The 144,179-nt window shown below is 36.2% G+C and overlaps 2 protein-coding genes, 4 long non-coding RNA genes and 1 pseudogene across 9 annotated transcripts; 4 read left to right on the forward strand and 3 right to left on the reverse strand.

Moving 5' to 3' along the window:
• Nucleotides 1-15,798: 15,798 nt before the first annotated feature.
• Nucleotides 15,799-33,990, forward strand: LOC145555932 (uncharacterized). Its single transcript, XR_014091628.1, has 3 exons — nt 15,799-16,041; nt 17,098-17,211; nt 33,332-33,990. It is a non-coding gene; the product is annotated as an uncharacterized LOC145555932 (long non-coding RNA).
• An 8,287-nt stretch (nt 33,991-42,277) lies between these two features.
• Nucleotides 42,278-73,006, reverse strand: LOC145641775 (vacuolar sorting protein 18-like). Of its 2 annotated transcripts, XM_081692727.1 has the most exons (24): nt 72,912-72,992; nt 72,555-72,815; nt 71,994-72,206; nt 70,532-70,671; nt 69,402-69,497; nt 66,533-66,600; nt 65,901-66,002; nt 65,373-65,517; nt 63,036-63,179; nt 62,813-62,932; nt 62,597-62,653; nt 61,247-61,306; nt 60,238-60,345; nt 55,717-55,856; nt 54,168-54,246; nt 53,004-53,066; nt 52,574-52,704; nt 51,845-51,950; nt 50,704-50,892; nt 47,604-47,831; nt 47,365-47,520; nt 46,833-46,994; nt 43,103-43,222; nt 42,278-42,747 (listed from the first exon to the last, which is right to left on the reverse strand). In XM_081692727.1, the coding sequence occupies exons 2-24, from the start codon at nt 72,715-72,717 to the stop codon at nt 42,574-42,576; spliced, it is 2,964 nt and encodes a 987-aa protein (XP_081548853.1). In that variant the 5' UTR covers nt 72,718-72,815; nt 72,912-72,992; the 3' UTR covers nt 42,278-42,573. The 2 variants fall into 2 exon arrangements, with proteins under 2 accessions (XP_081548853.1, XP_081548852.1); XM_081692726.1 differs by having other exon boundaries at nt 72,555-73,006.
• Nucleotides 73,007-85,353: 12,347 nt separating this feature from the next.
• LOC145555933 (uncharacterized) lies at nt 85,354-92,309 on the forward strand. Its single transcript, XR_014091629.1, has 5 exons — nt 85,354-85,665; nt 87,905-88,361; nt 88,444-88,522; nt 88,614-88,877; nt 91,894-92,309. It is a non-coding gene; the product is annotated as an uncharacterized LOC145555933 (long non-coding RNA).
• A 477-nt stretch (nt 92,310-92,786) lies between these two features.
• On the reverse strand, nt 92,787-95,185 carry LOC145641776 (uncharacterized). 3 transcript variants are annotated; one of them, XR_014115523.1, is made up of 5 exons: nt 95,046-95,185; nt 94,771-94,814; nt 94,655-94,691; nt 93,298-93,433; nt 92,787-93,109 (listed from the first exon to the last, which is right to left on the reverse strand). It is a non-coding gene; the product is annotated as an uncharacterized LOC145641776 (long non-coding RNA). The 3 variants fall into 3 exon arrangements; XR_014115521.1 differs by lacking the exon at nt 94,771-94,814; XR_014115522.1 differs by having other exon boundaries at nt 94,655-94,814.
• Nucleotides 95,186-95,936: 751 nt separating this feature from the next.
• On the forward strand, nt 95,937-101,472 carry LOC145555934 (uncharacterized). Its single transcript, XR_014091630.1, has 4 exons — nt 95,937-95,986; nt 96,076-96,799; nt 100,367-100,757; nt 100,851-101,472. It is a non-coding gene; the product is annotated as an uncharacterized LOC145555934 (long non-coding RNA).
• Nucleotides 101,473-103,890: 2,418 nt separating this feature from the next.
• Nucleotides 103,891-105,297, forward strand: LOC145555936 (UDP-glycosyltransferase 708C2-like; annotated as a pseudogene).
• A 1,144-nt stretch (nt 105,298-106,441) lies between these two features.
• On the reverse strand, nt 106,442-110,257 carry LOC145555937 (putative mitochondrial saccharopine dehydrogenase-like oxidoreductase At5g39410). The gene is made up of 2 exons (XM_081617645.1): nt 109,528-110,257; nt 106,442-107,284 (listed from the first exon to the last, which is right to left on the reverse strand). The coding sequence occupies exons 1-2, from the start codon at nt 110,206-110,208 to the stop codon at nt 106,592-106,594; spliced, it is 1,374 nt and encodes a 457-aa protein (XP_081473771.1). The 5' UTR covers nt 110,209-110,257; the 3' UTR covers nt 106,442-106,591.
• Nucleotides 110,258-144,179: the final 33,922 nt, after the last annotated feature.

Genomic DNA, 144,179 nt, shown 5'->3' on the forward strand with positions numbered 1-144,179 from the left:
CTCTACTTAGTTTTCTCTCTCTTAATCTCTCTCTAAACTTTTGTTCTTAATTCTTTCATTAATTCCAGATTTATTTTGGTGACGATTTCTCTTCCCTTAATCTTAGTTATTTATTTTATTCCTTTGATCATGATTTATTTTATTGCTTTGCTTAGTTTATATTTAATTATGTGTGAGTAGTTTAATTTCTAGGGTTCATGGGGATCTAATAAATAATATGAAGGGGTAAATTATTGTTGTTGATTATCAATGCTAGATTAATTTCCTATTGATTGAATTAATGCTCTGTGACTAGATTAGGCCTATCTTTTATGCATGAGTTTGACAATATTGATTCAAGAATCGAGAGATGAGAATTAATGTTTAGGTCTAGTTTCAATAGGCAAGTTAATTTATAAATGGTTAAGTCAAGAATCGAGAGATGAGATTTAATACCGATAAATTAATTGTGTGATTGTAATAAGTAGCGAGAGCCCTTTACAATTTGGTTAATTGATGCATTGATGATTGACTATTTTTTGGTATTGCATGATAATTTCTTATTGGATTGTTTTAATGTTTTACAATTGCGGCTTGTAAAAGTATAGCAATATTAAATTGATGAATCGAGCAGATGTTAATTTGATATTAAAGGCTATTTTCAACAAGAACTTAGATCTAGTAAATTGCGAGAGCCTGTTAGATCTATGTTGATTAATAAATTGCGAGAGCCTGTTAATCTTGTTATCTATGCAATGTCAATGATTGATTACCCTATTTTACCCCGGAGTATTATTTATTGGTGAACCTATGCCCTAGATCCTTTATATATTATTCTTTCCCTATTCCTACTCTTTTTAGTTTAGTTTCATATTCATTCATAAATATTGGTTACTTAAATAATTTAGATTATAATATTTAATTAGGAGTAAAAAGACTTGTTTCCCTGTGGAGATCGACCCTACTTCCCTATCTACCTTAGTTAGTGATTTAGGTAATTATTTTTGATTAGGGGATACGACTTTACCCTGTCACATACCGTTTTCGTAGTCTCCCGATTAGATCCACTCAAGTATCTGTTCGAGAAATCTACACTCAATGGACGCATATCAAGATGGATAGTCAATCTAGCCCAGTTCGATGTAAGGTTTATGCCGCAAAAAGCCATTAAAGGATCCGTGGTGTCAGACTTTCTAGCAGAATTTCCAATAGAAGACTCGACGCCAATACAAGACAATGAATTTCCAGATGAAGACTTAATGGTCACTGAAGATTATACTTGGACCTTGTATTTCGACGGAGCCTCAAACCAAAAGGGATATGGCGTTGGAGTACTACTAGTATCACCTAAAGAAGAGCACGTTCCAATCTCAATAAAGCTTGATTTCGACGTTACCTACAACGCTGCTGAATATGAAGCATGCGTGGTAGGCCTTGAAACAGCTTTGGCATTGGTAGTAAAGAAGTTAAGGATATTCGGAGACTCTTCTTTTATCATCAATCAGATATCTAAAAGATGGAAAGTAAGGAGCGAAAGCCTAGCCCCTTACCAAACCTATCTGGAAACTCTTACCGATCAGTTAGAGAAGGTAGAATATACATATCTACCTAAAGAAGAAAACCAATTTGCTGATGCCTTGGCAAGATTAGCCTCAATGGTTAGGATTCCCACGAAAATCGAGCAAATGCCTCTAACTATCGAAAAAAGGCACAAACCAGCGTACATCTAAGCTATAGAAGACGACGACTTAGTCGAAAAAGAAGAAGAAGAAGAAGAAGAACCGTGGTACACGGACATACTCAATTATGTCACTAATGGAGAATACCCTCCTCATGATGACAAAAGAGCAAAGCGAGCGTTGAGACTTTTGGCTTCTCAATATGTACTCATAGACAACGAGCTACATAAAAGGGTACCTAAAGGTCGAGCTTTCTTATGTGTAGGAAAGATGGATGCACAAAGAGTATTGAGAATAGTTCACGAAGGAATCTGTGGCACTCATGTAAACGGAAAAATGTTAGTCCAGAAAATAATGCGAGAAGGATATTATTGGACTACAATGAATAGGGATTGCCATCAATATGTAAAAAGATGCCCTAAGTGCCAAATTTTAGCCAACTTACAACATGTCCCTACATCTTTGCTCTACACCTACACATCGCCATGGCCATTCTCTACATGGGGAATTGACATAATTGGCAAAATCACTCCCTCAGGAACGGGAGGCCACGAATTTATTCTAGTAGCAATCGATTACTTTACAAAGTGGGTCGAAGCGCAATCATACGCTAAACTCACTGCAAAACATGTAGCACTCTTTATCGAAAGAAATATTATCTGTCGATATGGAGTCCCACATGAGATGATAAGTGACAATGGAACTCACTTTCAAGCCGAATGTGAAGAATTGCTGCAAAAATACGGCATTCAACATCATCATTCTTCCCCTTATATACCTCAAGCAAACGGAGTAGTCGAGGCAGCTAATAAAAATTTAAAGACTATCATCGAGAAAATGACTAAAAGTTATAAGGATTGGCCTGACAAGCTTCACTTCGCATTGTGGGGTTATCGCACGTCAATCCGTACATCAATAGGAAATACGCCATTTTCCTTGGTATATGGAATGGATGACGTACAACCTGTCGAATTAGAAATACCATCTCTACGCATCGCGTTAGAGAGTAAACTCGATGAGGTTGAATGGACTAGGACAAGATTTGAAGAATTGATTCTACTCGATGAGAAACGACTAGAAGCTCTACATCATACTCAGTGTTACCGAACTCGTATGGCTATGCATTTTAATAAGAAGGTCAAGACAAGAAATATCAAAGTAGGAGATTTGGTATTAAAAGCACTAAGGAAAAATGTTTTAGACCCTAGGGGAAAATTTAGACCTAACTGGTCTGGACCCTACATTGTCAAAACAATCCTATCAGGAGGTGCAGCAAAACGAACTGATATGGATGGCAATGAATTCTCAAACATGACCAATCTTGACCAACTTAAGAAATACTACCCATAATTACTTGAGTAGGATACTCAAGAGAGCTACGTTCGGCCTGATTCCTTAAGAAAGGATACGTAGGCAACCCTTTACGGGTGCGACCACTTTATTTTTCAACATCTCTGTGTTCCAGAATTAATTAAGATTCCAACAGAAAATCGGCGAATTATTGGAGGCGCAGAACAAAACCTGGCGCCAGCCAGAAGTCATCAGCGCCAGCCGATGAAATTGGCGCCTGGCGCCAGACTTCAATGGCACGCGCCAAATGCCAATGACTGGCGCCAATGCGGAAATAAGCTCTGGGCAAATTTCGGTGTTTTTTGAAAAATTTTCGACTTCCGTACTCGAAGAATTTCTGGAAAATTAATTTTTTCGATTTTCATTGCTTTAATAAAATAAATTTAAAGTAAATAATTTAATTGAAAGCTAAAATTTCATTAATAAAATAAAATTACATTGTTGATGGAATTTAAATAAAAGCTTAAATAAATTAACTTTAAATAAAAATAACAATCTAAGTCTAATAAATCTAAAGCTAAGCAATGCTCTTAATCTTTCTTTTCCTTTCTAGCTCTTTTCCAATTCTTGTCTGCTTCCTCCTCTTCATCCATGACTTTAGCTAGTAGGCATCCTTTAGAGGACCTACATTCAATTTTGGAGTAGATGGTCTCCCCTTTAGCTAGCACTCCATGCTTCTTTTCCACCCAAGCTTTTTTGTCTGTGGTGTTAGCTTTCCTTTTTCCTTTGTCGTTGGTAGTATTTTTCTTCCTAGGCATTGCAGGTGTTTTGAATTCAATTCTTGCACCTAAGCGTTCCTTGGCAGGAGTCACTCTGTCACCTAGACGATTCTTCACATCGGTTCTACCCTGATCAGTCGAAGATTTCTTCAGCAACCACTTCTTTACATCATTGGGCAAAGAAGGAGGAACTTTTTGGGTAATCACTTCCCATAAAGGTTTAGCGCTCCAGTAAGCATCGAATCTATCTACTTCTTGAGAAATAGGGTACTCATAGGGAGGACGAAGATCCCCGGAAGGAATATTCTGAAGCAAGCCGTATTGTCTTTTTACCCTGCAGGGATAATAATATGTTACACGAGACAAGCTTGGAAGACGGCAGAAAGGTTGCTTGTTAACACCAACCATCCTTTCTATTTTCCACCATGGGATGACCCACTTGATAGCAAAATCACGTGATTCAAAGACTCTTCTCCACCCATGGCGCCCAATTTTAGGGATGCGTTTCTTCCTTCTCACGAAGCAATTGGGAGTATATTTTTCAATGTCGTCCGGAGGGCTAATTAATCCTAGCCTCTCCATTAGCCACATCTGTAAAAAAAAATTGCAATGCAAATAAATTATTATTACAATAAAAAAAATATATTTTTTGATTTCTGTAATTAAAAATATTATTTTTCTACCTGTAATAAAATTGGAGAGCCGCGAACAGGCGCTTTTGGGTCCCTTTTCAATTCATCTAGACTAATCATAGACTCTCCAACTATTAATGGCATTGGATTTATCCCTGATTCAATTTGTTCTAGTACAGTGGTTATAATTGATTGACCCTCATTATTTTTACCACTACTAAGAAAAAATTGGTTAAGCATGCAAAATAGGAACGCCCTTCTTCTATATATATGAAAAGATTCAGAAAGAGGTTTATCAAAATAATAGCGTGCAAATTCTTTCAAATTCACTATATTGCCATCTACTATTTTTGATAAATCCCTTTCCTTTAAATTAAAGAAGCGCTCAAAATCCTTAAAATAGTATGCATCTATTCTAGGGATTGCTATAAGGTCTATCGTAGGGAAGCCTAAGATAGCACCAAATTCCTCCGGCAAAGGGCTAATCTCATCATACCCTATTCTGAAACAATGAGTATCAACATTCCAAAATTCTAAAGCGGTATGTATGAAGTCTAGGTCAAGATCTACCCCTTTGATGCCATAAATTCTCCCCAGGTGAAATAAATCTAATTCTTTTCTCTCCCTCGCATTAAGAGATCGACATCATTCATGAGTGTATTGGGTGAAGGTCTTGATGACTAAAGACATGATTATTGTTTTTCTATAGAAGAGAATTATTTATTCGCTGGAATTATGAGAAGAATCGACTGGGCACGGGGGATTTTTATACACAAATTGCGAAGACTTGAAACACAGAGGCAGCGTCAATTGGCGTCAAAACCCCGTGATTGGCGCCAACCGCCAGCGCTTGGCGCCACACGCTAAGTGTAACGCCTAGCGCTACGCGCCATAGTGTGGCGCCAGCTGGCGCCAAGTTGCCAGATCAGTCGCGCGTGCTCAACTTGCGTTTTTAATATTAGACTCGAGTCGGTTAATGACTTTATGGCTCCGTTTAATTTTCCTAAACATCTTTTCTATCCTTTTTTCTTAATTAATTAAATATAGCTATTATTTTTAATTTATATTATTCTTTTTGGACTTTATTTTAAATTCCAAACACCCGACATTCCATTCAATTTTTTCCTTTTTTATTTTTTCTTTTTGGGGGAGAAAGTCGGATACCCTCCATCAATAATAAAAATGACGGAATTTTTGCATAAAATTGTTGTCACATTTGCTCTTGCACACACTAACATACACATAATAATAACAGTAAATAAATTCATAATGGCATAAATATACAAAATGTGTCTATAAATAATGAGTCTAAGGCAAAGTTCTATAAAAAAAAGTCAAAGTAAAATATACACAGGAACAAACTACGGCGCCGGAGGACGTAGGCCCATCATATCATAAAATTGCGCCGTACGAGGAGTCACCTCTCCACCAGCTCTAGTCCCAGCTCCAGTCTCCGTAGGACGAGGAAGACTCAATATAGGACCACTCCAGCCATGATCAACCTGAGGCTGAGGCTGCTGCAATGACGAGCCAACCTCGTACATCCCACCACCTCTGAAAGCCGAGGTAACCTCTCCTACCGGTGCAGCGTGAGCACCCTCAGAGGAAGATCCTGAGCCCTCTACAACATCAGCTCGAGCAGCCTCAGAGCGACCGCCTCTACCCCCTGACGAAGTGCGACGACGTCTCGAGCTAGACCTCGCTGGGTCCCTCTGCCCCTCAGGTCTCGTGCGGGTGTGAGAAGCGATAGGCTGACCCTGCAAAAAGAGTTAAATCAGAAACAAAGTAAAATTGAAGCAGCAATGCAAAAATAATGAGTAAAAAAAGGCTACCTCTCGGATGACGCCATCCCGACGGCAAGTGGCCGCGTTCCTCATCCGGACAAGCTGGCTCCGGAAGGCATCTATGCATCGTGCCATCGCCGAAACCACCCCGCGTGAAAACTGTCAGAAAAATAAGTCAGTAAAAATACATGATATATGAACACAAGATTCCGAAAAAAACTAGACTTACTCTAGTCTGGTGACGAGGAATCGACCGCTCTACGAAGCGCTCGCCCTCGGGAGCCGGAGAAATCATCTCCTCGATCGGCCTGTATATCCCCTGGTAGTGGATGGACATACGGGGCGGCACGAACTCAGCAGCACCGTCCTGATAAAAACAGAAGAAATCAGTAAAGTATTACTTGGGGGCTACTTAGTGGAAAATAAAAGCTAAGAATCTTACCCTCACATCCTCAGCCGGAACAGGGGCTGGAGCTAATAAAGGTAGTAGCTCCTCAGCATAACACCGCCCGAGGATCACATGGGACCGCTAAGGGGTACCAGCTCCCTCAGACATGCTCTACAAACGCGCCTCGTCAAACATATGACGTGGTGGAGCAGCGGGAACGACGAAGACATCAGAAGAGTGCTGTCTAGCGACCCTCTCTCCTAAGTACGCGACCGCTCTGTAAGTCCCCAGAAAATAGCGACGCTCAGTATAATACTGTGCGGCTAACCCAGGGACTGTCCAACCGCCCCACGGCTGGTATACCACCTCAGGTCCCTATAAAGAGCAATCAATCAGGCAAGAATACATCTAAAGCACCGCGGAAGAGCAAGATAAACAATAAAAGTCATACCGAGATGATCCGGTGCTGGACATGTGTAGTGGACATGTCCACATGGTGGCCGCCCCAAGAGGCGCTCACTGGAAATCCCCGCGGCGATGGTCTCGCCGGCGCAACGGAAGGAAAGTACTCATAGAACCAGATCTACAAGGAGTTAAAAGTGTGAGTAGATGCTAACTAATATGTAGGGCTAAACTTTATAGGGAGTAAATGTTTACCTCTACGACCTTCCAAAAAGCAGACAAAGCAACGTTCGTTCCAAAGGACCGGTGACGACACGAGTCCCTCGATGCACGAACGAAGTCAGCATAGGCCAAGCTGGCCCAGTCATAAGTCCCGATCCGGTGAAGATCACGGACAGAAGGAAGATAGTAAAGCAATGCTCTACTACCTTTGTAGGGGGAGAATGTCCCTAACAACAACATCAGCACAAAGATGCGCACCCGCTGCTCTCGGGTGGTCGCATCGTCATCAAGAGTCGCTGCCAGCGTCGAGCAGCGAATTCCTCTAGCACTGAACTGAGTCGTCTCGACCTCAGCTCGGGCCCGAATAGCAATCGGCCCCAACAACTCCTCGACCTCCGAAGAGAAGACGTCGATTCCACTGTCAAACGGCAGTGGCACAGAAGTGAACTCCAGTCCTGTGATGAGACTGAAATCCGTAGGGGTGACCATCATCTCACCCCAGGGGAAATGAAAAGTGTTGGTGGTGTCCCAGAAGAACTCCACCAAAGCGCGCACTACGTGATGACCCCCGCTGGAGGCGATCATAGCCTCGGAGGTCTCGAACAGAGTAGCTAGTCCGCAAGACTCCCATAGGAGTCTCGTCTCAAGATCCCTGGCGATGTACATCCTGTACAAATCGCCTAAACCGTCACAGCCAGAGCCGTGATGTCGTGTCCTCCCGGGCTCGGTGCCCTGTCTCACCCTCTCAGAAATGTGGTGGACAGGGGCGAAGAACAAGGTCCGCTCATCCCACTCCGGAAGTCGACCAAGCGAAGTAGAAGGCGTAATGTCATCCTCCACGGGCTCATGCTCCCGTCTAGTGTTTCGGGACCGTGAACCCGAGCCTCGTTGTCTAGCCATGCTACATTGTGCAGAATCATCATGAATTAAGGTTCTATAGCATCTAAGGTTCTCCTAAGCCGCATGATACTAGGTTCGCAAAAACATAGTACGTAGTACTAAAACAGAGCACAAATTCAAATTGAGCATGACAGCATTTTTTCAAGAAATCAAACAATTTCTTGCAACACTATAGTGATTATTGTGACAAATTGAACAAGAATTGCTAGCAAAAAACATCAAGAACAAGTCACATTGTTCTTCACGACCTTAAGAGGTCCAACAATGGCAAATTGCTCATTTCTTCACCAAATTGAGTCAAACAAGTCTCAAATTACTCCCAAGGCAATATAAAAACATAATCAAGAAATTTCACGACATAAAACTTGACAAACAAAGCAAATTGAGCATTATAAGTTTCGAATTTTCATGAAATTCGTGAATAAACATGCCGAGAATTCATAAAAACTAATGTGAGTTTGTAGAAAAATTACATAGATCGGGAAAATAGATGAAAAGAGCTTTGATTTGCAACAAATTTGAGCGAATTCGGTTGGGAAACGAGCAAGCAATGAGCAATTGAAGTTTTCGGACTTTTTTCGAGCAAAATCGCGACGAGCAAAGCAGCAAATGAAGAGGAAAGGGGTATTTAAGGAAATCCCCGTGCTGGCGCCAAGCCCTATGCATTGGCGTCACAAATTTGGCTTGGCGCCTGGTGCCAATCTCAGCGCCTGACGCTAAGGCCAGCTGTGTGGCGCTGATGGTTTTTCAGCGACGCCAAAGCACCCAGCCACCTGATGAGGTTGTGCTAACCTTCTGCAACATATTTTTGGGTTCCTTGGTACGCCAGTTAGCCCCTTTAAGCATTTGACATGATTTAGTAATCGGCTTGATTACATAAAGTGATCGGCCTGATAAGAGATCGTTTCACTTAGCTTAAAGCGCCTAAGCATTGGCTCATTAGCAAAAGAGCACCGACATATAGGTTCAAAAGCAAAAGAGCACCGACGTACAGGTTCAAAGAAAAAGAGCGCCGACGTACAGGCATAGCGGAAGCAAAGTTCAGGCGAACTTTTAAAGATCGACAGGCGTGGATCTTCGGTAATTTCCTTTGGGAAATTGTCGCATCAAATGAAAGGTGACTTCAAGAAAAGATATCTTCGACAGCATTCCCTAGCTTGCGGAGGGTTGTCACGAACAACTGGAGATTGTTTCAAGAGGAATAATCTTCGATGGTATTCCCTAGGATGTGGAATATTATCAGTGCGGATGAGGAGTGTTTCAAGAGAAAATAATCTTCGATGATGTTCCCTAGGATGTGAAATATTATCAATGCGGATGAGGATTATTTCAAGAGAAATAATCTTCGATGGTGTTCCCTAGGATGTGGAATATTATCATAGCGGAGGAGGATCGTTTCAGGCGAAGCAATCTCCCAAATTTGGAAGCAGTTACATGCGTAGCGGTTTTCAAGCGGGATGGCATTCTCTAGCTTGCAGGAGGTCATCAAAACAACAGCGAAGCGGCAACAATCGGTTACTTTCAGAGACGTGTGCTCGACGGTGCAAGATACGCGTTTTTTAACTATTTTATCTGTTTAACTAACGCTAGTTTTGCAGGTATCGACATTACAAGAATGATTTAGGATCGCAGAACGTTCTGAATCATTCTCCGTCCCTATCAATACTTTGACTTATGTTTTTTGAAACTTGCGTTTCTCCAAACTCAGTCAAAGTGGGGGCTTCTGTAGACACCCATTTGTGTCTCCCCAAAACCAAACCCAGTGATGAGTACCTTTCACGTCGAATCATAATCGAATGAAACAAAAGTGTGGAAAGGTCTAGTGTTGTGGATAGTTTTTATTTCTTTTCTCTTCACTCTGTTTTTGAAAACTTATTTTGAGAAAACAGCAAATCCAGTTTGGTTGGTTCATGATATGGGTCCAATAGTAGTGTAGTTGGATGGGGCTTGCAAAGACCTTTCCAACGATATATTATAAGCCCAATTTCGATGAATATTGAGGAAGTTATGGCCAATTTACTAAACTGGGCCCGGTTTGAGCTTTATGTACGGCCCAATGATCTAGGGGAGGGACTAATATGATTTATCATTCCTAATGCAATTAGGAATGGTTTTAGTTTTCTAGAATCTTCTAGAAGGTTCTTTTCATTCCTAATTCAATTAGCATTGATAAATTGACTTTTGTTGACTTTTTAGAGTTTTAATCAAAATCAAATAGCATTTTCGAAGAAATTATATTATTTTATCCTCCAGTACGGTAAACTTATCTGATTTTCAAAAACGCTTTAAATTTGAGCTTGGCGTCTGACCCCAGGCCTTGGCGCCTGGAACCAGGCCTAGCGCCTGGCGCTAGCCATTGGCGCCTGGCGCTAGTGCTGGTGCCTGGCGCCAGCTAGCCAGGGTTGGCGCCAGCTCTGTTTTCTGAGCGTCAGACTCTGTTTTGTTAAATTATCTTTTTTGGCTGATTAAAAACTCCGTTTTCATTCACCAATTATCATCATCAACAATCATTAATTCTTTAGCATTCTCTAAATCATTCATCTCTCTCAAACATTCAATTCTTTCTTACTTTGCTTTTTACATACAAAATTCCGCATTCACAAGATCTAGAAACACCTAGCCATATTCGAAGTTGCCTTCGCCCTAGACGTGAAAGGTTTAATTTCTGAGGGTTTGGTCCCAAATCTCTATTTCAATTATTTAATTTAATTGTTTGATTATTATTTTCCTTGAAGTTACTAACGTGTGTATTATGTTATTAGAAAGAGGTACAAATCATCAAAGTAAGTGCTTTAATGGTTTTAATTGATGTTATGATGCAGAAATCATGTTTACATTGTTATTATGATATTCCTAGTATCATGTCTAGGGTATTTTTAATATTAAATATGATTGTTATGATGCTTCCTATATTCTTCCTAATATTTATGATTGTTAGTGTCATGTTAGGGTTAAAGATTTGATTTTTATTGCTTAGTGACATGCTAGGGTTTGTTATTAATCTTGTTAGTATCATGCCTAGGATCTTGCTATGTTTATTATGCTTTAATATTAACATGAACATGATTATGATTATAATTATTATAATTTATGATGATTATGAATATTATTATTATTATTTTGATTATGATTATTATTATTATGATTATAATTTTATTATTCATGATATTGTTTATTATTATTATGTTGCTTGATGCTTATTTTTATTGCTTGATCACACCTTTATGCATGTTTGAAGGGAATTTGTACTTGTCATCACGCTTAATAAGATAATTAATAATCTTGTTAGGGTTAATGTGATTATAATTCAAGTGATCGCCAATAATAATAGTTTATTTGTGCATTAAATTCAACCAACATAAATAAACAGGTTTAGGGTTAATCCTATTGATTGCATGTTAATCAGAAAGCGCACATGAATACGATCAGAATAAAGTAGAGGCCTATTATTAGGGCAGGTTCAATCTCTTTTAGCTTGGATTTGTACCTTCATCCCCGAACCCTTATTTGGTTCATGACCTTATGGAGTTAACGATCTCTTGGATCGTTAAGGGGTGTAACCTTCACCTCGTGAATGGTTTACGAGTTCCTAAAAAAACTTGTTGGCGACTCTTTTGCTCTATCTTCTTCCCTTTTGGACGCCACCGTACTTTAGTGTACGATCACAGTGGGGTTCAAGCTAGTGGGATTTAAAGGCTTGAAATTATTCCCTACAGTAAGGGAATAATGCCTTGTAAGATAGCTACGACAAATCTAAATTCCAAATAATGGTTAGAGGCCATAAGATCCGAAATATAGACTCCATGTTTGAAAATCATGTTTTAAAACTTGATTAATTTTGCATGAAGGGTGAAAGACCCATCGATTGCAAATAAGTTTTCAAGGAGAAAACTAACAATTGTGGAAATGTATATGCATATATATCTAAATTGGTTGAAAAGGATATAATTAAATTCACGTAGTTGATTTTAATATTTACCTACTCACTAATCGAAATGCTCAAGTCTTTTTGTGGTTATTTTAGCAAAATTGCAAATATGAAATATGGCAAAATAGATACCAAACCGCCTTCCTAAAATAAGATTTTGGAAGTGACTATGAAAATAGTCTAAGGGATTTGAAAATCTAAATAATGCTAGATTTGAAAGCAAGCTCAAGAAATCCATTATGGGATTGAAGGAAACATTGCATAAAGGAATTGAAACGTGTTTTATCATAAAGTTAATAATAAGATTGACTTATGACGAAACAATAGAAATTCTTATGAATAAGAAGTTTAGTGGGAGCAAGAGTCAATCTTGTAAGGTCCAATAAGAATTTTACGAACTATGTTGTAAATTAACTGTCAAATGCTTAATGCTTAGATTTGAAAGTATTTTCGACAATGGACCAAGCAAAAGACGATACTTAGTACATATTGGGTATTAAGATCTATTGTATAGACTTAATAAAATGTTTGAACGTGTAAAGGAATTTACCGTGTTAAACATAAATTGAAGGACTTTGAAAGACTTTCGACCCGTATGTATAAGACTAATAAGTAAATGTTTGAACTAAGTATGAGCTAGGCTAAATACTAAGTCAAACAAGAAAGATTCTAGTAGAGACTTTCAACCATATCATACAGCAAACAGTTTAGCAAGACTCAGTGAAACTGGATGAGTTAAAATGTAACGTGGGTGCAAAAAGATTGAGAATCATTCTACAATTAAATCCATCATGTATGCTACGATATGAAATTGTTACATGACTTACTTGCTTAGAGCATGTGAAGTATGTATATATAGTACCAATCAACCTGAATCTATGTAATAGATCGTTAGATTATGGCCAAGAACATCCAAAGTTAAAATGTAACTTAAAATGTAACGTGGGTGGAAAAAGATTGAGAATCATTCTACAATTAAATCCATCATGTACGCTACGATATGGAATCGCTACATGACTTACTTGCTTAGAGCATGTGAAGTATGTATATATAGTACCAATCAACCCGAATCTATGTAATAGATCGTTAGATTATGGCCAAGAACATCCAAAGTATACTTGGATAAGTAACAGGATGAGTTCTTGACTTGTGGAAACAAATACAATTTGAGAATTGATGTTGCAAGAACAAACCTTAACAAGAATTAGATCCTTAACAAGGAAGTTGTTTATAAGCACGAGCTAACAATGAGTCATGGCTTAAGAATGGTAACATGGATGTGCATCCATGTGTAATGTGCGGGAATTTAAAGTAAATTTCCATGATCACGAGTGATTAGGGTATCCCAAATCATTGTGAGTTGTTTGGAGTGAAACCCAAGAAAAACATCATTAGGAAGTCTACCAAAATATATGTTGAGAATATTGTTGCCTTAATGACGATAATAAAGAAGATGTTCTATGGAAAGATCGTTGTTGAATGTTAATGATTGTAGGTTGTCAAGTTGAAGATCTCAATCATGAAAATAAGTGGGAGCCATCACTTGGAAAATAAATCCTAAATCACATATAACCAATGACACTCTCAAATTTTATCATCTTATTATGAAAGTGATCAGTAATGAAGATGCTAAGATTAGCAAAGTAATTATAACTAAACCTATGCAATAAGTGAACGACAACATTCTCAATTGCATGAAAGAAATCAAGAAAATTAGATATGGGTGTGATTTCTATAAATTTTTTATAAAGAGTGTTACTCTTAAAACATTCGGGAAAACCATTTATCATAAGATGAGCCATTCAGGTTTTGGAGTAATTTAAAATTTCATGCAATTTTATCACTCCGTTTGCTATTTAATTGTGGTTTAGGATTAAATAATGAGTCCATTTGATTTTGAGAATATACAAAATAGGGTATCAAGACAATGTCTTGGATAAGGAAACACCTATTAAGTGAACATTGAATATTATAATCGAAAATTATCATTAATCGAGGTCATTTAAGCTGTTTCTTGTGCTACAAGGACATGATCATCATAAATCATTTACACAGGTATTGGTTTAGAATCGTACTGGATCAACCTATGAGAATACTTTAAGAGATTCAAAAATCGTCATAAGTATATTTCTCATTATTACTATCAGAACCTTTTTCCTCGACCATGAGTATTGTGAGTTCTCTTGTTTGAGTACTAGTTCTCTTTGTTGCTGGTCAAACGTCTTCCGTACACTGAGATTATAACGAGGACAAAAGGGAGGCTAGGTCCTCTTAGTAAGAGAAGCTTACATTAAAAGACTGGAAATGTACCCCTACTAATAATAGGGAACATGTCTTTGTTGTTTACAAGGCCTCTTGAAGAGCAAGACTGTGAAAATGCATGGCCTTGCTCGGATGGATTTTAGAAATCATCTGTTTATTGACAGTCGGACTCGGATTTCGAGAAACACTTATGGATGTAATAAGGATGACGAATAAATCTTACCTTATAGTTCATGAAGAGGCATTAAGCAACATAGGAAAAAGGCTATACACTAAAAGCTCACTTGTCCGAAGGTTAAGTGGGAGATTGAAAGGAATGGTGTCCTTCGAACATGTCTTTGGAATTATTAGAAAGCTAATTATTCAGTGAAGTCAAGTTATCGGAATGCCTGGGTGGAGGCCACTTTCGATCAATAATATTAATATTAATTGTATAATTAATAATATTACAGTTTAATCTTGACTGAACCCTTAGGGTCACACCCAAGCAACTAACGGGCCAAAGCGACGAATTAATTCGGAAGTAATTAATGAGTTGACCGAGTAATTAATATTTAGACGTCGGAAATTCGAGCTTGGAAGGTCGAAACCGAGCGTTGGAACCAAATCTCAAATGTCGAGCCAAAATTTAAGATTTGGCGAGACGGGAAAATGCTTCAAGTAACAAGTAAAACCCTAGCCACGCGAAAGGCTAGGGAAGCGCGCCAAATAGGAGCTTGCGTCGTGGCATTGCACATGGCATCACGACATGTGGCAGTACACGTGGAAGCCACGTTGGCAGCCGCCAAGCGGCAGCGTGCCACGTTGGCATCGACATGTGGCAAAGGGGGCCATGGACCTGGGTGACGGGTCATGGACACAGGCCAAAAGGAAGTGGCCCAACCGAACCCAACTTGGGGCTTAAGGTTGGGTGACACATGGTTAGCTCACAATGCATGTGAGTTACCATGGGGACCAAGTGAGAAAGTGGTCCACACCTAACCATGTGACACTTGTCACTTGTTCCTTGGTTTATTTAACTAAGGGTTGAATTCATCAATCTTTCCATGTGGGATCTTTTTGTGAAAAAGTCCCCCATTGAAAAATGAGTGGAATTCACAAGGAAGCTTTCCTTATAAATAGCCAAGGGATGGCTTGGATTGTTCACTTGAGTAAGTGTTGAAAAAGGCATCACCATTGTGAAAACCTTTGAACACATTAATTACTCGGGTTTTGGTCGGGCCTTGCTAACTCCAAGGCATTAGACCCTTGTCGGTGTTCGAGTTGTGGGTGGACTTCCGTTGGAGGTCGTAGTACTTTTGAGACTTGCTTTCGAAGTAAGAGCGCCTTGAGGTCGGGCGAAGCACGCGTCAAAGGTATAATTACTATCCTAATCTTGTCATTAAGTTATTTATTCTTTATCACTAGTAGGAAAAGATAAAAACGCACCGACAAATGCGCATCGGTTATTGAAAATCGGTGCCAAAAATACAAGCCTATACCACAAAAATAAAACAGGTTTAATAGGGCACCGGTTAACCGGTGGCCTTTTCCCAATATTCCCTAAAATTAGAACACGCTTTCTCTCCTCACTCTTCCCTCTCTATCTCTAACTCACAGGTTCTCTCTCCTCTGTTTCCTTTCTTCTCTCTCTTCTCGCTCCACCACAGCCACCACTAGCGCAACCAGCGCAACCCTCCTAACTCTCCATCCTAGCTTTCCGCCACCACCACCGTAGTCGTCACTAATGGCGTAAGCCCTTAAAATACTAGGAGAACGATGCATAGATCTCTAATGGCGACACTGCTCCTCACAAGGTTTAACCCTCCTTTTTTTGTTAATTTTGTGTAATTTAGGTTAGGGTTTCAATTTCGTTGAGTTTTTGGGTTTTGATTTTGGATTTTGTGATTTGGTGGTTGTTTTTGAGTTTGAATTTGTATGTGATGTTTGATTTTGAGTTTGATTTTGTCCCTCTTGTTCTGATAATTATTGTAATTTGTATGTATGGGAAGTGAATTCGAATGAATGGGAAGTGAAAGAACTCTTGATTCGAATTTTCAGCTATGAATGTGACGAATCATCAATCGAAATGTACAAACCCTAATATTAGAAATAATGATGATGACGATTCAGGTAAATAATTTTATTATGCATTATTCATGTTTCTCATAAGAATCATTTTTTCTTGTTTTGTGAATTTTTCCTGTAATTTAATTAATCTCCATTTATAAAACTAGAAGTTTATTGATAATTACAATTTGTAGAGTAATTTAGACGAATATTCTGGAAATTTGACCTAAAAAATGAGTAAATTAGATAAATTTTTGGCAATGTGTAGAGTAATTTAGAATAATGTTCATAAAACTTAGTACTATATATTAGATGAATTCTGGTGATTCCTGGAGTAATTTTAATGAATTTTCTTGTAATTTGACCAAAAAACACAGTTAAGAAAAAATTGTGGGTAATTTGTGGAGTAGTTTAGATGAATTTTGTGATTAATTGATGACAATCTGATTGATATTATTATAGATGAAGTGAAAGTAAGATGTTGAGATCAAAGAGAAGTAGAACCGAGGGAACCTCGTTGTGTGATTTTTGGTAGGTGTATGGGGAGTACATTTGTTATGAGACATGATGATGTTTGCAGCTTAGAATGTGGTGTTGATTGAGTAAAGTTGCAGGTTTTGAATGCTTCTTTTGTTCTGAATATGTAGAGATTGTACTGGTTCTTGTTCTTGAAAACTACAGAGAAATAAAGCTCTTTAGGAACATGTGAATCGGGTTATAGTATGCTGGTGTACTAGTTGAATATTTGCATATGGGGGGGTGAAATTGGTATTAAAATTGTGCTGTTTGTTTGAATTTCTTAGGCAAGACAAGTCCAAGGCGGTTGAGATACTTGTTGGTGATTTGAAAGTATTTTCGACATTCAACGAAGAGCTCTACAAGGAAATCACACAACTTTTAACTCTAACTAACTTCAGGTATACTTTACAAACCCCACAATTGTTCTTTTTAATGCTTTATAGGATATAGCACGTGTGGATGATGAGTCTATTTTATATATATTTTTATTCCCCATCCCACGGTCATATTTGTGCTTATTTGAGCTCTACGGAGCTATTTTTATTACTAATATACGTTTTCTAGTGTTTTTCTAGAGTTGGTATTATTTTGTAGGAATTTGCATATTTATGACGATTTCCGAGCTTATTGAGCCACTACAAAGACATTGGAGTCGAATCGTATTTTATGACTATATATTTTAAGCCCAAGGCCGAGTTAAAGAGATTTAATCCGGTGATTAAGGGCTCGATATGTGAAGAGGTCCAAGATTTTACAAGCTATTATTACGGACCAAGGAAGGGAATTGAGTCAAAGAAAGAAGCCCAAATAAAATCCCAACTAAAGATGATGCTAGGCGTGAAATAGGCTGGCCCGATCGAAGCTACCACTGCTCACTACTTTTGTTGGTATAATTATTTTGGGCCAAGCATACTAGTCGGCTGACTTTTAGTTTAGTTTTGTTAGTTTTAGACTTTGTTTTTCGGGAGTTCAACTAGGATTAGTTTTCTTAGTTGAGTTTTAGTAGGATTCCTTTTCCTTTCTTATATTAAGGTTTAGGTAGTTACATAAGGGTAGAGTTTTAAGTATTCATTAGTTTTAGTTTTGTTTTTTATTAGTTTTAGTTTTTAATTTAGTTTTCTTTTCTCTTTTCTCTCTCTAACTTTTCTCTCTCTCACTTAATTAAACTCTTAGTATTATTTTCTCTCTTGTTTTCACTCTCTACAACTCTTGATTTAATCTAAGTTATTTATTTTCTTTCTTTCATCATATCTCCTTTAATTGCTTTGATTAGTTTAGATTTAATTATGTGTGAGTAGTTTTATTTCTAGGGTTTGTGGGGATCCATAAATAATATGAAGGGTAATTTATTGTTGTTAATTATCAATGCTAGATTAATTTCCTATTGATTGATTTAATGCTCTGTGACTAGATTAGGCCTGATCTTTTATGCATGAGTTTGACAATATTGATTCGAGATTCGACAGATGAGAATTGATGTTTAGGTCTAGTTTCAATAGGCAGGTTAATTTATAAATGGTTAATTCGAGATTTGAAAGATGAGATTTAATACCGGTAAATTAATTGTGTGATTATAATACGTAGCGAAAGCCCTTTATGATCTGATTAATTATGCATTGATGAATGATTATTATATTCTACCCTGGAATATTATTTATTGGTGAACCTATGCCCTAGATCCTTTTTATAATATTTTCTCCCTATTCTTGATCTCCGTAGTTTAGTTTATTATTCAATCATAAATATCGGTTACTTAGATAATTTAGATTATAATAATTAATTAGGAGTAGAAAGACTTGTTTCCCTGTGGAGTTCGACCCTACTTCCCTATCTACTTTAGTTAGAGGACTTAGGTAATTATTTTTTATTAGGGGATACGACTTTACCCTGTCAAATTTTGGCGTCGTTGCCGGGGAAACGGTTTTATTTTTATTTCTAGTTATTATTAGAGTCTAGATTATTTTTAATTTTTTTTTTCTTTAATTTTTAATTTTTTTTTTTTTATGAGTTGAAAATATCCATGCTTATGTCACTACAATAATTATATAATTTTTATGCAGCACCTAACTACTGTAGTTGTCAACGTCTTTGTCATGAAAATCCTGAATGCCCGTATAGTGAGTTTTTTGTGTGTGCTCCGGATGCTTTTAGAATCTTTCCATATACATATGATCATATTCGGAAACGATTAGTTGCTAATGAAAGTTATTGGAGGGCTCTTGATGGAAAAGTCTATGGACACTATAATAATGTGAATGTTATTGAGGATGAAGAACCATCGGTTATAGAATTTGTGGTTGAAACATCATTGGTTGACGAACCAGTGATTGAAAAATCATTAGTTGTAGAAACGGTGGTTGAAAATTCCTTTGTTGATGATGAGGTTATTCGTAAGTGTAGACACCTAAAAATGTCTCCCCAAAACCAAACCCGATGATGAACAACCTTTCACCGCCATTATTGGTCGGGTTGAGTATTTAATTTTTGGAGTGCTTAAATCCATATTTCCATTTCATAAACCAACCCAATTCCTAGCCCATTTCCCCAAACTATAACTCATTTTCCTCTTTTCGTGCCTTTAAACCCAAAATAATTAATTTCGTGTCCTTTAAAATCATTCATTTCGTGTCCTTTTTATAAAAACGTTTAATCCAGTTTATTTTGGTCCATAATCTGGGTCCAATGATTGAATTTTTGGATTGGTGTTTAAAAGAGCTTTCCAACGATATATTATAAGCCCAAATCCGAGTTATAACGAATAAGTTATGGCCAAAATATTAAACTAGCCCAAACCGAACCTAAGCCCACCTTACCTACGACCCAATGATCATGTGGAGGGTCCAAATTATTTAATCCAATTTCTAAACTAATTAGTATTAATTAGAAGCCTCTATAAGTTTCTAAAATATCTTAATTATCCTTTTTGAAAAGATAAGATTAAAGCATTTGAAATTGAATAAAACTTTTCTTTTTGAAAGTCCTAATTCTATTCGAATTGAAAGACGTTCAAAGATAGTCAGAAATTATTTTCGTTCCTCAATGTTTTTATCTTATTCTTAGATGGTTGGATAGCTCTTGAAATTATCTTTCCAATGATATATTATAATATTAATTCCGAGCTATAACGGAAAAGATATGAATAAAATGTCAAACTCAATCCAAAACTGACACCGTTTCACTATTTCGGCTATATCTTTTGTTCTACAATATATTTTAATCTGATTCTAATTGAGTTATAAATTAGACTTCAAGAGCTTTCCAACCATATCTTATTCATTTTATTCCAATTTCTGGATCAAAAGATATGATAAAAACAAAAACCGCAAAAACTGTTGTCTATCACAAGAGTTTTATCCGATTCGAATTCTTATCTTTTCTTGATTCTTCGACCCTCTTTTTTCTCTATAAATAGAGGTAATATCACCCTTTTTTCAAGCATCAACAAACTTGATCAAAAAATAATTCTCTTCTCCCTCTTTAGCCTAAACACTAGCCTCCCCATTCTTTCACTATTTCTTCCTTTAAGCACTCCAAGGAGTCCATACAATACCTGAATTTCTATACTTTAACCAAGGCGTGATAGGTAGAATTAACTGAGGGTTTGGACCAAATCAATTCTACTTTTAATTTAATTTAATTTCCATTTGATTTATATTTTTATTGAAGTTACTAACAGTTTATTCATGATGTAGCAATTTAAAGGAACGCGCGAAATGTGAGTAATTAATTAATTTAATTATTCTTATTTTATTTTCTTATTGCTAGTATCATGATTAGGTTATTTTATATTTGATTTGACTAACGCTATTATGGTTAAATTGCTTCCAATATTAATGTTTATTCTATTATTATTTTTATGATCACTATATTTCATGTTAAAGGGAATATGTAATTGAAAATTACGCCTAATAAGATAATTTGGACAACCGGTTTAGGTTCCTTTTTAATCTTGTTATTAAACAAGTGATCACCAATATTTTAGAATAATATGTTGCATTAATATTCAACCGATTTAGCCTAATAATAGATATGAGCAAATTGAATCTTTGTTTGTATGCCTTTGAGATCGCAGGAATCACTTTTCACTATAAGAATCGAGTAGAGGCCAATACGGGCGAATGTGACTCCATGACTCACTTCGCACCATCATCCCCGATCCTCCTTTCGTGGTTCCAAACCATATGGAGTTAGTAATCTCATGGATTATGAATGGGGTGTAACCTTCACGGGTCAATCGTTGTTGCCTATCATTGTCCCTTATTGTGGTTGCCTTTTTATGATCCGTGAACGGTTTACAAGTTCCTTAAAAACTTGTTGGCGGCTCCCTACTTTATTTGTCCCTAATCATTGTCCCTAATCGTAATTTCAATTCTCACTTCCTATGAGTGCCAAGCATATTCACCACATGCTTTTAACGTAGGCGCACTTCGAGCGACGCCTACAATTTGGCGACTCCACTGGGGAGGATTCTTGATTATTTATCGATTTGAGTGATCGGTATTTAATTAAGATGAGTGGATGAGACTTGAAATATTCTTGAAAAATATTCCTGTGATTTAATTGGCATTGTCACATATGCATATGCATTTTAGCTTACCTATTTTGCCTCAATAGTACGTGTTCTACGTATGTGGCTAGCCCGGGGAATTTATGCTCTATCAACCCGAAAACGCTCATGGCAATAAGGGTTCATCCGAGTTTTTAAATCCACCCAAACCATGGAGTCGAGTTCGATTTCATCACGAACTCGCGGAGCCGCCCGTTGGCATACACCCTCAAGGGAGGCTGCCTTGCTAACGCGTCCAAACTCTTAACCATGGTACCCTTTGACACCCAAAAGCTTGACCATAGTCGAACATAGAACTTGACTTTAGGTTGCGAACTTCATTGCATCATGCGTGACTATATGCTTATGTGTGCATTTTTTTTTTATTGACCTTTTTTTAATTATTTTTTTTTTCTTAACAAACCCCTTTTTTATTATTATTAGAGTCGAGCCATAGATTTTTTTTAATTTTTGAGTCACCCGGATTTTAATTCCCGTATACTGCACAAGAGTCAACTTATTTTGGTCATATCCGGAGTTCTAGAAAGATTTACGTGTCGTGCCACCTATGGATCTGTAGCCCCGGGTTTTATCTTTCATTTGGAGTTGGTTTCGTCTCAAGCAGAGTCACAGATAAAAATTTATAACCCATATACTACAGCCTGTCCGGTTTAGGTGTCTTTTTAGCGTCAACTTTCTTTTGTTTTATTTTTATTTATTTTTATTTTTTTTTTATATCTTTTCGTGTCAAGTTAGTATTAGCCAAATCCTTTAATCCGTGTCAAATCGTATAACATAGGATTATAGATTTTTTTTTATTTTTATCATTTTTTTAATACTCATGAGTCATAACTCTTCTAGAATTCTAGTCCTCTTCCTAGTTTCTTGTGATCAATTTTTATGCTAACCTTAACATGTGTTCTTCGTCTTTGATTGTGGTTGATCTTATTTATGAATAACGATTTCCAATGGACCGTTTTCACCTAGTAAATAGCATAAACATTAAAATTTGACAAAATTAATCAAGTTAGTTTGTCTTTTAGTCTTCCGTGCTAACTGGTCATTGGGTCCTTTGTTTTTCACGTCTTCATGTCTAGCCATGCGATCATACCACGAGTCTTAATAAACTCATCTAATCATACATGTTGAGTCATTTCACACACTTTGTCTTCGAGTAATGCACTATATTGTTTATGATCGTATATTAGGTTCATGCACCCTTTTTCGTCATAATAAAAAATGAGTGGAGTTTTCTCACCTGTTTTCAAATGTCTATTTTTTTTCCTTCCTTTCCTATCTTGAGCAATGAGTCAAACAATTAAGTGAATTATTTTATTTTACAGTACTTGGTCAAGGAACAGGGATAGATCAATACGGTTCGAGCCATTACCGCAACAATCTCTCAGATCTAATAGGCGTTCAAAGAGAACTTTGTCATCTCCGTTACTCATCACCTTTCAATGGCCACTAAAGAAGACATTGAGAACATCAACAAATCCATTGAGGCACTGTCTTCCATGATGCAAACCCTTACCACTAGGGTCACTACCATGGAACAAAACAAGGTCACTGTTTCCACCCTTGACAAACTGAAGGAACAAATGAGTAAGATCTCTGAGGATTTCACTTATGTGGAACGGCCTCCCACTCCTTTGGATGTGAAGTATAGACTCCCTGAAAAGTTCTCCACTGTTGATATTCCAAAGTTCAAGCCTACTGACAATCCAATATTCCATTTGAAGGCGGTCTCTGCAACCATGGCTCTTAAGGGATTGGACGTAACACTCTTCCCTACGGTGTTCCCTCTCTCCTTAGAACATGCTTGCCAACAATGGTTTTATTCCTTAGATGCCAAGCATACTGTGACTTGGCAAGATGTCACCGACAGTTTCATGAATCGTTACAAGTGTAACATTCAAACTAAAACTTCTGAACGTGAACTCTCCATTCTCAAACAGAAAGAGAATGAAGGCTTCACCGCTTACCTGAACATGTGGAGGGAAACAACTTCACTCTTGGTAGATCCCCCCAAAGAAAGAGAGATGGTTCGCCTCTTTATTCAAAATCTGACTCATAAATATAGGGAACATCTCAGATTTCTTCCACTGAACACTTTCGAAGCTGTATACGACATCGACATCAATATCGAGGATGAGCTAATAAAGACTGCTGGTAGTAACAATAATAACACTTGGAAAAACAAGAAGAACGACCATCCTTCTTCTTCGTCTTCTAAGCATGAAAATACTACCAACAATATAAGCCAAGTTGATATCAATGAAGTGTTAGCTCTTGATACTCCATTGCCCAAGAAGAAAAGAACTTACACTCCTTTAGGAATGATTTGTGATGCGACCTTTGATCGCCTTTACAGTCAAAGCTTAATCACACCTATTGGGCCATTTATAGAGCTAAAACCTGAAGAAAGGAGCGCCAAATGGAATCCCAATGCCCATTGCAAGTACCATCAAGGAAGGGGCCACACTACGGAGCAATGTTGGAATTTGAAGGACGCCATTCAAGACTTGATGGATGCAAACAAACTTCCTGTCCCTCCAGGCGGCAAGAAGTAATGAATACAAGGAACACAGATCCTTCGTACAAGATTTCATGATTTCTTTCTTAATCATTCTTCTCCATTCCCCCATTCATGTCTAGCATAGGTTTTCCACTTTGAATTTTTTTATATGTTTCATGTGTTTCGTTCACCTTTTCCATTAATAAAATGAGCAATTTTCCTTTACATCTCGATCATAGAATTTTCCATTCATTCAGTCATTCTCAATTAGCAAAAAAAAAAATAAAAAAATAAATAAATTGCCGAACTAAACACAAGGTACACCAATGACTTGAGGCACCTTTGCAACCCTGTCATTCCCTGTTAACCGTTCAATCACATATCCATTTCTTCATCAAACACTTTGAGCCACGTCTAACGTTTGACCTTTTTTATTCAACCCACATTCACTTAACCCTAGGATGGGAAGGTGTGTAATTGTATAACATTCAAAAAGCAAGTAAAAAAAAGTAGCAAAGCAACAATAAAACAATGTCTAAGGGCAAGTGTTCCAATGTCTTTGATATGAACACGTCTCAAATTGCGTCTCTCATCGAGTGCTTGGTACCGTGCCTGAGAAACATGAATGCTAAGTGAGTGATGGACCGCATGATATGAGATTGCCCACATTGATTCAAAAGAATGAAAAAAAAAAGCAAAAAAAAAAAAAAAAAAAAAAAAAAAAAAAAAAAAAAAAAAAACCTTGCAAAGGCTAATACATAATTGCATATCTTGGGGGCTTCTCTCGGGTCTTGAGCCTTTTACCCCTTTCTTCCTTAAACCTTCAGCTTAACCACATTATAACCCTTGAAAGACCTCTTTGAGGTGTACACACACTTGTGCAAAGTTCGGTTAGAGCTACGTTCGGCCTGATTCCTAACGGATACGTAGGCAACCTCACATCGAGGTGCGGCCACATTCATATTCATATCTATGCATGATCGAGTCAAAGAATATCCAATGCTTACCCCTACCCATTTAGAGCTAGACTTGGGGGGCTTGAACCCACATCATTTAGCCTACTTAGCCTAAAGAGTCATCATCTTTACTCTTCTCACATCTCTTTCCATCACCATAACCCTTGCAGCCAGTCTTAGTATCACATTCACACACTTCACTCACACATCCATATCCATATCAATCATCCTTCCCTTTAAGAGCCCTTTATCATGAAATCTTGTTTCAACACCGTGCATGCTTCATCATCTTTCAAGATAACATTCATTAGAAGAAACATTGTATACTTGCCTAGCTTCTAGACCTAAGAAATGTTCATTGTTTCATACATCGCATATTGTGCTTAGCTCCTTGACCTATGTGACATTCATTATGCGATACTCATCGATCACTTCATTTATATACGTGCTTAGCTTCCAAATCTAAGTAACGTTCAAGATCGTTTCTTTACACCATATGTGATGCTTAGCTCCATGACCTAAGTTCATTCATCTATCGTGTCACATAACGTAATCCATCATGCATACATTATACTCAAGACGGGCAGTTCAATACGACAAGAAGAAAATCCATGTGATTCATTTCGTCTTGCTCAAGGAGGAAGTTCAAAACTTCTTTCCTTTTTCATTATAATTTTCCAAGTTTTCATCGAAGGAAGTTCGAAAATAAAAGTTCAGTTTTCACATCTTTCTTTTTCGGGAGAAAGTCGGTACCCTCCACTCATGACAAAAATTGACGGAAAATTTTTGCTTTTGCATCTTCATTTGCTTGTGTCTGCACACACACATACACACACACACACACACACACTCACAAGTCATACACATGTCATGTCACATCAAGTCAAACTTGGTCAAGTTAGTGGTCAAGTCAATCACAGTATATACGAGTCCATTGGCAAATTTATTTTTGCAGGTCTTATCTACAGCCCACGTCCGGGGACAAACGGACCATTTACAGCCCACGTCCGGGGACAAGCGGACCATCTACAGCCCACGTCCGGGGACAAGCGGACCATCTACAGCCCACGTCCGGGGACAAGCGGACCACCATCATTTCGTGACGCAAGGTTCTCGATACACAGAGACTTGCAATCTCATCATCTGTCGACTTTCCTCAAGCATGGAAAGTATTATCCGGTGGATTTCTTCAAGCATAGAAAACTGCCAAGTCGGCTTTCCTCAAGCATGGAAAGCGTTATCGGTGGATTTTTCTTCAAGTATAGAAAACCGCCAAGTCGGCTTTCCTCAAGCATGGAAAGCGTTATCGGTGGATTTTTCTACAAGTATAGAAAACCGCCAAGTAGTCGGCTTTCCTCAAGCATGGAAGGCATTATCGGTGGAATTCTTCAAGCATAGAATGACACCAAATTCATACGTCGACTTTCCTCAGGCATGGAAAGTATTATCCGGTAGCTTTCTTCAGGCTTAGAAAGCTACCAAACTCATCTGTCGGCTTTCCTCAAGCATGGAAAGCATTTCAACAAACGTCATCCGGTGGATTCCTTCAAGAATAGGAAAATACCAAACTCATTTGTCACCGATACACTGGTGTCAGATAAGCGTTCTATCCCTATACTCTTCTATATGTGGAATTAACATTTTTTGCAGGTATCGGAGTACACAGAATGATTTAGGATCGCAGAACGTCTTAAATCATTCTCCGTCCCTATCGGCTACTTTGACTATCGTTTTCGAAACTGGCGTTTCTACAAACTCAGTCAAAGTGGGGGCTTCTGTAGACACCTAAAAATGTCTCCCCAAAACAAAACCCGATGATGAACAACCTTTCACCGCCATTATTGGTCGGGTTGAGTATTTAATTTTTGGAGTGCTTAAATCCATATTTCCATTTCATAAACCAACCCAATTCCTAGCCCATTTCCCCAAACTATAACTCATTTTCCTCTTTTCGTGCCTTTAAACCCAAAATAATTAATTTCGTGTCCTTTAAAATCATTCATTTCGTGTCCTTTTTATAAAAACGTTTAATCCAGTTTATTTTGGTCCATAATCTGGGTCCAATGATTGAATTTTTGGATTGGTGTTTAAAATAGCTTTCCAACGATATATTATAAGCCCAAATCCGAGTTATAACGAATAAGTTATGGCCAAAATATTAAACTAGCCCAAACCGAACCTAAGCCCACCTTACCTACGACCCAATGATCATGTGGAGGGTCCAAATTATTTAATCCAATTCCTAAACTAATTAGGATTAATTAGAAGCCTCTATAAGTTTCTAAAATATCTTAATTATCCTTTTTGAAAAGATAAGATTAAAGCATTTGAAATTGAATAAAACTTTTCTTTTTGAAAGTCCTAATTCTATTCGAATTGAAAGACGTTCAAAGATAGTCAGAAATTATTTTCGTTCCTCAATGTTTTTATCTGATTCTTAGATGGTTGGATAGCTCTTGAAATTATCTTTCCAATGATATATTATAATATTAATTCCGAGCTATAACGGAAAAGATATGAATAAAATGTCAAACTCTATCCAAAACTGACACCGTTTCACTATTTCGGATATATCTTTTGTTCTAAAATATATTTTAATCTGATTCTAATTGGGTTAGAAAGTAGACTTCAAGAGCTTTCCAACCATATCTTATTCATTTTATTCCGATTTCTGGATCAAAAGATATGACAAAAACAAAAACCGCAAAAACTGTTGTCTATCGCAAGAGTTTTATCCGATTCGAATTCTTATCTTTTCTTGATTCTTCGACCCTCTTTTTTCTCTATAAATAGAGGTCTGATCACCCTTTTTTCAAGCATCAACAAGCTTGATCAAAAAATAATTCTCTTCTCCCTCTTTAGCCTAAACACTAGCCTCCCCATTCTTTCACTATTTCTTCCTTTAAGCACTCCAAGGAGTCCATACAATACCTGAAGTTCTATACTTTAACCAAGGCGTGATAGGTAGAATTAACTGAGGGTTTGGACCAAATCAACTCTACTTTTAATTTAATTTAATTTCCATTTGATTTATATTTTTATTGAAGTTACTAACAGTTTATTCATGATGTAGCAATTTAAAGGAACGCGCGGAATGTGAGTAATTAATTAATTTAATTATTCTTATTTTATTTTCTTATTGCTAGTATCATGATTAGGTTATTTTATATTTGATTTGACTAACGCTATTATGGTTAAATTGCTTCCAATATTAATGTTTATTCTATTATTATTTTTATGATCACTATATTTCATGTTAAAGGGAATATGTAATTGAAAATCACGCCTAATAAGATAATTTGGACAACCGGTTTAGGTTCCTTTTTAATCTTGTTATTAAAACAAGTGATCACCAATATTTTAGAATAATATGTTGCATTAATATTCAACCGATTTAGCCTAATAATAGATTGGAGCAAATTGAATCTTTGTTTGTATGCCTTTGAGATCGCAGGAATCACTTTTCACTATAAGAATCGAGTAGAGGCCAATACGGGCGAATGTGACTCCATGACTCACTTCGTACCATCATCCCCGATCCTCCTTTCGTGGTTCCAAACCATATGGAGTTAGTAATCTCATGGATTATGAATGGGGTGTAACCTTCACGGGTCAATCGTTGTTGCCTATTATTGTCCCTTATCGTGGTTGCCTTTTTATGATCCGTGAACGGTTTACAAGTTCCTTAAAAACTTGTTGGCGGCTCCCTACTTTATTTGTCCCTAATCGTTGTCCCTAATCGTAATGTCAATTCTCACTTCCTATGAGTGTCAAGCATATTCACCACATGCTTTTAACGTAGGCGCACTTCGAGCGACGCCTATAGTAAGGGTGGAATTTTCAAGTTAATATTGGATGATAAAGACAATGACTACCTCCATGGTCGTTCTATTAATTCTAAATTTTTAACGAAGGAAGTAGAAGGTTGTGGTGTATTTTCATCTCTCTCTTTTGATTTTTCCTTCTACCTTGAGTTCTCTTTATGTGCTGCTAACCTTTTATTTGTAGGGATTAATGTGCTTGCAATTAAGCCCTATATAGTACTTAATGAAATGTTTGCAGGAGCGTTTGATAAGTTACTCAAGGCATTGAATTCTTCCGATTGAGAGAAGGAGTATGGTCGAGCGGGACCTTGATAAACTAGCGCTTGCGGGAGGCAACCCGTATTTTGTTGCTTTTTATTTAGTTTTATTTATTTATTTATTTGTGTGTTTTCTTTTTGTTTTGTTTTAGAGAGGTAGAGGAGAGTATATCTTATATTTGTGGGAGTGTGATTTTGTGCAGAGATACTAGAAAAGTCGAGAAAAGATCGAAGGGCTAAAGGAACCCCGGGGCAATTAGCAGCAGCAAGCTGCCCCGTCAAATCAGTAGCACGGGCCCAATCGGGCAGATCTCGCCCGATCGGGCGCGCGTACGCGTCAGCAAACTTAGTCAACTTCGACAGGCCATAAATTTTGCGTTTCTTATCTGATTTTTTTGTGTGACCTGTCGTTGGAAAGCTCTTCAAGTCTAGTTTCCAATGCAATTGAAATTACTGTATTATCATTTATATATAAAAAGTTATGATCATAATAGTGCACCTGACTCAAATTTGAACTTTTTCCCACTAACACTTTGTTTCTTTCTTGCCCAATTTTGTTCCAAAGAGATGCATTGCAATCCTCGAGGCTTTGGTGACATTGATGTGGTGATGATGATGAGTAGTCACCTTGACTACTAGCTTCCCTTTAAGACAATGAGGACATTGTCTGATTTAGCTTGGGGGGAGGTTCTCGTGTTCGTATGGTACATCTTTCACTCTCTCTCTTCTCTTTTTATTTTTATTTTTCTTAGTATAGATTTTATTACTTTCTTAGGTTAGTTTTGTTCCAATGAATTGTAAATCATGCTTCCCTGTGCCCCTTACTTGAGAAAATTGTTTTGATTCCTGGTATTTGATGATAAGCATTGTGGATTAGTTGATCATGATTTGAAGTTTGATTGCCCTGAAACCTTAACATGCGTCAATTTTGCCCAACTGCTTGTGAATATAGTGCTTGACTAGTTGATTTGGTTAGGAATGTGTGATAGTTCCTGGTATGTCAATGAATTTGAGTATTGGTTTGCAACTATTAATAATGTTTATATAGCTCAATATTATGCACATTGAGGAGGACGAAGGCATTTGTTCTCTTAGGAAGCCTTCAGACGATATTAGATACATTTGTTCCCTTCTTGTTACCCATGTTGTTGCTTGTGCCCTTTTATTGTTTATAAACCACATTACAAGCCTATTTAAGCCCCATTGGTTACTAGTCCCAAGCTTGGCTTGGGGGAGCTAATAGTGAGTGAGGTGAGGGAGCTTGTAGTGTGCTTATTTATTTGCACAATGTGGGTGGATATGAGGAGTTATTTGTTCTTATGAAAAAAAAAAGTATCAAGTTTGAAAGACAAAAAAAAAAAAAAAAGAATGAGTTCAAAGTTTATTAGTCCACTCAAGTTCTATAATCTTATATTTTTTATAAGTGATTTATTGTAAGTGTTGAAAAATATTTTTATTATTGGTTGGTTTGTTTAGTGAATTTTTGTGGAGTTGAGTTGAGTTGGAGATGATTGGTCGTTATTTATTTTTGACCATGGGTTTTGATAGGATTTGCTCCCTTAAGCATAGCTTTTCTCTCACTTGTTCCCAAATGATTCTTACCCTTTACCCTAGTCTTACATTACAAGCTTTAAAGACCTTCCGACCTTTGTGCATAGAATTGTATGAATGTGAAAGTGTTGTTTATCAATGCAAGTTATGATTTGGCATATTTCGAGTCGACTAGTAGGATTAAGCGTTCATTGTTTTATACACACGAGAGTGTGAGTTGGGAGGGCATTGTTCACATAAAGGGGTTGGATGGAGAGCGATCGAGTACATCTTTTACTCGACACATAAATGAGAGTTGAGTGTGTGAGCACTAGTCTTGAATTCTATATGCTCTTGTGGTTTGCTCTATTTGACAATTGTTAGGGAAGATTGGTAGTTGGACGGATTTGATTGATTGACTTTGATACATGTTTGTCAGATTTACCTTGAATCGTATTTATTGATTTAAATTATTTTGGGGGTGAAATATTGATTTAATTATTCATTGCTTTGCTTAGGGACAAGCAAAGGTTTGGCTTGGGGGAGTTTGATGAGTCTATTTTATATATATTTTTATTCCCCATCCCACGGTCATATTTGTGTTTATTTGAGCTCTACGGAGCTATTTTTATTACTAATATACGTTTTCTAGTGTTTTTCTAGAGTTGGTATTATTTTGTAGGAATTTGCATATTTATGACGATTTCCGAGCTTATTGAGCCACTACAAAGACATTGGAGTCGAATCGTATTTTATGACTATATATTTTAAGCCCAAGGCCGAGTTAAAGAGATTTAATCCGGTGATTAAGGGCTCGATATGTGAAGAGGTCCAAGATTTTACAAGCTATTATTACGGACCAAGGAAGGGAATTGAGTCAAAGAAAGAAGCCTAAATAAAATCCCAACTAGAGATGATGCTAGGCGTGAAATAGGCTGGCCCGATCGAAGCTACCACTGCTCACTGCTTTTGTTGGTGTAATTATTTTGGGCCAAGCATATTAGTGGGCTGACTTTTAGTTTAGTTTTGTTAGTTTTAGACTTTGTCTTTCGGGAGTTCAACTAGGATTAGTTTTCTTAGTTGAGTTTTAGTAGGATTCCTTTTCCTTTCTTATATTAAGGTTTAGGTAGTTATGTAAGGGTGGAGTTTTAAGTATTCATTAGTTTTAGTTTTGTTTTTTATTAGTTTTAGTTTTTAATTTAGTTTTCTTTTCTCTTTTATCTCTCTAACTTTTCTCTCTCTCACTTAATTAAACTCTTAGTATTATTTTCTCTCTTGTTTTCACTCTCTACAACTCTTGGTTTAATCTAAGTTATTTATTTTCTTTCTTTCATCATACCTCCTTTAATTGCTTTGATTAGTTTAGATTTGATTATGTGTGAGTAGTTTTATTTCTAGGGTTTGTGGGGATCCATAAATAATATGAAGGGGTAATTTATTGTTGTTAATTATCAATGCTAGATTAATTTCCTATTGATTGATTTAATGCTCTGTGACTAGATTAGGCCTGATCTTTTATGCATGAGTTTGACAATATTGATTCGAGATTCGACAGATGAGAATTGATGTTTAGGTCTAGTTTCAATAGGCAGGTTAATTTATAAATGGTTAATTCGAGATTCGAAAGATGAGATTTAATACCGGTAAATTAATTGTGTGATTATAATACGTAGAGAAAGCCCTTTATGATCTGATTAATTATGCATTGATAAATGATTATTATATTCTACCCTGGAATATTATTTATTGGTGAACCTATGCCCTAGATCCTTTTTATATTATTTTCTCCCTATTCTTGATCTCCGTAGTTTAGTTTATTATTCAATCATAAATATTGGTTACTTAGATAATTTAGATTATAATAATTAATTAGGAGTAGAAAGACTTGTTTCCCTGTGGAGTTCGATCCTACATCCCTATCTACTTTAGTTAGAGGACTTAGGTAATTATTTTTTATTAGGGGATACGACTTTACCCTGTCAGTGGACAATTGATAGACTGTTTTGTGCCCTTGACTTTTGTCTTTTGGCTTTTGGAAAATTAGTTAGTGAATATTGGGGTATTCTCCGGTAGTTTATCAATCTATTTCTCCCTGGTGATGGTAATAATTTAAGGATGGATCCTTGTATCCTTTTAATTTTTACGGTTGTACCATGCCAGTTGGGAATAGAAAATATTGCATGCACCCGGGGAGATTTATCGTGCAAGACCTCAACTCCCAAAGTGAAGTGGTCACAAGAGCTGTAGTAATAATTTGGCAAATTAGTGTTTCTAGCTGATGTGGTAATAATTTAGTTCTTGTCATGTTAGTTGGGAGCAGGAAATCTTGTTTGCTCCTGATTTCAAATGTTTTATCTAATGGGGAGATTACCATGAAAAACATTTCTAGTGTTCGATGTGATTTGCAGTCTTTCTTTGATTGCCTTTTATAAAATTGTTAAAGTACTTAGAACTTTTTTGGATACCTTAGGGAAAACGAGCAGCTTTCTTTGACAATGTTGGTAGAGCTTCAAAATCTGATAAAAGAAAACTCGCTTTTCCGTGACAAGCTCAAGACTGCGTACACTAATTAATCAAAGGTAAAAGGCCCTGCTGTCAGTTTGTTTGTTGGTTGAATGGTTTTAAAATCAGAAGAAAATTAAAACTCAGAAGGATTAGTGTTTTGAAAAGCACACCTAAGGCCCGTCTAGGCACTAGGGAATTAGGGCAGAGCGTGTTTTGTTGCTCTAGGCTTGAAGTATTCAATAGGCGCACCTAATTGTCATGTATTTTCTTAAAAAGACTTGATCTATTTGGTATCTGATTGTTATGTATTACTGCATTTGTTGTATCAAATAAGATTGGGTATATATGTTTACAAATTTTTTTAACTCTCTGATTTGTTCAGGTTGAATTGGCAGCATCAGCTTTGTTAGAATCCAAGACCAAACCCTGATATCAAGACGTTGTTCACTGATCATACATGCACTCCTCAAAATGGAGCTGTTGCACATGCTCCTGTAACTCTTCATGTTGCTGCTGTTGCAAAGCCTGCTGCTTATACACAGCTAGGAGCTCATGGTGTATGTTATCTACAATCATTTGCTAGTTTGTTTTTTTTTTTTTTCTTTTTGAAATTTGCTTTAGATTTTTAAAATAGCTTGTGGTGATATGTAAACCTACTGTTCATGTGACCTTTAAATCCCAAGGCCTAGAGGTTTAAACCACCTGCTGCAGCTGCTGCCTCGCAAGGCTTTAAAATTATGCAAGGCTTATGCTGCCTCCGATGCCTTGCAAGGCTTATGCAAGGCTGCTGCTGCATGCCTCTATGCTCCTGTTGTTGTTCTGGTCTATGTTGTTGCTTCTATGCTCCTGATACTGCTGCTATGCTCTACGCCACTGCTGTTCTACTCTCGCTGCAGCTAATCTGCTCTACGCTACAGTTGTAATATTATTATAGTCTGTCTATTAACAATATAAAACGATATTCTATAAAAAAAAATTTGAATTAAAATTGTCATGTACTCATGTACAGCTTTGTATTAATGAAAATTATAACCTGGCAATCCTAACCCAACCTGATTGACCCGACTCGAATGACCCGACCCGTAACCCAAAAGTTGACCTGAAATCATTGACCCGAAAATGACCTAAACCCGGACCAACTCGACTCGATCCAAACCCGCCCGAAATAGAGTTGACCCGAACATGACCCGATGACCTGAATTGACCCGACCTGAATGACCTGACTCGAAATTGACCCGGAACCCGAACTTGACCCGACCCGAAATGACTCGAAACCCAAAGTGACCCGACCCGATTGTAACCCAAATTGATTGACCCGAATCGACCCGACCCGTAGTGACCCGACCCGAACTGACCTGAATCCTAAATGAATAAGGTGAAATATTGAATTACTTAGTTTAGGGCTTCTTTATTTCCTACGTAATAGGTACTCATGATTTTTTTTTATTTTTTTAACGATTTTACTTTATTTTTCCAACTATTTTTTTAAGTGAATTTATTTTAATGACTCGACACAAACTTGACCCGAATATACCCGACTCGAATTGACTCGATCCGAATTTGACCAGACCCGAAATTGACTCGAAAATTGATCTTAAAAATTGACCCGACCTGAATAGACCCGACCCGAATTGACACGACTCGAACTTGACCCCACCTGAACTTGACCCGACCCGAATTTGACCTCAAGTGCTGAATCGATTTTGACCTGAAACCCGAATCAACCTGAACCCAACCCGAACATTTGCTGACCTGAACTTGACCCGACCTGAATTGACCCAACCCGAACCCGACCTGAATGACCTGTTTGCCAAGTCTATTAATATTAATATATATCAATTTAAGTAAAAAAAATGTAAAAAAAAAATTGTTTTTATTTTTTTGGGTCATTTTGGGCACCGATTCTAAACCAAACCGGTGCTAATAGTTGTGTTATTCCCACCGGTTCTAAACCGAACCGGTGCTATAAGGGGGTTTTGAACTGGTGCTCTTTTACATTTTGCTACTAGTTATGGTTTTATTTATTGCGAGTGCTGTCTTAGTTCAGGTTTCCTTCCGCGGTGAGTCGGACTCACCAAACCCCAACATCCGATGAATAATGAGGAAGTTATGGCCAAAATACTAAATTGGGCCTGAAATGGTTTATGGCCCAATGATCTAGTGGAGGACCCATAAATTAAAACTCCTAAAATTATTAGGGTTGATTTTAATCTTCTAGAATAAACTAGAAGGTTATTTTGATTTCTAATAGAGTTAGGATTAATAATTATATCTTTTAAAAAATAAGGAATTTAATTTCGAATAAAATAAGTGTTGTATTATGATAAATCTTATTTAAAACTGATAAACGCAGAGTCTAACTACTTAGTTATATTAGGAAAAGGATTCCGTACAAAAGCGTGTTTCATCTTATAAACCAGCGCCAAACGTCAGCCTTGTCGCATGACGACATAGCCTGTCGCCATGCATGATCCCTGTCGTTTCGCGCTGGGTTTTGTCGTTCGCGACAGGACCTGTTTTATCCCTATTCAAATTCTAACTTTTTTCTATCGTTTCCGGACTAGTTTCTCTATAAACAGGGTCGTATTTCCCCGTTTTCAATCATCAACAATTCTCTCAAGCTAATAGCTTATTCTTCTCTCTCTTTCTAAACCTTCCCTTTTCAAACAAAATACCGCATTCACAAGTTCTAGACACACCTAGCCAAGTTCGAAGTTGTCTTCGCCCTAGACGTGAAAGGTTGATAATTTATGAGGGTTTGGTCCCTGTAGGCGTCGTTCGAAGTGCGCCTACGTTAAAGCATGTAGTGAATATGCTTGGCACTCATAGGAAGTGGGAATTGACATAATACGATTAGGGACAAGGAAAGTAGGGAGCCGCCAACAAGTTTTTAAGGAACTTGTAAACCGTTCACGGATCATAAAAGGCAACCACGAATAAGGGACAACGATAGGCAACAACGATTGACCCGTGAAGATTACACCCCATTCATAATCCATGAGATTACTAACTCCATATGGTTCGGAACCACGAAAGGAGGATCGGGGATGATGGTACGAAGTGAGTCATGGAATCACATTCGCCCGTATTGGCCTCTACTCGATTCTTATATTGAAAAGCATTCCTGTGATCTCAAAGGCATACAAACAATAATTCAATTCGCTCCAAACTATTATTTAACTAAATTGGTTCAAGATTAATGCACACATAATTCTAAAAATTTGGTGATCACTTCAATTAATAATAAGATTAAAGGATCCTAAACCGGTTGTCCAAATTATCTTATTAGTCGTGATTTTCAATTACATATTCCCTTTAACATGCAATATGGTGATCAAAATAAATATAATAGAATAAACATTAATATTAAAACCAATTTAATCACAATTCCAACAACATAAAATCGTTAGAGAAATAATAATAATAAAAGGAGCATGATCCTTACTTTGATTCTGTTTGTTTGCAACTACAAAATAATAAACGAGTTAGTAACTTCAAGGAAATAATAAAACAATAATTAAATTAAATTAAATGAAATAAAGTTGATTTTGGGGCCAAACCCTCAAACAGTTCTACCTTTCACACCTTGGCTTAAGGACAGAACCTCGAGTAAAATATGGACTCCTTTGAGTGCTTGAAGAAGGAATTTTGAAGTGAAAAGGGGTAGGCTAGTGTTTAGGTTAATAGCATAGAAGAGAGAAAATAAAAAATAATAAAATTCTCGGTGCCCCGTACATCAGAAATGAGGGGGTATTTATAGGGAAAATGTGCTGAGGGAGCACACGGAACCCTAAAATGATAAAAACCCTAAAAAAGTATCCCGTGACACGGTCAGACTTTACCGTGACACGGGAAGCTCTACCGCCAGACGATACACTCTCCCGTGACACGGTAGACTTTTGGAGTGACGCGGGAAATTTTCAGAAAACGGGATGAAAAACGCGTTAAGGGTTTACGCGGAAAGGACACGGAATGTCCCGTGTCACGGCAGACCTCCCGTGTCACGGGAAGTCCCACCGTCAGACGAAAGGATTCCCGTGACACGGTGGCAGTCTGCCGTGGCGCGGGAATTTCCAGTCCATTTTCCGTCTAAATACATTTTTAACCCTAATTTCCTTCGGCTTTTTAAGTGCCGATTGATAATTTCGGGCCTTTTCTGACTTTTATTATTCGGGCTAAAATAAGAAAATAATTAAAATAAAAATAAATAAAAGGGTTTGGGCCAAAAATAATAAAGGTTTGGGCTTAAAATTAATTAATAGGTTTGGGCTGAAATTAAAACCATGCCTTTACCATATGAATTTAATAAAATACAATTTTTTAAGCACTCTCGGGATTAAATATTAAACCCTACCAATAGTGGCGGCGAAAGGTTATTTATCATCGGGTTTGGTTTTGGGAAGACATTTTTAGGTGTCTACAGTCCCAAATCCCTATTTCAATTATTTAAATTAATTGTATAATTTATATTTTCCTTGAAGTTACTAACGCGTGTATTTTGTTATTAGAAAGAGATACGAGGCATCGAAGTAAGTGATTTAATTACTCTATTTCTATAGAAAGCATGCTTAGATTATATTAATTCCTAGTATCATGTTAGGATTTTTTTTTATTGCTTTCTAGTATCATGTTTAGGTTGCCTACTACTTTCTTCTATCATGTTACTATCATGTTAGGGTTAAAGGTTTAATATTTAATGTTTAGTGACATGCTAGGATTTGTTATTAATCATGTTAGTATCAAGCCTAGGATCTTGCTAATATTATTATGCTTTTATGAGAATATTATTATGATGATGATTTGTTGTGTCAATATATATTGTTGCTTGATATTATATTATTATTGTTATTGCTTGATCACGCCTTCTGTTGCAGGATTAAAAGGAATTTGTACTTGTAATCACGCTTAATAAGATAATTAATAATCTTATATAGGCTAATATGATTTTAATTCAAGTGATCGCCAATAATAGATTTGTTTGTGCATTAAGATTTAACCAACATAGATTAAATAGGTTTAGGATTAACCTAATGATTGTATGTTAGTCAGAAAGCGCACATGAATATGAGAAGAATAAAGTATAGGCCTATTTTTAGGGCAGGTTCAATCTCTTTTAGGTTGAATTTGTACCTTCATCCCCGAATATACAGTCATGGTTCTAGACCACTATGGAGTTAGCGATCTCGTGGATCGTGAAGGGGTATAACCTTCACCTTGTGAACGGTTTACAAGTTCCTAAAACTTGTTGGCGACTCTTTTGCTCTACCTTCTTTCCCTTTGGACGCCACCATACTTAAGTGTATGACCACAGTGGGGCTCAAGTGTGGGATGCTTGAAATATTCTCTACAATGACCATATGCAGTTAAAAATCTAATGGATTATGAATGGGGTGTAACCTTCATGTACTTCCTTTGTTTCTTTTTAGATGCTACACATTCCTATTTTAGAAATTGTTAATTAGTTGCTACACTTTCTATATTTGATATTTCTTTCTTTCTATCTCTCTCCTACCCACATGGGGACCTCTTATTTTTCTCTCTATATTTCCTCTTAAGAAATTGTCTAGGAGACCGTAAAATTAAAAGTGTAGCAACTAAAAAAAAAAACCGAAGAAAGTATTAATATTGGTTGTTGCCTGACAAGTTCCTTAAAATGTTTTTGGCGGCTCCTATTTTTTTATTGTCCCGACCCTAATCGTTAAAATGTCAAATCCAACTTCTTATGAAAGATTGCCAAGCGTATTTATACATGTTTAAGCAAGTGCGCTTTGATTGACGCCAATAAGGAAAAATTATTTTAAACTTTTCGTAATTAACCAACCAATATGAGTAATTATAGTAGAACGAACGTAACAACTAAATAATATGACATACTACCTCCGTTTTTTTACACCTTTCTATTGTCACGCTAGCCAATACATGTTTTTAACGCTTAAAATCTCTAATTATCAAAATTATAAAATTATGAAAAGTGGATATTAATAAAATATACATCGAGAAGATTCAAACAAGATCCCACATGACTATATTTTATTGTATCTATAAGTCACAAAATCGAGTCAAAGTGTAGTGTATGAATAGTGTAAAAGTAAAACGAAATCAACTAAAAAAACGGAGGTAGTATATATTAACTAAGTAGGCCAATAATTAGTAGATTTCAAAACAAAGGGCGGATGCCAATTAATTAGATGTATCCTTAATAACATAGAACAAAAAGTGGGAATACTAGGCAGTGGTTCAGGTTAGAAATTACTGCAGTAATATTCATAATTAAATACTATTACAATTGTTTCAAGGTTAGCATTAACTTACTATTGAAGATACACCTTAAATAGGCACTAAATATGATTATGGACTTCATCAAATGGTCAAGTCTAACAGTGATCTCACCAAAGTGTTGAATCCATAAACTTCTCTAATTTTACACAATATATAATTTTACCAAAAAGTATTTGTATTGACTTAAGGTCAGTAAAAGACTTCGGAATTTCTTTCAGTTTGGGGAAACAATGTATCTCAAGCTACTGCAAAGTAGAGAGGCTACCAAGTGACTCAGGAAGTGTTATCATGAAAGGACAGTTCCGAACAGCAAGTGAACGGAGCTGTTTGATGTCGCCAATCCACTCAAGAAGGGATCTCAATTCGTAAATTGAATACAAAGAGAGTCCTTCAAGTTTATGCAAGGAACAAAGACCATTCTAGAGTGACTCTAAATTGAATATACTGATCAATTTCAGAAAGCGGAGGCTATTGAAGCAATTCCAATTTTCTGAACCGTTTAAAAGTTTAAACTTTTTGCAATGTTTGATTTCTAATGTCTCTAGAGAAGAAAGTTGGTCAATGTTTCTGAGAGTAATGTCTACTAATCCATTGCATTCGTGAATTTCTAGTCGTTGAAGAGATGTCAAAGATCCTAAAACCAATTCTTCAAGTTATGGACATTTTCTGATCGCCAGGGACTCTAGAGCATTCAGATTTCTAATTGGAAAAGTGGACTTAAGATCGAAAATTGAGACAATTTCAAGCTTCCTCAACGTGGCACTAGGAGATGGTCCTGCAGTAGTTGATAAGAGATGCCTTAGAAATTTCACATGGATATCATGTGCCTCTAATGACACAAGACTTCGCAACAGAGGCATCGATGACATCTTTGGACAATTGCTCACACAAAGTGTAAGATTATGAGAAGGGATTAGGAGTTGTTGTTGTATATAATGTGACCATCCCTCCAATCTTGGTAAATTAGCCAACAACAGGTATTCCAAAGAAGGAAAATAGTGTCTGAGTGTAGATGAACCAGAACTTGTAAAGTTGTTATTATCGACATCAGGCTCCACGTATTCCAAGACATTTAGGTCCCAAAGTTGAATAGCTCTCAGATGAGGCAATGAACTTAGAGCTGGCAGATCTTTGCATCCTCGACAGTCTTCAATATGTATAAAAATAAGGCTATCAAAAACAGCCTTTCCAAACATAAGTTGTAGAGGAAATGTTTCTCCTTTGAGGTGGATGAAAGTAATCAAACTAAGATGACCATGCCAATGACAAGTCTGTTACATTCATGTTATTCAATATACCTTTATCACCTGTTCGTGATGCACCTGGAAGGAAGCTTTTCATATTTGATTATGAGCTTTCCAACAAGATCACTCAATTTAGCCAACACATCTATACCGTTATTATTTCTGACTATAAACACATCTAAAGTTTGGAGAGGTTTTAATTCCCCAAACCTCGGTGGCATATCAACCAATCTACCTCAAGTATACAAGTGCCTCAAATGACTTAGCTTGCAAAACTCTTAACACTAGATTGTCGAAGATCCAATGTCTGCAATTTCTGCAACTTTGTGACGCTCTTAGGGAGGCATTTTAAGGATACATCGAGTCTGAGGTACCTCAAATGCTTAAGCTCTCCTAGGGAATGAGAAAGGTTTTTACAATTCACTGCTACCAAATCCAATGTTTTCAAGCCCGTCAATTTTGAAAAGATTCCTTCCAAGTCTGTAACATTCATCGATTATGTAATTTCCTTGGCAAGAAAATAAGGGACTGCAATTTACCAGCATTAAGTAGCTAACTCGATGCTTCCCATGAACCTTCAACAGTGAAACTCACGTGCAAAATGTTAGCATCATCAACCTCCCCAATAAATTCCTCAACCAAACAAAATTGAGGTTTTGCCACATTCTTGAGAAACTCATTCAATATGTAGTGCATCTTGTAGCAATGGTGATCCACATCACCATCTCTACCGTGACTTCAGAGAAATACCCATTATTAAATAATATCTCAAAATATTCTTCACCAACCAACATTTCTGGTCTCCCGCTATCATTTGATAAGTAATCTTGGAAGCCCACAAATGTATTAAATTCTGTCTTACAAACTTCGTAATCCCTCTGAAACAATGAAACATAACGAACACACTGCTGAATCTTGAACTGTAGATCTTCATAGCTCATGAGGTTGAATTATGAGAAAGGAAAGATGATATGAGAGAGTAATTATGAAAGAGAATAACTGAATGAGAATTCAGAGAATTTAACTTTAAGAGGACATAAAGACTAGAGGAAAGATGAAAGAGAGAGAAGGAAGGAGTGAAAGAAGGACGAGAGGGGAGAGACAAGGGGTGATGAGAGAGAGGGCTGGTAGTGGAAGGGTTTGTAGGATTTAGGGTTTTTATTTTCTATTTATATATATATGGAAGACTAAGGCTGGTGGGGCTATAAATTGGGCCAAACTTGAAATTAAATCAGGCTACACATATATCTCAAGCTTATTTCGATTTGGGTTCAGTTTTCGATTATGAGAAGCCCAAAACCGAATCCATATCGAAAAAACATGAAAATTATCAATCTAAACCGCACTGAAATTTTTTTAAAAAAATAAATAAATAAAATCCATTGGTTCAATTCGAATTTTTGGTTTTTATCTATATTACTTTCACCCCTATATTCATGGAACAATAGCTCCAAATTATTTTTCCTTTCATTTTTTAGTTAAAATCTTTTTTTTTTTAATGAGTAAGCACATTGAGATAAACATTAAGTGTGTGTCTATGAGATTAATAGGTACTGCCTCATAAAATTGACATTTCAAAGATATATGTCTAAGACAAGGCTTACAAGATCAATTATATTTTTCCCAATGTATTAATCACAAAATATGATTAAATAACAAATGAATTATCTTGCAAGTCCTTGAGCCCTTGACAAGACGTTCCCATGTAATTTCCATCCCTTGAAAAAAGGATACATTCACAAAGAGAAATTTTTTCTAGACATTCCCGCATAGAGGCTAAATGAAAAAGGTCAAAATTATGGCACTTAATCGAAGATGGAAGTCAAATTTATATACATATTCACAAATCCTCATATATTATTGTAAAGTGTCAAGACACTTAAAGAAGGCAATTTCACTTATACTAGTACATTGTCTTCTTGGAGTGACCAAATGAAAAGCATACATTCCACACAAATATACCCTTGGGGAGAAGATCAATTAACATTTCAAAAATGAAAAAATAAAGCTCAATACCAAACAATCATTTAACTTCGAGATTGAATCTTAAAAGCCTGATATTCACATAAACAAAAATTTGTACAAACATCATACCTAGTGATTAAGCAGACAACGAAATGCTCTTCTGGTTAGTGGGATTAAGCGGTTTTATCTCCCAAGAATTGACCTCATGTTCTTCTTCAGGGAGAATGAATGGCAAAGATATCTCCTGGATCATCAACTCACCACAAAATGGGCATTCGCTTGCAATTTCTTCATCCAATTGGGAGCGAATCTGTCCACAGATTAATTACACATCAAATGACTGAATTTATAATCTGATAAAGCTCAATCCTGAAAGAGTAAACAAAACGAATAACCCTAACATTTCCTTATTTCATAAACATATGAAGTGAAAAGCATAAGGAGACATAGTAGCTAGGATTATCTAGCCAGTAACCCCAAGTACAAAAAAGAGAGCTAAATAAACTCAGCTCATCTTTCACATTCTAGGCTATTTCATAAAAATCTTTGCTAACCACATGAACAGTTTTGTTGATAATTCAACTTCTTTCTAATGGAGCACCATCATCTTTGAACATTCTAGTCTATAAATTAAAAAGTAGGATATGTAGAGTGAAGAAATCAACCTTATCTACTTGGTTCATGGTGGCAACAGGTTCATGAACAGTTAGGCTGCTATCAGAATCTCTTCTTGTTTCACCACTCACCAAGGACAATTGCTTTTGTAGATCAAGTATATGCTCTGCCTGCAAATTGTTCCATTCAAGACATGGACATGTTAAATAGAATAAAAATAACTGGAATAAGTGCGGTAAAATAGCTAAACCACAATAAATGTTTGGGTAAGCCCTCCAATACATGTTCATAAAGGTTCACATAAAACACTCAACCAGAACCCAAATTTTAACTGGCGAGCAAATGAAAACTCATAACGTTCTCCGTTACAAATTTACAATGAGACATTGCCATCGAATTGCATTATGAAAAAGCATCAGCAGTTCAGCACACAGATACTATGTTACTCAAACTTGGCTAGGAATGTCAAACACAGCCATCATATGAAAATTTTGCATCACTTACGGCAAAAATGTGTCTTGAGTGTTTAGTTTCATGAGTACTTGATATTTTGTACCAAACTGTTCCAATTGATATCACATACTCCGTCCTTTTAAACATAATCGTTACCACTTTGAATTTTAGTATTATTTACAAACTTCAATTTGACAATAGTTTGTGGTAAATACACAAGGAGAAATAATCACGAGGGGTCTTGATAAACTCATCTGAATATGAATTTTCAAAATATCAACTTTATACTTCCTCCATTTTTAAATGTTCTCAACATATCTTTGCGGCATGCACTTTGAGGTCAAGATTATATAATGTAAATGACTTAATTAATCAAAATAATTTTTACATGTGGTATTCAACCATTCTGAGTGTTAATCTATTTTTTTGAAAAAATCATTCATTTACCTTCACTAATCACCTCCTAAAAACTGCGTGCCTAAATGTTGTGTTGCAAGTAAAAACAAACAGAGGAAATATAATTTTTACACATAAATAATTAGAGATATTAATGCTCAATGTTTTACATTGACAAGCGTGAAATGGTATAGTGTGAATGATATATTGGATAGAGAGATTATGAGTAAAACAAAGTCAACTAAGAAGAAGTTGAAGAGTGGAAAGGAGATAACAAGAACAAATTGGCTACAAAAGATGGAAGGAAGTCAATATTCAAGATCTAATTCATTTCCAACACTAAGTAATATAAGTAGCGCTGATTATAAGTTTAGATTTCATTTGGATACATATCAATTTACCATTTTCACCTCATATCTGTTAAGGGGGCGTTAGGTTTTAAAGGACAGAGGGATAAAATAAAAAGGGATACGAGGGGAAAGGAAAGAAGTCCCAAATCATTGATGTTTGTGTGAATATAAGGGAAATAGAAACCAAAGTAACATGATCACGTTCTTTTATTCCACAACCACCACTGATTTCGAAAATAACTTTACCACCACCATCCCACACCCTTCAATCTCACAAACACCACCACTACACCATCAAGGGACCATTCCATCCTACCCTCTCTAGCAGCAGTAAACTTCTCTTATAGTCTTTTACTCCATTTTTGGAGTACATCTTTTACTATCTACCTCTCTTACAGTAGGAATATTACAGCATTAAATCTGAAGTGGGGGTTGATAATGGCTGTCTAGGTATTTGTGAGTAGAGGCTTGGCTTTTTAGGTTGTTAAAAGGGTTTTCACACGAATTTTGGAGGCATTGGCTTGATTTTAATTGGTGGTGGGTGCCTTTTTGTTGGATTTTGTAGCTAAGGGATGGTTTTGGGTGGGTTATTTTGAGTGGTGGATAGGTTTTCAAAGTGATAGGGTGGAGACGGGTTTGGTGGTGCTTGGGAGGACTATGTGTGTAGCCAAGGTTGGTAGTGCGAGTGGTTTAATGGTCACCGTTGGTGGTTAGGGCGAATGGTACATCCGGGTACCCGGTTGATTTCTAAGGAACTGAACCCAGAACCGGTCAAAACCGGTTCCTGAAATTTAGAAATGGAATTAAAACCGTGTTTAACTTGTTCCCAAATTTCTGGAACCGGTCTTGACCGGTTTCGAAAAGGCGTAAACTAGGTACCCGGTCGTTGTTATCTTGATAAATGCTCAAATAGAATTGTCATAAATCTCTTCATAGTTGAAGCTTTTTGGAGCAAAAACCTAAAGTCGGGTGAATCTAAAGAGGATGGATGCATTAACATTAAAATGACATGAGGAAAATAAAGAACCCTGTTATTCTTTGAACAGAAATTCGCTGCAAAAGTGCTAATGTTCTAAGTTTATGATTATGAAAAATAAAAACGCCAGTTAAAGATCAAGATGGATTAATGGAAATATCAAAGATTAATTTGAAGATAAAGATGCTGCAAAATAAACAAAATATTGAGAGTAAAAGATTCTGGGAGATGTTTTAGACAGTGGAGGCATAAGAGACTAAGAGAGAGTGTAGATTCTTATATTTTTTTAGAGAGATTTTAAGGGGTTAGACTTAGAACTAAGTCAGAAGTATGCTTTAGTTTTGTTAATAAAATAATTTCAACTGCTTTGGGACCAGGTCCACCGGGTAGTGCTAACCGAGTCCAAAAACTAAGGACCCAAAACCGGAATCGGTTCAAACTGAGTCCTTGTTTATGGAGCCGAAACCGGAACTGGTAGAACCAATTCCGGGTCTGAACCCACCGGTTCCAAGCCGGTTCCAATTCCAAAACCGGTTACCCAATTTTTTTGCTCACCCTTAGTGAGAAATGGGTGTAGAAGAATATGAGGGTAAGAAGAGGTTAAGGGTATGAATAAACAGAACTAGCAAATAACAATTAAATATCAAAAAACGCTTCCTTAGTAATTTTCCTTCTACTGTGTAGTTTTTCCTCACCTAAGGTGCTAATTTTTACCATCTAAGTATCTATATTTCTTTTCTATGTCCATGTGATTGATGAGAGGTGCAAAATAATTAATGCAAGGACTTAACTTAGGCCTGGCTTTCTTATGTAGAATTTGATGCTTAAAAGTAAGCACTAAGCAAGAAATATGTTTGACAATGCCAATAATACCCTGTTATTGCCACATTACATTTCCATTGTATACGGAATTCCACAATATCATTACTGACTGAAATATTAAAAGAAAGATAATCCAAGGGGAAAGAAGGTCCAGAGGGGGGGTGTTTGGGTGGGTGGGTGAGAATCTTATCACAGAATTGACTTTGTAAAGAAAAATGTGGAATCAACAGCCAAGTCAATGCATAACACTTGAATATTATCATGCAAGCATCCAGGAAATTACATTCTTTTACAAAATTGCCCATTCCAATTGTATGAGCAAAAGATATCTTTCACAATTCCTAATTCTATTTTGTTAATTTTTCCAGCCAAGAAAAAACTGAATGGCTGTCTCGTAAAAACTCACACCAAAAACTAACCTTCCCCCCGAGCCTATATTATACTAGCTCAGCACAAATCTCATATAAATTTCCATATTAGCTTCTTATAGAAAAACGTGTAGACCTATGAGCTGCCTATCATATAACGATATATGCCAAGTTCTCACATCAAACACCACATTCTAACCACATTCTATAGCACAAGGAATCACAGTGTAATAAACAAACTCCATAAACATGTTTCAGTCCAAAGTCTTCATTTAATAACAGCTACTGCTGGGTTCTATGGGATTAGAGAGATATGAAATAGTAACAGTTTCCACTTAACGGTTCAATCACATGCATATTAAGACTATTAACTATATCCACAATATGGAAAATAATTATTGTAAAACATACTTACTTTTTCAGGATCAGTGCACCGAGTGATATGAGCAATCAGGCATTGTGCATGAAAAGAATGACCACATGGAAAAACATAGAAAGGAGCCATAGGCCCAAGAGAAGCATAGCCCCTTGAAATACCAAAATCTGCAGCTGTATTTAAGATTCTTCGTTGGCAAACCTAAACCAAACAAGGCACACATGTATATATTTTTTAGTTGATGATTTCATAAATTTTCAAGCAGCTAAAACAATAACAATAAAAATGAAATCTAATGTATTCTATAACTAAACAGGTCAAAGATGCACACAAGGACAGATCAGCATCAATATGCAATTTTCACACCCTATTCAAACTGGTAAGAAAATTAACATGGTAAGCAACTCATCCACCCTCCCCCCCCCCCCCCCCCCCAACCAGAAAATAAAAAAAATAAAAATAAAAATAAAAAATCACCACCTTCATGACACACATTCACCCTTTTGGAAGGGTGCTGTACGGAAATATAGTGCTTCTTAGAATATATTCAAATTATCAGAAAGAGATATACCCCACATTCCTCATCACGCTCAATGATTGCATATCTTTGAGCAAGGGCACCGATATCATTTCTAATGTTATCTGCTCCTTGTGTTGCATCATTCATCTCCTCCTTTAGTAGTTCAATTTGTTTATTGTAATCTTCCAGTGATGAGCAAATCGCCTCCTGCAGAACAATAGAGATTCATTTACCGGGTAAAAAAAAAAATTTGATCAATGACAATATAATAAAGAAGCTCAATTGAATACCCTGAAATCATCAATTAAAGCAAAGTCTGGAAAAAAAGGTAATATATCCTCTATCTTCAGGAGGCCATCTGTTTCCTTTAGGAAAGCGATTGCTTTTCGGATATTCTCCCTCTTAGCCCCCTTTTCTTGCCCAACAACATGCTTTGCAATCATGAGCCAGAGTTTCTTCCTTAATTCTTCATCATCTTCAACCTTGTCAGCTTCAGCCATTGCAAGCTCTGGGTCAACCTTCAATACAAAACAATAACAGATTCATGAATATATTAACTCAGTTTTTGTAATAACTTGGAGGTGCTATGTTTGCTGCTAACTGATACAGGAAATTTCAAACCTATTACTAGATCATGGCTAGCCCCCATCAGTCTTGTAAACTTAAATAAAACAGTAAATTAAATAGAATGAAAAAAAAAAAAAAAAAAAATAACACAGGATTAATCAGTCATAAAGTTAGAAACCATTCTGTAATAGACTGATTTTCCAGGTTTATTTTTCTGATTTAATAAAAAAAAGTAAATAAAGATTAAAGCTTGAATTTTGATTGATAATGGCAAAAGGTTTACAAAATGATAGGTTTAATAGCTTGAGGCTATCACTCTCAAAATAGCTTGAGGCTATCACTATCTAACAATGGCTTGAGGCCGTAACTCTCTAAGTTTTCCAACTTAAAATTCTGCCTACCTTTTTCTTCCTCTCTATTTATACTATGGATTATTAACCTAGTAAACTAATAGTACTAGAATACCCATACTAACCCTCCTTAGGTTTGTCTATTACAGATCCCATGTAAAAGGAGACCTTTTTAATCCCTCAAATTGGTGGAATTGAGATTAACTACAATCCAGTTCCAGTCAATTCATTTCGAATTCCTCAAATTAATGACCAAAATGCAAGCAATTCTTCAAATTAAACAAAAGAATGAAAATGTGACTTCTCTTGTTTTTGTTTTCATTCATCTTTAAAAACCAAACACACGATAATTCCACACCTTCCTACCAAGAGAATTTGAAAATGATAAAGTTCATTAATAGTCCAGTAGATCAGCCAGCTTACTTAATTTGACCTCTACTGATGCAAGAATGATATATAAATAATTAGGGTACCAGACTACCAACAACAAATAATTGACATGAAAAATAGGCATAGAAAAGAAATGCTCCACAAAATTAGAATTCTAGCAATTATTTCTTAAAATGGGAACTGTATCAAATCCGGTTTAGGTTGAGCGCAAATCAAGAACCCTCTTTCACACAAATTGTCTCTCTCTTACCAGTTCTCCTAGATTCAAGGATTTGGGCTTCTTAGTATATCTATTAGAAAACAATGTAGGCATGTGAATGAACTGATACAGAATTTAAGTGGCACTGTTGGTAGTTGCCAAAACAAACAAGGCAAGGGAAACATCAGAAAGAACAAAAGTTAGAGAAATACTATAGTCCACCTAAAATCAATACCATGGTTATTACATGGGGTTGTTCCTGCCACAATATAAAATGTTCACAGAAATTTAACCTTTTTTAAAAAAAAGTCCCTTTTCAATCAATCAATCAAAGCCTTAATCCCATAAGTGGGTACTAACTTTAATGAGGACAGAATATTGAGTAATGAGGGTTTAAAAATTAACCAATGTCAAGCATACTAATTTTGGGACAACCTGGAATATATAGATGACTGACTGAAAAATGTTGGCAGTTGCTAAATATGATTAATGGACAGAATTAAAGCATTCTCCAAAGTAAAGGAAACCATTGGAGTATATAATGCAATGGTGAAAAGTGCAAACATGAGCAAAGATTTACTTGCACTGCAGCAACAAAGAAGTAACCATAACAGAAGTTTTGTCTTTCATAATGGGAACTCGCAAGACAATTTTACGAAGACTATATATTTAAATTAAAAACATATTGACATAGATTGAAATCAAGCACAAAAGATTTTTAAAATAATTCATGTCATTGTAGCATAGGGGTCTTTTAGGTTTAAAAAGCCAGGAGAAACTACACGCATTGGCTTTGTATTGAGGGGCACATTACAAAAGGAACCTGAGCCATCTTATACACTGATGCGAGATAAAGTCGTGAGATTTTATTAGAGGAGAGGAGAAAGAATTAACACCATAGGTTTCCAGGCCACATAGGACGAGAAAGAATGAAAATTTAGAGAGAGAGAGAGAGAGAGAGAGAGAGAGAATGTTCTAGAACAGCATAATCGGTGGTCACAGGCAGATCTGGTGCCAGACACTACCCGGAATCAATAAAATAACTAGAGACTAAAAAGAATAACTAGAGACTCGACAAGTTCCATTGCTAACTCGATTTGCAAATTCAGGATTCTTACAAAACTGAGGGTTTTAATTTATGTTTGAAGTTAAATAAATGTTGCCTTCTTTGTTTAAATTGAACTCAGATATACTCTACCACACACAACTCCACCGAAAGTGCCATGATGCACACATCTTGGCTTACGTTTTGGACTGCACCAAGCACTTCTAATGCGATTTTCACTTCGTCCTGACTCACCTTGTAAAAACTAAATTTAAGCTGCTGTAAAATGGTTCTTCACTATGATTTTGAGGAATGGACTGCAGGGTAAAATGTAAATTCAAACCAAAGTCATCCTAATAGAAAAAAGAGACAAAAGTCGAGCAACTAACATGGCTACGATTCACAAATTTTCATCATTTGTCATGATTTATTGGATTCTAGGTTTTCTGGTGTTCAATTCACTTCCATCTTTTTTTAATTCCATTTTTTGAATTCACCTTTTACTATTAGCCTCTCTTACTCCAGGAATATTACCTTTTTACTCCAACTCTCTTTATTTTCTTCTACCCATCCACCTTTTTACTCCAGGATATTAAATTCTGAATGAGAGAAGGGTAACAACTCCTGTGACCAAAAAAAGCAATATATGCAATCATATACTGTTCTGAAAATGTTAACTTAATAAGATAACAGAGATAGCAGAAACGAGGATGCTGCATCATACATGTGGAAGCACTAGAACAGATTAAATCCATGCAGAAGCCATACAAGTTGATTTTGAGTGTTACCTATAGAATAAAAGAAACAGTATTCAGGCAGCACAAGAAAGATGATATTACCTGTAAAGCAAGAGCAACAGCTTCTTCGTGCATGGACATCATACTGTATATATGAACACAGGCACGCATCCTCTTCTCCTTAAGGCAAAGCCTTAAAGCATATTTAGGATCATAGAAGAATTCTGGACTGTTTTCCCTTAATTTGCTGAACTTGGATTGCAGAAAACGCAGGAGAGCACTATCATCCTCCTGAATTTAAATGTCAACAAGCTAATATTAACACTTCTAAAGACATCCTTCTCTGTTCCACAACTGTAATAAAGTAAATCCATTTTGCTCAGATCCATGATACTACATGAGTATATATGTCAAGATCATTTTCCATATCTTCTTTTATTAGTGGGGGACTGGGAGGAGAGTGTTTTTCGTGTTAAACAGGAAAAAAAGAACAGAAAAAGTAGCCCAATGCATGAAAAACAATGTCAACTGGCAAAAATCTGTACTCAATGCTTCGCACAATAAATCATCACAACAGTATCAAGAATCAAACACATAGGAGATTACCAAGGCAAAACCCTTGGAAATACACCTTTATCAAAGATGATTTTAACAAAAAAAATTATAAGGATTCACATTGTGAGCAGTGTTTTTCTGATTTAACAAACATCCAATTCTAAAATAACTGAGTTTGTATAAGCCTTATACTACCTCCGTTTCATATTATTTGCAACGATTTGACATAAAGTAGAGAGAAAAAATGTCTAATCGTTGCAAATAATATGAAACGGAGGTAGTATTAAAATAAATCAGCAAGAACCTGTGGACCAATGACAATTGGCAAGCAATCAAATACTAATGCAACGTTTACAACTTTGATTTCAAGCTCCTCAATTTCTACCTTTATGTATACTTCAGAGTTCAGAATACTTAAGGTGTCCCACTAATTAATGACAAGTAGAGAAAGTTGTTTTATGTTAAATAGTAATTAAATAAGAGTTGATGTACACTATTAATTCAATTTAAAAAACATTAGTATGAGCTCTGACCATTCTCCATTTGATTTAAGACAGACAAGTACCATGGCACACTGAATGAGTCACTCATGTGTCCTATGATCATAAGCATCTAAATGTAAAGGAACCAAGGTAAAACTCTCCTCAGCTGATCAATACAATTCTCAGACAAGTAAAAGTATAGGAACCTGTTTAGCATACAAAGAAAGCAGCAGGTTGTGAATTCCAGGATCCTCATTATTCAGACTATGAACACAATACTCCAAATATCTGATCACTTGATGCGTCTCATTCCTGCAAGAAGTTCAGCATAAGAAAATACAACTTTGTGCAAATTGAGATGTTTCAAATGATTGTCTGTTAGACACGAATACATTCAAACCTCTGGCCAATTCATAAACAACTAAAAAGATCTAATATTTCCAAAGGCAAAGTAAGAATCAAGAACTTTCCACAATTTAAGTGTCTAATAGTACGCTAATCGGAAAAAAAAAAAATATATATATATATATATATTTCTTGTACGTTAATTTATTTATTTATTTTTTGGAAAACTTCAATTCTTCTTTGATAGGAAAATCAAATGAAATTCAAACTAATACTATGAATAAGGAGTTTTACAGTATGTGGAATACTAGACTTTAAATATGTGATGTTGTGACCAGCTTCTTTTATGAAGAGTGATTATAGACAATACAAACATGATGACCGTGATGGATGAATGAGAATTATTAAAAAGGCACAGTTCAACAAAAGCCTATGATGTGATTTACCAGATATTGTACAGCTAAGCAGCCTATGTTTGGTGGTCACAAAAGCAATGGTACTATATAAGTGGCATACATCATATAACTCATAGCACCCTAACAGAACTCAACATTACAATACTCAAGATTGGAGCACCAAGTTAACTTTACTTTGCATGCGGTTCACTTGAATAACGCATCATAGCAGGAATCAACTTCCTTGGATTAAGGTCCTTTCTTATCATCCATGATTCAACAGTTTCATAAGCATCGAGCATGATGAGGTCAGGAGCAAATTTGTACTGCAAAATACCACCAAATGTCTTTTAGAATAAGGTAAGCAGGATAAAGTTGCAGATGTCATGAAAGCAATTTTTATTATTATTATTTATACCATGTGTGAGGGGAAAAAAAAGACCCATTCCTCAATACCCCTATATGTTTTTGTTCTGTGATCAATTATGGTCTATTGGTAGTGGTGGTCTTGGGGGAAGGGGGAAATATCACGTGTGGACAGATTATTCTTTCAAAAAACATGTTTATCAAAGAACAATGATTGAGCAACATACTCATAAATGAATGCAGATAAATTGACATTTACCTGCAAATGAATGGAAACACCAGGTTTTTCAAGAACTTCCAAAGCTTTCTTTGCCTCTCCTTGCTAGAGATGAAACAACAAAAAAGAACAAACAGGAAAATCCTGTTAGAAAGAAACCAAAAAAAAAAAAAAAAACCAAAATTTAAAGGTTTTATATCTATAATAGGCTATTGATTTGGGGTTCAAACTCCTAAAAACACAAACACCTTACAGGTCCACTTATGATGAATAATACAATTTACAGGTCAAACACCTTATGATTATTAATACAAATTAGAGGTCAAACACCAAGACCCATAACTTTAACATCTAAAAGATCTTTTCTCCAGCTCCAAGCTACTACAAAAGTTGGGTAAACATGAGGGATCCCATCAATGCTAGTCCACAGCTTAAAAAGTTTCAAGAGTTATGACAAGGAGCTTATCCACAGTTTTTAGAAAGAAAAAGTAACTTGTTTTACATAATATATCTTGAAGATAAGACATACTGCGACAAACATAATCAGCATTTCTGCTTCAAAAAATAATAGAAATGCAGTTTCAATGTCTCAAAATAGTTCATCCAGATACAGGCTTTTATATGCCTAAGCCCTTACCATGTCTTCAAAAGAGCTGCATGGCAAGACTAATAATAATTGTTCATTAACTGATAGCATTGAATGAGATTGTATCAATACTAAAGTGTAACAAAACTTCACTCTTGCAAATTTGCAATCCAAGGTTGACAATTGATTATATCAGCCAATACAGAAGAAGGTATGAGAAATATCTCATGTTATTAGTATGCCTTTGAAATTTGACAATTGATTTCCCCTAGTTTTAGTGATGATGCAAGTAGTGCTTGTGATGATATAATTGAAAGCTGAGTAAGCTTTTTGACTTTTGCAATCTTTTTCTATATCATTGAACATCAGATCAGATTTAATATACGTTTGACAATTAAACTTTTACAAGATTAGAGCCATAAGCTAATAATTGCTTGCAGGTGCAACTACTGAATCATAATTCAAAATACATGAAGCTGAAAGAAATAGCCACCAATCTGTCCCATATCCAAGCAAAAGAAATCATCTAGAATAAAATATTCTACTTCAAACGAGAGCCAGGCGGAAATAATAATATTATGTACACTAAAACAGACAATAAGTAGTTGAAAGAAAATCACCTGAATATAATGGTGAATAACAATCTCATACTGCCCCTTCAAACTAGCAAAGTACACCAATTCATCAACCCTACCATAGCTGAGAGAGAAGTTTATAGTTAATAATATAAGCAAAATGCGGTAATGCAAAATAAACAATTAAGTGCATCTATGAATCGATAACCAAACAGATTAAAAAGAATCACCTCTTCTAGCAAATGGTGGTTGATTAGGTAACAAATAAACAGTAAACACAAGTACTGAAAATAAAATTTGGACTCCTTGTGTAATATAGAAATAAAACAACAGAGATCAAATAAACATTCCAAACAGGGACTTTTTTTTTTTTCCACAATAATATGCCAACAAGCTAGAAACTATCTAAGCCATCTAGATTTACCAAGTATATTACCCAATCATACTATGATATATTTGGTTATATCATGTTAAAAGTATACTTATTAAACTAAAAAGTCTTAAACTCATTAACATGAATTTTTCAATACTATGCACACCGTGAGCCGCGAGTCATTCTATTCACTTGTCACAAGCCTTTTCTACTACAACACGACTGTTGCTGCAATCATGATGAATTCATGATTTTTTTTTTTTTTTTTCTATGGTAAGGAGGCAAGGAATAATCAATTTTTACATTGTTCAAGGGCCATTTTTTTCCCAAAAAAATTACATATTGTTGAAGTTTATTTGGTTGTTCCCTCTACTAAGCTCATTTACAAATACAATATGCAAAATTCTCTAGGTAGAAGAGCATAAGACTATGTGACATAATTACACTTTACTCCCTTCGCTTTCAAGCGACTCTCCTTAAACCTCTCTTTTTTTTTAATGGTGCACATTGTCTTTTTAGAAACTCTCTACCATTTTAAATCATATTTCTATCTCCTTTGGTCCCCACTATAATATTCTAAAATATTTCTTCAACTTCTACATTCATTATTTCTTCTCTCATTTCACGTCCTAATATTTAGGGCTTGTTCTCTTCAGCTTATTTTCAGTTCAGTTCAGTCCAGTTCCAATCAGTTTATTTCGGGCTCGGGCTCGGGCTCGGGCTCGGGCTCGGGCTCCCGCCCCGCCCTCCCCTCGGCTCCTAAATTCTCCAACAAACCTACTTACCTATGCACCCCCCCCCCCTATATTTTTTATTTTTTTATTTTTTTTATTTTGCACCAAATTGTGGGTGATATTATTCAAAAGAAATGATAGGATCAGTGGTCAGTAATCTTCTTTGGTTACTTGGGAGCAATGTTGTATGTTGCTTTCCATTTTTACAGGTTCCCCTTCTTTGTAACATTTCATTTGTAGTTGAAAGAAGTAAGTTCCTTTTGGTCTTCTAATTAATTTGCACTATAGATAGTTAGAGAATGTGTACCTTACACATGAGCAAATAAAAGTAAGTTTATTCTAGTTCACATCATATTGCTACACATCAAAACAAAAAAATGAGCAAGACAACTGCATTAAAAAAAACAAAAATATCCGAACTTCACATATAAAGAAAAAGATTACACAGTAAATTCCTCAACCTTATATACAAGTAAAAAAACTTTACCTCTCTAATAACTTTAATGTGGTTGCTTCATCCAATACATCCTTAGAATCACTTAGAAAAGCACGGAATTCTTTGATAAGTGACCGATACTCAGAATTATGATCACTTGAAGTATCATCTTCCAATAAAAGCCGATTGATCTATAGAACAACAAATTGCATAAGACAATTGATATATAAATATAACAAACTTATAGGAATTATTCTGGCCACTCAGCACTCACCAGTGGCGTATCCAGACATTCCAAAGAGTGGGTTCGGAGTCGTTAAAAAATGAGCGAAAAATTTATTAATTAAGATTCGATACATAAGTTTAAATTTCGTCCTACGAATGGAATACACTTAGAAAAATGAAAGAACACACAAAAACGTTATTTGAGTTTTCATACTTTATTAGCATGTCAATACACATCATCATCACTAACTCTAGAAATAAGTCTCTCTCGCGACAAGTAACTAAAGTATTATTCAAGTAGGTTTTCGGCACGTTAGTTTCATGAAAAACTCTGAACTCATGGTGAAAACAAAAAAATCCACAGTCTACATTAATATCAGGGAAAATTCATGTAATTGTTAATTTATCCATAAGCAAGGATTGAATTCTAACATTCTAGTTTTTAATATAGTACATCAATAATACAACAAAATCAAACAAGTATCAAACTAATTTAAAATCTCTAATTAATCTAACATTCTAAGTTCAAACTCTAAAAACTCAATATTACACCCCAAAAAAAAAAAAAAAATAAATAAATAAATAAAAAATAAAAATTACGTAGTATATAAATTACAAGTATATATCAATTATCAATAAATTACAATAACCCAACAAGATCTAACTCCACAATCAATCATATCATCCAATTATATACTATACTGTACTTATCAAATTAGCAATTCGCAAGTAGTATCAATTTAAAAACAGTGAACTTATGTACTGGGTTGATGGAAGGGTTTGGGAATTTGGGGGAAAATGGGGAGTAAGAGAGAGAAAGTTTGAGGGTAGGCCCAGTAGCCCTGATGGTATTGACTAAATGTTCCAACAAAAATGAAAGTGAGGTTTTGTGGAATGCCGGACTCGAACCGTTGATCTCTTACAATCTAATAGTTAGGATGCAATGTAAAAACACCCACTGGGCTGCGCTTGGAAATCTTTAAAACGTATCAACAAAAATTACTTTTAAACTTTTTTTCAGAAGATCAGTGGGTTCAATGAACCCATTTGAACCCATCCTGTATCCGCCCCTGGCACTCACTACTTCTAACCATGGGATGATAATTACAAAGTACCCAAAATAAATAGCTTTTCTACACATCATAGGAAACAAATAAGGAGTCCTTGAATCCTTGATATAATATGTCAAAATTCAAACCTTATAATGTTATGGATAAATGTTGCTTCAAAGTTTGTCCAGAAATATACAAACACTACCCATCAGAGGCATAAGGTTCTCCATTTATTATTAATTATAAAAGGAATACAAATTTTCTATTTCACTTTGATACCTAACAAATTTGATCGATATGTTTTTGCATTGTGGTTAACTTTATGGTTATTTGATTTTGTGATTTAGAGAGATAACGAAAATGTTGGGAGTTTAAACTTTATTGGATTTGATCAGTTTTCAAATTTCACTACTACCTTTGTTTCATAATGTTCTTAACATTTACTTTTTGCACAGGAATTAAAGCAAAGGAGAGTGAGTGAGCTGAGCTATGTAGATATTGTGGGGTAAGGGGGCCAAGTAGTCAAAGAAATTTGCCAAAATTGGAATGAAGTAGATATGTTAAGAACTTTATGAGACAGACTAAAATGAAATATGTTAAAACATTATGAACGGAGACAGTACATCTGCAAATGATTTAGAGGGATCGATGAAATAAATCAAGTGGGGCTAGCAGTCTAAGCACTTTCCTCAAATGAAATAAATTCACCCTTATTCTCTTCCCCTTTTTTCGCTCCCTTATAGAAAGTTGTGTTCATTAGAAAACCATCCCAATTTGTTAAAACTCCATCTTTGGTTCCTACTTTCCTAATATATAAACATAGCACCCGACAAGCAGGCACCTAAATTTGATCCCTCTAACTGTCATTGTGAATGTCTAAACTTGGGGTCTTGCCTACCAATGAAATTATTGAAAAAAAAATGCCTTGAGAAGGAAATGAAATGGAATGAAATCTTTCATCAAAGCTAACATAAGATAATCAACTTGAGAATATTGAGATTTCCAAACGAAAAAGTGCTAGACCACCAGTGAATCTCAAAGAAGAGAAAAGAAAACTTTATTTGCCTTCAAGAAATTCAAGCAAGCATTGGAATATATAGTTTTATACTCTGTATATCTTATCACATTTTGCAGTTTTTGCTCCTTTAATGGTATGTAAATAATGAATCAAGAGTATGTAAGTAATAATTATCCCTACGCCTCTTCCCTCAATTTCTGGCTCTCTTCATCCTCCTCCACATCCTCACAATTGACATGGCCATCTTAAGCCGTGCTGCCTCATCAGCCGGTTCCCACAAATGGTACACCTTTCACAAGGTGTCCAGCGGGCCATCTTCCGGGCTCGGGCTTGGTCATGATGTGGATCTTCACAACAAGGAATATCTTACAAGCTATGAAATAGTGTGAGAGAACTAGAGAAGATGATGATGCAGTTATGGGCTTTGCGTTTTATGTTTTTCTTAAAGTGGGTAGTGATGAGTTTGGCAATTATGTTGAGGTACAATGCTTGTGTTTATGTTGGGGGCGGTTATTGTTTTGGTGGTGGAAGTTGTAAAGTGATTGTGAAGCGGGAGAGGGTTGATGACACTAGGGAAATCTAAGTACTTTACTTATTTAAGAACCATGGTTAGCATTTTGATGATACTAATTCAATTATGCATTATTAATGCCATAGATGAAATTCAAATTACGTTACAGGGGTATTTTTGAATTCCTTTTAAAAAAAAAAAAAAAAAATGGTTTGCCAAATCAAGGAAGCGAAACCCAGAGGGTACCATTGAAAATTTCCCCAAAAAAAAGGGCAGGGGGTAGTAATTCCCTTTCAGGAAAAAAGCTTGCTAAAGAAAGTCAAGATTTAAATCCAATACTTCACACCCGACTGTTTTCTGAATTGGATGCACAAATATACCCTTTTTGCATAAACTCCTCATGACCCCACCAGCCCAAATTACCCATTTCAAACTCCACCCACTCTCCCATACCAATCTTTGAAAAGTGGGTGGCTTTCATCATCATTGAAATCCCATCATTATCTAACCATCTCCCAAAAAAGCCAAATCCCAAGTAGCCCTTTGAAATCTTACTTGCTCCTTCCACTGGAATATTCCACCTCCTGCCATGAAATCTACAGTATAGCATGCTACAACAAAAATATGTCATGCTAAATTTCAGTCTTTTTTGTATTGATAATAAAGAGATTAAAATCGCTCAAACATTTTTATACTAGACAGAGGGCTATTCCAAATTACTGTTCAGCAAGAATGACAAACAGAAAATCAATATGGAACAAGGGCATTGATCAATGAGGTTGTCTGCGTTATCAAAGGCAACATACAGTACAATTTATCTCTGTAAATAATGTAATATAGATGAATATACGCACACATACAAAAGTATATACCAAAAAGGCATCACAAGCAAGGACATTGAAGAACAAAAGCAATACAAAATTTCTATATGGTGCCAACTTAAGGTGAAATGATGGACAAAATTTTTTAAATTCACATGGGGCCTTTTCAGTATTGACTACTTTCACGTCCCTTGGACATAAATGGCTGCTTGGAAAAGTTGAATTACTCTCCTGTCTACACTTTGGGGCCAATTACAACTTTAACAATGCCATTAGAAAAGATTACGAGTAGTACTAAAATCCGAAGGCAGTTGTGAAATTCAAGACATAGAAAAGAGACATCTTGCAACAAAATTTATCTGATGGTCACTATACAGAAGTTGGAAAGTTTTAATAGTCTTTGAGGAGTTTAGTCAACGAGATATAGCTAGTTTCAAAAGGAGTACCAAAGGAAGGCTACTCCACGAATAGTTTTTAAGATTTCTTGAACACCATTCAGATATAAAAGAATACAAGTTACCATGTAGAAAAGTTCGAAGTATTCCTGGCACTATGTGGAATGTTTAAATTTTAACAAAACTTGTTTAGAAAGGTTATAAAATAATAATAATAATAATAATAATAATAGTAATAATAATAGTAATAATAATAGTAATAATAATAGTAATAATAATAGTAATAATAATAGTAATAATAATAGTAATAATAATAGTAATAATAATAGTAATAATAATAGTAATAATAATAGTAATAATAATAGTAATAATAATAGTAATAATAATAGTAATAATAATAGTAATAATAATAACAATAATAATAATAACAACAATAATAACAATAACAATAATAACAACAATAACAACAATAACAATAACAATAACAATAACAATAACAATAACAATAACAATAACAATAATAAGGCTGCCAAGGGAAAACAACACAAACCTTGTCCAAGTATAATTCAGTGGCCCATGTGGAAATCATCGTTATTTGGCATTTATCATCTTTTGAAAGACTGTCAACTTTCCACAACAAAAAGGTCCTTAAAGCATCCTGCAATGCAGAAAATCTTGAAATTCATACTCATAATTCATAATTTCATATGCGTAGGATGATACATAAGTTATGAAATAGTGAAAGGACGGTCACTTTTAAATATCACTTAAATCCAAAGTCATCGATGCCATCCCAAATAGGACATTTCTTTACTTTGAGAATATTTTGTCACAGGCCATGTCACATATTTTCAAACGTCCTTCATATAAACCAATAATAAGATACTTTCATCGAGTTTTTAATGTGGACTGCAAACATGGAAATTGGAAACTATACCGTCAGCTATAACAAGGCAATGCATTTTTTATTTTTTTATTAATTTTTTTTTTTTTTTTTGGATTAAAAAACAATTCATGCATACATTACAGAAAACAATATACAATGTAAGAGGATGAGTTGTCCCCAAAATAAAGACGTTCAATAAGTAATTCTATTGCACAGTAAGTCACAAAATAGAACAGTTTCCAACAAAATGTTTGCATTCCATTCAAACACCACAGAACTACCATTAAGCATCTTCTTCTCCTTGGCCCCCTCAATACAACCAAAACGATCCCACAGAAGCTCCAACACAGTACACGGTAAGTCCCAAGACTCCACACTCTCAGTAAAAACCCTGCTTTTAAGATTACACACCAACCTCAAAATGAAGGAAGGCATGCATGCATGCATGACTAAATAATATCTCTGCACATAATGAACATATACACAATTGCTTTTAAGGCATAAGTAAACTATGTTACTCAGATCCTGCTAAAAATGTCAGAATTGGCCCATACACGTACATGTCCAGGTGAGAGACGAGACCATTTTGTGAAATTTTAGCTTAAAATGGAGTGTTTAAGTATTATATATCAGCTGGTAGGTGCAATTGTAACTGTGAGAAGGCAAAATTCACCTGTTCATTTGCACTAATGAACTTCAAAGTGATTTCTTCAAACGAGAGTATATAATTGATCTGCAAAAAAAATCCTGTTAAACTCACCATACTAATTGAAGAAACAATTTAAATAGCTAATTATAAATGTAATGAAGCCCAAAAACAGTCTTACCCCAAAGATTCTGAGCTCATCAATGATGACAGATAATTGAATACGTTCATTTCAACTAGCTTTAAATTGCAATGAGATAATATCAACACTCCTGCACCTCACCCTACCCCACTCCCCCACCCCGACCCACCCAACCACCCACCAACTCTAAATTACTGATGATCCATAATCTATAAAAAAAAAAAAAAAAAAAAAAAAAAAAAAAAAAAAAAAAAAAAAAATCTTAATATGGGCCTTTTCGTCAATTTAAGCCATCTTCATTTTAGCAGTGTGATCGGATAGATTCAGGCCTTATTTAGTTCACCTTATTTCAAAAATTTATTTCTTATTGTATTAGCTTAGACCAAAAAAGACCATATCAGATTAATACAAATTACATTTAAATGAGGTTGTGCCTCAAATGACATACTACATCCCAACTAACTAGATTTTCGCAACAAACTTATGTGCCCTTTCCTCATTGACATCTCAATCTTATGTGCAACAGCAACAAACTTACAGAAAAGACGCGGTGACGAAAGACCATTAATGGTCACTCCTTAACAACTCACTCCACCTCCCCCGCCCCCAAAAAAAAAAAATGAATGAGAATAAAGATGCTCTAAAGAAAGCTACAAAATCATATCTAACGATTTATTGTGTTTAAGGGTTTTTAAGAGAGCATAAAGGATGAACAGGCCAAAAACGGCAACAACTTCCAGGTTTCATCTTATGAACAATCTTATGAACAATCACCTTAAAATCCTAAATAACACCTAATTGAATCTTATCAAGAACTCTCTTTTTAAGGTTTAAAAATCTTAAAAATTACTTGTTAGATTTAAATCATAGACTTCTAAGCATACCAGTTGGCGTATCAGACATTAACATAGGAATCCTTCTAACATCATAACCTGAGGTACATGTAAAAACTAAACTTGATCACCAAGTAATTCACATGCCTAAACAAGCCTTGATGAGAACATGGCAAAGAAATATTACAGTAAAAACAATTAAGCAATCCATACCCTACACTGCCAATGGCAGAATCACTTAAAGGTGGTCATTTTTTTCTTTCAATGTAAAATCGATGCAATCTCACCCCAGCTATTTTCATTTTCTGCTAAATGGTTAGTCTTGTTCTGCCTAATCAAGGTTGAAAACAATATGACTTTTCTGAAGTTCACTGAAATATCAGAAATGAAATTACGAAAAACCTTTGCAAAGAAAGATGCAGCTCTCAGAAAGTCCTTGGTGGAGAAAGCAGCTTCAGCCTGCAGAATAAAATAGACTTGACTAAGATGCTTGGAAAACAAAATGTATTAATTAGTGATGACTACAACTATTATCCACACTGAGTCACCAATCCATGCACACATGCCACACATGCAAGATATTGACTAGTATATCCCAATGAGAGCTAACTGTGTCACCTGTGCTAGATAGACTTGATCTCTCTGCAATGCATCCCGACAATTCGCCAAAGCTGCTGCATATTCCTTCATGTCCAAATAAACTTTCCACATATCCCGGCCTTCATCATTTACAGAAACCTAAGAAACATATACTTGTTTAATTGATCAAGATTTAGCGTATATATGAACAGAGAATGAAAATCAATGGTCAAACGTAGATGAATGTTTCCATTGAAGATACCTGAAAGATAGAGTTCTGGTCATATGCATAAAACAAACCAGCAGAGGCATCACTACAAAGACCTAGAATGCCCTTTGACGATGACTCGGATGTTAGATGAAAGTGAAGTTCCTCAATGATCTGTTCACTAATTCGGTTCACAACCTGCAAGAAAAAAGAAAGAAAAAAATATTCATTAATACAATGAATAACCATGAAAACCCAAGATTTATAACTTTCCCAAGTTATCCTATGGTCCTCAACATTACAACAGTATCAACAACAAAGTCTTAGTCCCAAAAAGATTTGGGGTCAGCTACCATGAATCGTCAAAAGGAACCGTCTAATATAGTAAAAGGGACATTGAAAAAAGAAAACCAACAATAAATTATGACTCTTCTGGATGCAATGAAACACCACATCGTAAACCATAGGCCCTGGGCCTCTATAAGACTCCTGCCTTGAGCAGGCTAAGGTGGGAGGCTAGAGTAAATGTCCACATTATTACCTACACACTTAATTAGAGGAATTAAACAATTCATTACCTCATATTATTGCAAATGAATTTTATTTTTATTTAAAAAGAAAAATTCATTACCTCATATTATTGCAAATGAGTTTTATTTTTATTTAAAAAGAAAAAAAAAGTTTTAAAATAAAATAAAGGTAATATGACCTTTGTTTCATATAGCATACATTGCTTTCCTTTTGGAAATTTATAAAACATGCAAGTCACAACGAACTACAAATGGGAAGTCATAAGTCATAATTACAATACATATTATCCCCTTTATTACTTATTATGTTCCTATTTTCACTACTCATATCTGCCAATGCACATCATTAACTACTAATATCTCTAATTTCATATGAGCAAAAAATACAATATTTGAGATTCCTAAAGCACTCATTGATATGAATCAAACAAGAGGTCCCACAAGACAATTTTTTTTTTTTTTTTCTGGCATGGAAGAAATTTTTTTCAAGATTCCAATTGTTGCAAGATTTCAAACAACAATATCAAAAAGATACAAATTAAGTATTAATTACCCGTTTTTCCACTTCTAAATTTAATCAAATCCTTCTTCTATAATATCCTTAAAAACCCTCTCTCTTAAAACAAATTGAGTATTAATTATACGTCTCTCTCAAATCATCCCTTACATCAAAATCAGGTCGCCATGACCATTACCCACCACTCCCCTCCACATTGAATCCAGTCACCCTACCCAATTACCAACAAACTCAATGAAACACCACCCTTCCTTCCCAACTACCACCCTAACCACCGTAAATCAGCACTTAATCTTATGCTATCTGAAGTCTTCATTTCACCCCAACTACCCGTGTTAGATCCACGACACATAAATAGGACACTCTAACCCTTCGTTTCCGACCAAAAAAAATTAAAAAAACAGTCAGGTCGGACACACGTGTTAAGCATGGGTACATAAGTCCAAGTAACACACCCCACTGAAAAGTGGAAACCACACTTACCTTCACCCTCATTCCTATCACACTCCCCCTAACCATTAGACCCATAACTCAACAACAATCCCACCCCCACGACCTCACGGCCACCACTACCGTCGCCAACAAGACTCAAAATCACCCTGAACTCCTCTTTCTTTATTATCTTCACATCTGAACTACTTTTCTTTCCTTTATTCTCTCTCTCTCTCTCTCTCTCTCTCTCTCTCTCTCTCTCTCTCTCTCTCTAAACCTGAATAGGAGTAAAGTGGTTGCGTGGGGTCAAGGAGGAGGTTTGACATATGTGGAGGAGGAGGGAGAGAGCGTTAGAGGTGTACGATTTCAAGAAAGTGTCTGGTGATGGCAATGGCTTCTTAAAATGCGTGTAGAAGACTATGTATAGTATTTTGCAACAAGAAAATACAAATTATCATTTATCAATTTATTTCGTCATCCTCTAAGATAATACAACCCTTCATCAAAATCTAAATAACTCCATCTTATGGTATAGTAATCTCATGACATCCTAAAGATGTTTCACACCTCATAATTTTAAAAGAGCTAAAGAATGTAAGTCTTAGATAACTTGGAATTATTACGAGATCCAATCTACAGCAATCGCCATATTTGGGTTTATTCTAATTTATTTATAAGCCTCCAAGGTGGCCGTAATACATGAAGCTGGGAAAAGGTTCAAATCATTCATATTAATTTTTTTTTCATATATTTAAATATTATATTAAAATAACAGTAAAAAAAGACAAAAGTTTGAGAGATTGTTTATGCAATCCACTCTAACACAAAAATGAAAAAATATAAAAAGTGATTCTTGCATGAAAGCACAAATATTTCTAGACTGTAAATCGTCACCAATAGGCATTAACCTACCTTAACTTTATTACCAACAAGAAGCAAGAAATGGTATTCTGAGATTGCCAAAGAACTAGGTTTAACTGCTTCAGCACCATCAAATAACTTAGAATAATCCAGCAATGCCTTATTCTCCACAAAATTTTCATCTCCATCCTGTGAACTAACCACAGTGTTCATATATTAGTCTTTACAATCCATATCACAACAACTAATGTCTATCTGGAAATTTTAACTTTATGAGCTATATCACCACAACTTATGTCTGGCAATGAAATGCATAGAACCAAACAAGAATAGTCTCAGCTCTCAGGCAGAGACAAAATATGAAAACTTTTGGTGGATTATATACTAGACAGAATATGAGTCAGACATAAATAAATTATGAGCTATATCACCACAACTTATGTCTGGCAATGAAATACATAGAACCAAACAAATATAGTCTCAGCTCTCAGGCAGAGACAAAATATGCAAACTTTTGGTGGATTATATACTAGACAGAATATGAGTCAGACATAAATAAATTATATGTTTGAGAGTTACCTATGGCTTGCTCCAAAGTTCAGGTCACCATGGTAGATTCCTGCTCCCGAGAGCCAAGCAAAATGAATTGCTCTTTTCTGCTTTATAAAAAAATGCAGCTCACTGCAAAATAAACCAGTCACAATCAATTATATCAAAGATGCTTATCTTTAAGAGTAGGATTGATTAATCAAAACATGCCTGCACAAATTCTAATAAAAATTATATTTTATATATATTGCAAGGGGATCATTTTCAGCACTGCCAAATAAACAAGCTATTCTCTATAAAAATTAAAAATATTACCAAAAAATAAACAGAAAATAGTCGACGACCAAAAAACAAATCAGCACAAGAAGCACAAGACAGAACAAATGGCAACGAGTCCAGAAGCACATTATCTTATAACCCATGAACGCACATGTGTGAGATACAAAATAAATATCTATGTAAAAACAATAGGTAGTATGATTCTAGCAAAATAATTTAGCCCCAAGCCCATTGCATCTTAGTGCCCTTTACTACACGCATCAATCCACCTCTTCGAATCTTCAATTACAAACACAAAGCAGGGATATGTAAGACATTGAAGTGTGGAAGTACCATAGTGAACAAATTTCAATAGGTTATTATTTTTTGTAAATAGAGCTTACCTACTGAGATTTTCACCTGGAAGTTCCATGAAACGCACTGCTCGATCTTGGTAACCCAAGAAGACACTCTGCAAATAAAATGTGAAATCACAAAGGAATAAAGCAACACAGCGAGAAAGAAACCACATCAAAGAACCAGAATATATGGCACAAATAGATGAGAAGACTAGAGAAACACTAATGCAGCCCCCTAATTAAGAAAGAAATATAGTCAAGGACAAAACTATTAAGATACAAGATTATAAATTTTTTACGCTCCACATTCTAGAATTTTTTTTCCCCCTAAACACAAACAGGGTGAAGAAGATGTTTGAATGCGAAAAATATATGCATAACTTCTAAGATAAAAGATTATACCTTAGGGTCTAGCGTGTCAAAGAAAAGCAGCATACAAATCTCATGCAAGCCGAGAAGTATATGGGGTAGAGAGGTACTAAAGATTGAGTAAGAAAATTGTTTGAGGAAGTTAGCATGAAAGCGAAAGCACCAAACATACTAACGGATCAACTAGTAGAGAGGTACTAAAGAATGGGTAAGAAAATTGTTCCACTCCTTTTCCATTATAAATGTTTGGATCACAAATCATATCCATCTCAATTTTCATGAATTAGATTCATCCCTAAAACATGAAAGGGGTGTTGACTGGTATAGCTTCAGAATCAGGATGAACCAGAGATAATACGGTGAAATTTGATTTAAACTCCCATGTGTATTAGGAGATTTCTTAAATAATTTTGTTTTTCTTTAATTTGATGCCTTTAGTATATGTAAAAGCCAATACCACTTAGGTGGTGGTTAGTTCAAATAACTAGGAGACAATTGGATAACAATGAGGATAAGACGAAGGATTTACACATGGTTTTCATTCATTTGGAAAAGGCCTTTAATAAGGTACCAAGAGAAATACTTTGGTGGGCTTAAACAAGAATGGCATTTGACGTACATATATTGACATCATTAACCATGCATGAGGAGTACATCATTGACCATACATGGGGAGTACGTAGCCTTTTCTTTTTGCCATAGTCATGGATAAATTGATAAGTTCAATACAAGATGATGTACCATGGTTCATGATGCTTGCATTGTGTTGATTGAAGAGACAAAAGGTGTGGAAAGTAAGTTGCAATTATGGAGACACACTAATCTTGAGGCTTTAGGCTGAGCAAAAGTAAGACAGAATATTTGGAATGTGAGTTTAGCAAGGTTGAAAACTAGGAGACACCTTAGGTGAAAGAATTGTCATGACCAATATCCATGATCTATTATTCAAAAGGATGGGGAATTGTACGGAGATCTAGCTCATAGAATAAAAGCAAATTAGTCAAAGTGAAAGAGGGCTTCAAGGATTTTATGTGATCCTCACATGCCCCATATGTTGAACGGAAAATTCTACATCGGTAATTAGGCCTACATTATTATAAGGTACAAGATATAGGGTTTTAAAGCATTGACATTGTAGACACCAAAATTTTGTCAATTTTTAGGTGTCAAATTTATTTGAATAAGGAGATAATAACAAAAAATATATGATAATGTCTTCAGGATCCCATAGAATATACTATAACGATATTATATTTTAACCTAAGGCTCTCTATATAAATTACATAATAGAAATGTGTCAAATCCACTCCCTATTTGAGTGAAGCTAAAAGCCTACCAAGTTAATATAAGAATGCTTTCTCTAATTAGTAAAGGAAAACATTCTTCTAACTATATTAGGCTTGTTCTTAATGGCACTTAAGACATCTCTAGTCCTTTAGAAGGAAGTACCAAGAATCTCCCAAAACTAGTGCACCATGATACGACGCCACTATCCAAGGTGGTTTTCCAACCCTTTTTTTTTTTTACATGCTGAAAGTCCCTCCATTATTGGATTACATTAGAAAACAAAACAATGTTTTCTTTAATTAGCATGCATGGAGGAGAGCTGCAAACAGGGAGAGAATGTAAACAAGTACACCTAGAAATATGTTTATTCAAGAGTAATCTTTTTTCTCGTGAGAATTTTTTACTCATTTGGAGCTCTCCTAATGAGCAAATAATACCCTTGGGTACACCCACAAACCAGTACATAATGGCAATTCAATGTCAAGGGAGGTGAAATAAGTTAATATCAAAAACCCACATTACTTTGTGCATGAGTAGGATGTTGGTATTGGGGGGTTAAAGTTGTCCCCATTGGTGTTTGAAAGCCGTGTCTGAGGCGCAAGACGTTAGGGGCCATGCGCCTTTTGTGGTCTAGGCGAGGCGATTTTGGTGAGGTGCACCTAGGCGCACCCACGCACAAAGATTTTTTTTTCATAATTTTTTTTTTTTATTATATGTGCCTTACTTCAATAAGGCGCACCAAGGCGGAGGGAACTCTGAAACGCCTTGGTACGCCTTGAGCCTTTTTATACATTGGTCCCCATCAAGGATATTAGGGTGTTAATAATTTAAAAAGGTTACCTGCCCACTCCATCCATTATACTTTTTTGAAAAATATGCAATTAATAGACTTGTAATTATACTAATTGACCGAAAACATTAAGTTACCTAAGAAACATAATATACATTATTTAATACCCCCGATCACAAAACTTTTTAAATAGCCCAAGTCTAAGTAAACTTGCAAAACCCAACCCATACCTAAATTGATATGGACTGACGCTGTGTGGGGAGAGCCATCCTCCACCCATTGGAAATTTGGAATCCGTAATTGCAAAGGACCAATCACTTGAGAAATGTTAGAAGTTTAAGAGAGGGAAGAGTGAAAAAGGAGAGAACAAATATACAAAGAAAGAAGGGAAAACAAAAAATTCGAAAGAGACATATATCTTCCCTAGGAAATTGAAAGGTAGATTGCAGTAATGTCTTTAAACCCTACCTCCAATGACCCAATTCCTGTAAACGAATAAAGCCGCCTTGGAGTTACAGCCATCACATAATACCTAGTACCTGTGCTAATGCTAGCTGTTTCCATCTGCACAAAGTCAAATCACAAAATCAAATCAGAAATTCCTAAATACAAGTCTAGCTTTGAGCATTGAAAGTTTTAGAACTTTGAATTTTGGAACAAAAGTAAATCAGCATATCATGGGAGATCTAATAATCTAATATGGCCAACACTGGGAAGCTTGCCACAAAAATTTACAGAAATGGAGTGTGGGAGATCTTTTATGGAGTTATCCTTGATTCAGGAAAGAGTCCAGAAGGTTATACAAAGGGAAAATTTTTAAATGATCAACAAGTTGGCATTGACAAGGAGGCCAGGAACACCACCTCTTTATCCTCTTTAAACCTAACATTATTGAATGAATTATACTGAATTTTTAATTTGTCAATGGGATTATCCAGAAAATCAAAGGCACATCGCTTTAGTGCTGCTTTGATAACATTGGTTAAACAACCATATATCGATTTTTCCTCCAAATTTCCATCTTCTTTGTTCTTCCTCAGATTTATGTATATGATAATTATAAATTTCAATAATTGAGTTATTTTTCATTAGACATTTCACAGCCATGTAACTTTTCAAACAACAAGTCACCAACCCTCCTCTTCTAAGTTGACTATGTGTGTCATTGGCCTAGATAGCAAAACATATGAGTTATTGGTAAAAGCCCACTTAAAAGTTCTTAAATGTGTTGAATGCAACAAAATCTCCTTAAATAGTAATTTATAGGTCTGAGGTGGTATGGTCCAAAAAACATACTTCCTCCGTTTCTTTATAGTTGCAACACTTCCCTAAAATTGGAAATGTCACAATAGTTGCAACACACCATAAAAGGAAGGTTTTTATGATGAAAATTGTAGTATTACCTTTATTTAAAGCACATGGCCCACTTGATTATACTCCTAACAACCTCTCCACCCTAATTTAAGTGTATTTTATCATGTGAGGTCCACTTTTCTTAAATACCGTGATAAAGTGTGTGTTGTAACTATAAAGAAACGGAGAAAGTATGATATACTCAGCAAATATAGCAACAAAAAAAGAGACAGAAGACATATTACCTGCAATCCCATAAAAGCTTCAGGAAGTTCTGAAAGTTCATACAGAAGTTTAATGTACTTTTCTCTTTTATCCTTTTCATCCACAGCCATCTCATGAAGCTGACCATTATTAGTACCAAGAATGATTTCCTTTGTGGAAGCTACATTCAAATTAAGAGAAATGAAATTAGAATTGATGTATTCAAAATACCATATAAAGAAGGAACCTCATCTGAACCAACACACCCTTACACCAAAAAGTAACAAGCATAAAAATATTGCATAAATAAAAGATTTCTAGAAAGTAACATATAATAAAGTATAAGAAACTGTCCGAAATGATCTTTGATAGAGTAGAATGATATTTATTCAAGTTAACTTGTACATGAAGGCATAGTACTAGCATGAAAGCATGAAACCCATATTAATAAGAGATATTTCCCTTGTGAATAGCTTGCTTGATTGAAAAACACAAAGCACTAGTTGACTTACTCATATGAGTTAGACTATATGGTTCACCAACCTTTTTCTCTTATCATGCACACCAAGGGAGGGAGGAACAAAATGGGAAACAAAAGAGAGATACTTTGGCTAGAAATTTTTGGTACAATGAGAAAAGAAATCATTCTTTTTATTATCAATATTTAATAGTCTTTTGCTACAACATAATAATTGTATTTCTCAAAGACCTAAACTTTTAATACAATTATTCTAAGGTAGCAAAAGATGATTTATATGCTTTTTTGCAACAAAAAATTTTCCTCGCGACCTATTAACACCAAGTGGTTGACGCACACTATTCAAAAGGCTTCTATCTTAGCTAATACAAGCTTTCTTAGTGGTTTGGAAGACTCTGTAGCTAAGGAATGGTCCTTTTATAGGTATGAAATTAAAGAGTGACCAGATTTCAAAAGGAGCATCGGCAAGCTTAAAAAGCTAGCATCTTGATGCCTACACAAGCCAATATATGCATATTTAAGTGAATGTTCAATCCAGCTAAGCATCATGTGTTGCATGAGGTAGCTGGTAAGACTCTCCTAGCATTGAGTATAGAGCCCCAATATATTACTAGAACAAATTAGCTATTGGCTAAGATGGCAACATTTATGCAGAGAGAATCAAGTGAATTAACAAAGCAATCTGCACTCTATATCACGGCATATATGCATTGATGAAATGTTGATATCATAAGAGCCTTACATATCATTTCGAATGTTTGCAGTCATTTACAGGAGCAACAACAGTTGCAAACTATTAGAACTGATTTTTCAAACCATATATTTTACACATATCAATTTCTCAGGTTATATGAAAGACTCCAACTAATTCCATTTCAAGCTAACTCCCAAATGATACATCAGATATTATCATCAAATGAACTTCTAGAATACACAAATTGAGGGCACAAGAAAGCCAATCAAACAGCAAAAGATTTCCTTATTCAAACGAGGGAAATATTTGTACCAAAAAAAAAAAGAACTACCTTCTGTAATGTGTTGTCTGTTCCAAGCAACAGCATTAACAACAAGGCCTTTTAGTTTACTCAAGGCACGAGGTTTGCTCCATTTCGCATGAATGTAGAATGTTTCAGCACCTCCATCACCAACAATTGTTGCAATGCAGTGGCTCCCGCCAGGATCCACAAAAACACTGTGGATTGACTGATCCCCGGTTCGACCACCACAGAGATCAATACCTAATTTACAGCTGATATAAGAACTCCAAGTAGACTACTTATGCCTTTAATTAATTAAAATGCATTCAATTACAATAACATGAAAAATTCTATCATCAACTAATCGTCTAATTCTACAAGCAATCAAAGTCTCAATAGGGTCGGCTACACAAACCAAAAGTGATAATTCCAAAAGTATTGCATCTAAATTATACTAAGGACATAATATTCACAATCATTATTCCTCTTTGGCAACTAACACTGGGACATTTTCTAAATTACATAAACTAATAAAAAATTGATGGAAATTATACTATGTACATAATATTCACAATCATATAAATTGGTAAAAAAAATAAGAAAACAAACCATAGGAATCTCCGAGTCCAAAATCATGTCGGATGATCCAGCCTTTGCTAGTACCCCACATGGTGACATCATTACCAGCAGCCATACAAGTAACAACTCCATGGCCTTTAGCAGCATACCTTTCAAGCAAATCTACCGTAAATACTTTGCTCCCTGAATCCATTTTTGAACATGGATTTTCCTCAATTCCCTGAACTAAAATTCAGTGACGCAAAAATGAATCGAGGATTGATTCAGATTGTGAAATACTGACATTAAACCCTGCATTTAACGAAGAAGAATAATCTAAATTGTTGAGGAATCAAGCATAAAATGCCATTAATGGTGCAAAATTTAGTGTATTTGGATTTCTCTTACTTTTTGCAACAATAACAGAACAAATCGCTCGATTTCTAGATGACCAAAAAAACAAGTTTAAAGGAGATGAATGAAAATGAGTTGCCGAGTTGGAGGTTCGTGCAAAAAAAAATAAATAAATAAATAAAACAATACCCGACCCGAAAAATACCCGACACATTGGAGATTTTTTGGGCCGGGTACCCAACCCATGCAAGTATCGGGTCATGGGCCATAGTTCATATAACCCATGCAACCTACTGACCTGTTAGAGGTTTTTTTTTGGTATGTTCGGTGGAAGTTTTTGAGGTACTTGTGATAAATTGTGTTAAGGCACGGCTCGGTTCAATTTTTTATCACCTCTAGGTAACGGTTAGCTTTTGAACTTTTTTTTTAAAAGGAAGTTAGCTTTTAAACTTAATCCCAACACTACCTAGAAAAATTATTATAGTGATATAGTAATTATTTAAGTAACTGTTAGAGGTAGAGATAACTTTTAAATAGTTGTTGATAAAGTTAAATTTTAAAAAAAAAAAATCAAGGTAGCATTCAAAACAAATTTGTAGAATTAAGCATAACTACGGCATGTTCTTTTGTATTTGTGCAAATTTAGTCCCTCATTTCTTGTTTGTGCAATTTTGGTCCCTCAACCACCTTGGTTGGTGTTTCTGACTAAAAAGTTTAGGGACCTGGCCTAGTCAGCATTAATTTAGGGACCATGACTCATTGATTTTTTTTTTTTTGTCATTTTTTTATTTAAAAAGAAATCTTTTTATCTAACATTAATATTTTTTAAAAAAAATTGCCAAAAACAATACAACCTTTGGCCGATTTTTTTTTATAATACAACCTTTGGACTATTTTCTAATAATAAAACCTTTGGGGGTGAAACTTTTAACAAGACAAAAAAACTTGTGCCTGATCAGCCGGTTGCACATGACACGTGTCGCCGTGTAGTTGGTCTAAATATTAATTTATCAAAATATTTAAATAAATTTAGATTTTTAATAAAAAAAATTTAACATTTAATTGATTTCTAATTAAGACATTAATTGTGATTTAGTTTTTATTATCAAAAAATAAATAAAAAATAAATAAAACCGACCCATCCCCCTCCCCCCATGACCCAGCCACCACATCTCCTACCTTCCAGTCACCTCCTCACTCCCCTCCCCCAACACACCATCTTGTTTAAAATTGACAAAATAATCCAAATGTTGTATTATTTAAAAAAAGAATAGGCAAAAGGTTGTATTTTTTGGGCAATTTTTCCTAATATTTTCATCAACATTAATATTTTTATTATGATTTGCATTGCTAAAACTATACAAGTATTAATTTCCCCTAAAGGTGGGCATGGGCCATGCCGACACGCGAGCGGCACGATTCTGGCACGGCAGCCCACTTGTGGGCCGTGGGCCGTGCGGTGAACAAAAATCTTGAAATCCGGCACGGGCACGGCTTTCGGCCCGTGGGTCGGCACGCCGACACGGCCCAACACGGCACACGACCCGTGCTTATAGCCGTTGGATATAGTCGTTAGAACCCAACAGCCATAAACGACTATATTTCCAACGACTAATAATAGATCAAAATTACTAATACTAGGGAGCCATGCATCTGCCAAAAAACACAAAATACATACAATCTTTGAAAGGTATTTTCCATCTAATAATTTAAGAAAACCAAAATCACAACCAACTTTCATAAAAAATTATGGAGTAAAGAACTTACCAAAAATATCAAGGCACCCATACACTTAGAAGACAAGACATAAGTTCTCGGTATTATCAAAATTCTTAAGTTTTGATTTCTACAATGAATATTAATAAAAGATGAATATGCAAAGCCCTGATAGAAAGAGATAGAGAGGATGGTGAAGTACCTTTTTCTTCTTGGATATTCTCGTTTCACGTCTAGTCGAAAGCCACAATTATAGTTTCTTAATCTGCCTGCAGGGGGCAATAAAACAAAGTTCAGATTGTGACAAAATGCTTAGAACTACAATCCAAAGAGGAAATAAAAAGCCATTAACCATTCTGACTTTCTTGGTTATTTCAGAATTTAGATCAAACTATGCAGAAATAGTAAGACAATATAAAAATGTTTCAGCTTCACACAAAAAGTAAATTCACTGAAAAAGATAATGTTGAACGTCACATTTCAGCATAAAAATCAAACAGATAAAAATTAGATTTATATGGGTGCAAATTCAAAAGTTATGATGTAATATATTAAATAATCTCACAGAGTTACCAATCATTTAGTCTTGGGTAGATTGATTAGAAGAAATTCCATTCAGCAACATTCAAAGTCCATATAACATATAGAGAATTGTACAATTCATACAAAAGTTCTATGACTTTTGTCATCTTCCCTAGAGAGTAGGAGACCAAAGAAATAACCACCACCATCTATATGGAATCCACCAAGCACCAAATCTTAATAGGGCTTAACCATTATTCTTGTAAAAAATTAAGCCATATCAAACCAATCAGGTTTTATCTTTGTTAGCTTATTGTCATATATCTTCAAATCCTTATTAAAACATATACAGAGAATAGATAATTGGAAACCATCCACCCCCACAATAAACCAAAAAATTAATAAAAAAAAATACATTAAAGGATGTAAGACAAGGGGCAGTAATCCTTCGGAAGTTAAAGCCAAAGCCAGGGAAAAACACAACTGAGGCTCCATACTAGAACTAGCGGCTGTAGCAACACAACGAACTAAAAAAAAGATATTTTTCTTATTTGATATTTTTTTTATTGTTATTTTACATAGAATAGCTTTTCCCTAAGATATATGATCCTTGTATTCCTTTCATGTAGAGAATCAAAAATTGAAAACTATAATTGTTTAGCAGAGTATGGTTTTCTAAATGAGTGCTGCCAATCACTTAGCTAATTTTCAAGTAACCCCAAAATAAGAGCATAACAACTACTAAGTGTTATATATTTTTTATTTGGTAGATTTCACATAATACAAATTTTTCCAGCACATTTACATAATCAAACAATACATTCTTGATTCAATAAATTTCGTAGAATATCTTACTATGAAGCATCATAAGGGCCTCGATTTCAGACTTTCAGGCAGAATAATAGGGAAACAAAGACATGTGAGAAACACAAACATGTGTAAAAGAGAGCAGCAGACCTCATTGATGACGAATCTCTTTAAAGAGGATAATAAGTACTATTTCACACTCAGTTTGCTCGTCTATTCAATCCCAGGGTCTTCTTACTCTCTAATTAAGACTAAATTTCTTCTTCATCACATGGGCCACTTCTGCTACAATGTCATTTTGACTTCTTATTTTACAGAGCTCTTAATCCCGAGCTATAGCTTAAACCTTAAGTTAATAAAGCTCAAGTGTTCCTAGCCATCGTCAACTACCCAAGAAAACCAAGCAATACATCACCTTGCCAAAATAGAATGCTAACACATCTTTTATGAGAATTTTGAGATATTTAGCTTGGTATCTTAACTAAGTTGGATGAAAATTGAAAATAACTTATAACTATTGTGTTTTTTAACCAAAGTAATAAGATCAAAGCTGGTTCAGAATTCAGATAATATTGATAATAACTTAATGCAAACTTGTTAACATTTGAAAGCTCATCGTTCTTTTTTCTTCAACAACATCAAATGATTCATTAGTCCAAGTAAATAAAAAATAAAAAAAATTATGATAAAAGCGGGTTCAATCTCTTTTAGGTAGGATTCGTACCTTCATCCCCGAATATCCAGTCATGGTTCCAGACCACTATGGAGTTAGAGATCTCTAGGATCGTGAAGGGGTGTAACCTTCACCTTGTAGATGGTTTACAAGTTCCTAAAACTTGTTGGCGACTCTTTTGCTCTAGTTTCCTTCCCTTTGGATGCCACCACGCTTAAGTGTATGATCACAGTGGGGTTCAAGTTTGAGATGTTTGAAATATACCCTACACTAGTCAATTTTGTGTCTTTGTGATTCAATCAATTATCCATAAGTGTTCCTCACTTTGATCCAGGGCCGTTGCTGGACCTAGGCAGGTGGGGCAACCGCCCTGGGCTCAATATTGTAATGCTCTATTTTTGTTAATAAAGGGCCTCCCAAAAAAAAATTAAACCTTTGATCTCCGTATAATTAGATTAACAATTTCCATAGTTAAAAAAAAAAACTTCAAACCTTCAATTCCCATGATTTTCGTTCCCAATATTTAGTTTTTTCCTAAATATGCTCTAAGACATCAATTACATCCCACTAGACTTTTCCAATACCCAGAATTTAATTTTTTCGGTAAAAAAAATCCCTAATAAAATCAATTAAAAATGATATTTTACGCTGGGGCATATTACTAGTTATCTTTGTATCTATGCATCATTTGAAGTCCATAATTCACCTATATAATTTGTTTATTCTTTTTTTTTTCTTCTTACAATATTTACTTAATTTCTTTATATTTGAGTGCTACCATAATAATCTGAATTTTTGATAAAAGTATCTCATCTTTGATTATCTTTCACCATTGATGTGACGCTGTTTAATTTTGTAAGGTTTGTGTTCAACCTTTATCATTTTTTTCATTTTTGAATTTTTATATCTGAAATTTTCATTTATAAAAACAAAATAACATAAATTGGTAGGAGAATTTTGATAAAGTGACAGAGTTATCACTACCGTAAAGTCCGTAATATATACATTGTTTATTTTTCAAAATTTGATACTCCTTATGAGAATTTGGAGTTAAAATTGGGTGAAAAATCTTATATTTTGCATACCCAACTTATATATTTTTAATGCTTACATAGGGCCTCAATTAATATGTCCGCCCTAAGCCACCAAAATATCAGAAACGGGCCTGCTTTGATCCAACATGAAGATGGTTTTTTTTTATCGTCATTGCACTTCATGTCGGGACAGGAGGCCAAAAGTATATGTCTACAGTATCCAAAGGAAACCAAGGGGTATTACTGACAGGGTAAAGTCGTATCCCCAAATCAAAAGTAATTCCTAAATCCTCTAACTAATGTAGATAGGGAAGTAGGGTCGAATCCACAGAGAAACGGATCTTTCTATTCCTAATTAACTAATACAATATAAATTATTAAAGTAACCAATTTGTTGTTGTTAAAGGAAGTATACTACGAAGAATAAGTTTAGGGAGAAAAACAATAATAAGAAGGCCTAGGGTCACAGGTTCACCAATAATTAATATTCCGGGATAAGACATAATAATTAATAATTAACATTGCACAAATAACATGATTAACAGGCTCTCGTAATTTATTAATCAACATAGATCTAACAGGCTCTCGCAATTTACTAGATCTAAGTTCCTATTAAAAATAGTCTTTAATATTAAATTAACATCTGCTCGATTCATCAATTCAATATTGCTAAACATTCACAATCAAATTACATCTGCTCGATTCATAATCTAATTGCAAAGAATTAAAACAATTCAATAAGAAATTATCACGCAATACCAATAATCAACAATAACAAATTATCCCTTCATATTAATTATGGATCCCCATAAACCCTAGAATTAAACTACTCAGACATAATTAAATCTAAACTAATCAAAGAAATAAAGCAAGACATGATTAAAGAAATAAAATAAACAACTAAGATTAAGAGAAGAGAAATTGTTACCAAAATAAATCTGGAATTAAGAGTAGATTAAGAACAAAGGTTTAAGAGAAAGAAATCTAAGAAAACAATTAAGAGAATAGAGAGAGAGAGAGAGAGAGAAAGATCCCTTAAAATCGTATTACGGAGGAGTATTTATGCTCCGTACAAATCCTAAACTAAAACAAACTTAAACGACAAAATTAACTCCTAATATTTACACGCGCCCGATCGGGCGCGCCTTTTTGCTCCTCAATACCAATCTCGCGCCCGGCCTGGCGCGTCACCGGGCGCCAACCTTAGCTTCTCCCGCTCGGCCGGGCGCGCCTCCGGGCGCCAGCCTTTTTGGCCGGGCGGCTCTCTTGGGCCATTAATTGGACTACAATTGGGCTCCAATTCTTCGGGCCAATCTGGGTTTCCTCTTTCGGTCTTGAATACTCGGTCCAAATGCCCCGGTATCACCTATACCGAGCCCTTAATCACCGGTTCAATGCCTCGTACCTCTTTCTAATAACAAAATACACACGTTAGTAACTTCAAGGAAAATAATAAACAAAACAATTAAATTAAATAATTGAAAGAGAGATTTGGGACCAAACCCTCAAAAATTAAACCTTTCACGTCTAGGGCAAAGGCAACTTCGAATATGGCTAGGTGTATCTAAGTCTTGCGAATGCGGAATTTTGTATTTGAGAAAAGCTAGTTTAGAAAAGAGAGAGAGAGAGTAATCAAGAAAATTTTGATGAGAGTTGGTGAAAATAGAGAGAATCGATGATTGTAGGTGATTATTGATGAAAACTGGTTATCGAAAACAGAGTTTTTACGACGTTATTTATAGAGAAAATCAGCCAAAAAGATAAAATATCAAAACAGAGTCTGGCGCACAAAAAACTTGATCAGCGTCAACGCTGGCTATTGGCGCCAGGCGCCAACATTAGCGTCAGACGCCAATGCTGGCGCCAGGCGCTACAGCTGGCGTTTGGCGCTGATTCAGAAAATCACGCGTTTTCTTAAAATCAGATAAAATTGCCGTACTGGAGGATAAAATCGTATTTTCCTAAAAAATGCTCTTTGATTTTAATTAAAACTCTGAAAAGTCAATAAAAGTCAATTTATCAATGCTAATTGAATTAGGAATGAAAAGAACCTTCTAGAAGAATCTAGAAGACTAAAACCATTCCTAATTGCATTAGGAATGATAAATCATATTAGACCTTCCCCTAGATCATTGGGCCGCATATAAGGCTCAAACCGAGCCCAGTTTGGTAAATTGGCCATAACTTCCTCAATATTCATCGGAATTGGGCTTATAATATATCGTTGGAAAGGTCTTTGCAAGCTCCATCCAACTACACTATTATTGGACCCATATCATGGACCAACCAAACTGGATTGACTGTTTTCTTAAAATAAGTTTTCAAAAACAGAGAGAAGAGAAAAGAAATTAAAACTATCCGCAACACTAGACTTTCCACACTTTCACTTCATTCGATTATGATTCGACGCAAAAGGTACTCATCACTAGGTTTGGTTTTGGGGAGACACAAATGGGTGTCTAAACCTACACAACCAATTCCAACAAAAATCCACCAAATACAACTCCAAACAATATAAACAATCCCAACACTTACAATTTCACTCATAGAAATATAATATTGAAGAAATGGAGTGAATAAACAAACTTTATTTCCAAACTTGAATTTTTCATTGAAGCTCTGTTTTTTTTTTCTTTCCTTTGATCAACCTCCAACTAGAACATTTGAACATTGAACAATTTTTTTCTTTTTTTTTTTTCTATTGAAGTTCACTTATTTTTTTACATTTTTTTTCTTGAACTTCTCTTTTTTTTCATAACATCATGCTTTATTTTTTTCAAGAAGATTAAACTTTCAAACTCATCAAAAATAAACATGATCAAAAACAAAATAACTTCTCGAAACCCACCTAAATTGTGCAAATAATAAGCACACTACAAACTCCCTCACCTCACTCACTAATAGCTCCCCCAAGCCAAGCTTGGGACTAGTTACCAATGGGGCAAATCGGCTTGTAATGTGGCTAATAAACAATAAAAAGTCAAGGCAACAACATGGGTAGCAAGAAGGGAACAAATGTATCTACAATCGTCTGGAGGCTACCTAAAAGAACAAACGCCTTCGTCCTCCACAATGTGCATAATAATGAATCATATAAACATTACTAATAGTTGCAAATCAATACTCAAATTCATTGACATACCAGGAACTAACACACATTCCTAATCAAATCAACTAGTCAAGCACTATATTCACAAGTAGTTGGGCAAAATTGACGCATGTTAAGGTTTCAAGGCAATCAAACATCAAATCATGATCAACTAATCCACAATGCTTATCATCAAATACCAAGAATCAAAACAATTTTCTCAAGTAAGGGGCACAGGGAAGCATGATTTACAATTCATTGGAACATATTTTTGGATTTTTTTTTTATTTTCAATTCTTTTGTATTTTTCATATACTAGAAAGCAATAAAACTAACCTAGAAAGCAATAAATCTAACCTAAGAAAACACACCAAAAATAAAAGAAAGGGGAAAAGAAAAATACCAAATCCAAAATCTCCCCCAAGCCAGAATCAGACAATGTCCTCATTGGCTCGGGAACTAGCCCAACATAGCTAGTCCTAATCATCCTCATCCATCGAGCCGAAACCTGCACCTCCACTGCCACCTGCACCACCTGCACCAGAAGAGCTACCACCAAAATAATCAGCATGAAAACTCCCCCCCCCCCCGTCGGTCCCCCGAAAGGAATGTCCTGGCCGTACCCATGGAAGGAAGAATAGTCAGTGTAAATACCATGAGAAGTGGGATCCCTATCGTATCCCTGGGGTGGAGGCTGAAACCAGTCAGGGTGAATAGCGTTGTCGGGAATGTTGCCCCGACGAGCATAATCATCGTACATAGGGTAGAGAGCTCTACCCTGGTTCCTCTCTAGATACCCTAACCTCTGGTCTATGGAGCCTACCATCCTCCTAAGGTCAGTATGGGAATGCCCGATACGTCCTAAGACCTGACCTATACTCTGAAGGTCCCAAACTGGGTCAGAGTCAACATAAGGGACGAAGTGAGACATGCGAGGTGGAGAGAAAGCCACCTCGGGCTGAGGCTGAGGCTGGGGTGGTGGTACTGGTGGTGGTGGTGTCTGCCCCCTAGCGTTGGCAACTAGAAGATCATATGTATAGGAAGGAAAGAAGAATCCTATGCATTGGAGATGTTGAGGATGAGGAAGAATATGATGCGTTTGATAATTCAGCACCTTTCACTGTTCCTAGACCTGTTGTACTAAATGACATAGACAACGAAGCAGGTTATATGCGATCAGACCACAACAAAGGAATTTCAAATTGAGGTAGTTTGATTAACAGTTAGTAATGGTTTCATTGCAAATATAGTTTAGTTATCATGTATATAGGAGGATAAGTAGGCGAAAATGACCATAAATGACATAAATGAGCTTGTATTTGACCCAAATCCTTTGTTTTGTATATAAACTAACATGTTTGTAGTTTGAAATTGCCTAAGTGTACTCATTATCATGCATATACAAGGTTATAGGACCATAAGTAGGTGAAAATGGCTTAAATAGCTTCTACTTAACCCAATTCCTTTGTTTTGTGTATGAACTAACATTTATTCATTCTAACAACCCGTATTCATTATATTTAACATGTTTGTAGTTTGAAATTACCTAAGTGTACTCATTATCATGCATATACAAGGTTATAGGACCATAAGTAGGTGAAAATGGCTTAAATAGCTTCTACTTAACCCAATTCCTTTGTTTTGTGTATGAACTAACATTTATTCATTCTAACAACCCATATTCATTATATTTAACATGTTTGTAGTTTGAAATTGCCTAAGTGTACTCATTATCATGCATATACAAGGTTATAGGACCATAAATAGGTGAAAATGGCTTAAATAGCTTCTACTTAACTTAATTCCTTTGTTTTGTGTATGAATTAACACTTATTCATTCTAACAACCCATATTCATTATATTTAACATGTTTGTAGTCTGAAATTGCCTAAGTGTACTCATTTGCACTCATACTTTACTATACACTAATATTGTTTTATGATTGCTTTGACAGGTGCTTATATCTTATGGCGGACGATCATGACCCTCATTGTGTAGAGGACATTGACGATGATGAGTATGAGGACGAGTACGAGGATGAGGACGCGTACAAGGATGAGGACAAGGACGATGATGAGCCTTATGATGTGAATAAGGAGGATGACTTGAGTGAGCCAGAGGATCAGGCTCAAGATGAGTTTGAGCGTAGGCCTGAAGAATTTGAAATTTCAGCTGAACGTGCACCGCCTATTGAAAATACAGCACGTGAGATTGTTGGTGAGAACCCGACTCCTGAAACTCATGGTCAAGGACAAGATCAAAACAACACAGGTGGTGGAGGGGGGGTAAAGGCACCGGCTCAAAGAAAGGGAAGGGGTCCGACGAGAAGTTTTAAGAAACCGGACGGTCCCATGGTCATGGAGTATGACAACAACGGCCAACCCGGGCCCAAATGGCGTCGACTATATGCTAATCAGGTTGACATGTGTGCGCGAAAAATCCCCATTACACATGTAATGCGGCAAGTACCTTCGGGTTTGATTCAAACATTTTGGGATGATACAAGGGTAAGTGTGTTTTTGGCACATTTAGACAATTTTAGAAACCTTAACCTTATGGTTGTTACTAAATAGAAACTAATTATCGGTTTTAATTTGTGCTTGCAGAGGCTGCTTTCTATTTCTAATGATCCCGAGAAGAGAAGGGTGTTTGAATCTTTATTAGCGGAAAGATTCAGAGGCTTTAAGACCAACTTGACTAATGGATGGATCTACAAGAAGAAGAAGAAATCAAATAAGAAAAAAGCTGATGAGGATGACCTTCTCCCGTGGCAAAAATGGTCGACCGTGTCAAAAGAAGACTGGGAAGAGTTTGTTAGAATGAAGACTCAAAAGAAAGCCATTGTAAGTTTGTGTAAATCTGATCTCAATTGAATAATAGCTTGACTCTTTTTGTAGCAATGATACTAACATTTGTTTTTATGTAGGAACTTCGAGAGCAAAATAAAAAGAATGCAGAGATGAAGGAATACGTCCATCGTATGGGGCCTAAGACATTTGCTGAAAAGAGACCTGAGTGGGTCGATAAGGGTTTATACCCTAAATCGCTTCTAGTGGCATTGAAGGAACCCTCTAGTTCCACGATCACTACTTTGGTGAGTCGTGCTGGTGATTTCTTTTGTTCTCTCCATACGTTTGATAAGGAAACCGGAAAATGGGTCATCAAGGGTCCGGAAACCAAAAAAATGGCAGATAAGCTTGTAAGTTACCTATGAACTGTTGAATTTTAAGTCACTTTTGCATCAAAATCACTATACAAACCATTAAATGTCTTACTGACCTCCTTTTTCCTTTTGCTACAACTTTAGCACATTCAAGAGCTGGTGGAGGGAAAATTTGAACCAAGCGTGGAGAATGACCCTTTCATCATGGCTTTGGGAAGGCCATACCATCCAGGACGAGTAGTAGGTTCGGGAGGGTCATTGCTTGGATGACAAAAGGTGATGGGTCCAGAATACATGAAATCGGGTAGATCTCGAGCCAGTGTTAACTCACTGGGGGAGTTGGATGCCAAGGTGGCATCAATTAAGGAACAAGTACGCAACGAGTTAGTAGGTGAATTCAATGCTTGGGCGAAGCAGATGAACTTACCGACTTTGCCGTTCCTCGCGAGTACCCTTGTAACGCCCCGTATTTTTGAACCACTATTTTGGGTGCATTTTAACTTATTAAACCTAAATTCTAGTTTGAAACTCTATTTTTCTAAATTAAAATGCTAATAATTTAATTATTAAAATCGTTATTTGATTTAAGGGTCATCCCAAGCTTTTAAGACCCTAATTATAATATTTTGACAAAATGTTTGAAAGGTATTATGTTGTATATTTGAGTTTTAATCGTTTCAAACTGTATTTGACTTGTCTGAATTGAGATTAGCTTTAAAGGGTGATTCCTTAAGTTTAAGTGTCAATTCAGATATTTAACCTATTAAAATTGATACAGGTCATCATGGGTGATTCCTTGACTACAGTGTCAATTCTATATGTATAAAATGATTTTAGGGTTTTAAAGACGTTTTACGTTCAATTGTATCAATATCAATAAGTAAAGTGGTATTGGGTGATTCCGTCAACTCGTTTATCGAATTGATATTGTTTATAAACTATTCTTTATTTTATATTTACAAAACTCATTACAATGTCCTTTAATTATTTAGGTCATTATGAATGAATAATATTATTGGTTTCGCATTTCGTCTTTTATGTCGCTCTTTGGTACATATGACCTATATATAAATATTTTTTTTGTATTGTGATTTAAATTGTTATTTTCATTATTATTATTGAGATATCAATAATATAATCTATATTGTTGTTTTTGAACGCGTTTTAAAAATGCCTTCCATTACTTTCCTTTCCTAGTTTAGTTTCGGGTCAACTAGCATTTATATATTGGTTGAGTTTCATGACTATATAGATTAAGATAGAATTGTTTATTAGCTTCCTTAAACCCATTCTTAAGCTAAAGTAATCATTTAATCAAGCCCAACGAAAAGCCTTGAACCTAGTTATTATGGGGCTTGTTGGTGCGCTTCTTTTGAGCCCATTTTACGCTGATGTACATAGCAGCTTTGAGGGATATTTGGCTGATCATTTTACCCTAAGTAACCCCCTCTAATCAATGGTAATAACACCTAATTATGGCTGCCCAACTCCTCTCCTTCTCCTTCTCTTATAACGTACAAAACAAGGCTAACTTTCATCAGTTTTTCTCCACCCAAAAGATGCAGCAACTCACTCCTCTTCTCCCCATATTTTTCATGGGATTCAAGGTGGTAATCAAGGGGAAATCAAAGACTAGCATACTTCCATAAACTCTGCAAAAGTCGTGCTCCATTTCCCCTATAAAAACAACACGGAAAGGAAGCAAGGCACAAGGCTACTTGGGAGGGTGTTGTTCGTATTGGTTGCTGTTGTTTGTGCTTGGTAGTGCTGTCCTTTATTCTTGTTTTGGTGGCTTATACATCAAGGTAACTAGCCTTTCTTCCCTTAGGTTAGAAATGCTAGGTTTTATGGTTGAATTGATAGGTAGAAATCATGTTAGGGTTAGATTGATTTGTTGATTTTCGCTCTTGATATGTATGTCAGAATTTCGTGTACAATTAAGGTGATTTTGGGTGTTTGAATCATATTTTTTATGCTTGAATTATCTTACAATCAATCCTTAATATGTGTATGATATTTTGTTATGATTATATTATGTTTGTGATGATTTTTGGGGTACTTAAAACTGATTATGTAATCTAATTATGTGCGTATAAGTCTGCAGTGTATGTGGTGGTTATTTGTCATGAATGAGTCATGAATTCAATGATTTTATTTCTTATTATTGTAGAGGATTGTTTTACGATCGATTTGATATATTATGGGTAAAATTTGGAGGTGTTTAAGGCCACCAAACAACTGAAATTGTGAGCCAATGTAGTGCTGCCAGTGCTGTGTTTGGACGTGTGAGTAGCAGTATTTTAGGGCATGATAAACTCTTGCTATTGAGGTTAATTGAATATATATCTTCTAGATTATCATTTTAGGATTATTATAAGTTTATACCATAGCGAAATTTCATGTTTATATGCAAAATTCTATCTTTTTATGAGCATGTATATTCTAAACTCTTGGATTGCTGACAACATGTTTAGTATATCTTCTTAGGTCTTAAATTAATTATCTTGATTGATTTTATTGCCTAATTTTAATTATCATCATGTTAGGATATTCCCTAAATTGATATAGCATGATTTTATATAATTTAAGATAGTTTAAAGTGCCTAAATTAGTGCAACATAGCTGCTGCCCCTAATCTGCTAGGCGTGTGAAGGATGGTGATTTTCAATTGTGTATTCCTTGATTTCTAAGCGTAAATGCATGTTTAATATGGCCTATTGTGTTTTTAGAGTGTGTACTAAAATGGGCTAAGCTTAGTTTCATGTTTAAGGTGGGTTTTTGGGTGATTTGGTATAATTGGTACTGTTGTACATTAGTGTAGGGGCTGCTGTAAATATGATTTTAATTTGGCATGTTCTCTTTTGAATTTTAAGTCCGGAATGGTTTTATATGATGCCTAATGAGTGTATGTATATGCCTTAATTTTTATTTTGCATTTTAAGCATGTTTGGTTGGGTTTTTATGATGATTTTCGGAGTTACTTGTTGCTGTCCTGTTTTGGTTGTTTTATGAAATTCTAGTTTGGATTTGTTGTGTAATAAAATGAATTTATGGGATTTTTATTATAACTATTATGTGTTAGTTGAATTTATATGTTAATAAGTGATGTGTGAATTTTTGGGTATTATAAACCCCTAAAGTGAAATATTTCTATGTGTGTTTGAATATGTGTGGGTTGTAATTGTATTGTCGACGTCGTAATGCTTTAGAGAAGGATAACACTGTCTTTAGCATCACTTCGCCAAGAGTTGTGAATGCACTTAATTGTTGAATTTCGATAATTAATTATATTCCCAAACTCAGACGATACCTTTTGTGTTTTATTAAGTTGAAGTGTGTTTTGAAAGGGAGTTTCAATTGAATTTAAGAAATATGATTTTCTTATGCAGTTTGAATTGAGTATAAGACCATTTTTTGGCTTCTCTGCAGATTTCTGAGTGAAATATATTGTATTATCTATTTTAAGTGATTTTTGAATTGTGTGTGGGGCCATAGTCGGGTGTGAGGCCGAGTTGCTTCCCGATGGTTAATGAACATGCTAACTACCTAGATTGCGAGTCTTAGGTAGCTCAACCTGGGTTAATTGTTGTCGTCCGGGGGTGTGTAAGACCTTATAGGCATCTACCTATAACCGGGAGTTGGCCAATCTTAGACACGGTCTCTGCGAGATGATCGGGGGTTCGTCCTGACAAACCTTAGGAAGTGGATTGCGGGGCCACTAGCGTTCCCTCCATGCCAGTTCTACTGTTTTGAAGGTTTTGGTTTTGAAATATTTATATTATTAAATTATTACTTTTTTGAAGTCTATATATTATTATGATTGAAATTGAGTGATTTAATATTGATATTTTTGTTTTAAGTTTATTTCGAAATATTTCATTGTTTGTATGGTTTGATGGTTTTAAGTGATTTCATTTGAGTTTTCAAGTTGATTGTGGTTATGGTTTCTTTCTGTTAATTTAAGTCTAAGATCTTCTATTTCTGATTTGAGGGAGAACTGCTAGTTGCTCCCCACTGATTGTGGAACGTTGTTATAATTTGCAGGTTTCTTTTGTTTATTTGATATCTGTGACGATGGGATGGGGATTGAGAGTTAGAACCTAACTTTTAGGCTTGTTGTTAGTTTATTGTTTAATTACTTTGAATTTAGTCCAGTTTGGCCGATAAGGGTTGTTCTGCCCTTGGTTTTTTGAATGTAATTGATTTGTCCATGTTAAAGTTTGTTTGCTATTTTCTTTTGTTCACATAGTTTGCGCTTAGCTTAAACAACTTAATTTGGTTGTGTGAATGAGTTAAATTTGTCCTTTAGACATAGGTTAAGCTTGACTTTGCCAATCGAAGTTATGTAGCTTCCCGTTCAAGCGTAATTCCGCTAACGCTTCCAGTTCCAAAAGGACGGGGTGTTACAACCCTAGTCGACTCATGTTCTCAACCAAAAGGACAAGGAGAAGGTGATAGACATGGAGGAGATGAGATACGTGATGAGGATGTGCCACCTGAGGTAAAATCAATTGGGTTATTAAAAGTTTTAAAATACTGAGTTAATTGAGATATGAGGTTGCATGATTGATGTACTATTGCAGGTTCCTACTCCTACACATGCGGACTCGAGGGAGCTTGATAATCCAACACCTCATGAATATCTAGAGTTACAGATGATTTGTAACCCTCTACCTTAATGAATTTTGTTATATTATCTATGTTGTAGTAAAAGTCCTATTTAACTATCTTCTTTTTATATATAATTGTGTAGGAAGACACCCGGTGTGCACTTCTAGCCCCGGGGCATGCAAATAGTATGGCGTTAAGTTGGGTGGCGTATGGTAGTGCCCAAGCGACGACCGGTGCTACAGCGGGGCCACATCATTACTCGGTTGGGATCAATTCGGTGGTTGAGGGGTTCGAAGACATCCCACTACCCGTACCGATAGAGGAGTTTGAGATAACAAAGCTTTGGCAAGTTATATGTAGCTTCGTTGATTGGCCACGTGCGTGGGTCAAGTTGAATAATAAGGAGGTAAATTATTTATTTCTCAATTTTTTTAGTGTTAAATAACCGTTAGGCACTCTGAAAATAAAACCGCTGAAATAGCACGAATCCCCGGCCCCCATCTCCGATGCCGAGGCAGCGGCGGCCTCGGCTGGTGCTCCCTGCGCTTCTCCGGCCTCCGGAGCGGCTGCCCGGCCAGTCAGACCTCCAGAGCGGCTGCCCGGGCAGCTTAGGCGTCAAGAGCCGCTGCCAAGGCAGCTTTGGACTCGGCAGCCGCTTCCGGGGATGCTTCGGCATCCGAATCACCTGGATGCCGGGGTTGCTGCAGCCCCGACAGCGGCTGCAGTGGCTGCTACAGCCTCGACAGCAGCCTGCCTAGGCTGCTGTAGCCTCGGCAAGCGGCTACCAGGACTGCTGCAGCCTTGGCAGGCGGCTGCCGGGGCAGTTGTGGCCTCGGCGCGGGATGCCTTCGCTGTTCCGGCAGTGGGGGCGGCTCCCTCGGGTGTTCCGGCCTCGGCAAAAGTTGCCTTTTTTTTAAAAAAATATTTTGAGCCATATTTTTTTTCTCAACTCACTCGGCGGAATGGCTTTTCGCATGCTTATTTTCTTCATTTTTCAACTTATGAACTTATTATTTCTCAAACCATATCATAATTACATAATTATAAGTGAATGTCACTTGAAATGACATAAAAGAAGCTAATTTCTAAGTTTTTGGGTCCATTTCATCAAAATAAAGCAATTTCTTTCCAAAACGAATTCTCACTTGCCTATTTTCTTCATTTTTCAACTTATGAACTTATTCTTTCTCAAACCATATCATAATTACATAATTGTAAGTGATTGTGAGTTGAAAAAACATAAAAGAAGCAAAGTTCTATGTTTTTGGGCCCAATTCATCAAAATAAAGCCATTTTGAGCCGAAATGGCTACTCACTTGCCTATTTTCTTCATATCTCAACTTATAAATTTATTCATTCTCAAACTATATCATAATTACATAATTATAAGTGATTGTGAGTTGAAATTACATAAAAGAAGCAAAGTTTTAAGTTTTTAGGCCAATTTCATCTAAATAAAGCCATTTTGAGCCGAAATAGCTACCCACTTGCCTATTTTCTTCATAACTCAACTTATAAACTTATCCATTCTCAAACCATCTCATAATTACATATTTATAAGTGATTGTGAGTTGAAATTACATAAAAGAAGCAAAGTTCTAAGTTTTTGGGCCCATTTCATCAAAATAAAGCCATTTTGTGCCGAAATGGCTACTCACTTGCCTATTTTCTTCATATCTCAACTTATAAACTTATTCATTCTCAAACCATATCATAATTACATAATTATAAGTTATTGTGAGTTGAAATTACATAACATAAGCAAATTTCTAAGTTTTTAGGCCTATTTCATCAAAATAAAGCCATTTTGAGCCGAAATGGCTACTCACTTGCCTATTTTCATCATAACTCAACTTATAAACTTATTCATTATCAAACCATCTCATAATTACATATTTATAAGTGTTTGTGAGTTGAAATTACATAAAAGAAGCAAAGTTCTAAGTTTTTGGGCCCATTTCATCAAAATAAAGCCATTTTGTGCCGAAATGGCTACTCACTTGCCTATTTTCTTCATATCTCAACTTATAAACTTATTCATTCTCAAAACATCTCATAATTAAATAATTATAAGTGATTGTGAGTTTAAATTACATAAAAGAAGCAAAGTTCTAAGTTTTTGGGCCCATTTCATCAAAATAAAGCCATTTTGAGACGAAATGGCTACTCACTTGCCTATTTTCTTCATTTCTTAACTTATAAACTTATTCATTCTCAAACCATCTCATAATTAAATACTTATAAGTTATTTTGAGTTGAAATTACATAAAAGAAGCAAAGTTTTAAGTTTTTGGGCCCATTCATCAAAATAAAGCCATTTTGAGCCGAAATGGCTTCTCACTTGCCTATTTTCTTCATTTCTCAACTTATAAACTTATTCATTCTCAAAACATCTCATAATTACATATTTATAAGTGATTGTGAGTTGAAATTACATTAAAGAAGCAAAGTTCTAAGTTTTTGGGCCCATTTCATCAAAATAAAGCCATTTTGAGCCGAAATGGCTACTCACTTGCCTATTTTCTTCATTTCTCAACTTATAAACTTATTCATTATCAATAAATCTCATAATTACATATTTATAAGTGATTGTGAGTTGAAATTATATAAAAGAAGCAAAGTTCTAAGTTTTTGGGCCCATTTCATCCAAACAAAGCCATTTTGACCCAAATTGGCTTCTTACATGCCTCTTTTCTTCATTTCTCAACTTATAACCTTATTATTTCTAAAACCATCTCATAATTATATATTTATAAGTTATTGTGACTTGAAATGACATAAAAGAAGCTAAGTTCTAAGTTTTTGGGACCATTTCATCAAAATAAAGCCATTTTGAGCCGAAATGGCTTCTCAGTTGCCTATTTTCTTCATTTCTCAACTTATAAACTTATTTATTCTCAAATAATCTCATAATTACATATTTATAAGTGATTGTGAGTTGAAATTACATAAAATAAGCAAATTTCTAAGTTTTTGGGCCCATTTCATCAAAATAAAGCCATTTTGACCCAAATTGGCTTCTTACATGCCTCTTTTCTTCATTTCTCAACTTATAAACTTATTATTTCTAAACCATCTCATAATTACATATTTATAAGTGATTGTGACTTGAAATGACATAAAAGAAGCTAAGTTCTAAGGTTTTGGGTCCATTCATCAAAATAAAGCCATTTTGAGCCGAAATGGCTTCTCACTTGTCTATTTTCTTCATTTCTCAACTTATAAACTTATTCTTTCTCAAACCATCTCATAATTACATATTTATAAGTGATTGTGAGTTGAAATTACATAAAAGAAGCTAATTTCTAAGTTAATGGGTCCATTTCATAAAAATAAAACCATTTTAAGCCAAAATAATTCATAATATGCCTATTTTCTTCATTTCTCAACTTATAAACTTATTCTTTCTCAAACTATTTCAGATTTCGCATGGAAGAAAAACTTCAAAGAGAAAGAGGGTGGAGAATCCTAAAAGCATTGATCAACCTAAGAAGAAGCTAAGTGAACAAAGGTCCAAGAGTGAACAAGCGTCGAAGTTGCACTCTTCGAAAGGTTCACCCATGCAACCTACTCCACTAGTTGAAGACATTGTTCTTCAATCGCTCTCTGCTGACATGACCTTTCTTCACAACCGTTCTTGTCATTTGGTCGATCCCATGGAAGTTGCACTTCCTAAGGCAATGTTCCACTATGGTGAGAATGCAGTTGCATGAATCAGCAAAGAAGATGTGAAGGAATTTCTACGTGGTGTAAAGCTTAACATTTCCCTCATTCAAACATTCATGAGGTACTCCAATGCCCACATAATCTACACTTTTTTCAAGTTATTCAAATTTATGGTGATTATCCTACATGTGATTAATTATTCAATGTTCATGCACACAGAGCACACTACTAGAATTTCCGTGGTTTTTAGACGCTTTTTAGGCATATTTTCGACACCAAAAAGCGTCGAAAATTATTTTCTCGACGCTTCTAAAAAGCGTCGAAAAATAGTGAGTCGAGAAAATTCCTCTACGCAAAAAAGCGTCGCAAATATCGACGCTTTTTATTGTCCAAATTCGTATACGAAGCGTCGATATTTGCATTGTGTTGCGCACTTTCTCAAATTTCTCGACGCTTTTTGTGTCTATAATCGCATATTTGGCGACGCTTTTTTAAGTCTCTGATTTCATACTTTAAATGTACGATATTCTACCGACGCTTTTTTGTGTCCATAATTTAAAATTGGGTAACACCTTCTCAAGTCCATATTCTCTATAAAAATATCCAATGTGGAAAATATTTATATTACTTGCAAAGATACTCCATATCGTAATATTAAAAAAAATCAGAAGAAAAAGTTTACCCATAAATTGAATTTATTCATAATTAAACAAGAGTACAAATTATTATATGTATACATATGTGAAATAATGCAAAAAACTATGATTATATTCTAACATTATTAAACTAATATTCATTTACAAGACATTCGATCTCTTAAACTGCTAACATTAAATAAAAATGCATAGTTGCAATACTACAACTATTTCGAAAAACACGCAACTTCTCTCTATTGAATTGGAGCTAATTTAACGTCTTCATGGAATGACTTGATTAATTTGTAGACTTGACACATATAATAGTCATAACATCCTGCATCAATAACAAGCATGTTAGAGCTGGAAGTTAAAATTTGCCATATATTTTTGTTGGTTGAATACATGTTTCTAGTTAGTGTTATAGTCCCAACAAGACAAATTATATTAGATTTAAAAGATAGACTACAGATTTGTAATAAAAAATGTAACCAGCTGCATAACAAGGTTTCTAACACTAGTTACCTCTGGTTTCATTGCTGAAGCTAAGAGTACTGAAATTCTTAGTCCACAACACTAAAGTACTTCATGCTGCCAAATACATACTGATGTAGGAAATCAAGAGTTCCATCGATTATAAAACAATGCAAGTTTGAGAAACCTGCTTCGTAGTTTTTATAGTTGCATCTCAGGTCCTATATTATGAAAGAAAGAAACAAGAAAGAGAAAGGACACACAGATGATCTAGATTCCAAAAACAATTGTTGCTCGTGTGGCATGAGACATAATAAAGACCTTAACGCGGGCAAAGCACCTACTTATCATCTTAGGAAGCCCACCCAACTTAAATTTAGCCACTTCATGTTTAACTAAAGCCAAAGTATTCATTTAAGCAAACACACCCCAACTCAAAGCAATAAACCCGCATAGGCTTTAAGAGAGCAATAAACATCCCCGCTGCGATAGAACCATGGCAGCAGACCACTGAAATTTCCAAAAGGCACAACTTCTAGCACACAATTCCAAATTTAGAAATTCTTGAGCCTAGATTGGATAACTTTTCGAGATCTATATCTTTTATGAAGGGATTATGGGATAATATCAACTGCAGGTATATCATTTTAAGACAAACAAAACTGCAGCTCAAGGCAACTAAAATTAGTACTACGACAAATCTAAAAAAAAAAAATCTAATTGTTGAAAAATCTAAAACACCGACACAACCACATAACAGATATGATCTCCCACAAAAAGTAATCCAACATAACTAGGAGGCTTCTCTTGTCACTCTAGAAAAAATGTTCCTACCCAAAAGACAGGTTTGATTTCTTATAAATAACTTAAGGTTTCAGTCTTTTAGATGTTAAAAGGGGTTTAATATTTAATCTAGCTTGCATTGTTTTTTATTTGGAAATATCAGTACATACTTAAGCTTCCCAAAATAACAAAAAATAAGGTTTAAAATGGTTTAGTCACACACTAATACTCACACCAATCCATCTCAGTAACTCCAATTATTTGATTTTTTGGGACTGAGTAAGATACTAAGTACTACTCCCGTAATACTTGTATGTAATTACTTCCTAAAGAAGAGAATAAAATAAAAGGTTAAAGTAACAACCATAAATTCAAGAAAATAGCCAAATTCCCCATTCTGTTTAAACAATAAGAACTTTGCAATTAAGAAACCAACCAATTACTCCAAAAAAAATTCATAGCAAATCGTACAAAAAAATAAAAACACAAAACCCCACTTATTTACTCAGTCAGATCAGAATTAAGCAAAAATTGAAACAAAATGGCCAATTTGACATCAAAATTAAACCACAACAATTATAAAAAGCAAAATAACAGAAGAAAAAAAAAAAAAAGAAATTCTAACCTGGATAAATTCATTGACCTCTAAAACAACGTTGTATCTAGCAAAATAATACGGCATAATAAGGACAGGCATTACTCAAAAAGTGAAGACCAGATCTGTAAAGGGAGGAAAATAACCTAGCTCAACCACTAAGGATTGAATCTGAACCCCAATTGCTACTCTGAAATTTCAGAATAAGTACATTAGTTAAATTTGCAACAAATTAAACTCGTTTATCTCAATACCTCTCTCAGTGGGGTTTCTACTAGAGAAGCATAAACAAAACCCTTAAATCTCTGTTCTTCATGAGTTAACCCTCTATCATCATTAAATCGTAACAATTCTGAAAATTAAAACTCTAGATCTAAAATACTCAATTTTAACAAGAAATTAAAAAAATGATAAAAAGTACCTTTGAATAATTACTAACTAGCACAAAGGAATGAGAGAAAAGCAAATTCCGCTTCCCAATTTATAAGAACCACGCTGAAAATACAAATCCAAATCCTAATTCCATGAATCTCTTAGTGTTTTTGGAGAACTGGGTACGGAGAAAGATGAAAAAATTAAAACTGATGAAACTATGAGAGTTAGGGTATGTAGAGCGGCGGTTTTATTATCCTATAATGTAATGCCATGATGCGGGCCAAAAGAAATTTGTCACGTGCCGTGCAGGTGGGTATATCTCGACGCTTTTACCTGTCGAAAATAAATTTTGACTTAAATAAGCGTCGAGGATACACGCATACTATATCAAGCAGCTGACGCCCCCTACACTGTGTCGAGCTCACATCGTCGCTAAAATACGCATTTTGTAGTAGTGGCACTACAGGAGCACTTAACTGAAACTGATTCTCCTTGTAAAGTTGGGTGGTTATGCCCTGTATCCACTACTAGAATCATAGGAAACCCCCATGACGTGTTTTACTATGTTGAGAAAAGTATCAGGGAATCAACGCGTGCGGGAGACAAGTTCATATTCGCCCCATGTCATAAAGAGTAAGTCTAACCATGCCAAATTCAATCGATTTGGCCTCATTATATATTGACTCCTAAATATTAATTTGCTTTGTCTATTGTGAACTTATGTAGGGAGCATTGGAGCCTTATGGTGATTTGTAATTCCAATAAGACAATTTATCACCTTGATTCTGCTCGATCATCAGAGAAGTGGCTCGTGAAGTCTATATTGCAAAAGTAAATATATATAGCTACCTAGTGATGATTATTACTAATAATAACTAATTTAGTAGTCATACGACTAATCAAATTTGAATGTACTTTATTTACTACAGTGTTATGAAGAAGCTACATTGTCGTGCTCCAAAGGGTCCAACATGGAAGTCACCGTTGGTAATTTACATGATATTATGATTATCTTCAAAATCTATGTTAGTATATATTTGCTAATTTCCTGATGTGATTTGTTTGTCATATGCTAGTGCGCACAACAAGAAAATGGACTTGATTTTGCTTTGTATGTGATGAGATTCATGCTTGACATAGTGACTCATTGTACGGACAGTCAACAGCTTGATGAGTTAAGTCCTAAAACTTAATGAAATGCTATATTGATGTGATTTCTAGCCTTAGACACCTAATAATACCTAACATTGACATGTTATGAGAAATAAAAAGGTGATTTGACAAGAAAGGTAGAAAATGTGCTGAATATAAGTCATATAGGCCACATTTGGGACATTTTGTGTTAATATGCTCTTTTGATGTGATTTCTTTCCTTATAAACCTATAACTAGATAATATTGACATGTTATGAGATAAATAAAGTTCATTTAACAAGAAATGTAGGAAATGGGCAAAGTAAAGTCATATAGGCCATGTTTGGGCCATTCTGAGTAAAAAGCGTCTTAAACCTTAATAAAATGCTCTTTTGATTCAATTTTAGGGCTTAGACACATAAAACTAGGTGTCATTGACATGTTATGAGAAAGAAATAGTTCATTTGATAAGAAATGTAGGAAATGGGCTAAATAGAAGTTATATAGGTCATATTTGATAAAATACATATTGTTTTGCCTAATTAATTAATTCTAACATAATTTTTATGTATTTCAAGTTTTGCAAGGTCCAAAAGGATGGTCCGTTGACAATCAAGGAACTTAATGAAGTTCGTGACATGTTGGCGTCTTTTATCACCTTCAACATGTAAGTGGCATTTTAATTGTAAATTTATGTTAAGTTTTGAACTATATTATTATTCATTATTTATTTACTATCATATATATATATATATATATATATATATATATATATATATATATATATATATATATATATATATATATATATATATATATATATATATATATGAATTCTTGTTTTTAATATTATTTGTATCTTATTATAATATTTAATAATATTATTATTAGTAGTAATTATAATAATAATAATATTATTAATTATTTTATTTAATATTTATGCTCGAATTATAGGTTATTATTATTGCTGGAAACAAGGTTTTTTTTTAAATATTATTGCACGAAAAATGGGAAAAAAAAATATTGAGTAAAAAGACACCGGTTAAACGGTGCCAAAACTAGCTGCCACCAAAAAAAGCGCGGGAGTTTATTTTAGGCACCGGTTAACCGGTGGCCAAAACAATTAAAGGCACCGGTTAACCGGTGCCAAAACAGGTTTAGGGCACCGGTTTTGAACCGGTGCCAAAAAGTGGGGTAATTGACACCCACCACATAGAAAGCGGTTCAAACCGATGCCTTAGACCGGGTTTGAACCGCTGCCTATTGCTCTTTTTCTACTAGTGTATGTTAGTCTATATAGCTTAAAATGTTGGGATGGAAGTCCCACATTGGTAAAATAGAAGAAGTTGCCCTGTTCAATTCTATTTAACATGTTGTTGGGAAGAAAGTCCAACATTAGTTGAATAGAGGATGATAGCTTACTCTATTCTATTTAACTTGAAGTTGGGAAGAAACTCCCACATTGGTTGAATAGAAATGTATAGCTTGGAGCTAGTTTATAAGTTACTCTATTCTATTTAACTTGATGTTGGGAAAAAAACTCACATTGGTTAAATAGAAAAGTTTAGCTTGGAGCTAGTCTATAAGATTAATATTTAGAGCAAAACAAAATTTTAACGTGAGTCATGGTTATGACGACGGGCCCGGTCGGGCGGGCTTTGCCCGATCGGGCGCGAATAGAAGCTTAGGAAAATAATATTTGCTCGCTCGATAGGGCTAAGTTAGTCCAATCGGGCGCGAGAGCAAATTTATTTTCTTAAGTCTAGATGGCCCGATCAGGCATTGCCCGATCGGGCGCGAGCCTAGTTAAAAGATTCGTCCGTTTATTTGCCCGACCGGGCTGGCTTGGCCTGATCGGGCGAGTGTCAATAGTCACTTTCTTACGGTTAAATTGATTATGATAATAATAACTTTTCATTAAAAGCAAGATTATCTTAATTAATTATTTTAGAAAATAGTGACTCTTGGTTTAAAAGGCTATTCCTTATATATAGTTAATTGCTCCAAAATTATAACCAACCTTTCACTTTATGTTCTTCTTTCTTATCTATTCTTATTGTTCTTAAAGTGTTCTTAGGGAGTTCAATTACATTGCTTTAATTGTTCTCGGATTTAGGGAAATCCTGGGAGCATATTAATCGGTAACCCATATCAATCATAGTGGGGGTTAAAATTGCTTTAAACACGTCCCTAATTCTTCATCTCCATAATTATTTTTTAACATAAAATGATGCCGCTATTGCCTAAGGAATTACACTCATTCAGGGCAAACTTATAGTACACATACAGTCGTAGTCTCGTAGATTAGTAGGTTGTACGTCATTGTTGGACTCACAATGTGACGTTGCTGTGAGCAAATATACGCAATATGTATCTATAATAGGTGCCTCTAGCTAACCACTCGTCCACCTCTATATATCAATTGCAACAACGTTGTACATAATAGTAGTGCGTTATGCAACTTAAATTAGAGCATTAGAGTGCTAAAGGCGTCATGTACTGCCTTAATGCACTGCATGCTACCAACATAACTAATGTGGATGCCTATTGAATTCAAGTACTAATGGCACGACGAATTAATTTAAATTACAAAATATCTTTGTTGATTGATTAAGAGATGTATTTTGGTTAAGGTAATGAATTTCACTTGTTAAAATTACACAGTACCACATGATTTTGAATTTCCGATCTTAAGTTTATTGTAGTAGTGTCCATGAATTAATTTTTGAAAAAACAAGTTAAATTTGTGATTTATGTATATATGTGAGTTTATTCTAATTTTGTGCCTTTGATTTGGAGCAAGACCCACTTGATTGCCTTGGTAAACAATTAAATGAAGGGTATGGTTAATCTTTAACGCTTTGTTTGGGTAGGAAATAAGGAAGGAAAGGAAGGGGAGGGAAAGAAGAAGAAGGGAAGGGAGAAGAAAGGGAGGGGGAGGTGAGCTCCATTTTCCCTCCAAATCTCTCTAATTTTGGAGGGATTATGATTATTAAAGAGAGAGAAAATGGATCCCTCCCTCTCCTTTCCCTTCCTTCCCCCAATGCTTTACCCAAATAAGAGAGTTTATCCCCCTTCCTTTCTCTTCCTTTTTTTTTTCCTTCGATTTCCTTTTATCCAAACAAAGTGTAAGGGTAGTAGTAAGCTTTCGTTTGTCTATTTGTTTCGTCTAGCTTGATGTCGTTGTGAAATGCATATCTTCTACAAATAAAAGGTTTGGAGGAGAGAGAAAATCAGGGGAAAGGAGGGAAAACAACTAACAACAATTAATCGTAGTTAAATATCAATTACATAAATATCCGTGATAAACAATTTTGTTTAGCAAGCTTATAAACTTGTAAAATGTACAAGTAAAATTTTTTATAAATTTTTTTTTTCCTTTTTTTTTTCCTTTTTTTTTTTTTTTTTTTTTTTTTTTTTTTTTTTTTTTTTAACAATTCGTGAATTGATGACTGTGAGATTTTGAGCATTCTTCCTATTGTTCTCTTTTGCCTATTTTCTTGGTGGATGGGGTGAGGAGTTATATACACTACAAGGTACTAAACTATGCAAAATGTATCACTAAAGGTACTGAACTTATAATTGTATCACTTAGAGTACTATTACCTTCATCACAGGTAACTTTTCCGATTTCAACTTATTATTCCAGGATATTCGAATTTTACTCTTTTAAAAAAAAAATATGTCCACTATATACATTGGGAAAACAAAAAGGCTATCATTAGCTTCGTTTGGCGTGCGAACTCAAAAGTCAATTGTCTTTCCACCACTCATCTCCTTCTATATAAAGATTCCCAAAGAAGTGAGCTAAAAGACCATTTTCATCATCTTTCTTTAAAACCCTAAAATAGAGATCTCTTTCATTCGTGTGTCTTCATTAATGTGGCCAACTGATAATTAGTGTAACTCCTGCAAGTACGCCAAGCTTTACTCAGAAGAAGGTATATTCTTTTTCTTTGCTGTTTTGTGTTAAATTCTGAAAGTGATGGTTGTTTATTTCTCTGTTTTGGTGTTTTTTGTGTATAAAAATGTGAATTATGAGTTTTAATTATTTTTTCCTCGAATTTGTTAATGTTTAAAGACCATGAAAAACATAGTTGAACATAATAATTTTTGTTAGTGGGTTTAGAATCTGCAATTTAGGTTAGGGTTTTGATGTAATGGGTGTGTGGATAAAATAGGGGTTAACACTTGAACTAGCTAGAAACTGATATATACCTTCATGTGGCCTTAGGTATGGACGCACTTTGCAGGCTCACCCTATCTTCAGCCAACAGGACCTCCTTGTAACCCATATCTTCAGCAGTGTTGAATGGGAGGACGAAGTGAACTTGCAACTGGTGTGCAAGAAATGGAGAATTTGATGGCGCCTCCGTCACTTGGCTCTCCGTCTCCCCTTCTATGGGCCACATGCTGATGTGGCAGAGTGGATTCTGAAGGACATCGTCTTCAATGGGTGCCCTGGATGACAAAGAACATGATGGTGTATTTCGATGGATTCCCTCTGCTGTTCAAGGAGGATTAGGGGAACTAGGATGTGGCTAGGTTAGGCATGGGGTCTTTTTTTGTGCAGCTGATGAGGAATGGATGTATAGCCATGATGCTACTTAGTCAAGCTAATTAAGGTATTCCAAGCTATGCAAATACATATTAAATTCATTACTTCAAATTCATTTCCATTCATTACTCAAGCAAGTCATTACATAATGTGATTACAGGACCTAACAATATCTAAGAGAACAGGAAAGCACTAAGGTAAACCTGATGTACATTACATAGATTATGATTATTGTCAATTCATTACATCCTAAACATATACCAACAAAGCCCTGCAAATAAAAGAACAACCACTTTCCACAAATCACAGTTAACCCCTAGGTTTAGTGTAGCAACCCTTCTCGTCTTCAACATCACGTACTCACTCTCTACTTTCCTAACATGCTGCTTACTTATCTCAGTTCCTTCCTCATACTCGACAATTCAGAAGTCAACTCCTGTTTCTCTTGCATTAAACCTATAGTTACCTCTACCAAGTGGTTGATCCACCCATTTAAAGTACTTGCAGCCCCTTCTTCCTGTGTCTGCATCATAATCAGGGCAAACAAGGAACCTCCTACTAGGTTTATCCTTTGTCCATGCCCTGCTCTTGGACACTAACAGCAGTTGCATCTCTTTGAACTTGCACTCACCCCATAAGTGCTCCTAGACATCCCTTATTTTTATAAAATTAAATTGCAAATTTTTCTTTTTTTCCACTAATTAATTTGTACACTTTTTTGTTTGAATGGCAAAATATGGAGCCAAATATTTATAGACTCTCAAGTTTTTGTTTAAACTGTAACGACTAGTTTTTTGAAAAATAGCCAAAGTACAGTACCTTCGTTTAATTTTGTCAGAATTTTAAGTTTTCCCCCTTTTTTTTTAGTATTGATAAACCGGTTGCTGTAGGTTCTAAAGTTCAATACCTTGCCTGATACAATTGCAAGTTCAATACCTTGTCAGATACATTTTGCAAAGTTCAGTACCTAGTTATGTACGGGTTAGGGGTAGTTGTGTAACTACGCATATGATAAAGCTAAACTTTACAAAATTGCAGTAACTGGTTAAAAAAAAAAAAAATTAGGCTACCAAATGCTCATTTTATACAAATTTGATTTAACAGGATAAGAGAATCTCATTACACGAGAAACTATCTATAAGGCCCTCTTCACTTCACCTAAAAAAATAATATTCAGTAAATATAATTTCAATTTTAGTTCAATAAAAAGGAACTTTAAGTGGTCACATGCTCAACACGTGACTTTTTTGGACGGGAAAAAAGTCAACGCCGGAAAAATGGTCAAAGCACCATCGCCACAACCCAAACACGATATAAGGACCTTTTGAACCATATTTTTTTTTTTTTTTTTTTTATAAAAGGACCTTTCACACACAAAAAAGTCTACTTCAAAGGATCTTCCTCACAAATTTTCCTAATTTTGAAGATATATAATTATATATACTACCTCCGTTAACTATTATTTGCAACAAAGGGGCATTATTTGTGAGATATAAATTATTCCTTTATTGCAAATAATAGTTACGGAGGTAGTAGTTATAAAGCTAGGGAACTATAAGTAGATGAAAAAAAATACTACGTACTCCGTATTGAAGGTTAGTGCTTTAAATAAAATAAAACTACTCCATACTAAAGGAGTAGTACGAATTATAAAAAGGTGAGGACATATTGGCTCTGTTTGGCAATTGACTGTCGGCTGTTTTAGTTGGCTTGTGTGTTTGTTTGGTAAATTGGCTTGTTGGGTGCTAGCTATTGTTAAACTACACAACACTAATTAGTAATTATTAATATTAATTATTGATTATAGATAATAATTTTTTATAACTAATTATAATTTAAATTAACTAATTATTGGTTATTAATTAAAAATAATTGTATTAGTTATAAATTGATAATTATCAATAATAATGTACTATAAAGTACTAATATTTTAAATACTAATTATTAAACACAAATAATTTATGTTTCAAAGAAAATATTTATTATTAATTATCAAATATTTAATTATTAATTATCAAATATTTAATTATTAAATATTTAATTATCAAATATTTAATTATCAAACATTTAATTATTATTTATTAATTATCAATTATTAATTATTAATTATCAAATATATAATTATAAATTATCAAATATTAATAATTAATATTTAATTATCAAATATTAATAATTAATATTTAATTATCAAATTTTAATAATTAATATTTAATTATCAAATATTAATAATTAATATTTAATTATTAATAATTATTTTTAATTGCTAATTACTAATTACATATTACTAATTACTAATTATTAATCAATTAATTAATAATAATTAATTATTAATCAATTAATTAATAATAATTAATTATTAATTACTAATTATTAAATATTAATTACTAATTATCTTTTATTATGACTGATTATTATTAATCAAAAGTTAATTATGTCAACAAGCCAAAAGCTGCTCCATCTAGCTTTTTGTTTTTGGCTTAAAAGCCAACTTTTCAGCTAGTTAAAAAACTCAATAGCCTAACATGTTTTTTGGCTGTTTGACCAAATTGAAGAAGCCAAAAGCTAGCTAAAAAGCTGGTTTCCAAACACCCCCATTATCTGAATCACTCCATTTTCTATAATTTACCGACGACAAATTAATTTCAGAAATCGTTGGTCCAAGATTTATACTCATTTTAAACATGTACATGTCTGCCTCAATCAATTCCCAACAAATTTGCCACACCACCTAACTCTTTTAAGTAATATAAACTAAGGCAAACTTCTTGCAAGTCTACGTTAAATTAACTACCTATTCACCCCAAGTATACTAAGCTAAGGTAAACTAATTAAGCTAAGGCAAACAGAGTACTCTGCCAAAAAATCATCCTATCGAAACCATTTCAACACCCACCCCCAATGGATTCAGCACCCACACGCCTGGCACACGTAGCCGTATGCGGTATGCCCAAGCGCAGGCATCGGACACTTGACCCCTTTTCTACGGCTAGCATCCATGTTAACCTCTAACTCATGTAGCGTCACCCTCATCATCATCCGCCCCACTCTTTCTTCTGCTGAAACCAACCAAATCAACACCTTCTTATCTACACACCCCCACATTGCCGCCTCAGAATTCCACATCCCTCCTTGTGAACCATCTTCAAACTCCAACACCCAAGACCCTTTTAAATTATCCTCCAATAAGATGCAGTCTTCCATTCTGCCCACCTCCTTGTTAACCACCTCTCCACACTCTGTTGTATTCTCTGACATGATGCTCGCATCAGGGATCAACAAGCCACTCTATGACCTCGGCATCCCTAACTACAACGTCATTATCACTTCCGCGAGAATCTTCTCTTTCATGACCAGTCTTACTCATCTTTGAGTAACAAGAGGTGATGATGTTGTGATACCGGGTCTAGCTCCAATAGCAGGAGACGACATTTCACCTATATTTTCTAATCCAGATCATATGTTCACTCGACTCACAAAGACAATTTGTAGTTATCTTCAAGATGCTAAGGGTACTGTAATCAACAGCTTTGACTTCTTAGAACCTGAATCAATTTCAGCCCTTCAAAATGGCAAGGTTCTTGCAAGTCTACCGTCAGTTTTCCCGGTTGGACCATTCATTCCATATGGGTCAATAAATGGTAAGTAATACTGTAACATTGTGTTTAAATTTTTTTTATTAAAAACATTATATTATATTAAAATGTCAAAGTGATAGATCTATTAAGAATCGTAGGTAGTATCAATTTAGCTAATTGACATACTTGTATTATTGTATGCCCGAAATTTGTACAGGCGATAAGATATCATGGCTGGACAACGAACCATCAAAATCTGTTGTATAAGTCTGCTTCGGAAGCAGAACAGCAATGAGCAAAGACCAGATAAGAGAGCTAGGGGATGGGCATGAGAGGAGTGGGTTGAGATTTTTATGGGTGATCAAGACAACGGTAGTCGACAAAGAATATAAAGAAGAGCTCAGAGACTTGCTAAGTGAAGCATTTTTCGAGAGCACTAAGGAAAGAGGGTTAATTTTAAGGGAATGGGTGAATCAAGAGGAGATCCTTGCTCATCCCGCCATAGGAGGGTTCTTAACTCACTGTGGATGGAACTCGGTCATGGAAGCTGCTCAAAGAGGGGTACCTTTGCTTTCTTGGCCCCTACATGGCGATCAAAGGGTCAATGCCAGAGAGGTGGAGAAGGCAGGATTAGGAATATGGGAAAGAAGCTGGGGTTGGATTGGAGAAAGATTGGTGAAAGGTGAAGAAATTGCAATGAATTTATAAGAGATATTGGAGAAAGATTGGTGAAAGGTGAAGAAATTGTAATGAATATACAAGAGATGATGATGAGTGAGATGCTAAAGGCTAGTGCAACAAGAGTTTGGGATGAAGCTACGAAAGCATGGGAAAAGAATGGGAGCTCAAGAAAAATGTTCGAGACAATTATTGGAGATAAAGTTAGTACTTAGTAGGGTGTGAATTTACAAGTTCCTGAAAAAATTGCTTGCAACCCAACTTATTTAGTGTTATGTTATGCTTGTGTTTTTAACTTTTGATGGGTGGAGGATCCGTCCTAATAGAATGTCTAGACTCTAGAGGTTTTTTTTTCTTCTTGTTTTCCCTAAAAATTAAATTAAGAAAAATGTGATGCATTATTGTTTCTATTTTTTAGCTGACTACTTGAGACAAAGGTAGTAATCCTATAATAATGGAAAAAACTATACAAAGGCCTGAACCTGTGTTACTTGGACTCGTCATTTTACCTCAAGTACTCGTGTCGGATCCTCGACACCACACATAAGTAAGACACTTGAAGTCTTGAAACTTCATTATTTTAGTTTTTAGTTCAAAAAATAAATAAAGACAGGTAGTTTACTTGCTTAGTGCTTGCATTAAGGTGTGAAACTTACAAAATGATCTTTCGTAAATTTAGCAACTGAGAGCAAATTTGGCTTGGCATTGAACACGTCGTCCATCAAAGTCGGATGACGGGGTAGGGCCTAGAAGTCCTGAATTCGAGAAGAAAGATCCACGACCTCCTCGTCCAAAGTCACCACGAATAACACGACCACGGGTAGTTATAAAGGCAGTAGGGTGGGAAGAATTGGAAGAAGGAGCGGGAACTTCCCGTTTTTCCTTAAACCAGGGCCTCTCGCTCTTTTTCGTAGTTGGGAAGAGGGGCTCAACCACGCCCGGTGCCACGAAATGATAGAATTGTATCACAAAATAGCCGAGTCGGACACTTGGACACGTACTTGTGTTAGACATGGGAACCTGAGTACGAGTAACATAAGCCTGGAAAGTTCCAACAATATAGTAACTTCAACAAAATAGATTTTTTCCTAAACTATCCTATTAAACAGGTTGCCATGTTGCCCAATTTCCTTGTCAAAAGTTTCTAATACTTCAAGTTAAGTTTATAATACTCAACTTATTTCTTATTGGTCAAGAATAATTGGATTGTTGGAAAACATCAACCTCCGATTCTTTTTTGTTTTTTCCTTTTTTTTCAAGTACTATATAGTACCCCGTAGGATGAAGGGAGTAATAATAAACAACCTTGCACAATCTAATTACATAAGTTCAGGACCAATAATTTGATATGTCCTTTGTAAATGTTTCTCATGCAAAATTTCTTCATTCCTTCTTTCATTCCATGAATCTTGTATAGTAGCACATAGCTAAAAAGACGGTGCACAAATTATTTGTAACAAAGTAATAAGACAAGACAAAGCAACAGCACCATACCACACGACTGAAAAGCTAGAAGGCATTTATTCTAAATCTCTAAAGTTCACTGTGTTTCGTTTATCGTTATGAGCTGCTGTCTACTTTCACACAACAGAATTTTAAGAACAAATGTGAAACCTAAAAATTAAAGTGGGAAGGAAATGAGTACCAATTACGAAGACAAAGCACGTCTAGATATCAGATCAAACGATATTCCATTCTGTTGAAGCCGGTCTTGGAGATCAGTTGGTCCAAACACAATCCCAGGGGTAAGAACACCTCCTTTAGGCAGGTTTTGTCTCTGATTAAGGGTAATAAGAGCGCACTGAACCAAAATAATTGGGGTGGTTATATAACCAATCTCTGGTCCCATAACTCTAGTGATTATTTCAGTGTCAGGTTTTTTGTTTTCCAGGGATACAGTACTGCTGTCACTAAAGCCGCGACCAACAAACCACATTTTGAAGCTTGCATGACTAACCTCGGCTTCAGTGGGCCCCTTCTTCCTGAACCACCCAAGACTGAAGACTGAGGGAAATTTTAGAAGCAGCCACCTTCCAAAGGAGAATTTGCCCAAGAGCCCGATAAACACACCCACAGTGATAAGTCTCAAGATACCTAGCAATGATTTGGTTGCAATCTTCACCCCGAAATGAGCTGGCTTCACAGTTGACCAAAATTTCTCTCTCTCAGCTATTTTATCAGCACTCTCATTCACCCCACAAAGTCCACTGGGATTTTCAGTCAGTATGGTAAAGGTTCTTCGGACAACGGCAGAATCTGCTGAAGGTAGCCTCACAGCCCAAAGGCCAACGTCTTTTTGTTGTTCAATCGTCAGTCCTCTAGGAGGAGGAGGACCTGGAATCTGCGGGAAAAACATGAGTACATGAGTTAGCTCTTAGTCATGGATGTAGAAACTCTGAAAAGGAAAAAATAATTCAACCACCCACCCACTATCAATCCCTCCTCCCCTCTCAGATTAGATGAAGTAAATAATTATCCTTTTACAAAAATGTTCTTAGCAAAAGGCACATGAGAACAAGGATAAGAGAACAAAACCAAACAATATTGTTCCCCATCTTTTAAAATTAGAAATAGTCAAATGAGTACCAAATATACGCTTTACAAGGTTCATGTCTGAACAGTGCTTAAATATTACGAGTAAAAAGAATTTATTGCATTTCAATTTCAATATGCTCCAGGATTTATACTCTAGATACACTCTTAATTAGCAGTAAGACTGAAGCATGTACCAGAAATTACATAACTAACGAATACTACTAAAGTATTTATAAGGATTATATACTTTTATTTTATGCAACATAAAAGTAGACTAATTCAGTCAGTTCTTTGAGCTACTGCTAACACCAAAATTTACAATATACTAATATTTCAATTGCCATGCAAAAACAGACTTAAGAAATATCTTCACTTAATTAGACTATCTCTATCTATCTCATGTCACATATACTATTGTGAGCAGTAATTAACTGTTATGTACTCTTGAAGTAACCAGAGCATGTCAACAACTCAGCACCCTAATAAAACTATATGAATTACTTCGTATATTGTCTGACAGAAAACCATAATCTCTTTGTATATATCTCTAAAATGACTTTGCTTGTAATAAGGGCTAAGAAATTCAAACTTCGTTCCATGTACTAATCCACTACGGAGTACAAACCTTCTAGCTCCTCCACAAACATTCTACCCAAGAGAGCTATACACAACATCAACACCAGAAGTACATGAAATAGCTGTATGAAATAAAACATCAAAAACATCCCTTTCCACTACAAACCCCTTCCACCTGGATAATATTTGCATAGATTGACAAAATAAGACGTAAACTTGCAAAAGTAGTTAACAAATTGCAGCACTAGCTACTCATGTTGGATAAACATATCAGCAACTCAATCCACGAAATCAATGGAGCCCAAACAACTAAATTAGGAAAAAAATACAGAAAAGTTTCTCCCAACTGAGAAATCAATGGAGCCCAAACAACTAAATTAGGAAAAAGATACAGAAAAGTTTCTCCCAACTGAGAAATCAATGGAGCCCAAACAACTAAATTAGGAAAAACATACAGAAAAGTTTCACGCAACTGAGAAATCAATGGAGCCCAAACAACTAAATTAGGAAAAACATACAGAAAAGTTTCTCCCACGTAAGCACACCCCCGAAGGATTCCCATTTTTCATATGACAGGATACAACAAGACAACCTACACATTTATTAATCAACTCCAACTATCCAAGCATAATCATGTGATACAAATAGCAAAAGATACAAACAATACTTTATTCGGCCAATGATTTGGCAAAAGAGGTTGGGTAATGCTAATAATTGTAAGTGCCTGTCTCTCCGGTAGCGATTATAGAGATACTTAGAAGAAGAAGGGAAGGGGTAAGGTTTTGCGTCCTGGTTTATAGGAGAATTTGAAAATCATCAAATTCATGTTATACATCTTTTTCAATTAGGGAATTCAGCTCATTTTAGATCTAAATCATCTAATACTCCCTCTCTTCAATAATCGACCACATATGATTGGGGGTCATTACTCATTATGCTAGACTACGTACCATAATTCTCCTCCGTAATTTGAAGTTCTATGAGTTTAAACTATTGTTTTCTTAATTTAAGAAACAAAAGTACTAAATTAGAAATGTGACCCACAGTAAAGAACGGAAATATAACATTAACACTACTCAGTATGACACATATAGGCAATATTGGTACTCCATAATTCCATATCATCAAATAATGACAGAAAAATAGAGGGATTAAGCATGAATAATAGGATAACAGTTGGACTGTTGGAGCTCTTTGGAAGGTTTTTGTTTCCTAATTGCTAAGTATTCATACCTCAACACACAAGTCCCTTTTTATCTCCCGGTTCTTTCTCACAAAATGTGCATTTCCACATTGCAATTAAAAGAGAGCAGGGAAAGTAATCAATTATTGCATTAAATAATCACATTTCCTTCATTCCTCGTTCTATAATCATGTTAGTTTAGTCAATTTTTATACTACTATAATCAAATCAAGCAACAAAACTACCAAATTATAATTAAATCATACAAAAAACACCAAAGTTTTATCAACCTGAGGACGAGCCCTCTTGGGACGAGACCGCCTCAACTGTCTAAGAGAATCAGCATTAGCAACACCAAGAACAGCAGACTCATAAGTAGCAAAATTACCCACAATCCTTTTATCACTCTCCAAGCTCAAGTAAGCCTCAACAGTATTCGGCGCCGAAGGCGAAACCCATTGACGAGAATTAAACAACAACCCCAATTCAGCTGGAACCGAATCAAACCCACAAGCAGAAACCACCAAACAACCCTTATCAAACGCTTGATCATGATATTGAACCTCCATTTTCTCCATAAACTCAGGCTCCCCACAAATGTCCAAGTAATCGGTACGAGTCTCGAGGCAAGCTCGAACCACTGGATCGCCATGAAGGCGGAAGGGTCCTACACAATTGAGGATGAGTTTAGTTAAGGAAGCAATGTGAAGGAGCGAATCGAAGTTCAAAGAATCTGCAGTGAGGATTGTGATGTTGGGAGGTGCGTTTGGGTGGGATGCCCATGAAAGAGATTGAGCGAGTTTTGTGGGGTTTCGACCTGCGATTGCCAGGGATTTGAGAGGAGAAGAAGATGAAGAAGAGTTGAGGAATTTGAGGGATTCTTTGAGGACGTATTTTCCAGTGAAGCCTGATGCGCCGAGGATGATGATGTCGAATGGCGGTGGGGTTGGCAGGTGGGTTACTTCCGCCATTGTTGATGGGTTTGAGCTTTGAACTGTGAAGGAAAAACTGGAGGAATTGTTTTTGTAATTAGTTAGTTTGATGGTGTAGCTTTTGTGTGATGTTATATTGTTATGACATATGGTAAAATACCTACCCCACCAAGAGAAATTAGGCCTCAACTAATTATAGGACTCAACTAAGGTTTTTTTTTTTTTTTTTTTTTTTTTTTTTTTTTTTTTTTTTTTTTTTTTAACAAAGGATACAAACAGATTACATATTAATATTAAAGCAAATAAAATTAACCGACGCTTCCCCAGCTATTTGATGAGCTCGATGCACGCGCTGACGATCTGCCTTGTGAATGCAGCAAAATTGAAAGGTAGAGCCAATAAGTTTAATCTTGCGAATGAGCCAAAGGTAAGCAATGTTACCATGACCCTCCCCCTTAAGAAGGGAGACAAGATTATAGGAATCCGTAAAAACTGTTAGCGAGCGAAACCCGCAATCAAAAGCCCATTGTAACCCATACATGCATGCTAAGGCCTCCGCGTGTAAAGCTGAGTTGCAAATCCCGAAGTTACTGCCACCAATGATCCGATCATCCAACGGGTCTGCATCATCCACGCACCATCCCATTCCAGCTTGTTGAGAATCTTTGAACCAGGATCCGTCAATTTGGAGAGAAAGTAGAGGCGGTCCTTGGATGCCTAGTCCAAGCTGAGCTGTGTAGAACCCAGGCGGAGGAGAGGCATCCGCAGCATATCCTGCAACGGAGGAGGTGCTCGTAGAAGCATCCGTATTGACAAACAGTATGTGCGCCTCCATAACCTGCGTTAAATGAGAATCAAACGTCTGGGAAGTAGTAGAAACCTTAAAGATTCTGGAATTTCGACATAACCATAGCGTCCAAAGGGTACCGACGAAGCTGCCCATGCGCGTACCCGAAGGACCATCCTGACTAGTTAAAAGTCGGATATACTCTTGGGTCCAATCTTAGAGAGAAAGGGTTCCATTAAATTCTGAGTGGATGTCGAGGCAACCACCCCTCCAAGCTATTCGTGCATTATAACACATTCTGAAGAGATGTTGTAAATCCTCCGGTTCTGATGTGCAAAGATCGCACGACACATCTTGAATCGGAACACCTCTACGATCAAGTTCCACCTTAACTGCAAGCGCACAATGAAGCAGTTTCCATAAAAACAACTTCCATTTTGGTTGTAATCGGAGCGACCAAAGAACTTTCCAAAAGGACCCAATACCATCAGATGTAGAAGTCGGAGAGTGTAGTTGTTATATCATTGCGTAACCTGTTTTTACCGAGTACCTCCCCGACGGGGTTCTGGACCAATAACGAAAATCTTCCTGAGTCGTATCAGGCCCCTCCATAGCTAAAATTGTGGAAGCATCCGAAGGGGCAAACCAATCAGTAACTTTAGCATTATCCCAGCCCAAGGTATGAGGGTGAATGAAAAAACTGACCGTAAGATCTGTAGTATTTTGTAAAGGAATCCCGGGTTTAAACTCCAGGATACTACCATTGACCCAACTAGCCGAACCAGCAAGAGTCGATTGACCGTTACCAATTTTCCAAAGGCAACCTTGTCGTAAAAGAGAGTCTGCTTTAAGTAACCCCCGAAGGCCATACGAATGACGGCCAGAGAACCGCGTGCGACTCAAAGAGTTGTTGGAAAGAAAGGTTGTGCAGGCCCCAAAAACTTTAGACACTAGCAACTGGGGATTAGTGAAGAGCCGCCAAACCTGTTTCATGAGCATCGCTTTATTTAACGATGACAAGCAGTGAATGCCCAAGCCTCCTTAGCCACGGGGAAGGTGCATGGTATCCTTATTAACCCAGTGCATTCCTTTAGTATCAGAATGCGCCTAAAAGAAGCGCGCTAGTATCGAATCAATTTTCCCCGTAACTGAGACCGGCAACTCAGAGCAAGCAAGAAGATGAGAAGCCATAGCTACAAGAATTGAGTTAATAAAAATTAACTTTTGTGGTTGAGAAAGCCGAATAATATTTAAACAATTTATTCTTCCGATTATTTTGTCGACAATGAATTGGAAGTGGTCCTTCTTTTTTCCAACGAAATCAATAGGGGCCCCCCAGATGATGATCGAACGCCTGAACATGCTTCATTTGGAACAATGATTTGAAACTAGCCTGATTAGCGGTACTAATATTGGGGCTAAACTTGATTAAGGACTTTGACAAATTTAGCTCTTCACCTGAAACCTTAGTAAACCGCTGAATAATCTTCATTATATTAGTGCAAGACTCAGAACAAGCCCGAAAAAAGATAATTGCGTCATCCGCAAAGAATAAATGTGATATAGAAGGGCTCATCCTAGATAACTTAATTCCCTAAAATAACTTCAAATCCTGACCAAGATGCAGCATCCGCGAAAAAATATCCATGCAAAAAAGGAAGAGGTACGGTGAGAGAGGGTCTCGGCGGAGACCACACTGCGGTTTGAAGGGTTCTGAAGTCGTTCCATTGATTAGGGATTTGTAAGAGACCGTGGATAAACATTGTTGTATCATCTGCAACCAACGAGCTGGGAAACCATAGGCCTTTAGGACCTGTAAAAGAAAGCTCCAATGCACTCGATCATAAGCTTTGCTCATATCGATTTTGATTGCGGCGAGCCAATTAGAACCAGATTTAGAAATGTTAATTTTCTCCATTAACTCGTGACTCAACATAATGTTATCCGTCATAACTCTGCCTTGAACAAAGGCATGTTGAGAATCTGAGATAAGAAGAGGAAGATACTGCCGCAGTCTAGCAACCAGGCACTTCGAAGCACATTTGTAAATTGTATTACAAAGGCTGATAGGACGCAAATGAGTAATCTCCGTTGGAGTGCCAATTTTTGGTATCATTACCAGGAGACATTGATTCCATTCCTTTAAAAGGAACCCTGTTTGAAAGAAACTATGGATGGCAGTGATTAACGAATCTCCAACAACATCCCAGTGCGTTTTGAAGAACTCCGCCGTGATCCCATCCGGGCCAGGAGATTTACAGTTACCTAATGCAAACATGCTATCCCTAATTTCCTTTGCCGAGAAAACTCTGTTCAAGTTATTAATTTGAGATGAAGTGAACTACGGTAGATCCAGTTCCTGCAGAACAATGTCAATTTCCGGATCATAGGAAGGCATGGCATCACTCTTAAAGGTCTGCTTAAGTGAGGCTACTACAATACATTGGACGTCCGCCTGACCATGTTGAAGCACCCCTTGATCATCAAGTAAGGACATAATTTCATTCTTCTTCTGTCGGCTTTTAACTTTGGAGAACAAAATTTTAGAGGGGCAATCCCCTTGTAGTATCCAATTTTTCTTACAGCACTGTCTCCAGAATTGAAGCTGTAGTAAAATACTGTCCTTAGTAGAGACCATTTTAGACATATACTGAACCACATCAGGAATTGAGTGAATTGACTGTCCTTTAGTGGAAAGGTCCTATGAGAAATTTTTCCAATCCACGCCCCAAATTTTTTTGTTATTAAGACACCACTTTTAAATTAGGGTCTTAACAAGTTCCAAATTTTTTGAGAGGGTAAACATTGGGGAGCCAATGGAATGCCTTTTCCATGTTTGAAGAACGAAGTCTTGTACCTGCATATAGTTAAGGCACCAATTGTCCAGTTGATAAGGACGAGTTGACCTGTGTTGTAAAGACGAGTCGTCAAACACTACAGCAGCGTGATCTGAAACTAGGATCGGTTGATTGAGTAAACGACTATCTGGATAGTTCTGGAACCAATCAGAGGTCATGTAGGAGCGGTCGAGCCGTTGTAGAATAAGTTCATGCGCTTCCCAATTGTTTGTCCAAGTGTAAGGGGGGCCTTTGAAGGGAGTTGAAAGCAAAGAAGATTTCAATCTAAAGTCTAAAAAAGAATCCCACCCCTTAATTACAGAAGAACCCCCCAACTTATCATAACTATGCTCTATTTGATTAATATCACCAATAATCAAACAATTAGGAGCAAAAACAAGTAAATCTAAAATCAAACCCCAGACTTGAGGTCTATTTTCTACAACCGGAGTACCATAAACAAACATCACACATCTACTTATATCATTAGGAATTTTTACATTACAAAGTACAACGTTTGAACAACAAAAAACGCAAGACACCTCCTCCGAGCCAAACCCAAAAACCTCTAAACCCCCACTACTACCTTCGGAGTCAACCCCAAAAACCGAGGTAGGATTAGAACTACTAAGAAAGCTAGTCACAACTGAGACAGAAACTTTAGTTTCACAAAGAAACAAAAAATTAGGAACAAAAGTGTGTAGTAACCAAAACACATAAGGAAGCTTCGGAGAACTTTGGTCATTTATTCCTCGGCAATTCCATGATGTGATTTTCATAACACCTTGGGGAGCTGTGACTGGCCAGCTGCCTTACCAAGGTTGTTTGTGAAAGGAATGGTGTCCTTCAAACAAGTGTATTATTCTGATAGCGGGTTTAGAATTATTAGAAAGCTAATATATTCAGTAAGGTCAAGTGATCGGAATGCCTGGGTGGAGGCCACTTCCAATCAGTAATATTAATATAATAAATATTACAGCTTAATCTTGACTGAACCCTTCGGGTCACACCCAAGCAAATATATGCGAACCAACTCGACGAATTAATTCGGAAGAAATTAATTCGTCGCCCGAGTGTTAAACATTTAGACGTCGGAAATTCGAGCTTGGAGCGTCGGAGAATCTCAAATGTCGAGCCAAAATTTAGGATTTGGCGAGACGGGAAAATGCATCAAGTAACAAGTAAAATCCTAGCCACGCGAAAGGCTAGGAATGCATGCCCAATAGGAGCATGCCACGTGGCAGCACACATGGCAAAACGCCATGTGGCAGCACACGTGGCTGCCGCCAAGTGGCAGCGTGCCACGTGGCAGCTGCCACGTTGGCAGCGTGCCACGTGGCAGCGCCATGGTGGCGGCGCGCCACGGTGGCGACACATGTGGCAATGGCCGTGGACCCGGGTTGATGGGTCATGGACACGGGCCAAAATTAAATGGGCCAACCGAACCCAACTTGGGGCTCAAGGTTGGGTGACACATGGTTAGTTCACATTGCATGTGAAATGCCTTGGGGACCAAGTGAGAAAGTGGTCCACACCTAACCATGTGACACTTGTTACTTGTTCCTTTGTTTATTTAACTAAGGGTTGAATTCACCAATCTTTCCATGTGGGATCTTTTTGTGAAAAGTCCCACATTGAAAGATGAGTGAAATTCACAAGACATACTTCCTTATAAATAGTCATGGAATGGCTTGAAAATTCTTTGCTTGAGTGGGAGTTAAAAAGAGCATTCCATAATTTTGGGAAAACTCTTAAACTCATATAACACTCGGGTTTTGGTCGGACCTTGCTAACCCCCAGGTAGTAGACCTTAAAGTTGTGTTCGCCCTTTTTGTGGGTGGATACCGTCGGAGGCGCGGCGCTTGACGTGCTCGTAGCTTTCAAGTAAGAGCCCCGGTTTTTGGGCGAAGCTCGCTTCGAGGGTAAGATTCGTTATCTTTTCTTTGTGATTATTTATTTATGCTTTATGATTTTAATTATTGCGAGTGGTTCCTCGGGTCGGGGTTTGTTTCCGCGGTGAGTCGGACTCACTAAACCCCAACAACGGTATCGGAGCCCCGCTCGTTTATTTTTATAATCATGTTTTTCAAGGTTTATTTTGGCTTAATTTTCTGGTTTAAGTTGCTAATTAGATTAGTAGCTCGGTTTTATTTATTTTAATCCCGTTTTAATGTCGATTTTGGCCCAGAACCCAGATTTTCGCCCAAGACTAGTGAATTTTGGGTGGAAAACGTGTTCTGGAAAGGTTTTTATACCCAAGGGGTCTGTGATTTTAGCCAAATTCTGACTAGAAATGCCTTTTTCGAGGGGTTTTTCGTTTTTGACGAAAAATTTTAAGTTTTTTCTAACCTTGAAATTAATGGCATAAATTGTTGATTATATGGTTGATTATTTGCATTATTATATGCATTTTTATGTCCCCTTAAAGCACACTTACTTGGTAGTATTTGATGCTTAAAGGTTGATCTATTTTCACATAATTCGAAACTAAGTGTGAAACTAGACATTTTGAGTTGATTAGAAACATAAAGTTTCGATTTTTGTGATAGAAATTTGGTTATCTTCATGTTGGAAGATATAATTTTCAAGGATTCACAAAATTTAGATGTTGGAATTTTCATTTGAACATTAAAGTTCATATTTTTCCAACTTCCCTTTACTTTGTCAAATTCTCAAGTTTAATTTAAATTGATTAAATTGAAAGTGAGAAATTGCCTCAATTATATGTTGCACCAAGCTAAACCAATTTAATTAAGAATGGTTCTTGGAATTATTTTGGTTATTTGCACTTTGTAAAATTTATTAAGTTAGACTTGTTTAAAATTTTATTTTGCTCTCTAAATTAGTTCTAAAATTAATTTAGAATTAATTATTGTTGTCTCGCGAAAAGGGATCAAATCCCGAGGCCGTGGCATGCAAAACGAGGCAATGCATCACCTTGGCGAGCCGGGCTTCATAGCAGCCCATATGTGGCTGCCAAGGTGGCAGCGCCGCCTTGCTTGCGGCCACACGCGCGGCAGCAGCCACGCACGGCAGCAGCACACGCGCGGCAGCAGCACACGGGCTGCAGCAGCCACGCGCGGCTGTGCCGTGGCAGCAGCTCGCGGCCGTGTGCCGTGGATCGTGTGTTCATGTTTTTGGCATGTGCGTATGCTTGGTGCGGTGAGGTGACTAGCCGTAGTAAGGCTTGATGTTAATCATTTTGCCGTTTTACTTATTTTAATTAATTTTGTTTATTTTAATTAAAATTTTGGGAGGCTAGGCCTCGGTTTTGAGCGGCATTGGCAAAATTTCATTTTGACAAGTTTGGGTGCTACCAACTTAATTAATTAGATTAATTAAGGAAATGCGGAATTTAGTGGGAGCTTCAATTATTAATGACGTAAAATTATATAATCGGTTAAACGACTTTGACTAGTTTTAATTAGGCGTGTTAATCGGATTAACCACCTAGATTAGTTACTAGTGCGTGCGTTGTTTAAATGCATTTTACTTTGTTTTAATTTGTAAATTGCATGGGCCATTCACAAATAGTGAATGGATGAATGGAATACATATATTCTCTCTCACAAGTTTTATGAAATGGCAACTAGTGGGACCCGACTAGGATAGAAAATACGGACTACGTGCCGTTATGTATTTTTGTAAATCTAAATACGGTCTACGCACCGTTAAGTATTTTTGTACTTTAATATTTAGATTATTCCTAGTTGCAGACACTAGTTTTTGCATAGTTTGGTTAAGTCTTGAAGACGGCGTATCTTGGAAGACAAAGCCTTGAATTGCAAATGAAGACCTTTTGAAGATATGAAGATCTCAAGGGGTCATGCTAGTTGCCAATATGCATCTATAATTTCGCTTTATATTTTATGCTTATATATATGTGAATTATTCGTTAGATGCATGTTTAGGTTTTCTTGATGTTGCGATGATTAGTTAAGTTCACTTAAATCAACCAACATAGAAATCCTAGGTCCCTAATAATATTGAGTCAAACTTGCCTTTCCAAAACAACACTTACTAACCGAACGAGAGTGATGGTAGGCTACGCCAAAGCGAGGTGCCATCACTTCTCCAAGGGGCATAAGGCACACCGGGTGTGCACGTTGGTTTTGGTTTAACTCATCGGTATGAGTGAGGAGTCCTCACATACCGTGGCAAAAGAGATACATCGTCAAAGATGCATTAGATGCGACGATTGTCTAACCAAGAGTGGCTTAGAGCCATTAGCAAGGCAATGCTTACCCTAGAAGATTGAGTGTTTAAGACAAGCCAACGCATGCTTAACCACTCTTTGTTTCTTCGGATCTTGGAATCGCCTTATTTTTGCCAAATAGGGACAATTATTATGCGTAAATAAGACGTTTAATAAGATTGAAGTTTGCATGAATGCTATTAAATTTCAAACTTATTATGTTCTTGATAAATGGTTATACTTTGTACTTATATTTATAGTATTCTAAATCAAATAATATTGTTTCCATGATTGGTAAAGGAAATCCTTGAGAATAGTTCTCAAAGAAAGGAAAAGCATTTCTAAAATACAATTCTCATGAATGACTTTTATAATTAAGTCCGAAAGGACGGTTGGACATCATGTATTCAAAATACTAGGTAGTTTTGATAAAACATGAGGTATTGAGTTGCAAACTCAAGATTGTCAATGTTTGACAACCAACGTATCTTTTCGCATCACAATTGAGTAGGACTCATTGATGTAGTAATTCGAGTAAGAATTAATGGAAAAGATGAAACTTTGTTTAACGGCGCACTAGGTGCTTGATTATGCCTAACAAAGTATAAGAGTCAAGGTACTTAAAGAAATGATTCTTAAAGTAAGATTATGAGATATTGTATGATAAGAAATATAGGAAAGAAGGAACGAAGAAAAGGAATTAGATTTCATTTCAACTCATGAGTTCATGTTATTGTATTTTACTTAGCAATTCGTTATCTTCACAAGTATCGGATACTGCTTGAGTGTTCCACTATGATAGTGACCTCAAACTATTGAAGTTAAGCTAAGTTATCGACTTACAAGCTTAGAATGAAGCAAGAAGAGCTACATCAGTTGTAAGGTCGTATGTTTTGTTTAAAGACCTTTTAAGCCAAAGGCTGGAACAAGTAATGGTTATTATGTTCCATAATCAGCAACTGATCCGTTTACACACGGAAAGACTCACATTCAAAGTAATGAGCAATAGTTGCGAGATTTATTTGAATGGGATGGTTATCCAAGCGTTGAGTTCAGAATGTTTGATTATAAACAAACATTTCTCTAACATGATAAACTCACTAAGTTCAAGTCATGGGCTTGATTTGCGTTCCAAACATCTTTAGCAATGTCACATCGACAAGAACGTACTCAAGGATCTATTAGATAGGCTCTTGATAGTTGCTTTAATTGGAATCGTTCTAAGACAAGAAAGTCTTACTTGTTGAAACCGACAAAGCAGAGAGCTATTGTTCTTGGTATAGACAATTGACTCCGAAGGCTAAAGAGGATTCAATTACTTCAACGTTTCACAAAGAATTTGAAAGGATATGGCTATATTCATCAAATGTGAACAAACTTGACTTGAGTAGCTCAAGAGTTTGGTGAAGTACAGAATCGACATGGCAAGATATCAAAATGTCTAGATTAGATCGAGCGATGTTTGCTTGAGCCAAGCGTGACTATCTCAAAGTTATGAATGGAAATTTTCATAAATAACTCCACAAAGAACATAGTGTGTCTTCATGGAGACCTCGGTGTCATTTGAAAATGACTCGAACAATGATGGTTCACAACCCTTCCTATAAAGTTCTTAAAGATTTGCACAAATGACTAATGTTACACTAAACAATGTGTCGAAGCTAAGAAAGGACGCCATATTCAGTTATGGATAGAATTAATTTCTAAAAGTCTTTTCAAGTATATGTCTAAGGCTCTTAGTCTCAGTGGGAGTTCACTAGCTCAGTGGGAGCAAAGTGGCTCAGTGGGAGCTAGGTGACTCAGTGGGAGCTGAATGGCTCAATAAAGACTAAGATAGCTCAAGTAGGAGCTAACTGTTTGTTTCACAACGAACTTTCACCCAAAGACAATATACATGTCTCTTTGTAAGCATTCAAGTGAGACTACGGGTATTACCTCCACATCCTAATTGAGAACAAAAATTGTTTGTTGCTCTAAGTAGTGTCTTTCTGGAAAGTAACACGTTTCCAAAACGACAAGTGGGAGGAAAATGAACTCGATGACCATCGATCTTAGCAACAAACTAGAACTGAGAATCTCGGAAGACCTTAAAGGACTTCGTGATAATGCTTGATCAAGAATACTCAAAAGGACTTTACAAGTGCCTTAAAAGAGAATTCATTACTCACAAAACATTAAAGATGTTGGAGTAAGATCAACATAATAAAAGGGCTTTGAAAGCGCCTTAAAACTCAGTGTTTGATGCAATTGCCCCGTATAGGTATAGAATTCACCAAAGGCTTGGATTGAATCCTATAAATTTTCTATTAAAATAGAAACAAACCTAAGACTTACAAGCATACTATTTACTATTAGATAGTAAAGGAATAATGTCTTGTAAGATAGCTACGACAAATCCAAATTCCGAATAATGGTTAAAAGCCATGAAAATCCGAAATAGACTCCATGTTTGAAAATCATGTTTGAAACTTGATTAATTTGCATGAAAGGTGAAAGACCCATCGATTGCAAATAAGTTTTCAAGGAGAAAACTAACAAATGTGGAAATGTATATGCATACATAGCTAGATTGGTTGTAAAGGATATAATTAATTTCAAGGAGTTGATTTTAATAAAATCCCATTCACCAATCGGAATGCTCAAGTCTTTTCGTGATTGATCTAGCAAAATTGCGCATATGAAATATGGCAAAATAGATACCAAAACCGCCTTCCCAAAATGGAATTTTGTAAGTGACTATGGAATAGTCTAAGGGTTTTGAAAATCTAAATAATGCTAGATTTGAAAGCAAGCACATGGAATCCGTCATGGGACTAAAGGAAGCATTGCATGAAGGAATTGGAACGTGTTTTCTCATAAAGTTAATAAGAGGATTGACTTATGGAGAAACATAAAAAAATTCTGATGAACAAGAAGTTTAGTGGGAGCGAAAGCAATGGTCCAACAAGAAGTTTACGAATTCTATTGTGAAACAACCATCAAATGCTAAATGTTTAGATTTGAAAGTATTTTCGACAATGGACCAAGCTAAAGACGATACTTAGTACATGTTGGGAATTAAGTTCTATGGTATAGACTTAATTAAAGTGTTTAAATGAGTAAAAGAAATTACCATGTTAAACATGAAAGACTTTGAAAGGCTTTCGACCCATATGTATAAAGCTAAGTAAATGTTTGAACTAAGTATAGGCTAGGCTAAGTACTAAATCAAACAAGAAAGACTCTAGTAAGAGACTTTCAATCATATCATATAGCGAACAATTTGGCAAGACTCAGTGTAACTGTATGAGCTAAATGTCACATGGATGGAATAAAATTGAGAATCATTCTAGAATTAAATCCATCATGTAAGGCTATGATATGGAATCGTCAGATGAATTACATGCTTAGAGCATGTGAAGTACGTATATAATACCAATCGACATTAATCTACGTATTAGATCATTAGATTATAGTCAAGAACATCCATAGAACTTAGATAAGTAGTAGGATGAAGTTCTTGACGCATGGAAACAAATATAATTTGAGTTTTGATGTTGCAAGGACAAACCTTAACAAGGATTAGATCCTTAGCAAGGAAGCCATTTATAAGCACGAGGCAAGAAGCGTTGTGGCTTGAGAATGGTAACATGGATGTGCATCCATATATGATGTGCGGGAATCTAAGGAAAATTTCCATGATTACAAGTGATTAGGGTATCCCAAATCGTTGTGAGTCGCTTGGAGTGAAACCCAAGCAAGGCATCATCAGGGAGTCTACTAAAATATATGTTGAGAATATTGTTGCCTTAAAGGCAATAATAAAGAAATATGTTAAATGGAAAAGTTCGTTGTTGAACGTTGATGATTGTAGGTTGTCAAGTAGAAGGTCTCGAATCATAAAAATGAGTGGGAGCCATTGCTTGGACAATAAATCCTGAATCACATGTAATCCATTAACACTCTCAAAATTTTATCATCTTATTATGGAAATGGTGGATAATGAAGATGCTAAGGTTTGCAAAGTAATTATAACTAAACCTATGCAATAAGTGAACGACAACATTCATAATTGCATGAAAGAAATCAAGCATATCAAATATGAGTGTGATTTTTATGAATGTTTTATGAAGAGTACTACTCTTAAAACATTTGGGAAAAACCATTTATCATGAGATGAAACATTGTGAAGTTTCATAGTGGAATAAAATATTTCTAAATATTCCACAAAACTATTTAATTGTGGTTTAGAATTAAATAATGAGTCCATTCGATTTTAATAAATATTCAAAATAGGGTATCAAGTCAATGGCTTGGATAAAGAAACACCTATTAAGTGAACATTGAATATTTTAATCGAAAATTATCCCTAATCAAGGTCATATTTTGTGGACGATTGATGACCATCAGAGATTAGTGTGTAGTATGATTTGTAGCACCGTTTCTTGTGCTATGAGGATATAAGTCATTTGCACAGGTATTGGTTTAGAACCATACTGGATTGACCTATGAGGATACTTTAAGAGATTTAAAAATCGTCATAAGTATTTTCTCATTATTACTGTCGGAACTCTTTTCCTTTGACCATGAGTAGTGGGAGATCTCTTGTTTGAGTACTGGTCCGCTTTGGTATCCGCCAAACGTCTGCCGTGACTGGGGATTATAAAGACAGATATCGGGCGGGTGAGTCCTCTTAGTAAGAGAAGCTACATTACAAGACTGGAAATGTCCCCCTACTAACAATAGGGAACATGTCTTGTTGTTTACAAGGCCTCTTGAAGAGCGAGACTGTGAAAAATGCATGGCCGTGCTCAGATGGATTTTAGAAATCATCTGCTTATTAACAGTCAAACTCGGATTTCGAGAAACACTTTTGGACGTAACAGAGATGACTAGTAATCTTACTCTGTAGTTCATGAAGAGACATGAAGAGACATAGGATAAGGGCTATACACTAAATGCACACTTGTCCGGAAGGACAAGTGGGAGATTGAAAGGAATGGTGTCCTTCGAACAAGTGTATTATTCTGATAGCGGGTTCAGAATTATTAGAAAGCTAATATATTCAGTAAGGTCAAGTGATCGGAATGCCTGGGTGGAGGCCGCTTCCGATCAGTAATATTAATATAATTAATATTACAGCTTAATCTTGACTGAACCCTTCGGGTCACACCCAAGAAAATATATGCGAACCAACTCGACGAATTAATTCGAAAGAAATTAATTCGTCGCCCGAGTGTTAAACATTTAGACGTCGGAAATTCGAGCTTGGAGCGTCGAAACCGAGCGTCGGAGAATCTCATATGTCGAGCCAAAATTTAGGATTTGGCGAGACGGGAAAATGCATCAAGTAACAAGTAAAATCCTAGCCACGCGAAAGGCTAGGAATGCATGCCCAATAGGAGCATGCCACGTGGCAGCACACATGGCAAAACGCCATGTGGCAGCACACGTGGCCGCCGCCAAGTGGCAGCAGCCAAGTGGCAGCAGCCACGTTGGCAGCTGCCACATTGGCAGCCACCTAGTGGCAGCCACTAAGTGGCAGCATGCCACGTTGGCAGCGTGCCACGTGGCAGCGCCATGGTGGCGGCGCGCCACGGTGGCGACACATGTGGCAATGGCCGTGGACCCGGGTTTATGGGTCATGGACACGGGCCAAAATTAAATGGGCCAACCGAACCCAACTTGGGGCTCAAGGTTGGGTGACACATGGTTAGTTCACATTGCATGTGAAATGCCTTGGGGACCAAGTGAGAAAGTGGTCCACACCTAACCATGTGACACTTGTTACTTGTTCCTTTGTTTATTTAACTAAGGGTTGAATTCACCAATCTTTCCATGTGGGATCTTTTTGTGAAAAGTCCCACATTGAAAGATGAGTGAAATTCACAAGGCATACTTCCTTATAAATAGTCATGGAATGGCTTGAGAATTCTTTGCTTGAGTGGGAGTTAAAAAGAGCATTCCATAATTTTGGGAAAACTCTTAAACTCATATAACACTCGGGTTTTGGTCGGACCTTGCTAACCCCCAGGTAGTAGACCTTAAAGTTGTGTTCACCCTTTTTGTGGGTTGATACCGTCGGAGGCGCGACGCTTGACGTGCTCGTAGCTTTCAAGTAAGAGCCCCGGTTTTTGGGCGAAGCTCGCTTCGAGGGTAAGATTCGTTATCTTTTCTTTGTGATTATTTATTTATGCTTTATGATTTTAATTATTGCGAGTGGTTCCTCGGGTCGGGGTTTGTTTCCGCGGTGAGTCGAACTCACTAAACCCCAACAGTTTGAGATATCAGAAGCCAAGTGAGCAGAAGAAACCCTTGTGCCATTGCAAGAATCCATAGAAGCAAGTCCATCATGAGAAAGTTTAAGAACCTTTCTTGAAGAAGCGATACTAGCCTCTTCCATCTTCCTTTTAGAACCTGAAACACCAATAAATCCCAAGTGTGCTGCAGTAGAGACATCAGAGATGCACTTAGGTGTAGCAATTGTGGAGCTAGTAGCCGGTCTGGTGAACCCCCCTTTACTTAGCAAATTTAGATCCTTAACCTTGCGCCGTTTTTGAGACCAAGAGGAACCGAAGTATCCAAAAAAGGGAGCCTGGACATAGGAGCGAGATCGATGAACGGGGGTGGAATTATTCCTTTTTCTCGGCCTTGAGAATTGAGACGAGCTTAATTGTTGTTCAGGAAGCGTGGGCTGCATATTTGTAGGAGAATGAGGTGCCGAGTTATCATTTAAGGATAAATTTTCGAGCAAAGGATCAACCTCAGTGGCGGCTGCATAAACAACAGTAGGCATGACCACATCCTCCAACTCCGAATCAGAGCTATTAGTCAAATAGCTTTCTTCCAATGTAGCTGAAATGCGAAATCCCCCAGCATAGGAAACATGATGGTGTGGCAGAGTAAATGGTGCATACGGATCACCTTGCGGAATTGCAGCCCGATTCTCCTCCAAGAACCGAGTTGAATTAGGATTATGGTATGATTCCGGCGTTGTTGGGTCCGTTTCAGACGACCCCGAGCTGCTACTCCCCTGCTGTACCGCTAAATCATATGCAGAACTCTCCGAATTCACAGAGGAACCCACAAGAATCGGGTTAGACAAGTACCCATTCTGATAAATTCCATTAATAGGAATGAAGTCAGGTTCAATGTTGTCATTTTCATCCCCACTTGCTGCGTGACCATGACCATTCAGCCCACCATTCGGCAGACCACCATCCCCTACTCCCGAGGAGTCGGAATCTGAGGAGTTATTAGGTTCATTACTGTCATCAGAATCATGATTATCATCATCATTTTGATCAGGAGGTTCTTCTTCGTCGTCACCAGCGTCCTCATTAGTATCATTATTCTCTGGATTATTATCTTCAGAATGATCATCCGCATAATCATTATCAGAATTATCATGAACATTATCCGCATTATCAGAATTATTAGCCACACTTGCCGTACCACTACTTGAGCTAGTATCCTCATACTCAAAGTCTTGTGCTAAAACAAGAAGATTGACCCTAGTATTACGGGTTGTGAAGACCTCTTGAGTGCCCTCAATCATGTTAGTGTACAAAGGTCTAGTGTTTGGGTTGAATAGTACCGTATGTCCTTGAGCCTCAAAGGCCTCCAAACAATCATGAATTCTCCTAGCCGCCACATAATCCGAACAACGACAGAAATCCTTTTCATGACCCACCACACCACATTTTTTATAGAACAAAAAAACACCTTCATACCGAAAATACACCCAAATTGGATCAACTTCTCCGGGAACAAAACAGCCTGGGATTAAGGGCTTAGAAAGATCAACTAACATTTGTCCTCGAAATTCCGGCTCCTCCAGAAGCCCATCCCCATCATAATCAAGTGTTTCAACTACCCCGACCAATCTTAGCGTTTCAACAGCCCATTCCGGGTTTAGGTAGCCTAAGGGAAGCCCATATACACGAACCCATAGTCTAGTAATGTCAAAATTCACATTAGCAGGAACCGTAAACCTATTACACCTACGGACGTTGCAAATACGACCATCCAAAATGAAAGAGTGTTGCTCAAGTAAAGCTTCTACGTCTGCTACATGTGAGCATGCAAAAACATAATAACAACCAGTACGATGAACTATAATGTTACCTCGTGTGAGCCATTGAGTATCGACCATCTGTTGCACGATCGCTTGACATGGAGGAGTGGGCCCAAAAAACCGCCCAAGAACCGCTTTGTTCCAATCGATATTAGTTAAATAATTCTGTAATGGTTGATTTAAAAACACCCCTGATTGGTAGACCGTCCAGTAGTTATTAAGAGCCATAATGAAGTAAACAACAAAGCCAGAGTAAGAAAGAGTAAATTAAATTAGCAAGGAACAGAGGAGGAGGTAATAAAAGCTAAAAGGAGGAGAATAAACTGAGAAAGGTAATGAAAAGGAATTCAATCCTTATTACACCCTTCTGTAAATACGAGTGACACTAATCACTCTCAAGGCTTGGGAGTAACACGTGTAAACTAAGGGAATAAGATTAGTGCATGAAGTTATGAAGTGGGCCTTCAAGAACACATCCGTTTGCCCCAAGCAAGATCCCACCAAGTGAAAAAGTGTATAAAAAACACAAAAAAAACCTGATTGGCTAAATCAATGAGGTTCCTAGAGAGGAATGAATAAAAAACCGTAGATTAGTGACTCTTAGAGGGAAAGAAAGAAGGAATTTAGTGGATGAAAAACTCAAGAACAGACTTGAACCCTAGAAAACCTAGTAACCGCCTTAGAAAATTAGAGAGAATATAAGAGTTGTTTGCTTGAGTCGACTTTTCTTCATAAGGGTACCTTTTTTTCAGTACCAATGATAGATATATAGATAATACCATCGTGAGTAGTATCAAAATACCATCCTACAACGCGTTGGTATCATCATAGTACTGCGATTTGTATCATATTTAACAAATATTATTGTTGGTATAAGTAGCTTTATAGTTGGTTTCCTAATTACGACTTTGTTGGTATCTAGCTGCGTCCGATTGGTATCAGAGTCATACTATTAAAAGCTAAATTAGGTTATTAATAAATAAGTAAAACTGGAGAATACTAGACCTTCTACTGAATGTAAGAAGCCTGAGTTTAAGCATTACTATTATATTCCAGAAAACTCTAATAATCTTTGCCCAGTCCTTAATTATATTGTAGATCAAATTGGTGAGCTTAAGGTAGAAGTTGGTAGCGTACATTGTCGTTGCATGAGCAGTGAGCATAAGCTATTAACAGAAATATCAGAGATTAATAAAAATTTAAGTGAGCTAAAAGAACAAGTTAAACAAGTACAACTTGCTTTAACAAACGAGGTTAGACATCAGTTTCACAAAGAAGTATCACCTAGTAAGGAAAAGATTGTTCTTTATAAATACAAATATCCTTTTCAAAATATAGATAAAAACAAGAAATTTACGGTATCACTCCCTAAAAGACCTGTTAGTAGTCAAGAAAAGAACCAAGAAGCTAAAGATGAGCCATCATCTTCAGGAAAAAACACTTGAAGAATTACAAGTCTTATTTGATAAGGAAGAAGACCCTAATAAGCTTAACGAAATCATGAATTTAATTTCTAAAAAAGGGATTTCTTCTATAGAAGAAAATAATTATGTTATCCTAGAAAACGACCTATATCGACAAATGGGATTACTGAAGTTAAATGATCTGGAGTTTCTACCCACAGAAGTAGTCCAACAAAAGATTGAAAATAAACTAGGTAAAAGAGTAATGGATAATAATGATGTGGGAGAAGAAATTATTAATGAAAACATTAACGTAACAATGTTATCCAAAGATCTAGATATCAAGGAGAAGGAAGTTGCACACGACCAAGATACATACCAGGGAAAACTACCCGGTTTAGTGTCAAGGTTATGCCAAACCGAATTCCTAAACAAGAAGAAGTAACTCTTGAACCCATAAGTCAAACTGGATATAAGCTTAAGTTAGACGGAGTAAGAGATAGACAAAATGTTTTAGATCAGTGGAAAAAGAGCATGAGTAGTGTACTCAACCTAAACACTGACTAGACTTCTAAAAATTTCTTAAATTATATCGAACATAGTTTTTATGGCTGTGTAGAAGATTGGTACGATGGAATAGATGAAGAAGTCAAAACTACATTAAGAGCTAGTGAATCTCCTACTAGAATGTTTAGACAGTTATGTCAATACATTGAGTTAGAGTTTATTGGTCCAAGAGCTGATCCTAATGAAAAACGAATGGAATATCAAAGAAAGCTAAGTAATTTGTCCATCTGTAATATGAAATACGTTGAAAATTACATTATGGAGTTTGAGACATATTATTATAAAATTGGTGAAAATGAAACAAATCTTGGAATGTTCTATGATAAATTACCAAGTCCTCTTAATGAAGAAATTAGTGAAAAATATCAAGAATGGAGAGAGAAATTCTTAGCTAGGGATGCCCTAGGAAACAAAATTGCTTTTCTAAGAAAATGGATTGAAAAGAAATGTAGAGAAGTTGCAGGAACTCAACAAATGAAGAGACAATTTCTCACTTGTTGGGATTTCCCAAATAACTATGGATGTGAAAGAAAAACTATAATAAGAGAAGGAATTATAAGAAAAATAAATTTGACAGATCAAGAGGAGAACTTATAAGAAGAAGTACTATAAACATAAATATAGAAAGCCAAGTAGGTTTTTCAGAAAAGCAACATATTGTCCTGAGAAAAAGAAAACATGCAAGTGTTGGTCTTGTGGAGAATTAGGACATTATGCTAATGAATGTAAGAAAGCTAATCATAAATTAATGGAAGCCTTAGGTAGTTGGGATTACATAGAAATACCCGAAGACGAGGCTTTAGAATTGGCTTTAAGTAATAATAAAGGAATAGTAGAAATAATAGAAGAAGAAAATGAGTATAATGAAGAACCTGAAGACAGTGAGTTTGAAGATGAAAATTATGAAGAAATAAATAATATGATGGAAGGTGAAGAATTAGAAAATTCAAAATCAGATGACAATGATGAGGATAAAAGCAAAATGACTATAGGTCAACTAAAAAGAGCCGAATATTCATTTGAGGATAATGACCTAGATCAGATAAACAAAGAAAGCTGGAATTTTCCCCAGATTACTTAGGATAAAATATTTAAAACTTTTTTCTTTAAAACAAGAACCAAATATGTATGTGAAGAAATGGAAGGAAGTATAGTAATCGAAGATTGTGAACAAAAGGCGGCCGAAATTAATATAATAAACTGGAAAAGTATTAAAAAAATAAAGAAAAAGGAAATTATAGTTATATTTGTATTGGTGCAGTACAAGTATACATAACTCCTTTACAAGACTTTGGCAAAGATGTTAAATGCTTAAGTTTTATTTGTGATATTAGACATAGAGAGTTTTATGATCAAATAATTAGCGATATAGATGAGGGTCAGAACTAGGTCGTTGGACTAATCCTCCCTAAGCCAAACAAAATTTATAAGCACTTAACTAACCTAAATACAAGTATAGAGGTAAGTCAAGGGTCGAACCCAAAGGAACAGTAATGTCTAAGTGCTTTCAATTATGTGCCTAAGCTAGGTCGAAGTCTAAGGATAGAAGAAGACACTAACAACTACTAAGACGAAGAAACCAAACAAATAAAGTGCTAGGGATTAGGATTCACAAATAAAAGCAATGAACATAGCAAATTGGGATAGGAAGTTGACTAAGTCGAGTGATGCGAGGGAAAACTAATCATGCAACCAAAAGAGCATATCAAGCTATTCTCCTAGAGGTCTAACTAGCGTCAACTACGATAAACTCTAGATAGGAAACATCACAAGACACCTCAATCGTGTAAATGCAAGCCACAAATCAATGGTCCGTATCAATGTGAACCTACAATGCAATCTAGTGTGAATAACTAGGGTGATCAAGCCTAAATCAAACACACACATGCACATAATCAATTAACCAATTTAATCACATCATCAACTCCATCAATTATCCCCAATTTACATCAATCCATCACATCATATAAGCTTCACCCTACCCCTAGCCAAACAACTACTCTAACAACATCATCAAATTAACAAACAACTAAAGAAATCAAGAATCAACAATCTAAGAAGAACAATTACACTAATCAAAGATCAAAAATCAAAAATCAAAATCCAATCAAAACAAATCAAAAAAACATGAATATTAAACAAAACAATAAATGAGATAGAGTTTAGAAATGCTCATTGATAATAGAGAAGATCTCCAATACAATTGTCACCATTGAATCTTCAATCTCTCAATCACCATTGAAATTCCTCACTTTCTTTCTCTAAAATCTACTCCTAAAACTAACCCTAAAACTAGAGAGAGAATCTCTCAACTAAGCTAAGAATATGATCAAAATCTAATATGAAACTTATTCTAAACTTGCCCCAAAAATTGGGTTTACATAAATATATATAGAGGCGCGTGACAGGGTAAAGTCGTATCCCCTAATCAAAAATAATGACCTAAATCACTAACTAAGGTAGATAGGGAAGTAGGGTCAAACTCCACAGGGAAACAAGTCTTTTTAGTTCTAATTAATTATTATATTCTAAATTATCCAAGTAACCAATGTTTTTAGCGTGAAATCTATACTACGAAGAATGAGTTTAAGGAGAAAAGAAACAATAATAAGAAGGCCTAGGGTCACAGGTTCACCAATAATTAATATTCCGGGATAGAACGAAGTAATTAATAATTAACAATGCATAGACAACATGATTAACAGGCTCTCGCAATTTATTAACCAACATAGATCTAACAGGCTCTCGCAATTTATTAGACCTAAGTTCCTATTAAAAATAGCCTTTAATATTAAATCAACATCTGCTCGATTCATCAATTCAATATTGCTAAACATTCACAATCAAATTACATCTGCTCGATTCATAATCTAATTGCAAAGAATTAAAACAATTTAATAAGAAATTATCATGCAATATCAACAATAAATAATAACAAACTATCCCTTCATATTAATTATGGATCCCCATAAACCCTAGAGTTAAACTACTCACTAATCATCATAACTAAACCAATCAAATAAATAAATAAGAACATAATCAAGAAAACAATTAAAATAGTTGAAATTAAAAAGGGAAGAAATTGTACCAAACTAAATCTGGAATTAATGAAGGAATTAAGAACAAGAGTTTAGAGAGAATTTAAGAGAGAGAAAAATACTAAGTAGAGAGAGAAAGTCTAAGAGAAAGAAGGTAATAAAATAATCCGTACAAAACGTATATATACTTCCCCTAAAACACGAATTAAACTAAGCTTAATCAGACTCTAGAAAAACACGCGCCCGATCGGGCGAAGGGGCGCCCGATCGGGCCCGCCTTTTTTACAACGCTTCTTCAGATATGCCGCGCCCGATCGAGCCTACGCTCACCCGATCGGGCGCGCCTTTCCTTCATGGCACTCATGCGCGTAGCCGCCCGATCGGGCGTATGCTTGCCCGATCGGGCCCGGTCTTCATCTTCAAGGCTTGGACTTCGATTGGGCTAGATTTCTCGGCCCAATCCCTATTTCCTCTCGGGTCTCGAATACATGGTCCAATTGCCTCGTGATCCAAATAACCGAGCCCTTAGTCACCGGCTCTCACCGATCTTGGGCTCCAAAAGTGGTCGTGTCCTTCTAGCTTCCGTAGTCGATCCAATAAGGCCCAGAAAAATGCTCCAAGAGTGCAATTTCCTGTAAAATATAACTAAAACTACGAAAACACTAGAACACACATATTAGTAATAAAAGCGGCCCGAAAGAGCCAAAAACACTACTAATAATGACCACGGGACGGGGGTAAAACACTATATAAAATAGACATATCAAACTCCCCCAAGCCAAACCTTTGCTTGTCCCTAAGCAAAGAGCTCATCAATGAACATATAAAACATACTTCACCCCAATAAACGAATCAAAAGCCAACGATTCAAGGTAAAATTAAATGAACATGTTTCAACATCAATCAATCTTATTCATCTAATCACCCTTCCTCCCTGTAGACACCCATTTGTGTCTCCCCAAAACCAAACCCAGTGATGAGTGCCTTTCACGTCGAATCATAATCGAATAAAACGAAAGTGTGGAAAGGTCTAGTGTTGCGGAAAGTTTTATTTCTTTTTCTCTTCTCCCTGTTTTTGAAAACTTTATTTTAAGAAAACAGCCAATCCAGTTTTTTTGGTCCATGATATGGGTCCAATAGTGGTGTAGTTGGATGGGGCTTGCAAAGACCTTTCCAACGATATATTATAAGCCCAATTCCGATGAATATTGAGGAAGTTATGGCCAATTTACTAAACTGGGCCCGGTTTGAGCTTTAAGTACGGCCTAATGATCTAGGGGAGGGCCTAATATAATTTATCATTCCTAATGTAATTAGGAATGGTTTTAGTCTTCTAGAACATTCTAGAAGGTCTTATCATTCCTGGTTCAATTAGGACTCTTCAGAGTTTTAATCAAGATCAAATAGCATTTTCGACTGAAATTATATTATTTTTTCTTCCAGTACGGTAAATTTATCAGATTTTCGAAAACGCGTGGAAAACCACTTTGGCGTCCAACCCCAGGCCTTGGCGCCTGGAACCAGGATTGGCGCCAGGCGCTAGCCATTGGCGCCTGGCGCTAGCCACTGGTCCTGGCGCCAACTAGCCAGGGCTGGCGCCAAGGTTGTTTTGCGATCTTTAGACTCTGTTTTGTTAAATTATCTTTTTTTGGATGATTTTCTCTATAAATATCGTATCAAAAACTCTGTTTTCATTCACCAAGATTCACCAAGAATCACCAATTATCAATATTCATTCATCTATTTCATTCATCAATTTTCATTCATTCTTTAGAATAAATATTCTTTCTTGCTTTTTAATACAAAATTCCGCATTCACAAGATCTAGAAACACCTAGCCATATTCGAAGTTGCCTTCGCCCTAGACGTGAAAGGTTTTAATTTCTGAGGGTTTGGTCCCAAATCTCTCTTTCAATTATTTAGTTTAATTGTTTGTTTATTATTTTCCTTGAAGTTACTAACGTGTGTATTTTGTAATTAGAAAGAGGTACGAGGCATCCAAATAAGTGCTTTAATTGATTAATGGATATTATAATGTAGACATCATGTTTAGATTGTTATTATGATTCCTAGTATCATGTCTAGGGTAATTTTAATATTAAGTATGATTAAAAGTGATGCTTCCTATGTTCTTTTTAATCTTAATTCATGTTAGTATCATGTTAGGGCTAAAGATTTGATTTTTATTGTTTAGTGACATGCTAGGATTTGTTAATAATCTTGTTAGTATCATGCCTAGGATCTTGCTATGCTTTTAACATGATTTTTATTAATTATGATTAATATTATTATTAATGATGTTGATTATTTATTATGTTGCTTGATATGTATTATTTTATTCTTTATTGCTTGATCACCTTTGATGTATGTTAAAGGGAATTGGTATTTGCAATCACGCTTAATAAGATAATTAATAATCTTGTTAGGGTAATTGTGATTATAATTCAAGTGATCGCCAATAATAGTTTGTTTGTGCATTAATATTCAACCAACATAGATTAAACAGGTTTAGGGTTAAACCTATTGATTGCATGTTAGTCAGAAAGCGCACATGAATACAAGCAGAATAAAGTAGAGGCCTATTATTAGGGCAGGTTCAATCTCTTTTAGGTTGGATTTGTACCTTTATCCCCGAACCCTTATTTGGTTCATGACCTTATGGAGTTGACGATCTCTTGGATCGTTAAGGGGTGTAACCTTCACCTCGTGAACGGTTTACAAGTTCCTTAAAAACTTGTTGGCGACTCTTTTGCTCTATCTTCTTCCCTTTTGGACGCCACCGTACTTTAATTTATGATCACAGTGGGGTTCAAGCTAGTGGGATTTTAAAGGCTTGAAATTATTCCCTAATGTTTTTGGCGACTCCATTGGGGAGGATTTCTATTTTAATTCCTGAATTTGTTTCGGCAATGATTTAGAATGAGTGGATGAGACTCGAAAAGTTCTAAGTATTTCATATGCGTAATTTTGATTAACATTGTGTCATATGCATAAAAAGGTTCTCATTGGAAAGACCATCCGTAATGAGTCAAAAACATAGGATTTTACACGTAGGAAATTTGAGAAATGTCTTTCACAACTAGGACTGAAATAACACCGCGCGAAACTGGATGATTTTATTGAGCACAGAAAGCTGCTGAGGCATGTGGGAAGTAGCGTCAGGGGCCAGAGCTTGGCGCCAAAATTTTAGCCGTAGCGCCAGACGCCAGTATTGGCGCCAGGAGCTACAGTTAAAAGTTGGCGCCAGTCTCTGTTTGCTGGCGCCAATTTCCCCCAATACCGAGCCAGAAATATGCGTTCTAATTTCGACCGGTTTTTCGTATTGTTTGCTCGATCCTACTTCCTTATTGAATTTTTTCTCATTTTTCTGAAACCTATATGTGTTCTACATATGGACATAACCCTCTGGGAATTCATGCTCTATCTACCCGATTGAACGCTCCTGGCAACAAAGGGTACATCTGAGAGGTTGAATTCACCAAACCATGGAAGTGAGTTTTTTCTAAAAACTCGCGGTGTTCTATCCACACGCGTTAACCCTTCACGGTTAGGCTTCTACGCGGTGCATCTGGACAATTAACCATGGACCCTATTTGACTAAACCATATCCCGAACTTTAGAGAACTAGAGCCATGGTTAGGTTGCAAACTCATTGCATCATATTGTGCCTACTTGACTAATTGCGCATTATTTGTTGTGCATATATATCCTATGCTCCTCTTAACCGTTTGTTGATTTGTGTTGAGATTATAATTAATGACTTAAAGAACTTTTCCTAATTAATTAATTAATTAATTAATTTGAGTCAATAAAGTTTTTTCTTCTTTTAATCGGAATTGACCTAGTACGACTTTAGGCATACCCCAGTTGACTAATAATACCGAAAACAGTCCCAGACCGAGGCTCCAATATTGGTGCCAAAATCTGAGCTGTAGCGCCACTGTATGGTGTGTAGCGCCAGACATTTACCAAAAAGTCTGGCGCCAATCACCATATTGTGACGCCAGTTCTGTTGCTTGGCCGACAGTTCGGATTATTTGTCGAGTCATCACCTAATGCCTATTTAGTCAGTTTTCTGTTTAAATTCGGTTAATTTTGCCGACAATAATGCTTAATTAAATTAATGTTCGAGTTTAGGCACTAAGTCCCATGGTGTTACACAAGAGTCCAAACATGTCACTTACTCTCAATACACACACCAATACACATGTTTTGACCATGATTAAGAGAGTCTTGTGTGCGCGCGTTTTTTCGTCATTTTTTTAAGGGGGTAAGTCGGATATTAATCCTCCCATAAATAATAATACTTAGTTCCTTAAAAATGTGTACATTATTGTTGCTAAAAATATGCATAAATATGCTCACCTAAAAACCATAAAGTCAAATTGATTCGAGTCAAGTAATTAAAACGCAAATTGGCTTAATTTACAGCGCGTGGTCAAGAAAGGAAGGACGATTAATCAAAGATAACCTCTTCGTACTAGTCCAACTTTTTGACAAACCTATAGCCCGCAAGAGGAAAGCAAGAGTCATAATGGCAACTCAAGAAGAAGTTAACGATCTCAAGAACCAACTGGCTACTGTAACTGAGACACTGAAGCTTTTCGCACTTAAGATCGAGGATCCCGTGAAGCAACAACAAATGGACCTCATACAAGAAAGCCTAAGCAAGTTGTCTAGCGACTACAAGTTTCAAGAACTCACATCCCAAGGGGTCTCGGTGGATAAAGATCTTCTTCCGCAGAAGTTCAGTGCCAACGACATCCCAAAATTTAATCGGCAATCCCTACTTCCACCTAAGAGCATTTGAAACAATAATGAGTATCAAGGGTATCGATAAGAAAGTCTTCCCTTCTCTGTTCTCGCTATCTCTCGAGACCGTTTGCCAACAATGGTTCTTTTCTCTTGAAAAAGAAAAGACCTCTACTTAGGAGTCCATAGCAAACGCTTTCGTTGATAGGTACAAGTGCAACATTCAAGTCGAAACTGACCATAGAGAACTTGAAATCCTCAAACAAAAGGAGAATGAAGGCTTCACTGCTTTCTTTAACAAGTGGAGAGAAACCTCAGCTAAAATGATTGAGGTACCAAGTGAAAAAGAGTCCGTGAGACTGTTCATTAAAAACCTTCAAGAAAAATATTCAAAACATCTTAAATATCAAAATAACCTTCATACCTTTAAGGTTGTTTATGATATTGGGACTAATATTGAAGATGACTTGGCTAAATCTAAAGCTGCCAACAATAACTCCAACAGTGGCTGGAAAGGAAAGAAGAGCGACAATCCTTCTTCTTCCAAAACCGCCCACTCAAATAATGTTAGCACCTTTAATCTAGGAGAAGTCCTCGCCATGAACAACCAAGGACAAAAGAAACCATTTAGGAGAAACTTCACTCCTATTGGCATGAGTTATGACACCGCATTTGATCGATTAAATGCAAAAGGTCTTATAACTCCCATTGGACCATTTGGAGATCCACCAGTTGAGAAGAGGTCGCCTAACTAGAACCCCAATGCACATTGCAAATATCATCAAGGTAGGGGCCATTCTACTGAAAGCTTTTGGAAGCTATCCAAGACCTAATTGACAGTAACAAGCTGCCGTTGCCCCCTGCCAGTAAGAAGCCGAGTGTTGACAATACACCTCTAGCGCATACTTTGGCTATTTCCGATGAAGAAAGCGAAGTTGACCCTTCATCTCTCATTAAGCCTGTCAAAGCAACCAATGTCGAAGAAGAAGAAGAAGAAGAAGAGATCTTTTTCGATGTCAAAGATAACCTTCCAGAACCAGCAAATGAGGCAGACATACGAGTGCTCACACTATTTATGAGGGAGACATCGCAACTGTTACGTTAAACTCTCAAAATTATGAACGAACTTCACAAGAAATATGATGAAGAACCTAAGAGAGAGTTCACACCAGTAAAAATGACTTATGAGGCAAAATACTTTCCCTTACAAGTCACCGAAAGACCCAAGAAGAGCAATAAAATTTATACTCTAATTGGGATCCCGTATGCACAAATGTTTGAAATGCTCTCCGAGTGTGGCAAGGTCAAACCTCTCGAACCGAGACCATTTTAATCATTAAAAAGGACAGATAAATATTACTGTCAGTACCATAAGTCAGGAAGGCACACCCTAGAAAACTGCTTCAAATTCAAGGATTTGGTGCAGAAAATGATTGATAAAAAGGAATTAGTCCAAGTTCAATAAGAAGAGGACATAACTGTCAATGGAGTATGGGACAGTGATGAAGAAGATGTCTACCTAAAAGACATAGTAGGGCCTTCACCTTCTGTATCATACACCACGGACGACATTTGGGCTGAAGAAGATTCATCAGTAGACGTCCTCACAAGATCCGGGAGAATGCAACCTCCCGTTTCAACACAACCTATGCCTAATGTACAACAAGTTCCCATACCTGTCATCGAAGACAATGACATCGTTAAACAATTCAAGAAGACAAAAGTTGAGATGAATGTATGGAAGCTTTTAGCAACATCTCGAGAACATAGGTTGTCTGTGATGAATGCTTTGGATAAAATCGGGATAGATTCTGACACCACTCTTGAGGGACTAGCTAACTTCCTCACGAGTGATCTCCCTAGTCCAATTAATCTAATTACCTTCTCTGACAAAGATTTACCCCCGGAAGGTGACAAGCACTACAAAGCGTTAAACCTCACGGTAGTCTGCAAAAGGATAAATGTTTCCATGACTCTTGTAGACAATGGATCGATTATTAATGTCTGACCACTTAGGACTGCGAGGATGCTCGGCGTAAAAGATGAGGATTTAACTCCGTCCACACAAGGAATAAGAGCTTACAATAATACTCGTCGTCAAGCTCTTGGCAAAATAACCCTAAATGTGACGGCAGGAGCAATAGAACATGCTACTACTTTTCAAGTGGTGGACATCAAAGCCTCATTCAACCTATTGTTAGGACGCCCTTGGCTCCATGATCTAAAGGCCGTCCCTTCATCTCTCCACCAACAAGTGAAAGCCATAGTTGGAGGAATCCCCATCACTATTGACGCTTCGCCAATGAGGATCAAATCAGTAGAGAATCCAATCATCAACGTGGAGCACGACGAAGATGACGAAGACCTATGGGGCTTTAACGAAGAAGTCTCCTTAATCCAAGAGGATGAAAGGACATCTCTTTGCCATGACCCCCATTCCAACATGATTATCAACACCATGCTAAAGAAACAAGGACACTTCCTCGGGATGACCTTAGGAAAGAAGAAGGGGATAGCAAAATCGATAGAGTCACCTGGCCTCCCTAAACTAGATACTTTCGGACTTGGTTTCGAACCGACTCAGAAAGATCTCAAGCGAGTCCAGGACAAGCTGAAAGCACGTAGGGACGCTCGCATTCAAAAGAAAGCAATTCCAATGGATCAGTACCCTCTTACGCTTAATGGTCAGTTTATAAAAGAAGGAGAGGACTATCCATGCCATGAATTTCCCGAACCATTTGTTGTAAATGGCATACGACAACCAGGATTCGAGATTTTCTTGGATTGCTACTTCACTGATGAAATCCCAACTCCCGTCCATAAGGAGAAAGCACCCCCATGCTTTGACTTTAACGTCATGGGATTACTGTTTGGACGAGAAAAGAATGAGCCAGTTTATGAAGAAGATAACTCCTCACTCATTCAAACAGTCCTACAAAGCAAAAACTTCGACCCCTCAAAGCTAATTACTCCAGCTGAAGGATCACTGCAAGGGTGGCGCAAGACTATCAAGGTGACTACGTCGAGTGGAAGGAAGATATCAATCACGACAGGACAAGGGCCGATGTTCGAAGAATCGTCAGAGTCAGAGTCAGAGTCTTTCCCTTTAGAATCTTCTAAGTCTTTAGCTATAATACCTCCCCTTCCTATTTCTTCTCCTAGGATAGTTAGTGATCCAGTCCCTGAGGACATATCACTCTTTGATGTAATGATCTCAGAGTATAATAATATCGCTCATTCTCCTTACTTCTCGTGTTCTTCCCTAACCCAAGATGACGAACATTGCTTAGCTAACGAGGAAAAAGATAAAGAAATTATTAAAGCAATGGAAACACTGGAAAAGAAAACACCAGTAATTGAAGAGACTGAAACAGTTGACATCTCAAACGATTCAACTCATAAAAGAGAAGTTAAAATCGGACTAACATTGAATAAACAAGAAAGAACCGATTTAATTAACTTGCTAAAAGAATTCATCGATGTATTTGCTTGGTCATATGAAGATATGCCAGGCATTAACAGAGAGATAGCTCAACACACTATACCATTAATACCAGGAATGAAACCTGTAAAACAAAAGTTGCGTCGAATGAAACCCGACGTAGCACTAAAAGAAGAAGTTCAAAAACAAATAACTGCAGGTTTCATCAAGTTATCCAAGTACCCCGAATGGGTCGCCAACGTCGTCCCAGTTCCAAAGAAAGACGGAAGGGTAAGGATGTGTGTCGACTATCGAGATCTAAATAAGGTAAGTCCAAAGGACGACTTCCTTTTGCCACACATCGATATTCTGGTAGACAACACGACAAATCACGCGCTTCTCTCATTCATGGACGGATACGCAGGGTACAATCAGATTCTCATGGCGGAAGAAGACATGGAGAAAACGACCTTCATCACACCGTGGGGCACTTACTGTGACACGGTAATGCCATTTGGGTTGAAAAACGCAGGTGCTACTTACCAACGTGCAACAACTGCCTTACTCCATGATATGATGCACAAAGAAGTTGAAGTATATGTCGACGACATGATTGTGAAATCAAAGGACCGTCCAGGCCATCAAGTAGCCTTAAGGAAATTTTTTGAAAGGTTAAGAAAATACAATATGAGGTTGAATCCATCAAAATGTGCTTTCGGAGTCACCTCAGGCAAGCTCTTGGGGTACGTCATAAGCTCTAGAGGAATAGAGATAGATCCAACCAAGATTAAAACAATCATGTCAATGCCACCGCCCAAGACCGAGAAACAGATTCGAGGATTCATTGGCCGGTTGCAATACATAAGTAGGTTCATATCCAAACTGACAACGATATGTGAACCAATCTTCAAAAAGCTCAAGAAGAATGTACCAGTAATATGGGATGACGAATGTCAAAAAGCCTTTGACCGGATCAAAGCCTATCTCGCAAATCCTCCCGTATTAGCGCCAGCACTTCCCGGAATACCTCTTAGGTTATATCTGACGGTTACCAAAGAGACAATGGGAGCCATTCTAGCACAAGAGGTAGAAAACAAAGAGAATGTAATCTATTACTTAAGTAAGAAGATGCTCGAATACGAAACACGCTATACACCACTCGAAAAAATTGTGCCTCGCTTTGGTGTGGGCCACAACTAAGTTAAGACATTACATGTTGGTGCATACCGTTTTCGTGGTATCTCGATTGGATCCACTCAAATACTTGTTCGAGAAATCAACACTCAATGGACGTATTTCAAGATGGATAGTCAACTTAGCCTAGTTCGATGTGCGGTTTATGCCACAAAAAGCTATTAAAGGATCGGTGGTGTCAGACTTTCTGGCAGACTTTCCAATAGAAGACTCGACACCAATACAGGACAATGAATTTCCAGATGAAGATTTGATGGTCACCGAAGATGATACTTGGACCTTGTATTTCGACGGAGCCTCAAACCAAAAGGGATGTGGTGTCGCAGTGCTACTAGTATCACCTAAAGAAGAACATGTCCCAATCTCAATAAAGCTTGATTTCGACGTTACCAACAATGCTGCTGAATATGAAGCATGTGTGGTAGGCCTTGAAACAGCTTTGGCATTGGGAGTAAAGAAGTTAAGGATATTCAGAGACTCTTCTTTGATTATCAATCAAATATCTAAAAGGTGGAAAGTAAGGAGCGAAAGCCTAGCCCCTTACCAAACTTATCTGGAAACTCTTACCGACCAGTTAGAGAAGGTAGAATACACATATCTACCTCGAGAAGAAAACCAATTTGCTGATGCCTTGGCAAGACTAGCCTCAATGGTTAGGATTCCCACGGATATCGAGCAAATGCCTCTAACTATCAAAAAAAGGCACAAACCAGCATATATACAGGCTATAGAAGATGACGACCCAGTCCAAGACGAAGATGAAGAACAAGAAGAAGAACCATGGTACACAAACATTCTCAACTACGTCACCAATGGAGAATACCCTCCTCATGCTGACAAAAGAGCAAAACGAGCCTTGAGACTTTTGGCTTCTCAATACGTACTCATAGACAACGAGCTACATAAAAGGGTACCTAAAGGTCGAGCTCTCTTATGTGTAGGAAAGGTGGATGCACAAAGAATAATGAGAATGGTCCACGAAGGAATCTGTGGAACTCATGTAAATGGCAAAATGTTAGTCTAGAAAATAATGCGAGAAGGGTATTATTGGACCACCATGAATAGGGACTGTCATCAATACGTGAAAAGATGTCCTAAGTGTCAAATTTATGCCAATTTACAACACGTTCCTCCATCTTTGCTCTACACCTACACATCACCATGGCCATTTTCTACATGGGGAATTGATATAACCGGCAAGATCACTCCCCCAGGGACAGGAGGCCACGAATTTATTCTAGTAGCAATTGATTACTTTACGAAGTGGGTTGAAGCGCAATCATATGCTAAACTTACTGCAAAACATGTAGCACTCTTTATCGAGAGAAATATCATTTGTCGATATGGAGTCCCACATGAAATGATAAGTGACAATGGAACTCACTTTCAAGCCGAATGTGAAGAATTGCTACATAAATATGGTATCCAACATCATCATTCGTCCCCTTATAGACCTCAAGCAAACGGAGCAGTCGAGGCAGCTAATAAGAATTTAAAGACTATCGTCGAGAAAATGACAGAAAATTATAAGGATTGGCCTGACAAGCTTCACTTTGCATTGTGGGGTTATCGCACGTCAATCCGTACGTCAACAGGAAATACAGCATTTTCTTTGGTATACGGAATGGATGCCGTACAACCTGTCGAACTAGAAATACCATCTCTACGTATTGCGCTAGAGAGTAAACTCGATGAAGTCGAATGGACTAGGGCACGATATGAAGAATTGATCTTACTCGACGAAAAACGACTAGAAGCTCTACATCACACTCAGTGCTATCAAACTCGTATGGCTAGACATTTTAATAAGAAGGTCAAGGCAAGAAATATCAAAATAGGAGATTTGGTATTAAAAGCGCTAAGGAAAAATGTTTTAGATCCAAGGGGAAAGTTTAGACCTAATTGGTCTCGCCCCTACATTGTCAAAACAATCCTGTCAGGTGGTGCGGCAAAATTAACTGACATGGATGGCAATGAATTCTCAAACATGACCAATCTTGACCAACTTAAAAAATACTACCCATAATTACTTGAGTAGGACACTCAAGAGAGCTACGTTCGGCCTGATTCCTTAGGAAAGGATACGTAGGCAACCCTTTACGAGTGCGGCCACTTTATTTTTCGACATCTCCGCGTTCCAGAATCAACAAAAAGTCAATAAAAAGTCGGAAAATTATTGGCGTCACAGAACAGAGTCTGGCGCCAACTGAAAGCCATTAGCGCCAGACGATGGAATTGGCGCTTGGCGCCAAACCTCAATAGCTGGCGCCAATCTGCAATTACTGACGCCAAATCAGTCGTAAAATCTGGGCGAATTTCAGTGTTTTTCAGAAAATTTTCGACTTCCGTACTCGAAAGATTTTTGGAAAATTAATTTTTTTTCGGTTTTTCATTGCTTTAATAAAATAAATTTAAAGTGACAATTTAATTGAAAGCTGAAATTTCATTAATAAAATAAAATTACATTGTTAATGGAATTTAAATAAGGCTGAAATAAATTAACTTTAAATAAAAATAACAATCGAATAAATCTAAAGCTAAGCAATGTTCTAATCTTTCTTCTCCTTCTTTGATCTTTTCCAATTCTTTTCTGTTTCCTCCTCTTCATCCATTACTTTAGCTAGTAGGCATCCTTTAGAGGACCTACATTCAATTTTAGAATAGATTGTTTCTCCTTCGGCTAGCACCCCATGCTTCTTTTCCACCCAAACCTTTTTGTCTGTAGCTTTCCTTTTCCCCTTGTCTTTATTAGTATTCTTCTTCTTAGGCATTGTAGGTGTTTTGAACTCAATTCTTGCACCTAAGCGTTCTTTGGTCGGGGTCACCCTGTCACTTAGACGATTCTTCACATCGGTTCTACCCTGATCAATCGAAGACTTCTTCAACAACCACTTCTTTACATCATTAGGTAAAGAAGGGGGAACCTTTTGGGTAATCACTTCCCAAAAGGGTCTAGCGCTCCAGTAAGTGTCAAATTTATCCACTTCTTGAGATACGGGATACTCATAGGGAGGACGAAGATCCCCGGAAGGAATATTTTGAAGCAAGCCATATTGTCTCTTTATCCTGCAGGGATAATAATATGTTACACGAGACAAGCTTGGAAGACGGCAAAAAGGTTGCTTGTTAACACCAACCATCCTTTTTATTTTCCACCATGGGATGACCCACTTGATAGCAAAATCACGTGATCCAAAGACTTTCTTCCACCCATGGCGCCCAATTTTAGGGATGCGCTTCTTTCTTCTCACAAAGCAAGTGGGAGTATAATCTTCAATGTCGTCCGGAGGGCTAATTAATCCTAGCCTCTCCATTAGCCACATCTGTAAAAAAAATTCCAATGCAAATAAATTAATATTACAATACAAAAATATATTTTTGATTTCTGTAATTAAAAATATTATTTTTCTACCTGTAATAAAATTGGAGAACCGCGAAAAGGTGCTTTTGGGTCCCTTTTCAATTCATCTAGACTAATCATAGTCTCTCCAACTATCAAAGGCATTGGATTTCTCCCTGATTCAATTTGTTCTAGCACAGTGGTTATAATTGATTGTCCCTCATTAATTTTACCACTACTAAGACAATATTGATTAAGCATGCAGAATAAGAACGCCCTTCTTCTATATATGTGAAAAGATTCAGAAAGCGGTTTATCAAAATAGTAGCGTGCGAATTCTTTCAAGTTCACCACATTGCCATCTACTATCTTTGATAAATCCCTTTCCTTCAAGTTAAAGAAGCACTCAAAATCCTTATA

This window comes from Chenopodium album, chromosome 8 (assembly GCF_948465745.1).
Source record: "Chenopodium album chromosome 8, dcCheAlbu1.1, whole genome shotgun sequence".
Classification (NCBI taxonomy): domain Eukaryota; kingdom Viridiplantae; phylum Streptophyta; class Magnoliopsida; order Caryophyllales; family Amaranthaceae; genus Chenopodium; species Chenopodium album.

Bases quoted from the DNA above. Each gene is read 5' to 3' on its own strand.
- LOC145641775 (XM_081692726.1), bottom strand. From the start codon at position 72,717: ATGGATTCAGGGAGCAAAGTATTTACGGTAGATTTGCTTGAAAGGTAT. The intron at 63,180-65,372 runs GTAGGTTAATGC...TTTTTCTTGCAG, and splicing joins TTGTTGGTAATAAAGTTAAG to GTTGTGAACCGAATTAGTGA. The intron at 60,346-61,246 runs GTGAATTTTGCC...TCTGCATTGCAG, and splicing joins TCATTAGTGCAAATGAACAG to GATGCTTTAAGGACCTTTTT.
- LOC145555937 (XM_081617645.1), bottom strand. From the start codon at position 110,208: ATGGCGGAAGTAACCCACCTGCCAACCCCACCGCCATTCGACATCATC. The intron at 107,285-109,527 runs GTTGATAAAACT...TTTTTCCCGCAG, and splicing joins CCAAGAGGGCTCGTCCTCAG to ATTCCAGGTCCTCCTCCTCC.